Source organism: Topomyia yanbarensis, chromosome 2, assembly GCF_030247195.1.
Source record: "Topomyia yanbarensis strain Yona2022 chromosome 2, ASM3024719v1, whole genome shotgun sequence".
In the NCBI taxonomy this organism is placed as follows: Eukaryota; Metazoa; Arthropoda; class Insecta; order Diptera; family Culicidae; genus Topomyia; species Topomyia yanbarensis.
In genome coordinates, this window is record NC_080671.1 from 63,594,871 (window position 1) to 63,739,049 (window position 144,179).

General features: G+C 35.8%; 1 protein-coding gene across 2 annotated transcripts; it reads left to right on the top strand.

The window, feature by feature from the left end:
* The first annotated feature begins 48,461 nt into the window (after positions 1-48,461).
* Positions 48,462-114,662, top strand: LOC131686242 (UDP-glucosyltransferase 2-like). Of its 2 annotated transcripts, none has more exons than XM_058970503.1 (3): positions 48,462-49,685; positions 113,485-113,704; positions 113,770-114,662. In XM_058970503.1, exons 1-3 carry the CDS (start codon positions 48,632-48,634, stop codon positions 114,059-114,061), a joined length of 1,566 nt encoding a protein of 521 aa, XP_058826486.1. In that variant the 5' UTR covers positions 48,462-48,631; the 3' UTR covers positions 114,062-114,662. The 2 variants fall into 2 exon arrangements, with proteins under 2 accessions (XP_058826486.1, XP_058826485.1); XM_058970502.1 differs by lacking the exon at positions 48,462-49,685 and adding an exon at positions 80,752-81,917.
* Positions 114,663-144,179: the final 29,517 nt, after the last annotated feature.

Below are 144,179 nucleotides of genomic sequence, written 5' to 3' on the forward strand. Positions count from 1 at the left end.
TATAAAACTGAAAATTTTAAAACGCTGTCCCCAGCAGCAGTTTTAGCGGGTGTTCTATTCAGTTTGAAATTCATGTCCCGCCATGCCTTCAGCGTTACTGCATTCAAATTTATTTTTCCCCAGTCTATCGGGTCTAAGTGTCTGTGCTGAGTACTCTTCATGTATTTAAAACACAGTTCTACACGTGTTTTAAAATCAGCAACAAATAGAACGGCATCGTATAACAGTTTTAAATTTTAAAACAAAACTGTTCGAAATTATAAAACAAAACGCTCTGCTGGGGATGTGATTGTTTCAGTTCCAGTTCTACTTTGAAACTCCTATACAAAATAAAACGCTCCTGAACATGCCCTAAGATTTACTAAGTAATCGATTATTGATTTTAATCGATTATCTTGGTCGATTAATCGAATGAATTAATCAAGTTCTCAAAAATTATTCGATTAACAGATAATCGATTATTTGTGAAAATCAAACATCACTAGCCTAACCACTAAAAACAATCCTTACTTTTTACGCCCTTCTTCCCCACAGAAATATGATAAGGTATTACTTCGTGGGGGGATCGTTGTGCTTTCGTCGCACCTCGTTCTTCTGCTTTATCTCGGAGCCTCACTTGGTTCATGGAGTGGCTCGACCTATAAGCTTTGATTTAACTCTCGACTCTTCTCTCGCTACTTGTCTCCATCTATTACATCGCCGTTTAGTTCTCGTCCTCGTGAACCGTTTAAGTGCTGATTCCTTGTGCCATTTAGCTCATGTTTCCGTAAGTCATTCAGCTCCCGGCCTTATCCGATCTACTTGGATAGTCCCCAACGGTGAACTCACCCTACTCCGACTGATAGATCCCCGACGGAGAAATTTCTCCCGACACCGATATCCGCTTCCTTGGTCCATTTAGCTCCCAGCTTTATCGAGATCAACTCGGATAATATCCTAATCCGACTGAGAGTTCCCCGGCAACGGAATTTCTCTCGGTACCGGTGTTCGTGAGCCAATTAGCTCCCCTTTTCGTCAAGATTCTGTTGATAGTCCACGGCGGCAAATCTATCCTATCGTGAATTCCCAGGCGGTAGATTGCTCCCGATACCGATGTACGTTTCTGTGAGCCATTTAGTTCCCCGCTCCGTCTACTCCCCGGCGGTGGACTTAGCCCACTCATGAGCTACCCGGTAGGGTGTCGAAGTTGGTCCGGCGACGGTTCACTGGCCTCCCAACGACCTAAGCCCGGTGCTATGTCGCGTACAACTCAACTGGTTCCCGGCGATGGACCTAGTCTACACTGTCGGAGAGTTCCCTGGTGGCAGAATTTCTCCCGAAATCCGATTTGTTTTGATTATTTGATCCGTTTGTTTTATTTACTCAATTTGTTCAATTCATTTTTTTTATTTTATTGATTTAATTCTTTTCATTCATTCCAATCATTTTATTAATTGTATCCATTTCATTCATTTGATTCATTGTACTCACAGGATGCATTAAACTTATTTTTTTCGATTATAGAGGTTTTAACCTTAAGGTTTTAACCTTAACTTATTCAATCCATTTGATACATTTGATTCATTTGGATCATTTGATTCATTTGATTCATTTGATGCATTTGATGCATTTGATGCATTTGATGCATTTTATGCATTTCATTCATTTCGTTCATTTCGTTCATTTCGTTCATTTCGTTCATTTCGTTCATTTCGTTCATTTCGTTCATTTCGTTCATTTCGTTCACTTCGTTCATTTCGTTCATTTCGTTCATTTCGTTCATTTCGTTCATTTCGTTCATTTCGTTCATTTCGTTCATTTCGTTCATTTCGTTCATTTCGTTCATTTCGTTCATTTCGTTCATTTCGTTCATTTCGTTCATTTCGTTCATTTCGTTCATTTCGTTCATTTCGTTCATTTCGTTCATTTCGTTCATTTCGTTCATTTCGTTCATTTCGTTCATTTCGTTCATTTCGTTCATTTCGTTCATTTCGTTCATTTCGTTCATTTCGTTCATTTCGTTCATTTCGTTCATTTCGTTCATTTCGTTCATTTCGTTCATTTCGTTCATTTCGTTCATTTCGTTCATTTCGTTCATTTCGTTCATTTCGTTCATTTCGTTCATTTCGTTCATTTCGTTCATTTCGTTCATTTCGTTCATTTCGTTCATTTCGTTCATTTCGTTCATTTCGTTCATTTCGTTCATTTCGTTCATTTCGTTCATTTCGTTCATTTCGTTCATTTCGTTCATTTCGTTCATTTCGTTCATTTCGTTCATTTCGTTCATTTCGTTCATTTCGTTCATTTCGTTCATTTCGTTCATTTCGTTCATTTCGTTCATTTCGTTCATTTCGTTCATTTCGTTCATTTCGTTCATTTCGTTCATTTCGTTCATTTCGTTCATTTCGTTCATTTCGTTCATTTCGTTCATTTCGTTCATTTCGTTCATTTCGTTCATTTCGTTCATTTCGTTCATTTCGTTCATTTCGTTCATTTCGTTCATTTCGTTCATTTCGTTCATTTCGTTCATTTCGTTCATTTCGTTCATTTCGTTCATTTCGTTCATTTCGTTCATTTCGTTCATTTCGTTCATTTCGTTCATTTCGTTCATTTCGTTCATTTCGTTCATTTCGTTCATTTCGTTCATTTCGTTCATTTCGTTCATTTCGTTCATTTCGTTCATTTCGTTCATTTCGTTCATTTCGTTCATTTCGTTCATTTCGTTCATTTCGTTCATTTCGTTCATTTCGTTCATTTCGTTCATTTCGTTCATTTCGTTCATTTCGTTCATTTCGTTCATTTCGTTCATTTCGTTCATTTCGTTCATTTCGTTCATTTCGTTCATTTCGTTCATTTCGTTCATTTCGTTCATTTCGTTCATTTCGTTCATTTCGTTCATTTCGTTCATTTCGTTCATTTCGTTCATTTCGTTCATTTCGTTCATTTCGTTCATTTCGTTCATTTCGTTCATTTCGTTCATTTCGTTCATTTCGTTCATTTCGTTCATTTCGTTCATTTCGTTCATTTCGTTCATTTCGTTCATTTCGTTCATTTCGTTCATTTCGTTCATTTCGTTCATTTCGTTCATTTCGTTCATTTCGTTCATTTCGTTCATTTCGTTCATTTCGTTCATTTCGTTCATTTCGTTCATTTCGTTCATTTCGTTCATTTCGTTCATTTCGTTCATTTCGTTCATTTCGTTCATTTCGTTCATTTCGTTCATTTCGTTCATTTCGTTCATTTCGTTCATTTCGTTCATTTCATTCATTTCATTCATTTCATTCATTTCATTCATTTTTCTATTGTGTAAGGATCTTGAAAGTGATATCCGAAGCGTTTTATAAAACTAGGCATATTGCTAGCTCTACGAACAATTGTGTTGTAATGTTCCACAAATTTTATTTTTTTTCTAAGATAATGCAGATCTAAGATGTTGAATCCATTGAAGCTATAATAGCTGCATGCGAGAATGTTGTTGATGTTGTTTTTGTTGTGGTTTTGGTTGTTGTTTCTGTTGTAGTTATTGTTTCTGTCCTTGTTGCTTTTCCTGTTGTAGTTGATATTTCTGTGGTTGTTGTTGTTATTGCTGTTATTGTTGTTGCTTCTGTTTCCGTTGTGGCCGTTGTTGTTTCGGTTGTACCTATTTCCATTGAAGTTGTTAGTGGTGTGATTGGACTTGTAGTTGTTGTTTTTGTTGTTGTTATTATATTGGTTGTAGTTGCGATTATTGTTACTGTTATATTTTATGTGGTTCCTGTTGTTAGTGCTTGATTTTTTTTTAATTTTTATGGATAATGTCTTTAAAATTTTTGAAACGTCGAGATTTGATGTAATTCACAAAAAAATAATAACGAAAATTGACTTTTTAGATTTAGCTGATTTGGTACATTTTTGCCTTTCTCGTATAGAAAGGTTATGCTATCACTCCGAAGATCTTCAACCTAATCCCTACTTTTGGCTAGAATAGATTTTCTAGATGTTAACCCCCAATTATCACAAGAAAAAGAAAGGTTCAAGATAAATTTAAACAGAAAAAGTTGTCAAAGTTCGATAAAAAAATGGTTTAGCAGGCAATTTGCACATGTGGGTTGAAAGTGAAATTTTTGTAAAACTAGCACTGTCAATCAAGATATTTATGTCAAGAAATGTTTATAAAAACGTGTGTTGCCTTTTTTGAAAGAATACAAAAATCACAGAAAACGTAAGAAATAGTTGGAAATGAATAGCTATTCAAAGCAAATTGACGATCGGTGCTGTTTCCGGTAGCGATGTGGTTCCGTACCACAACGAACCATAGTGACTAACTAGTCGTGAAAAGTACGTTACCGTTTCCAGTTTCAGTTGAGCAGCAGAAATCTACCGCTTTTCTTTCAAAAGACCATCTCACCGTAGTACCTTTTCAATGCCACCACACGTCATAATGCCTCTAGCTCTACTTCATTGTTTTAAGTTGCAGTAAATCGTAGCGGTATAGTAGGAGCACGACAACCCTAAAGATGTGCTCAACCGTTTTATGAATTTACTAGCGAGTATCGCGTTCGAGAACAATCGTTTTAATTAGCAAACAACTACAAAAGCCGCACTTGATATCCTCTATGAGTTATTGAGCTTTTCTCTCGTACCACATTCAAAGTATTATTAGATTTCCGCTTACAGGTTTACAATTACTGTTGGACCGGATTCTCCATGAAATATGACATTAGCCTGGCAGGCCGTCATTTCAGAAACAACAGAGCCCAATGCCATGATTGATAGGTTAGCACGGTCGGCCTAACGTTACCAGTGGCAACAGAGGCTACAAGCTGACTCTGAAACGGACATGATTTGATCGATTCGCTACCTTCGACCGCTTCGTGGCTGGCTCCCAAAAGACCATTCCGGCACTAATCTGGAACTAATGACGGATCAGCATGCAGTTGTTTCTGTATAATGGCCACCGTGCTCTTCCGTTCCGACTGACTGGCTGACTGACTGGCTTGCTATATCACTCTCTTTCACTCACTGTGTTTGTTTGCTCGGCCGTTGTAGCATTCCAGCGCCAGCTGATGGAAGCCAACAGCCATCACTGAACCACGGCAGCAGCAGCAGCAGGTTCCGTCCGAAACAATCAAAATTGATGGGAAATTTCAAATCAAACTAAAAAAAAACCGAACGATTCAATTACGGGGGGCCAGCAATTTCCTAGGCCATATCCGAGATGCGCGGCTGCTGCTGCTGCTGGTACTTCCACTGTGGTTGCCATATTCCGGTGGTGGTTTCTCGTATCCCCGGGAAGAAGCAAAGCTGCCCAAATTAAATTCAATTACATCCGGCTGTGGTTAATTAGGGTTAATATATCTCACTCCTATTCGTCAGCCGGGCGGAGCACTAGAGCTAGAAAGCCAAGAGGCTGCCAGTTCGGGGTATTTTCAATTAAAATTTATGAAAGCACTTTACACTTGCTGGAGTGTGTGATCGTGAAGGTACGGGAAATCATTGCCAGGGAGTTTGTTGGCCAAGAACTATTCCACAATTAGGTAAGTTCAAGTTGCGAATTCTACAGCTACATTTGAGGTTCTCTAACACAGCTGGGCAGCTTAAATACATCTGAATTGCATAAGCGTTGCTCTGGCAATTGCATCCATGTGATCCGATTGTCTTTGATTCATACATTACCAATCGACTGAGGATTATTCTCGTTGGTCTTTGAGTAGAAACAATTGGATCAGGGCAAAGGGACGTTCCTCATGTTAAATCTGTGGTGCTAATAATTTTATATAACGGTCCGAGTAACATTTTTTTATTCCGTTTGCTGCGATGCAGCACTATTTCGAACGTACACGGTTAGAAAGGGTGATATATTTACAAATGATAACAGTATACTTACTTCCTACGTTGGGATGTTAAACAGACTCAGTAAAATGCAATTTTTCCCTTGTTTTACTCCTACCATGCTTTGATTGTTTCATTAATCTTACGCTTCCTCTCACTGTCAATGGTGCCTTTTATTGGCCGCCTATCGTTTCTCGTCTTTTTCTTGCTCCTTCATGTCGTGTATGGATGGTATGGCAGGTATCGGAGGTTTCTTCTCGCTTCGTGAGTCTTTGTGGCAACACTTCGCTCTCTGCCGGCATATCGCTTGGCACATACGAATGGAACGTGATTGATCATTATTTCCAGCATTCGTCGGGGTTGCTTTGCCTTGCTCTACTTACTCCGTATACACTTCTGCAAAAGTGCATTGTTCGCCAATCGTACCATTTTTGTCTCGGACTGTTGTTTCTTTATGCTGTGATTTCTTCGAATATGTTTTCATTTTCTCTCATGCATCACCGGCATCGTCACAGTCATCAGCATAGTCATCATTGTGAACGGAAAACGTGCCCCGCCGGTCCGACGATGGGTCGGGTTTTCGGTGATGCTTTTTGTCTCACTAGAGGTCACCTCCTGCCGTCTTGGCTGGAAAGGAATTTTTGCCAAATTGCTGCCACGACTTCCTGTATTGCTAGAGCGAAATAATCTCAGAGTTTTGAAGCTGATGCTGTGAATGCATCGAATGCGGAAGTTTGCGATTTTGCTGTCGGCTCTTTTGAAGCCGTGTGTGAAGTGCGAAATTTGACCCGGTTGAAGTAATTATAAAATCAGATTGCATGGTAATTTTCGAACAATGGTGAAATTGGTATGCTCACGTGTAGTATGTCGAAAGGCATATTGTCGTTTTTCACGAGTGTGCCACTACTTGTACTGATGTACGCTGATCAAACACCCAGCTTCGTACTATACGCAGATATTATATAAAGCAGCGTATTGTAAATATAACCATTTTCGTACTTATTTAAGACCTGTGCACTTTATTTTTGCCAGTACTGCATAGTGGTTCTATGATCAAGTGTGTCTTTACAGCAGTTCGTGTTGCCGAGAACGCACCAGTCATCGCCATTAAGACCATCATCTGAAGATGGTTTAACATTGATTTGATTGTCATGACTTCTCCCTTCTGTCACCACGCAAGGCACCCGTATGCCAGTATTGATACAATTATTATTGGGTAGATCCACTGAATGCACTTAGGTTTAAGACCCTAAGATTCGGTAAAGGGTCTCAAAGGTTTGTTGCATCAAATCAAGAAGTGTGTTAATACGAATACCGGTGATCATCATATGATAATCATCGACGAAATCATATGTCGGAAGCCCAAGCTCATTAAGTTTCCTCAATAAGCCATCGACCACAAGAGTTCATTCAAGTGGTGACAGCACACCACCTTGAGGACATCCGCAGACACTCATTTTACTTATCTCTGCTTATAATAACGAAGTACAGATGTCGGTTACTAAGCATTGCGTGTATCCAGTCCGTGATATATGAAGGTACTGACCCCGCGCTGCTTCCAAAATGGATTCGAAAGACACGTTGTTAAAAAACCTTCAATCACAGAGAGCAGACATATAAGCTAGAACAAACTTTCCCGAAAAACCTGTGTAAACATTTAAATGAAAATACGTTGAAAATCACCATCGCATACACGTTCGCATGCGTGAATCACCATTGTATCCAAGTTTGCACACAAGTTTGGGCGATCGAAGCACCGACCAGTGGCAAGTTGCTACTTGCTGTTGTCATTTCAAAGCGACAGTTTTATTTCTTACACAAGTTGAAAACTTTACTTGTATGTCAGTTCTCAATGCTTCAATGTAAAAAAAAACTTCTAAACGCTTATGCGAAAAAGCTTTTACAATGTTATGTACACAATTGTGTCACAGCGTGGTAGTAGGCTTCCTCCGATGATATGCATATTGCATTGAATGGGGAATTTGACCATAATTTGTATCTATCCGCCACCCACTTACCGTTATCAGGGCAGACTTGATACGGCTCTTCAATAAAAACGACATCACACATAGTTTCTGTCGTAGATTGCCACAACAGTTGCTGTGCGGTGTCACAGTGATTCAGATTTATTTGGGTTATCTCCATTACCGTTGGCCTACAGTCGCCTTCTTATAGGCCGGGCATTTAAAGCCACTCGTCTGGTGGTCGTGTCCGTCCGCTGAAGTGCAAAGTATGCACTTCACCCTCTGCGTGCAGTCTCTCGCAAGATAGCCTGTCTCCCCAAATTTCCAGATCATCGCGGGTCTATCCGGGACTTTGCAAGCCCTAGCTTAATGTCCAAAGCCCAAACAATTGAAGAATTTCTTCGCTCGCTTTTTCACCCATTCACCGCTTGTTTATTCAAGGGGCATCTCGACCATCCAACCGTAACCATCCTACCTTCAGTAATCGGGCCATCGCTGTCTGAGTTCCTCTGCATCCCTTCATTAATGGGGCCATCCATATACCACGTGGACAATTTAGGGGAGGGGAGGGGTCAAGAGTTAGTCCACGCTTGTCCATGGGATGGGGGTGTGGGACATGTCCACGTGGGTTTTTATAACAAAATAATAAAAAAATGTATAGTCCTTGGTGTAAGCGCTTACCATCAATTTTTTCAAGATTTTGAAATAGTCACAGTGCTTATAACATGCATCTGTAAAAATTCAAAACATCGAAAAAAAATCAGAGAAAATCGAACGAATCAAAATCTGAGAAAAAATTCTGCCTGAATCACTTAATTCGACCTTCTGTAAATTGGTCAAATCCCACTTATTCGGATTTGAAAGCTTATGTTAAATTGCGAGCCAATTCTAGAATCCATAGGTTACATGAATTTTTATTATGAGGAATCTTAAAAACGTAAATATAAAAGGTTATAATGTCGATCAGTAATGAGATATATTCATGGAACTGTCACAAAAGACTAAAGAAGTATATTACATCCTGTGGTTGAAGTTTGAACGATTCAGTCCTTCAGCATCATAGTAGTTTAACACATAGGAATTTTTTTCCAAAACATTTTTCATTTTTATGAACCACCCGAAAAATTAAAAAAAAAACATGTGGACATCGTACGAAGGGGTGTAGGGGTACAGGAATTGTACACGCTTGTCCACGGAGGGGGAGAAGGGGGTCAAAAATGCAGGTTTTTTGTCCACGTGTATATGAACGGCCCCTAACCGGATTGTCCCGTGCATCTTGGCCAGGTTACATTGCTGCTTCAGTGCATCTATCAGCTCGTCTTCTGTCATGATCTCGTCCAGATTCTTGCACACAATCACCACCTCCAGGCTTAAGGCTTTAATTTCTGCCTGTGTTTTCTAACATTTTATATCTACCTTACGAATGTTTCGAATTCTATAATCGTGAACCAAAACAAAGTTGTTATAAGCTTGGTTATAAGTTATTCGCATTTAACAAGGACAATATATGTTTCCAACTATGATGTACTACATTCTTTTCCTAAATGTTGTGCAGACTGGTTAAATGTTAGCAAATATAATATTAACCACAAATTTGATGAGCAAGATTTATGACTCCTGATTAAATTGGATAATACCTACTAACGAAGTGTTTAAAATGTACGGCATATTGAGGAATATTTAATAATCAGAAAATTACTTCGAACTTTGTCTAAAATTGAACAGGAATAGTAAAATTACACATGCCTTTCAATTTTTGGGAAGAAATTAGTACCCCGCTTTAATACTTTAATGATCTGGACAGATTAGTTCGCTGCAATTATTCCGAGCTTGGCGAATAAAGTTTTATTCGGAATATCCTCCAAATGAATCTTGACAGTTGACTTTAATGCCTTTATTCTAAGTTAGTCGAGTTGTTTTTTTTCGAGTTGTTTTGTTGCAGGCAACCAAAAATGTGTTTAAATTTTGTTAAATGGAAAAAAATCACACAATATTTTTTCTAATCCATCAATATTACTAACCTATCATTCAAAATTTGTCAACTGGTTAATAAAAACTTGACATAATTTAACAATTGCATTCATCGACATATAAATCAAACATGATTTACGAAATTCATCGTCATGTGAAATTAAAATTAAATCTAAAACATTTTTGATGCTCGTATATGTCAGGAGCACGTAAATTTTTACGATTTTTTCTAGTTCTGTGCAATACTAAAAATCCGCCCCTGAGTTGAACTTGAACAACAACTTATGAATATTTTAGAATATATTATGTATTCCACACGAAAAATTGTTTTTGGTTTAATAATTGAATAAACAGGAAGCATGAACTGAACATCTAATGTCATAAACCTTCACCAAACATTAATTTCCCTCAAAATTTAAGGATATCAAACATATTCGATTAAAACCATTCACTATTCAATGTTCCCCCAAATTTTAAATATGAATAGGGGAACATGGGGAGACTTGACCAGTTAAACCAACGTAAATATCTGAAAACGTGTTCAAGCTTCCAAAACTCGTTGAAATGTAATGAGCAAAAGTATTATGCGTATTAACGATTTCAGAATTGACTTTCTCAAAAGTTATAAAAGTTTTTCTGTGATCATTTTTTTCTGGTCAAGTCCCCCAATCGCGGGGAGACTTGACCAAGAGAATTTTGAAATATCAGCACAAAAAACAATGTCATAAAACATGCTGTTATCATTTTTTTCTCACATTGTTGAGGTCATTAGTACTAGTTAAAAATTTAAAACGATTGTATTTCATGAGCTTTGATTTTTTGAATGCATTTCTTTTTTGGGATTAACTGTACTGATTACATTGCAGGTTCACGTGTCACAAAATCAGCCATATAACTGACTACTTTGTTGACTATACTATAAAGAATAAGATTGGTATTTAAGGTGAAATTTTTTTGTGACGTTAATAACATTCACAGTAGATACCAAAGAATAGTAAATATCAAAAATTTGTATCTTATTCGGCTTATTGGCACTTGCCCAGGTCTCCCCATAACATCTTGGTCAAGTCTCCCCAACATTAGTTCTTGCGTTCAATACCGTGCTAATTTTATAAATAACAATATTCCATTATTCCAATATTCCGATGTAGAATCATTTCACTACTTCATAAGGATTAACATGGTATATCAGTTACATAAAAAAATAATTAATTAATAGATATGCCCATAAAAAGTTTGATAAAAATTTAAATTAATTCAGGGGTTGTATATGTTGAGATGTGGGAAAAAAGGGAAAATTTTGAATTTATGTAAAGGTATGGAGCCATATTTTTATGAAATACTTGTTATACGTATAGCGTAGTACAATGTCCAATTTCCTTGAGAACATAAAAAATATTAATAATTGTCGAAATTGTAGCAATTTCCGCAAAACCATTTTCACCTGAAAAAAATTATTGACAAATTCATAAAATTAATATAAAAATTTTGACGATGAAATGGAATCGTTCAAAGACACGGCAGTTAAATTACGAGAAGCAAAAAGAAAAAAAAGAGATGTGAAATCGGTTGAAATTTTTTTTCGGCAATCGCAATCACAGCAAAGATCGAGATAATCGCATTAATGTTTCTAGTATAAGCCTCCGTAAGGGAGCAAAATGAAAAACGCTATAACTTCGCATCCACTGCTCCAATCTCTATAAAAATTTAAGATAACATTCTTAAGAACCTAAACTTTACGATAGAAGAATAAAAATATAGATTTTTTAACCAACCTCAATATATGTAATAGGGTGGGGCATTGTTATATGGAAAAACGTAATCATAGCCACATCAACCGAACACAGCACTTTTTTGGTACCTTTTGGGGTCCCAAACAACTGTGCCAAATTTGGGGTCGATTGGTGTTGACCCGGCGTGGCGCATTGCGTTTGAAATTTGTATGGAGATTAGTATGGGAAAACCTTCATTTTTGCATTTTTAATTCTACAGACTACAATTCTTCTTGTAGTATGTCAACAAATAGATAGAAGTATAGTCCAGGATATGCTGAACAACTTTGCCGAAGGATGTATGGTGTTAGAATGTCTCTAAGCCTAGTTATAGCTGTTCAAAGTTCGACACATCGAATTAAATGCCAAAAATCATTTTTATTGCCAACACTGCGGGTGTACCAATGGTATTTCATATAGCATTCCAAAATAACATTATATATTTTAGATTTACCACATTGGTATGTTTGGATGAACTATTCAAAAGCCTTAGCTCAATTTCATCACCGTAGGTAGTTGAGCAATAGGGCGTAGTGAGGGGTGAGGGGGGGGGGGTCTTTAATATGTCGAAATTCGAACTGAAATGTTGTCGAGTTGGAATGTTCAGACGAATTATTTCAAAACATTTACATAATATCCTACGCATAATAGTAACGTTGAAATAAAACATACTGTATCCTTTTGCCTTGACTTTTATCAAGAGAAGTTACGTTACAGATTGAATCAACTGATGTCGAGTTGATATATCAGAGGATTGCATTGATTATATTTCAGTTTAATACGCACTATGATTTGATGGGATGCTCATTTCGATGCTGTTCGATCACCTGAAGCAAAAAATGATGTAGGGAACTGGTGGATTTCATGTTGAAATCCAGAAATTAGCTTCACGCCTCGTGATCGAACAGCATAGAATTGAGCATGCTATCAAATCATGCGTATTATACCGAAATATAATCCTCTGACATATCAACTCGACATCATTTGATTCAGTCTGTAACATAACTTCTATTGATAAAAGTCAAGGCAAATGGATACAGTATGTTTTATTTCAACGTTACTATTATGCGTAGGATATTGTGTAAATGTTTTGAAATAATTCGTCTGAACATTCCAACTCGACAACATTTCAGTTCGAATTTCGACATATTAAAGACCCCCCCCCCCTCACCCCTGACTACGCCCTGTTGCTCAACTACCTACGGTCATGAAATTGAGCTAAGGCTTTTGAATAATTCATCCAAACATATCAATGTGGTAAATCTAAAATATATAATGTTATTTTGGAATTCTATATGAAATTCCATTGGTACACCCGCAGTGTTGGCAATAAAAATGATTTTTGGCATTTAATTCGATGTATTGAACTTTGAACAGCTATAACTTGGCTTAGAGACATTCTAACACCATACATCATTCGGCAAAGTTGTTTAGTATATCCTGGACTACACTTCTATCTATTTGTTGGTATACTACAGGAAGAATTGTAGTCTGTAGAATTAAAAATGCAAAAATGTAGGTTTTCCCATACTAATCTCCATACAAATTTCAAACGCAATGCGCTACGCCGGGTCAACACCAATCGAACCCAAATTTTGCACAGTTGTTTGGGACCCCAAAAGGAACCAAAAAAGCGCTGTGCTGAAAAAACGATCATTTTGCCCCACCCTAATATGTAACCGCTTAACGCAAATTCATGAATTACGGAACATTTTCTATGAGGAAATGATTTTTCAAGAATCAAACGGAACACGTTATTAATAATTGTTGAATTTCGCGCTTGGTCAAGTCTCCCCATGTTTCCCTAACCCTGTTTGTATTTTCACAATTCGACAGATTCAATAGGTTGAATACAAAACTAAAAAATAGGGCATATGAAAAGCGTACAGAGCATGTACCTACACCCAAAACAATTTCCCAATGTAAAAAAGGCATTACATCCTTTCTTGCATATTCCGAATTAGAATCATGCCTTCTTCGCATTGTAGACCAAGCATAGCTACGGCATTATACCAACACAACTTGATTCATGATGAAATAAATTAATTGAGAATACACGCTACCATATTATCTGCCTGCATGTAAAAGTATTAGTTGGTTTTGCTTGCTGAGCCTGCCAAAAAGGTGGTGTATTCTATACATAAATACCTCTGTGGTGTTTGTAAGTTACGCGCAATTCCAACCACACTAAACGCGTGAATAGTTTACGAGAGAGTGTGATATACGCGTTGTTATTTTCCCTTAATCATCGCTCTCTCATTCTATGCTTCAAAGAAGAGTGGAAGAAAATGATTTGTGCTCAGATTGATTTGCGATGATCGTTGACCAGGGCTTTTGTGCGCTGGATTCGCATGTTCGGGAAATAATAAAAACTGAAATGAGTAACTGCCACTGCTGCTCAAAAGTGCAAAACCATGTCATCTATTCCCTTATATTTTATGGTACTTTAAACTTAGATACTTTTACTGCGAAATACTGATATGATATCACCTGAAAGTACTGTTGATATGAGGAATGCCAGAAATGATTGGCGGACGGCTTCTGTCAGACAAATGTTGAATTAACTTGTTAGCCCAATGTTCCCATATACGTAACTTTCTCCTGTGTATAGTGCGCTTAAATAATCATTAATCATTTTTAACATTTATGAACTTATCTAGTGGCTAGAACTCGCATATCGCTGGTAAATTTACGGATGAGAGAACACCGAAAGCTCAACATATTATAAACACATAATCATCACCCACACCCCACAAATTTGATGATGCTATAAACTGTTCTCTCCAATATGCAGCATGTGATCAGTAGAAAGGCGAAAAGGAAACAGGTCGTTGAGCATGTATTAGTATTTTCAGAGCGCACATATATCCGAGTGAAGATGTCCTTTACATGTGTATTAGTGCGGAGTCATTTTAATACTAATACTCCGATAGTTAAATTCACTAATACATTCCCAACTGTGGGTTTGTGTTTCTGTGGTGTAATCGCCTTAATGCATTTTTGTCCCGGACCAATATCGCTTTATATGCATTATACCAGTTACAATGCAAAATTCTCATTAGAATCATGCTTATTCGCATGTAATTCATACGGTTCGTGTTTTGGGTGTACCACGAATAAAAATCATAAAACAAGACAAACACATTCTAGTTATGAGCGCTGCTGTCCGAGGCAGCTGGGCGGCATCATTTTTCGCATCTACATTCGCACCCAGCAAGCAAAGAGAATCTGGGTGTCTATGTACAGTTTGTTATGGAGAACGAATGGTGCACAGCAGTTGATATCTCTTCGAATGGGAGAGAGAATGAGCAACGGGTATTATTACGCTATGCTCAAATACCTACACTATAGAACAGTAATGGTTCACCAGCCTCGGTGATGGTGAACCAAAGCCGTCATCTCCGCAGCTCATGATGAATGGCTCAATGGGTGGTATATTCGTGAAGCGAAGAACGAATGAAGAGTGTTCGTTTTTTTGCAGCTGATTCGTTTTCCAAGCTCTGCTCATATAATATGAAACAAACCCTAGAAAAAATTGAAATCGAGACGGTTTATTAAATTGACCCAGAGAAACTCAAAAATCTCCATTCCACAAAAAATTGAATAACTTTAACGATTTTCATCCGATTTAACCCAATAAGTGCTTATTTTTATTGATTATTAGCAGGCTTTAATTTCCCATAAAATTATAATTTTTAGGATCGCTTTGTTTTGCCCAAAATATTGACCAAACGCTCATTTTTATTCAAAAAATGACGAAAAATTAAGAAAAAGTTAAATAAATTCGTAAATAACGCCAGAACCAGTAATCGCACTGCAACAAAATGTTCTAACGATCGAAAGTGAATTCAATTACCTTTAACAACATTATAATATTTCATATCGATGCACAACAACCGAAGATATTTGAATTTTACTGAACGAACTTTTTATTTTAAATGTAATATTCATTTTTTCACTGTAACTCGAAAACTGTTCTACTGTAAATTTTTTGGACGTCATTTTCGGATTCAGCACACGACTTTACATTGAAAATGACCATAAGCTTATTTAGTTCAGAAATCGATGAAATATTACCATATCAGCACAGATTTATCGTCATCGTGTATGTATTATTTATGCCGTATATGAACAGAATTGTTTCACAAATGGAAATTTTGTTCTTATAACGTTTTAAAATATTATATATGGACTAGCTGGGGACTACTTTGTACACTTCTTGAATTCAATTTAAAATATAAACTAACCAATTTTATTTACTTTTATTGAAATATCATTAATTTATACTGATATCAGCGGTTTCTTGAACAATAAAACTTCAACCATTTATCACATTTTCTAAAATAAGGGATACATTTTAATTTAACATTTATAACGTGGCTTGTAAAAAAATTGCTCGAAAACATTTTTGAATTATCTAACTCTAACGATTAAGTATCCCACTTTTAATTTTCTTATTTACATCTACCTTAAAAGATTCCTTCAATCTGAAGTAGTACGCTTACGGAACAAATGCAAAGCTAGCACTGCAATTTTATTCAAGCCCTCAAGCACCAACTGGCTGACGCTTTTAAACGCTAATTGTTATCCCGCAATACCGTCAATCGTCATAAGATATCATTTTCAAGTGGAACTAAAAAGAAGCTACCAGTGAAGACAAGCAGAAGAACTCAGCCAAGAAAGGCAATAAAATAAAGCGAAAGCCACAAAAGGTAGAAGCGGAAACGAGCGAACTGCAAAAAAAAAGCGAACTGCAGTAGTAAACAGGTAGAGACATAGGAAAAAAACGAAAACCTCATTAACTGTGGACGTCACAAAAAACGAGAAAATAAAGAACAACATTCTCAACCCGCCACCAATCACTCGGTCATTGACGTTTCGGACAGCCGGCCGGTGGTACTTGTCTTACGAAAGGATTACCCCAGAACGATTCTCATCTTTTGCCGAAAAAATGGAGAGTGATGTAGGAATAAATCATTTTACCTTGGAGTTACAAATGAGGATTAAAGGTGCAAATATAAATTAGAGGAAAAGTAGGTATGCTAATAATCAGGTTCCACCCGGTCATATATAAACATACGAAATCGGCAAAAAACGTAGTAACCACACAAAGGAAGTATGAACACAAAAAAACTCAGCCAAAATATAAAAACAAAAGAAGTGAGAAAAACCGAGATATTTGAGGCAATGAAATAATAACAGCAATCAGTGCGGTTTGAAATAATTAGGATCAAGCAAAGTGAGCCGTATCGTGTTTCACACGCATCCGTTTTGCGGGGAGAATACGCCGGAAACGCCACAGTCAGATGGTAGCTCTTGCATAATGAACCAGGTTTTGGTCAATGAAAAAAATCGCCGGTAGCGAAAGAAAGGAAATGTCTCATCGATATCGGAGCTTGCTATGTAGTTTTCTGCGTGTGATTCTCGGCTTCGACGGTCACACACGATGCCGCTCTTCTTTACGGCATGTTATCACTTCCGGTGACAATTATTAGGACTATCTGAGCGTATGAAATAATCATTATAGATATTTGCCGCAAAACTGTTTTCTGGGCAGTTTGATAGAAATTGAACCATCTCATAATAACAGACGTAGATAAAATTGTCTATCATATGATTAGATTTGATGATTATAGTTCATCAACCCCACATTAACAGTTGACAAATGTATGGATTGAGATAATAATTTAACAATATGTAGCTGCATCCCGTTCAAATGACCGAGTATGTAGATCTTGACGCAATTGTTTTCTTTATTTCGGTTGCCCAATAAATACATTCGTAACAAACGAGCGAGACTTTGAACGCGGCAAAGTGCTATTTTCCTTTTATATAACCTAGTTATTTTTGTGTTTCTTGAAGCGGGAAAATTGTACGAAGTAGGAGCAAATTCAGCGTGTCAACTCACTTCAACGCATTTATCTCTCTTTCCTACATTTTTTCACGGCTGGAATGAATGAAATTTAAAGCAAATTGACATGATGAACGAGGAATTTTTTTACCTTCGTCGAAATAATTTGAGTCTTGGGCAGATACAAGGTGATATTTTCGCGACACAAACTGGCCTTATTCCACATTACGACGTATTGTTTTTCAAACGAATGTGAATTACTTTCTCAATATTTACAGCAAAACGGAAGTCGAATTTAATCGAACCACATTCGGTCGAAAAAGTGATCCGACTTAATGCGGAATAAGGATGAGAATCTCCTGAAAACCCTTGTTTCAAGTAGCACATTTTCAACCCGGGGACAATGTGACAGAAAGTGCTTGTTTCATATATGTAGGTCCCTAATTTGATAGTGGCGCTATTTTACCTTCTCCATATGAGTGCTGATCTGTGAACAATGAAACGAAACATTGTCAAATATAAAGCGTGTTTTGTGATGTAGTTTATGAATGCCGTATGCGCATCTAGCACAACATTTAGAAAAGGCGTATTCCGAAATGTGGATATGAACATGTTTAATTCGAGAATAAATTTTTCACTAATTGTAAAACGTCAGGAAAGTAACATGAATCGTATTTTCGAACTTAGCCGGACGTCGCAGTTTGTCTCTTTGTTCCAGGAAAGGTTTTTAATTTTTTTTGTTTTGTTTTGGTACTAATTTCTCGAACGTTTTTGTCGAATAGAGGAAGTAAATCAACAAGCTCAACAATTCGTCAAACCTATGACTACTTGTTTAAAATGAAGGAATGGTAATGATGCTAGTATTTTGGTCGAAAATATAAGCAAGAATTTCGTTATTCAATAAACAATTGTGTTCGTCTTGATGAATTGGATTTTCTACATATTTTTCTAGAATCCTTAGTCCTCGAACCCTGGCACAACGTCAGCAGAAGTAAACCCGAGCAAAGTCCAGCATAAAAATTACAGCAAATTGACAACATATTTTGATATCAAACATCAAATTGAAATCTTATTTTAATATCAGTTTAAACTTTTTCAGATATGACATCATATTTTGATCTCATTTTGATGTGCTTACATTTTTAGAAAAAAAAAAGTTTGTTTCTATTTCTTTGACAAAAATCAAATTGATTACTTATTTTGTTATCAATAAAATATTTCACCATCTCAATAAGTTTTCAATTTGCGTTCACTGATAGCATAAATAGTTTTATGTTTGATGTCATAGTGCAATTTTTCTGCTTTCGATTTTGATCTTTTAACCGTTAAAACGACCAAAATGATAACAACCTGAGCAATCATTCCCTACTACATCACAACATCAAGCTTAGTTCTTAATTTGTTATCAGACTCTGCTCGCTTAAGTGAAACTGGTTTCGGATATAATTCTGTCAAAAAATTTGCTCAAACGCAGCAACCGATCCTGGAAGAAAAAGTAGTTCCCGGTTTCAGCCAGAATTCTGCCACCAATATATGACAAGGGTGTTGGCTTAACTTCCGCAAGAACTTTTAACGACTCTTGCAATATTCTTCCCGGACGTACATGAGTCAAAAAGCTGACCAAAAATGAGAATTCAAAACTTCTGCAATCGTTTCTAATCCAACACCTGTAGCTAACTTTCTTCGGTTTCGGAGAAGACTTCATTTTGTGGGTCCCTCATTTATATATTTAGAACAGTATTAATTAAAAACTCACAATAACAACCTTGAGCAAATTTCAGTAGCAAAATAAAAACGCAATAAATTTTAAAAAACTACAAGGGGCAGCCCTATGGGGTTGCACGAACTGTAGACGTAGGACTGTACTACTTAATGTCAAATATTTATCGAATGTTACATATTAAACCAAACCTTCTTGTTTATCAGGTCACTTCATTTGTAGTAGGTGATCGAATCCGATTAAACTTATTTGAGATGATCTGCAGAAAGAAGACGGAAAACCATGACCGAACTAATATCTGGAACTAAATCTTTATAGCAGAAGGTCAGCTTTAAAAATTTGAAAAACTTAACGATTGTGTGTGGTAAAAAACCCGGACAGGAAAAAAAATTAGACAATATAATCACATTTTATGTATTGACCATTCTAGTTATATTTTGCCATTATTGTAACTTTCATAAAGTACGCATACAAATGTGGCGAATGCAGTGGTTTTAATTATATATCGAAACTATAAATATACAAGAATCAAAAACAATTTTATGCATGGACTTAGATGCGTTTTTGCAACGGTTTTTCGAGTGGCAGTGTATTCATTCATAAATAGGCTTTGTAGTATGTACCTATTAGCAGAACTAAAATAGGATAGGCTGAGTGGAAATGAATCACGTGAAGTGGAAATGAATCAATGAATAGATCGAATGTAAATAATAAACTTTTGATGTGCTTTCTATCGATCCGCGTACATTTGTAGCTATGAAAGTTTTCGTCTTGGTGCAACGAAAGCACAGATTCCTATCATGCAGGTTACGCATGCAATCGCTAACAAACAGGGATGCTACATTGTAATCTGTGTTTCGATCAAAAATATATTTTTACCATCTGTGATAACTGAAACAGGAAAAAATCTGTGATAAAGATCTGTGAAAAATCACAATATTTCCAAACATATGTGAAATTTTCAGCAAAATGCCAAAAATCTGCCATCTGTCAAAAAAAATCTTTGATCAAAAATTATGAAAAAATCTGTGGCATTACACAAAAATCAGTGAATATGGTAACCAAATTAGATATACCAACCTACACATTCGCCTCAAACATTGAACCCAAGCACACAAAGCAAAATGAGTCAACGCTGATGATGATGGGTAGAGCGAAAGAGACAACTAGTACCACGACACTATGTTAACCGTGTTTTCAAATGGAGCTCAAATGTACAAGCGATTTTGTGTTCGAATAATTGTGTTCGAGATTGTACATAAAAGTGTGCTGGAAACGAGCACAACACAAAAGAAAGCATAGTGTCTGAACGGACAAGCTCAGTCGAGTATTGGACGGCACTGGGTAGCGTACCTCCACAGCCAGTGTAACGGACTTCAAACTCAGCTCAGTGGAAACACTTTTCGTTACATACCATTTTTGTAGAATTTACAAAGTGCACCCACATATCGAAAACAAAGACGTAGTCCTACGTCAAAAGCACAAAGAACATTCAATGAAGGTAGAATTTAAAGACAGAAAAACAAAAAATAAATAAATAAGGAACAAACGAGAAAAAAATAATAAGTAGGTAAAAAGCTGAAATTGAAAAGTGACATTTAAAATAATGGAAGTAGATCAATAACAAGCAAATAGTCAAAAACCTACCAATATCAAAATTTTAAAAAATCCAAAGCGGAGAAACAACAGAAAATGAACTAAATTAAGACAATAAAAAAATTGAAATTTAAAAGCTTGTAAAAAATTGAATAAATAGCAACATAAAACAGATTGAATACATGAAAAAATCAAATTAGACGAAGGAAATGAAAAAAGGAATAATAAAAAAAAATTAAAAAATAAAATACAATAAGTATGTGAAACAGGGAAGACAACAAATGGAAGAAAATTAATATAAAAAATAAATAAAAACAAAGCAAGAAAAGAGTAAACAAATAGATGAACTTTGGGCTATTCGGATCTACATAAGTAAATCGCCCTTTTAGGAGGATAGATGTTTAAAAAACATTACCGGTCAATGGTCCTAATTGTTAGTCTGAGACCTCAGCTACATTTTGGTGCCATAAAAGGTTCATTTGCATCACTCAATGGCAGCACTAGGCGACGATTTGCAAACCTTCATGTTTTTCCATGCTTTTACAATGTAGGGTTAATTCGGACCTCCCTACGGGGCAATTCAGACCGTGATTTTTCTTTAATTTTTTTACCTTGGAATTATGTTTATCTATGAAATAATTATAAGTCACAGCTGTCGATTGGCGGTCCATGTTTTTTCTTTGCTGTGGTGTGTGCAATGGTGTGCGCAGCCGCAAGCCGCTGAACGGTGGTTGACGGAATAGGGGGTCCAAATAGCCCCGTACGCTCATTTCGCACAAAAGTGAGGACCGTCTCGAAAATATCTGTGTTTTCACCCAAACAAAAATCATTCCATAAAATAGGAGCCTCAAGCTGTCCAAAACACTTACCTTTTATTTTTTCACTTTAATTTGTTGATTTATACACGGCTTTTCCATCACAATGATTTTTGTTGTAAGAATGGCAAAAAAACGAAACACGTTGTATCTCCTTTCTACAAAGAACAAAGATTCAAATTCAGTACTCAAAATTTATGTTTCAGAATAGCGGATCCACAAATATGTACGATGGTTAGAAAGTCTTACTATTTTCTGAGAAATCGAAGGGGTCCGAATTACCCCCACAGTCTTAATAGCCCCTGGTCCCCTTATCGAATGAATCTAATGGATCCACTGAGTTAGGCGTAGAAATAACAATGATAGAAAATGTTTAAAACAAAAATTTGTAACAAAAAAATGGAGAGAATGAAATCGGGAAAAAATGTTGAAAATATGTCAAAATAGAAGAAATGATGAAGAACGACAATGGAATATTTTTTTCACTTTGAAAAAAGGACAATTTTTTTTCTTCAAATGAACTTATTTAGAACTGAATAAGTGCAATGGAACAATAGAAGTAGAAATAAATGGAAACAATTGGACGGAATAGATTGAAGCAAAAAGTCTTTCTACTTTTTGCTTTAATTTATTTCGTCCAATTGTTTCGATTTATTTCTACTTCTATTGTTCCATTGCCCAAAAACAGACAAAAGTGAAATCATAGAAAAACCTGTAGAATCAAAATGATTTAAATAGGTAAAAATGGTTATGCTCAACGAAATGGAAAAAAAGGAAAATTACAATGATGAAAAATAACAGGAAATGAACGAATAAATGGGTAAAATAATAAATCAATTCATATGAAGTCAAACAAAATTAGATGAAGTGGAAAACAGTGCACAAAACACAAAAAGGTCAAAATATAAAAACAGGAAAAATGTTCAAATAATAAAATAAACAAATTGGAAACCATAAAATTCAAAATTGTTCAAATAGGCAGAAAGTGTCCAAAGTAATAAAACACAACAATAAAGAAAAAATGAAGAATATTAAAAAAATAACACACAGGAAAAGCATACATTTCAAAACTGATAAATGGAGAACAGAAAACATCACAAAAAAGTAAAAAAAGTCGGTTCTTATGGTTAAGAGAGATAAGTCAGTCTTTACCACGAGACATGCTGGTGGACTTGAGTGATTCATAGTTATGCTGCCTAAGCTCAACCCCCATCAGCAAAAGACAAAAGTTAAACCCGTAAGGTATTAAGTCTGATCTAATGACCCTGCCACTTCTAGTTTTCCGATCTGTATACTTCACATCCTTGCTCCCACTTGAATATTGTGGCTCTAAATTTTCATAACTTTCCCTACCCAGTAATATCTAGCTAATTGAATGTCATTAAAATGTAAAAAAGCGAAAAAAAATTAAAATGAAAAAAAAGAAAAAAGATTTTTTTTAAATCGGAGACCTAATAATGGAAAATGTGGAAAAAGCGCGGCTGAAAAAAATACTAAAATAGGAAGGGAAAACTGGGAATACTAAAATAATTGCAAGGATTAATATTTTGTGAAATAAATTCAATAAATTTAATGAAATCAATTGAACAAACAGATGAAAAAAACATATAAAACGAAAAATTAAAAATATGAGAAGATGAAATGAATCGAAAACATCGGACAAATATAAAAAAATTGACAAATTTTAAATAAACAGCAAAAATGGTAAAAATAAGGTAAGGAAAATGTGAAACAAAATATATAGAACAAAACGTAAAACAAGAATATATGGAAATAATAGAAAGAATGAAAAATTGGATGAAATGGAAAAAGAAACAACAAGAAATGCAGAAAATTAAAATGTAAAACAATAGAACAAGAGAAAAAATTGGATTGAGTAGAAACTCTAAACTATCTGAAGAATAAAAAAACGGAAAAAAATATTTAAATTGAGAAAGTAAGTTCAAGATGAAAAAACTTTCGTGTTCTCATATTTAAATATTTTTTGAGTCAGCACGAGAAATTACTATGAATCGTTTTCTTCGTTCTTTCTTAATTAGTGGAGTAGAATGGAGTGAAATAGGTATGGGTGTGTAAAAGGTATAGATCATTTGCTATGCTATGTTATTGCAGAGGTCGCTCATGTTGCGTAAATTAGATACACGGTTGAGAACATTGCTAACGATTTCACAGTGGTCAAGAATGCGAATTTAGCAGGAATTTTAACTTTTTGCTAAAATTAAATGACTTAGCCCTACAACATGTTTGGCAAAGTTGTTGTACTTTGCAAGGCCCTTCTTTTTGTTTAAACCGATGCTAGGGTGGTTCTAAATTTAGCAATATTTAAAATAGAACTTTTTAACGGTTTGAGATAGAGCTTTACTTTCTTCGATGAAGTTGTAGAGTTTAGACAAATTTGCTGAAGACATGCAAGCTCTAGCTTTTATATTTTTCATTGCACGAGTAATTCAAATGTAAGATTTAGGGTGTTTCTTAAAAAGCGGTTTTATTTCTATAACTTTTGAAGTTTTTATTTTACGCTAAAGTACCCTACGGACAACTTGAAGATTATTTTAGGACGCATAATTTGCTTTAAAATACCAACTACTTAACTTTTTTCGTTTTAAAGTTATAAGAACTTTTATATAAAAAATATAACTTTTTCAAATAGAATTATCTTCGATTCGGGCACTGAACATTAAATACTGTTGCTTTCATATGAAATAACATGCTTTGTAGTATAGATCACCAAAAAATGGCAAATGCGATATTTTTTTATATCTTGCAATATTTACTCAAAAAATAGTTTATTTTTAGTAAAAAGTATATGTATATAACTTTCTAACGAGCGAAGCTAGAGTTTCAATATATTAAGACAACTTGTTCTCCTTCAAAATATCTGAAAGTATTTCTAAAGTGATCTTATTGAAAATCAAAAATGCAAAAGTTATACAAAGAAAACCATTTTATAAGAAACACCCCATTTTTTTTTTGGTAAATTTCTTGTAAAATGAAAAGTACACGACATATAGTTTCAGTGCCTTCGACAAAGATTTTTAAAATTTCATTCTCTTCAATTTAATGGAAGACAGCGAAACTCTATCTCGAACCATTAAAAAGTTAATTTACTGATTTTAAAAGTTTAGAGCCACCCTACCCAATATTTAAAATAATAGAAAAGTATTGTAAAGTGGAATATTTTATCATAAAAACGAAACTACATTTTTTATATTGTTCACCGTGAAAGTAATTTAAACATATTACAAAGAGTCAATTCATGAAAAACCAAATTTTTAATATAACATTTTCAGTTTTAATTTTTTTTCCAACCTATACTTCAGATGTTTTTCAGAGTTTTTGAAGACGCAGATTTTCTTCTAATGCATCAAAACTCTAGCTTTTACTGTTCAGAATATATAAGTACTTATTATTTTAAAAAGAGATTTTTTTAATTTAATTTTATGAAATTTTAGAAAAAATATCGTTTTCGCCATTTTTGCTCAATTATAACTCTAATCATGAACATATTTATAGTTCAAAAAGAATTATCTTTTATTTGCCTCAAATGAGTGATATTGTTATTCCAACCAACCCCACTTTTGGCGAAAAAGTGCTCATAACTTTTCAACGGAATTAGCTAGATATATGGTGCCATGAAACAAATTATTCGCCTTGAAACAATCTCAAAGTTGTCTGAAGACTACTTCAGTTTTAAATGAATACAGCAAAAGTTATTGGAATAAAACTGTATTTCGAAGAAACACCCTAAGCTCCAACTTTATATTTGTTGTAAAATAAAAAGTATGACAGATAGAGCTTACATGTCTTCAGCAAACCTTTCCAAAATTTGTAGTTCTACAACTTCGCTGAAGGTCGTTTGGGACGGCGTCGGTGGTTGGGTGGTAAGCGTGACCGCCACTCATTCCGGTTGGCCTGGGTTCAATTCCAGCCGCCGGGGTCGTTGAGATTTTTCTGAGGTGAAAAAATCTGTGGCCACGTCTTCCTTCGGAAGGGAAATAAAGCCGTTTGTCCCCGGTCCATGAAATTTGTGGATCGATATCTAGTCCAGGTAGTGGAATCACCTCTCTGGCGTCGGTAAAGAAGAAGTATATCCAACTTCTATACTCTACTAACAAAAATATCCTCCTCTCGTGATACTTGTGGAGTGCGCAGTAGTATATACGGCCTCTAGCAAAAGCAAGCATCGGACTAACAATTCCTTCCCTTTCCTTCCGCGATCTACGTTAGGGCCTGGCCGGCGTCGGTATTGATCAGAAACACTTTAGGATTACCAGGAGTTGCATATTGAAAGATGTTTCGCTAATCCCAAGCATAATTATCTACTGATTCCCTGTGCAACTTCAGCAGATTCCCTGTAGATCAATAACGGAGTAGCAGCCAGGGGTGGTCGCACAAGCTCAAGCTCAAGCTCAACTTCGCTGAAGGTCGTTGGGCTCTAGCTAGAATGTTTAAAAAGTTATTTTTTTTATCTTGGTAAAATTAGAACCACCCTAACTGTTGTTTTAACAAAAAGAGGGGGCTCATAAACTACGAAAACTTCTCCAAAGACTTAATAAGTCTAAGTTGTTTAGTTTTAGTAAAATCTTAAAATTCCTGCTAAATTTGCATTCTGGACCACTGTGGATTGTCATTTTGGCTGTTACCGTGGATTAACTGTATTAATTACGGCACCGTTTATGTCTTCGCTTGTTGTTTTGCGAAAATGCATTGTCTTTGTCCACATCACAGTAGTGTTATTGGCGTTGGTTTTTCGACATTTTTATTTTTGAAAAAAATACGGTCATCAATATGAAACATAAGCTTGGGGCACGATAGGTCAGCAGTTTGGAGGCACTATAGGATACTACTATAATGTAAATTTGGATTAATTCGACAAGGAAATTGTGCGTAATTTCGTGCGAAAAACGCCAAAACGAAAGAAGAGAACATAAAGAACGCAATTGTCTCTGTACAAGATGGCACCAGTATTCGATCAGCCTCTGAACAACATAATAATTTGAGGTGCTGCTGAAGTAGATAATCGAAAAAAACCATGATTGTAATCCAAAAAATGCCCCGAAGTGTAAACGTGATCGTCGCACAGCTGAGCAACCACGTTAGCCGGAATGCACAACTTCAATTCCACACTCTGGCGACGACGAGGACACCGAAGAAGTCATTTGCTAGAACAAAACCAGATGCAGCTGCTGAACAAATATGGTTTTTTTTTAACATTTCCTTCCCCGGTTTCAGGATTTTTCACTTCATTTGCCACTACCGTCTTCTTCTAGGGTTGTACATTGTTTTATTTAACCTCGAACATCTCGAATATAGTGACCGTACCCCCAGATTTTTAAAACATGGAAAAAGTACCTTCGCCTTATTGAATGTAGCTTGAAAAGTATTTAGCCATGCATAAAATAATTATTTCCAAAACGTTTCCAGATGTGTAACCTTTCCAACGAGTGCTTGTTTGTTAAAATCAGTGCAAAAATACCATCGCACGAGCTCCCCAAAAAAATTGACCTCTACTCTTATAGAATTTGCGTTTCGACTTCGTTTCATCAGAATCCGACACTAACTTAGTGATAGGGCTAAGCTAGCGATAGATTGACGCTCCAAAAAACGTTGACGGATAGCTTCAAAAACAAAAACACTATTTGTGTTTCTGAGCAAGAAATGCTGATCAGGCCGATGAGAATTAATGAAACAGAAACTTCATTTGGTACAGCAAGCCAATGCAATATGTACTATGATATATTCTCTGTCCCTGTCACTAAGTTAGTGTCGGATTCTGATGAAACGAAATCGAAACGCAAATTCCATAACTAATTTAGTTTAAAGTTTTGCGCTCATCATGTGTTTGAAACAATTTTCTTCTTAATGGAAAAAATAGGTTTTACCTAAATTGTTCTCCACTAAGAAGAAACATAGCATAATGTTATGAGGAGTTTTTCGGCTAATCAGTCATAAATTAGACAGCGAAAACAACAATATTACTTTTACTTTTTTTGGAAGTAAAAGCAATATTGTTGTTTTCGCTGTCTAATTTATGACTGATTAGCCGAAAAACTCCTCATAATAGAAGCTCGACAGTCAAGAAGACATTCATAATCATAGTATAATGTTCTTTCTTGATTTGTGAATTTATTCAGAATTCATTTCTCGAGTCGTATTTGACCAATTGAGCACTCTGAGAGAAGGTTCCTGAGTTTTCTTCATCTTTCTAATAGATACTTTCGTGACTCATTTACCGGGTACGACGGATTAAAATAAGTAGAAATAGAAATCACACATCGTCCTGAAAACATAAGAAATCGTTATTTGACTTATGATTCTGTTTTAACGGTATAATTTAAGCAAAAAAATAAACCACTGTTTTTTGAAAGCCATCTACAGATTGCAACGTTTCGAATTAATAGTAAAATACGAATCAAAATCAATTTTTCGAGAGCTTAAGAAATTTTTAAATAGTCGGTCAAAATCCGTGTGATAATTATACTGCTGTTATAAGCATATTTGTCTATGTTCTATGGGATTCCCTATATACATGGGACAATTATGCTTAGAGTGGCAGTATAGTAGAGTATGAAATAGAAAATAAATTTCAGTCAGTTATCATTCCCTTCTGTAACGTCAAATGCTTTCACTGTGCACCATTTAGAAAGCTTTACCAACCACTGAACCCACTGAACTACGCTGAGCTTAATCCAAGAGCCAAAATGTATGCAACCTACGACGCACACTCGTAGACGCTGGACATCGACTGAGGTACAAGTCGACATTCATCTCAACTTGGGTGTTATTTAGTTTTTTTGTCTTTTTTGTTCCGTTTTTAATCATATTTTTATTGCTATAATGGGCTCTTAATCTGCTACCTTTTTGCCACCTGACGACGCGAGACGTGTGTTAGAGTGGCAATTAATCAACTTGCAAACGAAGTGGTTTGAGGTTATCTGAAAAAAGGTTCAAAACGGATGAGGCTACGTGTGTCCGATGATTTTTAATTTTGCGCTGATTTTGCAAGGGAAAATATTTACCAACTTTGGAATTCGTCTCGTCACTGTATGCGGACATCAGAAATCTGATATTGGAATGTGGGAATGTTCTGATCTATTGCACCGTCGACATCAACAGTGAAATTTGTAGGTTATCACATCTCAGCAACCCATGGGCAGGGATGCCATTATGCCAGATTTATCTGGCATAGCCAGAGATTTTGGCAGCTTCCAGACAAAAAGACAAACCTCTCATTCTGCCAGATTTTTATGTTTTAGAAGTTGCTACATACACCTTTTGGAAATTTGGGTAATGATATAACAAATTTTACAAAAATCGATTATTACACATTCTATGAAAACTAAAATGTATGCCAAATTTCGATAACTTTAAGGTCGGTGTTTAGTGCCAGATTTTGCCAGACATTTTAGTTGAATTGCCAGATTTTCTTGGAAAAATAGTGGCAACCCTGCCCATGGGCCATGGCCGAAGAAAGACCTTTTGGTAGTACAGCAAACTCTACACCTGAAATATTTTGTTGTGCTTTCTATTTCACATTAAGGAAACTATTCAGACGAATCCACTAAATAATATGGATGCAAGAATACACCACTCGTTATTAGTTTTTACCACAAGGCAACATTATCCCACGTGCAATTGTACTAAATCTATATCAAGACCAACATTTATACCGGTATCTTCCCACCTAAGCTATTATGCTGCATACCATTCCATAGTGCTTGCATTGATCAACACAGGTCTTCCTCCCTCTGTTTTTTTTGCCACTGCCCACAACTGGCCACACAAAATGAAGTATGTTTACCCATCGTCGAAGATTTTGAAAAGGAGCAAACGAGTCACGTCGTATTCGTGTCAAGCGGGAGTCTACAACAAACCACTCACTACATAGATGGTATAATCCGGAAAATATCATATTACGGGGAAAACATTTCGTAATTTGCCCCCGCACGAGGACGTGCTACATGGGCTCGGTAGACGGATGGACTCATGGACGGAAGGACGGTCGGGCGGGTGGGCTGTGGCCGATATCGACGGTGGGTTTGATTGTGGCTTCTAACAAGTCAACAACGGATATTGGTTTCCGATTTGGCTCTCGGATAGGCGCACAAACAAAGTAATCCGACACCCTGCTGTCTGTTGTTCTTTCAACGCCGACAACAACAGCAGAATGATGAGCCAGCCTGTTGGTTGGTGACGGGTGCCAGCGTCAACACAAAAAAAACATGCGGCGAAAACATTGTATGCAATCAAAGCAAACTCAATTTCGGAGCAACCGAGCACATACCCCTGTCACGCTTGCGGGGGTCAGTTTTATTACCCAGCATGGTCACGACGAATAAAGTTTGCTCGATGATTTTAGTGCTACATTCCAACATTTCGTCAGATCTTTAAAAATACATCAAGCGCTATTTCGGGCTGAGCCCGGCGTATAGCATAATCTAAACATAGCGCGCTGCTGTTCCACAGCTACATATTAATCTGATGGTTTTCTTAACCGGTCGTGGCAGTAAATTGCGTATATTTTGGGAAGGGGGCCCGTTCGGATCACATAATCCATCACACTCATCTAATGAATGAAATTGATCGAGATGAAACAATTCGAGGGGAGTAATTATCTTGAGGCGTGAAAGGATTCCACGTTTCGGTACGGTTGCACAGCTGATCAGTTTGGAGACTGTTGCGACCTGTCATAATAGGTGTGTATACGTGTGTGTGATAAAGGTGAAGTGCGATGCCGACGTAGAAAATTTTAAGTGGTTCAGTTCATACACACAATGCTACTCGTGTTTGCTCTATTTATGTGAACCCAAGTCGCTTTTACGCGGTTTTTTTAAACGCAATTTTGCGTCTCATGGCTTTTAAAGTTAACGTTAAAAAGCATGAATGGTATTCTTTGTGGTTATGAATTTATGCGGAGCATATCTCCCGTAAAAAAAACGAGTTGAGTGTACTATCAGCTTTGAGGAGAGGCGAGCTCAGTAGGCAGATGTATGTTGTGGGTCGGAGATTATTAGGGTATTTTTTGTTGATAACTGAACAATCAATCAAACAATCTAACGTGAACTTTGAGGCAGTAGCGAAAATAACGGTTGGTTTCTATCTGAAACTACATCGAAGCTCATGATAGAAAATAGTAAAAAGTGATATTTATTTATTTATATTTTTCTTTTTGAATTCAGCTAACCTAATAAGGACATTCGTTTATCCGTACCCAAAAGAAATGAAAGTTGTTTGCAAAAGTCATGTTTTTTACTGAGATATTATTTATAGTAGTGATAGTATGACTGAAACCTTTTCGTATAGTTTGTAGTTAAAGTATATGTATTTCACTCGCTCACAGACAGGAGCGGCATCTACCCAAGTCTACAAACAAACGTGATTTTTGCCCCAGCTCAGACATTCGTTTCATCACAGGGAATTAGAGTTTAGTTGTATATGTCATTACATCGATTTTTCTGAGGTTATTTGAAAAGTTGCCTTAGAGAGTTATGTGACATGTCGGCAACGAACCGGTATTGAATATGGGTGAAAATGATAATTAGAAAAATAGTAAATGAGACAATATTGTATTTGTTTCGACTTTTCGTAAATAAATGTTGGGTGACATTGTAAATTGCTAGGAATTGAAATTTTTGAACATTTTAAACGCACATTGGGAAATAAATACGTCAAAATGTATTTTTTCCCAACTTTTCACAGATAAATGTTGCATTTACTTCCCAATGTGCTTTCAAAATGCCCAAAACTATTGATTTTCAACTCATAGTAACTCGCAGCTGTGGAAAGTTTAAAAATATCCATTTTGACGAATTTGCTGCTTAATGTTCCTTTAATATAAACAAAACTTGAAAACTTTTTTGGTGGTATCCATCGGGGAAAACAGTCCCATCCATTGTTCTTCTGGACCGCCGATGAATCAAGAGCCCTTGTCGTTGTGTTTATTATATTTATTACGCATGTCGTTTGCAATTTGGCATTTAACCCAATTATGGAGACGTGTCTGATAGGGAGAGTGGAGATGCCAACATGTCATTCACAATTTTCAGTGAATTTTCATATTCATTTGGAATATCTTTTATACTTTTTGTACGCTTGCTTTGTTCTGCAAACTTTGGAAATAATCAATGAAGTGTTAATAAGAAGCAATACTCCCAATGGCCGACTGTTCGGAGTTCAAATAGCTTGTTTCGAATTATCGGAAATTGGTCACTAGCGACTTTCCTACATATTGCTAAGATCATATCATTAACTCTATTGTATTCTTCGCGACTTTATCTTGTTATGTAGCGCCCCGCGGAATAATAATTCTTAAAATGCCTATTTCATATTTCTACTAAAGGTCGTACTTCTGAAAACTTTGATCTAAAATGAAAAGACAAAACGCGTGAGTACTTAGCTAAATCACAATGTCTACCAAGATATATTCTGATTCATTTCCCTATCTACCTACACGGGGTTGGCGCATTTATATTTTTGTATATAAATACAATATATGTATGTATAAATGCTTTTAACTGTAGAAAAAATGTTCAAAAACCAACAACTCAGGGAATGGGTTTGGGTAGCCACCCGACCCGCTAATACAACTACTCTTGCACGGAACCTGATTCCTCCCCGGCATTACTTCGGGAGAGGTTTTTGATGTTCACAGCACACACGCCAATCCAACTACTTAGTAGTTAGTTCTTTCAGTAGGGTTACAGCACCCATCCTCGACACACTACCAGTTTTCCACTATCCACACAATTTCTCTACGATAGTAGGAAAGCTATCTGTGGGTTGAGAATTAGTGCTCTTTCCCAGGGATGTTATGCACCTCAGAGCAAATAAAGAGAAGAATAACAAACGCTCTTTGCACTTTTCATGTGAACCACCGCTCTTCTCTTTCACAATAAGCCTCTTCACTCCGATGCGTGTCGCTCTTTGTGGCTCATTGTGTGAGCAAATAACAAGCCTGCTCTTTCCCTACGAGGACAATCTGGGCGGCAAACTTCAGACTGTCTAATTCAGCGGTTCTCAACCTTGTTTGCTCCGCGGACCCGTTCGAAATCACCTTGGCTCATCGCGGACCCCTTCGAAACTATCCTGGGCGGTTGCGGACCCCTTCAAAATTACCCTGGGCGCTTGCAGGCCCCTTCAAAATTAACATCGAATTATATGCTGTTTCATATATTATTTTTTAAAGTTTTTCCTCTTCACGGACCCCCAGCAACGACTTCACGGTCCCCTAGGGGTCCGCGGACCCCAGGTTGAGAATCACTAATTCACTGAGCCCTTTGGTTCCCTTGTGCCATTTAGTACCACTTCTTCGTTTAGCTTCAGACTTATTCGCGAACTGCTCGGTCTAGTCCCCGACGATGGATCTCTCCTTCTCCGACGAAGAGTTCCCCGGCGAGAGAAGTTAGAAAGCGAGCCAACCAGCCAAGTGCCGGAGTCAGTTCGGCGATGCCGGTCGAGTAGGACGTCCGGTTTGCGAAAGCCCCGGCGCGACTGGTGGTGTCTTGTAGCGGTCTACTCAGTCTAGTTCCCGACGGTGAATCTGACTGTACGCTGGCGGACAGTTCCCCGGCAAAAGAAGTTCTTCCAAAACCGATTGTTCTTTGGTTTCAGTACCACAACATATGGGCCCATTGACTCCGTGTCCGATGCCATTTAGCACCGCATATTTAAGCCCTTTAGTTTCCTTCTTGTGCCATTTTTCACTATTTCCTCGATGAGCCATTCAGCTCCCCGACTTGTTCGCGAACTACTCGGTATAGTTCCCGACGATGGACCTGACCGACTCCGATGGAGAGTTTCCCGGTGAGAGAAGTTCTCCCGAAACCGAGCCAATCAGCTAGGTGCCGAGGTCAGTTCGGCGATTCCGGTGAAGCAGGGCGTCCGGTTCACTGGTGCTCCGATGACCCGCGACTGTTAGTGTCTTGTCGCGGTCTATTCAGTCTAGTACCCAGCGGTGAATCTGGTTTACGGTGACGGAGAGTTCCATGGCGAAAGAGTTTCTCCTAATACCGATTCTTCGTTTGTTTTCACTATTTTTCTATTGGAATAATCGGTGGGGTGCCGTGGTCGGTCTGGCGATTCCGGATGGAGCGTGACGTCCGGTTTGCTGGTGTTTCGACGACCTATACTCGGTGCTCTGTTACAGTCTACTCGTCTACTACTCGGTGGTGGATCTAGCTTATTCCTGCGGAGAGCTCCCTGGCGGTGATTGCTCTCCCGAAACCGTTGCTCGATGTTCATCACACCGTTTCCGCTGTCTGATGGTCATGATCTACATCATAACTCTGGTGACTGCGTTCCACGTCTTAACGTCGCTTGTCATTCTGTAGGTTACATTATCCGGGTTGATGCCGGGCCTGCCGTTTTAAGTAGCTCCCTGCACGTCGCTTCAAACCTCGGGCATTCGAAGATTACATGCTCCAATGTCTTCTCGACGTTCTCACACTCCGGGCACAATGGTGACGTTGCGTACCCGAACCGATGAAGATAATTCTTGAAGCAGCCGTGGCCCGGCGGAATTTCTGTCGGTACCGATGTCCGTTTCGTGAACCAATAAGCTACCAGTTTTTTTCATACGTCTATTTGCACGGCATTAGCAAAAGCTTTTTACGCCAGTTTCTTTTTTTACACAGCACGTTACAAAAATCCTTAAGACTAATTTTAACTATACTAGTAATTTGTCTAAAACTAACACTGTAATCACTTTAATGTTTGCTTTTTCCTTATATTGTTGTATTTGATAATGATATTGTATTTTCGAGTGAATTTATTTACTTTTTTCTGTTATTGTCAAAACGTAAAACAAAACTTAATATTCTAGGACACATTAATTGGTAAATGATTAGCCTTGGATGAGAGTATGAGGAGATGAATTTAATTAAATTTTGACAGACGTTGTTTTTAGAAAATGATAGATAAGTTCCATGTATAGAGGATAGCGATACGCCAGGATGTCTCTAACAGCAACATGGATTGGTCTTCCTCGGACTTGTAAAGAATCTACTAATTGTGATCTGGCTTCACGATATTCAGTGCAGGACCAAACAACATGCTCAATGTCGTGGTAACCCTCTCCACAAGCCCAATACGACGGAGATGCGCATCTAAAGTATAATGATTGGACATGAGCCAAGACATCACACGGATGAAGTCCCGACTTACATCCACTCCTTTGAACCATGCCTTCGTTGATACTTTAGGGATAGTTGAGTGTAGCTATCGTCCTAGATCTCCATTGTCCCAAGATTTGTGCCAACTAGCAAGCGTTCTCTGACGAGAAGTGCTGTAAAATTCATTGTAAGCGATGGGTCTTTCATATATTTCACCATCTAGTGCACCAATCTTGGCTAAATTATCAGCTTTATCATTGCCCGCAATAGAGCAATGGGCGGGGACCAACACTAGGGTAAATCGATAACATTTTCTTGTTAGGTTACTCAGAAATTCTCGTATCTTTCCCAAAAAGAATGGATCGTGATTATCAATCCTCTTTGAGCGTAGAGCTGCAATTGCGCTGAGACTATCAGTGAGGATAAAGTAATGGTTCGGGGGTAAAGTATTAATTATTTGCAAACTATAGTGAACTGCTGCTAGTTCCGCTATATAAACAGAGGGGGGTTCTGCAAGTTTGAGAGAAAAATTATTGTTAAAAATACAGAAACCTCACTGATTCCTGACCCATCAGTGTAAAACATTTTAAGGCAGTCTATGTGTTGGTATTTACTTGTGAATATCCCTAAAGATCTCCAGCGAGCGCAGGTGATCCGGAATTCCATGAATCTCCATTTACATGGACGTGTCGAAGAATAAAGTGAATTCAGGAGTATCTAATATATTGATGTATGCGGGAACATACCTAGCAGGCGTTATTTCTTGTGACATGTGATTGAAATACACTGTCATGAATCTGGTTCGGGGTTGAAGCTCGACAAGTCTTTCAAAATGTTCAATTACCAGTGGGTTCATAACCTCACATCGAATAAGTAAACGAGAGGAGAGATCCCAGAATCGGCCTTTTAAAGGAAGAACTCCCGCTAGTACTTCAAGACTCATCGTATGGGTCGACTGCATGCAACCTAAGGCGATTCGTAAACAACGATACTGTATCCGTTACAGTTTGATAATATGGGTGTTCGCTGCTGAACGGAAACAGAAGTACCCATATTCCATTACTGAAAGTATTGTTGTTTGATACAATCTTATCATGTCACTTGGATGAGAACCCCACCATGATCCAGTTATTGTTCGCTGAAAATTTATCCTATGTTGGCATTTCGTTATTAGATACCTAATGTGGCCTCCCCATGTGCCTTTAGAATCGAACCAAATTCCAAGGTATTTGAAAGTCAGGACTTGTGCTATCGTTCTACCAACCAACTGACGCTGAAGCTGAGCTGGATCACGCTTCCTTAAGAAAACGATCAACTCTGTTTTCTCCGTAGAGAAATCGATGCCCAGCTTTAAAGCCCATATTGATAAATTATCCAAGCTATCTTGCGATGGTTGTTGTTGTTGGTCCTGTGGCAGAAACCACACCATCATCTGCAAATTATTTTAGAGTGCCTGGGCTGACAATACAATTATCAATGTCATTCACGTAAAAATTATAGAGAAGGGGGTTAGACAAGAGCCTTGTGGGAGGCCCATGTAACTTATTCTGAGTGTCGCCAAATCGCCATATGAAAAATGCATGTGCTTTTCTGACAATAAATTGTATAAATAATTATTTAATATCGGTGAAAGACCACATTGATGTAGTTTCTCCGAGAGAACACCAATGGAGACTGAGTCGAATGCTCCTTTTATGTCTAAGAACACAAACGCCATTTGTTCTTTTTTTGCGTAAGCGAGTTGGATTTCTGACGATTCCTCCCTTTCCTCTCCGAAAACCAAACTGGGTATCTCAGAGCAAGCCGTTCGCCTCAACCCAATTGTCGAGACGTCGAAGGATAACTTTTTTCCAACAATTTCCTGATGCAGGATAGCATTGCAATCGGTCGATACGAGTTATGGTCGGAGGCTGATTTTCCCGGTTTTGGAATGGCGATAACTTTCACTTGTCGCCAGTCACGCGGGACAATGTAAGCTACCAGTTTTGTCACGATACCAGAAGGTCCTCGCTTCGCCGCAATCTACTCGTAGTAGTCCTTGGCGGTAGACCTAGTCTCCACAACGAGCCGACCGGTGGATGTCGAGGTCTGTCGCCAATGATCACTACAAGGAAATATTCTCACAAGATAACTTTTGCAAGTGATACTTAGAGAATTCCATTTAAAATTTTAGCCATATTTTTGTTGAACATATTCAACTTTTTCAAATTTCTTCAAAATAATTCGGAGGGGGATGAAATGTGCAACGTGCGACCAACAAACATGGCATGACTAATCCACGTGAAATGTCTCGTGCATGAAAACTTGTGAATAGTGCCATTGACGCATATTATCTATCCGACCTAACAACTTGGGATATTTGTGCTGTTACAGCTAATATGACTGTTGATAAAATAAACAGGACAAACGTCCAGTGTTCGGCATATTTGCCGTATCATGAACCATCACCTACACACAGCAAAAAATGTTGGTAAAAATAAGAGTTTTTCACTTTTAGCAAAAAACAACCAACGCATACTCTTAGTTTGAAAATAAAACTTTCATTTTTATTACTATTCTTCATTAGCTTAAAAGGAAAACTTTTATTTTGGTTATTATTCTTGATTAAATTAAAAGTTTAACTTTCTACGTAATAGTAGGCGTAGGTTTTTTTTTTTTGCAAAGAGCGGAACATTCTTAATTTTATCAATATTTTTTTTCTGTTTGTACTGATGATTTTAATGATGATGGTAGGTGTTAGATATAACTCTCTGCTCTGACGGTATTTCGCGTGAGTTGGAAAACTGGCTTGTACCCAACGATCGTGAACTGCTGTTATCAGATCGTAAGTACATCGTCATTGAAACGTCTAGATGTAGCAACCTCTTGCGGTTCTACTATGTAATAATTCAATTTTGAATAAGTGGTATTAAAAAAACTGGATTATTTGTGAAGATTTTGCTAGAATGTACATTACCCCTCTTTTTGATTAAACCGTTGCTGCTTGAAGATCCTTTGCGGATTTTTAGTGAATCGAAAATTGGGTCACTTCCCACAAAATCAGGTGTGAATATTGATTGTTGCAAGAAGTGTGCTCCTTTAATTACTTGAAAATGGGGACAAAATGTTTATCAAAATATCGCAGAGCTGCTCTCTTCAACAATGCTTGGGTTCATTGTATAGAGCCTTTGAGTCTCAATACTTATCTAGTTCAAGTAAGGTTGAGGAAAGGTCACTATTCGATTACGCTGAAATATGATCTGTTAAAAGATCTTCACGGGTGTTTATTTTCAATCCTCAGTTTCAGTAAGTTTGGTTTAATGTATGGTATTGTTAGGTCTTCTCTGGATAACGAACAAAGCTGTACCTGGTTGAAACGGAAATTGGAGGAGATAAGTGGGAGGGCAGAATGAATCATTGAAGAGTTCTAATGTTTTGATGAGGCTAGATTTCCATCATCCTGGTCCATGGTCAGTTTGCTGGGAAGCTCTGAGAATCAGGTCGATTGCGGAGAAAATGCAGCAGTAGTAACAACGACCGTTCTCTGGAATTTCTGACGAAAAAAGGGTTATAAAATAAACTATGGTTTCCAAAAAGTCACGGCAAAAGTTTATAAATCTAAATCGGCTTAAGTCGAATTTGAATGACAATATCTCTTCAGGGGTGTTGCCGTTCTGTTATCGCGATATCCCCCCGGGGGTGTTCATATATCCGCTCTTCAAAAAGTATCTTTATTCCCTTGGGAGTGATGAATACTTCCGTATTGTTTGTGTTCTCTGTATCGTTATTTTTCTTATCCCTAACCTTACTACTTCCTCAATCTTACCCATCAGGAAATTGATGAAAAAACAAATCATGGCAAGGCACAAATCTCAAATTCTGGGGACTGATTCCTGATTCCTGGGATGCCATCATATCCCAAGGATAGCATAAGGGTTTTTGCATTGGGCCGTTGTCTCAATGGATGCAGGTTGGAATCCTGCGCTTGGGAAATTTTTTCACATAATTGCTTTCGCTTAACTCACCATTTTTGATCTGCTATCTCCATTGGATACCCCAAAAAAGTCTTAAATAGGGTATTGGCACTTACGTCAAAAGTCAAAAAAAGAATTATTTGTTCAAAATTATTGATTCTCAAGCCACAATCATAAACATTATAACAGCATATCGTCACAATTCTCAAGTAAGTCTGGTGTTCCACAAGGAAATACTTTGGAACCTTTACTTTTTTTTACTATTTGTCAACGATATCACACTGCTACTAGGAGCCGGCTACAAAACTAGTTCATCTGATATCTGCTTGAAGCTGTACACTATCGATCGAGATCAGCTATGGCAGATTATGCACGAGTACGGATTCCCGGACAAACTGACGCGATTAGTGAAGGCGACGATGGATCGGGTGATGTGCGTAGTACGTGGCTCAGGGACGCTCTCGAGTCCCTTCGAATCACGCAGAGGGTTACGGCAAGGTGATGGTCTCTCGTGTCTGTTATTCAACATCGCGCTGGAAGGTGTAATAAGAAGAGCAGGGATCGACACGAGCGGTACGATTTTCACAAAGTCCGTTCAGCTACTTGGCTTCGCCGATGACGTTGATATTATTGCACGAAACTTTGAGAAGATGGAGGAAGCCTACATCAGACTGAAAAGAGAAGCCAAGCGCGTCGGACTTGCCATTAACACGTCGAAGACAAAGTACATGATAGGAAGAGGTTCACGAGAAGAAAATGAGAACCGCCCGCTTCGAGTTTGCATCGGTGGCGACGAAATCGAGGTGGTTGAAGAGTTCGTGTACTTGGGCTCACTGGTACCAACGCGCACTTGGTGTCTTCGAACGGAAAGTGCTGCGTACCATCTACGGTGGAGTGCAGATGGAAGACGGCACATGGAGACGGCGAATGAACCATGAGTTGCATCAGCTGTTGGGGGAGCCGCCCATCTGTCATACCGCGAAAATCGGACGACTACGGTGGGCCGGGCACGTAGCCAGAATGTCGGACAATAGTCCGGTGAAAACGGTTCTCAATTGCAATCCGACCGGTACAAGAAGACGTGGCGCGCAGCGAGCACGATGGATCGACCAGGTGGAAGACGATTTGCGGACCCTTCGCAGACTGCGTGGCTGGCGACGCGCGGCCATGGACCGAGTGGAATGGAGGAATATTTTGTATACGGCACAGGCCACTTCGGCCTTAATCTGTTAATAAATAAATAATTGAAGCTGTACCTTGTGTATCGTACTGTAGACGATTGTTGGCGCCTACAGGATGTGTTACAACGCTTTGTGAATTGATGTGGCAGAAATAAGCTTGTTTTTAACGTGTAAAATGTCGAGTGATTTAGTTTCAACGTTTTTATGCCCGGTGCAGTTCGATTATAGGACTAACGATACAATTCTGACAAAAGTCCAACAAGTATGCTTGTTAAAGTTAATAGAAATCTCATGTTTTGAAAATATGCGATGGTCGTAAGGTACCGTTCAATGCAATTATTGCACTAATCCTGCAATCGTCCTATGTACCAAATATATACTACAACGAATTAACACTAAACTCTAAACACAAACACTAAACACAATCAAATTCAACCATTTGCTTAATATTTCCGTTCTCGAGTCTAAATCCATCGAGTTACACAAAGTCTGTTTGTACTTTTTTATCACCGGATGAGCATGTAAACTTTTTCGTCAGAAGAAACACAGCCACTGAATCAACATTACACGTACTAATGCAACTTCGAGGGCACCGAGAATGATTGACGGAAATGTTTGCTAAATTGAGCGGTGCAAATATTGCACACCTGTCATTTGAAACCTTGACAACGGCGGCAGCCGGTAAAAGTTGCTGCAGCGAAGGACAGCAAGCGCATCATTCCTCAACTGTTACCGATTCTCTCAAGCAACATTGTATTTTTCCCTTCGTCAACATAAAAAGTCATCATCATCGCTGGCTAAAAAAAAGTGCGCTTCCCTTCCGTTTGGTCCATCTGGCTAGTCTCAATATTTTGTTTTGTTTGCCTTCTGAGATGCACTTCGGCGGTGCTAGCCTGGGTCATAATGACGTTTTGTATAGTGGAACTGCGCTTATGATGATGGTGATGATGACGATGATGATGACAAGGCACGCGTCATCAAGCTTTTGCCTTCATTCAGAGGGTATTAATATTGAAGTCTGAATTATTCATGGGCTCAAACACATCCCAGCAGGCCGGCAGTATCTTCCATAGGTGTGTATAGTTCTTTCTACCGCATCGTACAGTGCATGCTGGTGGCCGAAGGTTCTAAAACGGATTCGTTTGGCAATGACACACACCTCACGGTGATTCCAACGGTGTTTGGCGTGTAAAACGGTAAACATAAAGGTGTAGGCGCGTGTACTGTGCTAGGTGCCGCAAAACACAAAATAGGGTACACACGCACATAATGCGGGAATAAAGTTTACATACTATTATAAGCTCGGATGGGATGAGTGAGTCCGAAAGTCTATACATAGTTGTTAACGAGGTGCAAGTGATTCTTGCATTAATTTTGGAGTTTTTAGGTTCACAGTACATGAGCTCGAAACAAACAAATCCTGAAAGTTTCAAGTTAAATGGATGGTTTGTTTCGGAGTTTATACCTATAAAATGAATCCTAAAATTTAGCGGCACTTGAAGAATTTTTTTTTTATTTTTTAGAATACTTCTAACATATCAATTACAATAACAATGTCTGTTATCGTTGGGTGACCATATCGGACGAGTAAAAAACCAGGACAGTCGAAAGGAAACCCCACCTTCCCGTTGATGCAAAGAAAAATTGGCGATACTTCCTGTTCGAACATACCAAATTTTTTCCAGATTCTCGGTAGTGAATAAAATTCAAATTCAATTCATCATCTAGAGATCATTCGAAGGAGAATCGTGAAGTTTTCAGCACTAAAAGTACATCATTAAAGTACAGCAAAAACATTAACAGTGTCAGTTGCCTTCCATGAGATATTTGGTGATGTTGAAGTAAATGTGGGAACCTCGAAATCTCTCGTGAAATAGGGTCGAAATAATTATTATTGATCAAAAATATTTGCATATCAGCGATTGTTATACAGTGGCTCGATTTGTCAAAAGTGGTAGATTGGATGTTTGAAACAGAAGGTAAATCGCTGTCAAACGCCCATATGTCAAATCATGTCAATCATCACCAATGTACTGCTGTCAGTAAGCCTTACAAGGTTAGGACCAGTTCGAAAAAAATCGAGACAGCTCTCAATGAAGTTATGCGATAGTTATGGACCTCTCGCGTAATTCCCTTTATACGGACTAGAAATAAGTTCGCGGATTTCTTGCAATCCATCTTAAGATGGAAACATGCCACTGGCAAGAGATGCTAACACGATGGGAATAAGCATAATCACGCAATCGTCGATATGAATTTTTAAAAATTGTGGAGGAAATCCGCCGGGTCCAGGATTGAAAGACGATTTAAATCAAGAAAAAACTCAGCTATTAACCGTTTCATCAACATCGATAGCGCCCAGATTTTGGTCCACGTCCAGAACCGGGTCGATTTGTTTGCGTTGCGATTAGAATGAATCAAGCAAAGAATTATTTTTGCCTTGTAAGAGAAAAACCAGGACAATTCAAGCATTTCACTGGAAGTCACAGGACACCAGGACAGTTTATCAAAAACCAGGACATGTCCTGGGAAACCAGAACGTCTGGCCACCCTACCTATTGTGAAGATTCCTTCACAATAACAGACATTGCCCCAATTTATTGAGCTGAGTCGTTGATACAAAAAAGTAGGCCCTGAGAAAAAATCTTCAAAGTTTGAGGGTTGCTATAACCTTCTTTTATAAGACACGAATAAAATCAACATCCCCCTCCCCCCTTAAAAATTTTCTGCCCACGGGCATACATAGAGGTGGAGGTAAAAACAGTAAAACTAGCAATTGCAAAAAATCTGGCATAACGGCAGCTTGCATAAGCTTTCGTTTGGGTTTCTTCCTATGCTATACTTCAGAAATAGAGTTTCATGTAATGTTTTTACCGGGCGGTGGTAACTATATTTCCCGAACAGAAATAACGGTTCTTTGAAATACTATCTTTTTTGCACTAATTGTTGGTGTGATATATTTTTATTGCATATTCTCATTGAGATTTTTTGCATTCATTTATTGTAACCGGTTCGGGGAGACGTAGACAGTGATCTGGTGAAATTTAAGTAATAATATCAGTATGCCTATTCAAAAAATTTGAAGACAGGCTTTATGATATTCACTATTCGATATTAGACGTGCTTAGTTGTAACGTAAAGTTTGTTTAAAATTGCTGTTATGAACAATTTAGGGCGACTGTTTATTGAAATATTGACAATAGCATAATTTTGTATTCATCCTAAGTGTGGGGCTCCCAAAATCGTAGGGCCCCTGGCCCTGGCCGAGTATGCCCATGCGTAAAGACGGTACTGACAACCGATGTTGATTGTACATCCAGGGCCATCTTAAGAGCACTCGGGGCTACTGGGCACAACTGAGCTGAGGGGGCGCCTATAATTGAACAGGTATAAACCGTTGTAGAGTAAGATGATCAAAAAGCGATCTCCAGCATCAGTGAGCCATCTATGCCAATTTGAGATTTATTTTTCAAATTTAGGCCAAACCATTCAACTATGTGAAAGTATTAAAGGAATCAAAATATACCGTATTTTTTTTTCTGATTTCCATCACTAAAGATGGCATTGTAAATGTCCAGATACCGTTGAAATACGGAAGATGATTTTGGTAGAGCTTAAAAAAATATTTGCATTTGAGGGATTCCATGAGAAACCGGCCGACCGCAAAATATGACCATCGTCGATTCGAACGAAACTTTGCATGTGTGTTCACTGTATGAATCTCCATGATATTCTCTGGCAATTGGAATATTTTGATACAAGAGTAATTTTTCAAAAGGGCGTAAACGTTTATACGTGTATGAATTTCAAAAAAATTTGTTCGATTACTGTATTTTATACAGCAAAACTCTCTGAGAACAAGTTACAGGGAATGAATACTTCTGTCTGTCAAAAATATACACTGAAAAAATGTTGTGTTATTTTTCAAAAAAAGAAAAATTTATGACAAAAATTTAAATGGCGAAAAAACCCATTTTTTTAAATTTTTTATATTTTGTTACCAAAAACCTAAAGAGAAAAGAAACATTTTGAACGTGATTGCATGATGGAGAAAAAATCGGTAAAAAAGTTTTTCTAACAATAACTTCGTACATGTTTTTAAATTTCATACTAATTGACATATAAAATTGTAATTTTATTACAGAATATAATTCTAAGCACCATTAAAAATCAAAATGATTTTAACAAAAATCTTCCAAAATGCGATAGTTTTCGAGATATTTGAAATTTTGCTCCTTCAAAACAATTAATTCGTGTAATTATGCTCTGTTTAAAAGTTATTCGCGTTACCCCATCATAAAATGTGAAAAATTTAATGGTTATCGTTTTAAAGACATAAAAGCAACATTTTTAGTGTATTTGGATCATGGAGAAGCTTTCAATAAAAAAGTTTTCCTAACAACAACTTTTGACATATTTTTATAATTCTTACTATTTGCAGTCGAAAATACAATTTTCTTTTTGAATATGATTCTAAACGCCATTCTAAATCGAAATGCTCTTAACAAATATTTTCTAAAATGTAGCAGTTCTCGAGATATTTTAACTTTTGTTTTAACAACACAATTATTTTCTTTTATTACGACCTTTTCATAAGTTAGTCGCATTTCTCCATCAAAAATAATAGGTTTTTCAAAAGGCCCGTAAACTTTCCTGCAACTTTCTTTTTGACATGAAGGCGATATTGTAAACCATTTGAAAGTTTTATGAAAGCAACCAAAATATATTTCAACCATAGGGTCTGATGATTAAACTATATAGTTGAATCATATTTTGGTTGTTTTCATGTAACTTTCAAATGTTTCACAATATCGCCTAGATGTCAAAGAAAAAGTTGCAGGAAAGTTTACGGACCTTTTGAAAAACCTATTATTGTTGATGGAGAAACGCGACTAATTTATGACATCTCGAGAACTACTACATTTTAGAAAATTTTTGTTCAGAGCATTTCGATTTAAAATGGCGTTTAGAATCATATTCAAAAAGAAAATTGTATTTTTGACTGCAAATAGTAAGAATTTTAAAAATATGTCAAAAGTTGTTGTTAGGAAAACTTTTTTATTGAAAGCTTCTCCATGATCAAAATACACTAAAAAGTTGCTTTTACGTCTTTAAAACGAGAAACATTAAATTTTTGACATTTTATGATGGGGTAACGCGAATAACTTTCAAAAAGAGCATAATTACACGAATTAATTGTTTTTGAAGGAGCAAAATTTCAAATATCTCGAAATCTATCGCATTTTGGAAGATTTTGATTTTATATGGTGCTTAGAATTATATTCTGTAATAAAATTACACTTTTATATGTCAATTAGTATGAAATTTAAAAACATGTACGAAGTTATTGTTAGAAAAAAAATTTTACCGATTTTTTCTCCATCATGCAATCACATTCAAAATGTTTCTTTTTCTCTTTAGGTTTTTGATAACAAAATATAAAAAATTTAAAAAATGGGTTTTTTCGCAATTTAAATTTTTATCATAAATTTTTGTTTTTTTTTTGAAAAATGATACATTTTTTTCAGTGTATATTTTTTTCAGACAGAAGTATTCATTCCCTGTAACTCGTTCTTAGATAGTTTTGCTGTATAAAATAAAGTAATCGAAGATTTTTTTTTTGAAATTCATACATGTAGAAACGTTTACGCCCTTTTGAAAAGTTGCTTTTGAGTCAAAATAATCGTATTACCTGTGGAAAATATTTAGTCTTCCATGACGGTGAAACGTGCAAAGTCTCATCGGAATCTAACATGGTCGGTCACGATTTTAATGATTTTCGGACGGATCTTCGTGGAATTCCTCATTTCTGACCAATCTGACTGAAAGTGAAAAAGGGCCTAACACACTATAAGCGGTGGTGGCAGCTCCAACTAAGGTGAGTTGCGAACAGTGCAATGGACTTACCAGCTATTCCCTTCCCCTATGATATGATCTGACCTTCATAGTTGTAAGACGTTGTTTGAGGCTGAAGAGTGTCTCCGTCAATAATGAGAAATGATGGAGTATAGTGGGTTAAGCGTCAACACTGCAATGTCGACAATTAATATAATAATTATAACTACGCTATGACAATCTAGGAAAAATATTTAGCAATATGCCTGTAATTCAATTTGTCAATAGATGACGACTACGTGATTTACAAAAGTTACATTGATTCGTTCAATGTTGGTCTCAATTTCTTACTGTTCCTGATATGATGCAGCTGGAAAAAGTCAATTATCAGCTTTAAAAAAGCCACATATTTCTATCATTATTTAACTAAATTTACAGATGACAATATTGAATATTGCAGCCATTGAAATCGATCGATATTATGCAGACTCTAAATGCGCGATTCGAGATTCATTCATTTTAGATAAACGCATTTTTTGATGCAGGAATAGAACGATTCTGTGAAATAGTGTCACAAATTGTTGGTGAGGTAGATTTTTGTAATGTATTCTGACAGAAGTTTCTTTTATAGTGAACGGTTCGGAGAGGCGAAGATAGCAAACAAGTCCATTATAAGCAATATTAACATTTTCATATTCAACGAATTAGTATCTCATGGAGAGCGCCAGTAGTTACGTGGCAAGTACAGGGTTTTGATGGTAGAGTCACCCTATGGTGTCGGTGATGATACCAACTTTTCACATTTCGAAAAAACAAATGTTCAATATCCTCATTGTTATGTAAACAAATAAACATAGAAATATATCGAAATTACTCGAATCTATGAATATGAGCAATGCAATTCATTTCAATAATTGACTATTACAAATATAAGCAGACATTCACAATAATCCACAAACAGAAATGCAATCTACCAACGAAGCTCATCAAAGATGAAAAGCAAATGCTTTATCACTTAGACTGAAATATTATACAAAATGTAAACCCAAACATAAATGAATAAAAATTTAAGTTTAAAAAAATCATTTCAATGCCATTCATTTAAAACAGTTGAAATAGGAAACACATCGAATGCACGCTGCCGTTAGGCACAAATCCTCGACTACCTACGGGATATGGAACCAGTATATTCTGATTCCTGATTCGGACGGCCTAAAATATTTTTTAAAAGACGGAGTGTCGTACAAATATAAGATAATTGGTTCTGTCCCAGACTACGACAGCGTATTGGAAATGTCTAATCCGACCTCGAAAGTATCGTGAGACCTTAGCAAGAACAGGAGTCATTTTTAGGGGTTTGGTGGAGATTATTCCATTCGAAATCCCCGACGTGATGAAGAAAGGAAAATTCGTCATACAGCGAGGAAAGATAGACAAGCAGAGTCTGGTTTATTACCCCCGACTCCTTTTTCAATTTCTTATATCTCCCTTTATATCTGTCTCTTCCTTAGTATTCTTTAAGTGCCCACTTTGCGTCGGGCTCTAAGTCGACGGCAAATTCTTTTGAAAAAGACCTGACTGATGATGCAATAAATGTCGAACAAAATTCGTTTGGAGAAACTCACACACGTTGAACTCGATCGGACGATATCTGATCTTCTTTCGCATTATAGATAATCCGCCAAGTATTCCAAAGATTTCTAAAAATTTGACGCAGAAATATTCAGCCTCGTCTACAGATTCGTCCATATAGTTGAGATCGACGGTGTGGTCACCGATTCGAGTTGATCATGCGTGGTGTGAAGGGGTTGTTTGTTTCAAGGACTCGAGATTTGAATGGAAATCGCGCAAAACGGGACAAAACTGTATGTTCAATGGGATCGCCGGGAAGTCGGAGACTTCTTCGACATGGTTCGTCTGCCTACTCGGCTGTACTGTTTTGTACTGTTTTGCACTAAACACAAGCAAACGGGGCATTGTAGCAATAAAACCCGTGTGTAGAGAATCATTGGATGATATCCTTTAAAAGACTTTCTAAGCACTTATTTACGCATAAATACTAAAGAAAGCTACGCCACTCCCAATCTTTATGTTCTCTTGGCTCAGAAAGAGTGCAACAGTTTCCATGTGGGGACATCTGTTACGGCTCATAAAAGCTGTAGGCAGATGAGATTCCTTATAAAGGTTAATTTTTTTGTTTGAGAATCCGCTAAAAATTACAGCTCGTGGATGCTGTGGCATAAAGTCGAAGTAGAATTTGCGCTTCAAGTGGTTCAATTTTTCGGCCTGAAGTTTAAGTTAGTGCTGGATTGGTTGGGCCTCGGCAACTTTGAACAGCATGGGGATGATTTTTGCCGCAGTTTTAAGGACGTGGCCTACTTGCTGTCCATTACCATTTTTTGGATCCATCTGTGTTGTTATGAAATTGTGACAACGAGGGATAAAGTTTGCAACAATTTTCGATGAAATTTATCAATTTACTCAAACAGCAACTTTACATTGGTTTTCAACGGGTGCGAAGAATCAATGCTGAAACTGGTTATCGATAACATATATGGCATGAAAATCTTTGGAGGTCCAGATTCATTCTGATCTGCTTCTCGCTGAATGATTTTGAGTGCCACTTAACCACCGCTCGTGTAATATGACGTCAAAATGTACGTCCTACTCATCGTAGTGAAACAACTCGGTGCGTTTACGAACTGCCACCATGTATCGATCAGTGCGGTGCCAGTAATCTCTACGTGTAAAGTTGAAGAATGTGGCGGATTTGCCACATCGAAAATATGCGCAAACAAGTCGAAGAATGTAAATAACTGATCAGCGTGGCGTCCTTATATCACAGTGATTATTGATTTTCTGGCAGCAGCAGTTTGACTAGTAATAAATTTCCCTTCACACCGATACTACGCGACTACGAAGGGTTCCTTAGTTGAAAAGTACAACTCTGCAAGGTTCGCGACTGGTTGCGTTGGTATAAAACCAAATATTTTGATAAGACAAGGATCAGTAGAGATTAAATCCGTTTTGGGTACGAGTGGCGAGTGAATTAAAAAAAAAAGTGTAGTTTGAAAATGAAGTACATTGGTATATCCATTGTCCTCTCGATAATTGTTTTATCAAAACCGACGGATAGCGCAAAAATCTTGGCAATTTTTCCAACACCCGCGAAAAGTCATCAGATAGTATTCGGTGCGTTAACTGAAGCACTACTAGCACGGGGCCACCAGCTAACGGTGATGAGCCCAGAGCCACTAAAAACAGATAATCCAAACCTAACGCAAATTGACTGGAGCTATGCTTACAAGGTGATTGAAACCCAAACCGATGTGGCAAAGGCTACCCAGGAAAAGTGGAGCCCCTTGAAGGTGGTGGAGCAGCTGCTGATGGTGACGAAGTTGTTTATCGACGCAGAATTAAGCCATCCGGCAGTGAAATCAATGATTCAAAACCCAAATGAACAATTTGATGCTGTGATCGTTGAGTACTTTCAAATGACACCATTTTTCGCCTTTGCCGAACTATACAACGCACCCATGATTGGAATTACATCCATCGATTCAATTGCCATGTGTCATGGGATCGTAGGTAATGCCGCGAATGCCGTTGCTAATCCGGAGTTACATCACAAATTCAGCAAAGATCTAAACTTTCTGCAACGGATGGAGGCCTTTATAACCATGCTGATCATGAACTATTACCTGTTTCCACGAGAATTTGCCAAATACGATGAAATAATTGAGCACAACTTCGGCAGCAATATGACCAAATCAGAGCAGCTAATGCATCGAATCGATTTCCTCATGACCAACGTTGAGCCGGCGCTAGGCTTTATCCGACCTACAATTCCCGGTGCAATACAGCTGGGATTTCTCCACGTAAAACCACCCAAAGCACTTCCCACTGAGCTACAGCAGTACCTGGACAACGCCCGCCACGGGGTGATCTACTTCAGTTTGGGGACACTCATCCGAACGACTGCGCTGAACGAACGGAATGTTCAGTTATTTCTCGACGTGTTCAGATCGTTGAAATATGACGTGCTGTGGAAGTGCGACAGTCAGATCGATTTGAATGGAGCCGAAAACGTGAGACTTATGACATGGCTGCCCCAGCAGGATGTGCTAGGTAGGTGGCGGTGGTTGGGATAAGATGCGTATGGAATTGTTTCTGTGAAATGTTTGACATATATCTCGATTGTTATCAATTCTTATTAATATTGAGCCTGTAAATTGGCCATATATTCGATACGCAAAAACATTATTCCGTAGTAATTATGATGCATGAATTGTAAAAAAAAACAAAGTCTTCATAACCATGTTAGCGTTCCTTCCGAAGTGCTATGAAAATTAGAAATCATCCGTGATAATTATTTCCGATGAGATATGTTCTCTCTTGTGATCATAACTAGCAACAAATCACAACAGATTGCTTTTTTCAGAAAAACTAATGCGTAGAAAAAAATTCTTCGTTCCAATTATATTCACCTTGATGGATAAATGTCCATCAAGGTGGATATAATTAGACTTTGTTATTATGAGAAACTCTCTTTCATGATGATTTAGCATAGATGTGTTTTGGGTGTGAGGGTGATTGAACTCGATGGATTGGAGGAATCATTGTTTGAGGTAATTGTTAAATAATAGATTTGCTTAATCTAAAGAAGTAGTATTTTTAACCTTTGCAAACTTGAATTAAAGAGCAACTAATAACAGTTGACAATGGAGTTTTCGACATTTTGGAACACATGGGGCTTCAAACGAACTGAAACGATTAGATTATTAAATATTTACTAATTAAAAAGGCATGCTAATGGCAATTAAATACATCCGTGATTCAATAATACTTATATTTATACATGATCTTGAACACTATCACGGATGCAGGATGTTATTAAAAAATAATTCATTAATTGTATTTAAAAAAAAATCAAGCACACATTGGATGACATGGACCTTCATTTTATTTGATAGATATGTCGGAAAATAAAACAAAGATTCAGTGTATCTTCCAATGTGTAGTTAAACTTTTTAATATAAATCCAGACGTGCAGGGACGATTTGCGTATAGAAGAGCCATTCTTCCGAATGTTCAATATTATCTGGCCAAAATTGTATCGCATTCTTTCAGCACGGAAAACTTTTCAAATTAAATTAATTTGAAACAATGGCTACCTTGGTGTGCAAAATATATCGTACCTCATTCTATGTTCTCTTAATAAGTTCCAAATAGACTCCGTTTTTTTCATGTCACCTTTTGGATGTTACCTCAGAGATGACTGGATCGATTAGCATTAACTTAGTCTGAAATTTTAGGTACATCCTTCCCATCGAGTACAATTGATATATTTTCTGATCGGATTTGCGGTTCTGGAGCTACGTGTTGAAGAGTGCGATCACACTTGATATATTCTACTATGTTTGTGTGTATACAAAACACCATTGTTTGGCGATATTCCTTTTTAATCAACTGATCATAGTAGGCTATAAACAGTCTAACTTTTAAGCTGAAAGAGATAGCGCATGACCCTTTTCGAGAAAGTTATAGAAGAGAGCATTTTCATTAATTTTTGATGAAGATATTTTTTCGCGTTATTTTATAGTTATCGATTTATACACGGAAAAAACCCGTTCATAAATTCATGAACAAAAGGTCACGATTTCGGGAACTACAGATTCACGAAAACCGTGACCAAGTTCCTAAAATTATGAATAATAAACCTCGTAATCATGGAACTATTTGTTTTTTTCTATTCTATTCTATTCTAACCCTTACACAGCCAGTATTGAAAAGCATCCTGGAAAACACTGCAGTTATTCTGTAGTGTTTGTCTTGTCAATATTAATATTTGAAGCATATTTTCATATGTCGCAAATATTAAAACGGCCAGGCCTACTGTGCAGAATTGGGATTGAAGATGTTTCAAAATTGGACGAAAATTAAATTATTCATTTAATGAATAAGTTAATTAACAAATTGTTTTGAATCGAGGACAACCGTACCAACCGTTCCATTTTAAAGGGGATATAATAAATCGTTGGGAGTGACTTGGCTAAGAAGGTTAATGTCACTCCTTTGGTCCTTTAGGATGGTACAAAGGTATTTACACCTTGCCCTGGCTCATTAAACCTAGGTTAAAGCGCCTTTACTCGCTCTTAATTTGCGGCCGAGAAATCCGGATGTTTTTCCGAACTATTCTGGCTGCTTCTGAAAACTGGAAAATTTGACCAGCGACAATCGTATTTTCTCTTATTCTAAGGAAGGGCATCACGTCGGAGGTAGTACGCATAATTCGTACAATGATGCACTATAATGCGCACGACCTTCGACATGAGGGATTAGCACTAAACAAGCGAAAAAACGACCGTCGCCGGTCGGACCCTCCAGCCCTCAAATGCACCAATAATACTGTCGAACGAACCAACTAATTTCAGAAATAATCTTTTAGAAAATGGCAAATAAATCTGACTCACGTGTAATAAGATCATCCAGAATGCTGTCACCTGTATCTCTCGTGATGGTGGCAGTTGTAGTTGATGTTTCGAGCCCTTATCGAGCCAACCATCGCTTCAAACATTTTTTGAATGTTGAACACTTCGGAGTGAACGTATTTGTCGGGTTCAATGACACCTGCAGCCAGGAGGTCACCGGAATGAATCAGTTCTGGGTTTTCCAGTGTGGAGGGAATTTCCTGAGGTTGGGCCGCTTGCGGGTGGATACCTGTGGTCGTATCTCCTCGAATTCAGCCCGCTTGGGGCACGAACTTCTAAATGCAAAATTGTTCTCTTCATGAGCTGAGTTGTTGAAGAGCAGCGAAAGGAAAACTTTATTTCCTCAAAAACGTGTCAGGAGCAAAAAAAACCTTCGTCGTCAGAGATTGCTGCGATCGATCCTCGTAATCATGGAACTATTTGTTTTTTTCAAAAAACTAGCTCGCCTCTAATATATATACATGGCGTTACATTCGAATGTTTAGTAAAGTTACTGTGATTGTTCTCTGGACATGTTTAATGGGAATTATGTTTATTCAGGATATTAGTCGCGATTTTCTTTTTTTTTTTTTTTTATTTAGATTATAGAGGTTTTAACCTTAAGGTCATTCGCCTCTTCGGGTTAGAAAAATCCCTTTTGAAAAATTTCTAACCCTATGTGCGGGATTGGGACTCGAACCCAGGTGCGCTGCGTACAAGGCAATCGATTTATGCGATTTTCTTATTTTCCATTCACGCTATCGTGATTTTTAGTCATGAGAAGAGTGAACGTAAATTCCAGGATTTTAGTCACGATTTTCGTAATTTCTATTTATGCTATCGTGTAATTTAACTCTAGAGCATTCATTATGTTTGTGTTCATGACTTCAGCAGTTTCATCATGGTATTCGTAAATTCTCTTCACCTTATCGTGATCTGTTATTTTTTGGTTATTGTCGGTTCTATTACTTGGAGTAACGTGACAATATGATCATAAAAGTGTGACTGATTCGCGGTATCTTGGTCTGTAAAATTGATCGCGAACACGATTTTGGTTGCTCAGCGCAGCTTCCGTTTTCTGTCCAGACACCACACTGAACCTTCTCAAATGAATAACAATGTTCGAGGTCCTAATAGTTTTATTATATCTACTACTCGTATTTATTACCAGTCCGTAGCAGCTGAACATTTCATGAACAAGTGAATGGAACAAAAATGATGCCACAAATAAAACTCCAAATTTTGTGAAATGGTTCACGTGAAAATTTCAATACCGTGGGACATGAAATTGAAAATGATTATGGATATCTTCTAAATGCCACCAGCACGCAAAATAGGTCGTAAATCGTGTACTAAGAATCATGAACCAGTTCACGAATAAATGAGTAATATTTTATGATTTCGTGAACTATTTTACGAACAAAAATTGTAAGTTGTGACTATTATACTAGGATTCATGAACAAGCTCACGAATATGTGATTATTTTATAATTTTTGTGATTTATTTCACGGGCACGTATGGCCAGTCATGGCTCGAACTAGGAATCATGAATCACTTCATCAATACATGAACACTATTTCATGATTATGTGAACTATTTTACCGAGCACGAATTGTCAGTCGTGACTATTGTACCATTGTACATGAACCAGTTCACCAATACATGAAAAATATTTGATGATTTTGTTAACTATTTCACTAGAGCGGATATTGGATCGTGACTAATATATTAGGAATCATGAACTAGCTCACGAATATTGAATGGATAAAGTACCAAGTTTTGTGAAATAGTTCACGAGATAATATCCAGAATAATTTGATTTTGTGAATTAACGTTCCTATATCTATGAATAACATTATGAGTCAACCTTTGGTTTTATGAATAATGTTCATTAAGTTGTGAACTACATCACGTACAGAAAATCGGAAACCGTGACTGAAGTAAACAAAACAAAAACAAATATTTCCATTAATAACAGCGCTATGCGTGTGTTACTCAAGGGAAATTGAACATAATTCGTTGCTGTTGTGCTATCTTATGACAAGCGCCATTTAGCACATTTCGAGAAAAACGATTTTTAAAGTTTGAGATTGAATATCTTGAAACTTATAAATGGTATAAACAATCCAAAGAATACAATTGATGCTTCTATCTATTCTATATTAATCTCTCAAATATTACGAAGATCGGTTAACTATGTTGCGAGTTTTTACTATGAATGTAAACAAAAGTCGCACTAACACGTGTCATAGGCGTGTATTGATGACAAAATTTGTATGACGTGTCATAATCGTGCATGGAAAATTTTCCATAGAAAAAAATCATCAATTTTTAACTTTTATTCATATCTTTGCGTTCATATAGTCTATAAACAATCGGTGAAACGCATTTTGAAGGAAATGAGCCAGGGAATGTAGAAAAATTGCTATTTTTGGTTACAGTGTTGCCAAATATCCTTTATTTCTAGTTTAAAACTAAAACTGTGGCTTTCTCACAACTCTTGTAATTTTCTTTTGAAAATGTTTATGCCATTGTGTTCCCCAGACATTTTCACACATAAAAACATCTAAAACTTCAATATAATTTGTACAAATCCCTAGATATAGTGATTTGAAGCATAAAATTCACAATTTCTCATCATGTTTCTTGCTATATCTTAGTAACCAAGTAGAACTTAAAAACTATGAAAACGCCACTTTGTAGAGATTTTTCAAACAAGTAATGTGACACATCTAACTCAGTTTACCCCAAAATGGCGTTTGTCATAAGATAGCACAACAGCGACGAATTATGAAACACAAGATTTTTGTTCATGGTCCTGTTTTCGTAATGTAATAACGCGATTATTCCAAAATTCATCGTGCGGTATTCACGATTTTAGAAACAATTTTTTGTCCCTATGGACGTTTTTATAGAAAATTTCTTAAATTCAATTTTTTGCGCCTAACATTTTTGTTTTTGATTAAATGAAATAAATGTTCTGAAACATTTATTACTATGACAAAATACACAACTTTACCGCAAAGATCAAATCGCTGTGACTGGTTTGAAAAGTGTTGTGACACGCAGTCTTCCCAAAGGAACATCGTATACAATGTTTGCTCTGGTTCTGTGCTCATATTACACCCACACTTTGTGTACGAACTTAAACACGCTATTTCGCATCAAAACAAGTGCACATGTTCGCCGGCACAACCGAACCCCATGTACGTACACGGTGTGCGTTTACCTATGGCACCAGTTGTATCTTTCTCACTCTCATCATCACAAGCGTTAACTCTTTTTGCTTTGTGCGAATCGTTCTCGTGTACGTACACGAATGTTTGAACTAGAGTTTGCACATCGTTCGCTTGGGTTTGATGTTCGAGGAGAACATGTACATCGAGACAAAACATGTTTGAGGTTGAACGCGTGCACGAAATTTTGTACACAGGTACAGACTTGTCGATGTTCATGGGAAGTCTGGTGACATACATTTTATTTATTTTCCCCTTTTTTAAATGTTTTATTTCTCAATGTAATTGCACGTCTACCGAAAAGTTGACACTGATGCTGAATAATTCTCTAGCATGTGATGTACAATTTTATCTCGGTACGATTAAAATGAAATGAAAAGAATAAAATATATAAAGGGAACAAAATGAAAAAATGAACAAAATGAACAAAATGAACAAAAGGAACAAAATGAACAAAATGAACAAAATGAACAAAATGAACAAAATGAACAAAATGAACAAAATGAACAAAATGAACAAAATGAACAAAATGAACAAAATGAACAAAATGAACAAAATGAACAAAATGAACAAAATGAACAAAATGAACAAAATGAACAAAATGAACACGATTAACAAAATTAACAAAATTAACAAAATTAACAATATTAACAAAATTAACAAAATTAACAAAATTAACAAAATTAACAAAATTAACAAAATTAACAAAATTAACAAAATTAACAAAATTAACAAAATTAACAAAATTAACAAAATTAACAAAATGAACGAAATGAACGAAATGAACAAAATGAACGGAATGAACGAAATTAACGAAATTAACGAGATGGACGAAATGAACGAAATGAACGAAATGAACGAAATGAACGAAATGAACGAAATGAACGAAATGAACGAAATGAACGAAATGAACAAAATGAACAAAATGAACGGAATGAACGAAATTAACGAAATGGACGATATGAACGAAATGAACGAAATGAACGAAATGAACGAAATGAACGAAATGAACGAAATGAACGAAATGAACGAAATGAACGAAATGAACGAAATGAACGAAATGAACGAAATGAACGAAATGAACGAAATGAACGAAATGAACGAAATGAACGAAATGAACGAAATGAACGAAATGAACGAAATGAACGAAATGAACGAAATGAACGAAATGAACGAAATGAACGAAATGAACGAAATGAACGAAATGAACGAAATGAACGAAATGAACGAAATGAACGAAATGAACGAAATGAACGAAATGAACGAAATGAACGAAATGAACGAAATGAACGAAATGAACGAAATGAACGAAATGAACGAAATGAACGAAATGAACGAAATGAACGAAATGAACGAAATGAACGAAATGAACGAAATGAACGAAATGAACGAAATGAACGAAATGAACGAAATGAACGAAATGAACGAAATGAACGAAATGAACGAAATGAACGAAATGAACGAAATGAACGAAATGAACGAAATGAACGAAATGAACGAAATGAACGAAATGAACGAAATGAACGAAATGAACGAAATGAACGAAATGAACGAAATGAACGAAATGAACGAAATGAACGAAATGAACGAAATGAACGAAATGAACGAAATGAACGAAATGAACGAAATGAACGAAATGAACGAAATGAACGAAATGAACGAAATGAACGAAATGAACGAAATGAACGAAATGAACGAAATGAACGAAATGAACGAAATGAACGAAATGAACGAAATGAACGAAATGAACGAAATGAACGAAATGAACGAAATGAACGAAATGAACGAAATGAACGAAATGAACGAAATGAACGAAATGAACGAAATGAACGAAATGAACGAAATGAACGAAATGAACGAAATGAACGAAATGAACGAAATGAACGAAATGAACGAAATGAACGAAATGAACGAAATGAACGAAATGAACGAAATGAACGAAATGAACGAAATGAACGAAATGAACGAAATGAACGAAATGAACGAAATGAACGAAATGAACGAAATGAACGAAATGAACGAAATGAACGAAATGAACGAAATGAACGAAATGAACGAAATGAACGAAATGAACGAAATGAACGAAATGAACGAAATGAACGAAATGAACGAAATGAACGAAATGAACGAAATGAACGAAATGAACGAAATGAACGAAATGAACGAAATGAACGAAATGAACGAAATGAACGAAATGAACGAAATGAACGAAATGAACGAAATGAACGAAATGAACGAAATGAACGAAATGAACGAAATGAACGAAATGAACGAAATGAACGAAATGAACGAAATGAACGAAATGAACGAAATGAACGAAATGAACGAAATGAACGAAATGAACGAAATGAACGAAATGAACGAAATGAACGAAATGAACGAAATGAACGAAATGAACGAAATGAACGAAATGAACGAAATGAACGAAATGAACGAAATGAACGAAATGAACGAAATGAACGAAATGAACGAAATGAACGAAATGAACGAAATGAACGAAATGAACGAAATGAACGAAATGAACGAAATGAACGAAATGAACGAAATGAACGAAATGAACGAAATGAACGAAATGAACGAAATGAACGAAATGAACGAAATGAACGAAATGAACGAAATGAACGAAATGAACGAAATGAACGAAATGAACGAAATGAACGAAATGAACGAAATGAACGAAATGAACGAAATGAACGAAATGAACGAAATGAACGAAATGAACGAAATGAACGAAATGAACGAAATGAACGAAATGAACGAAATGAACGAAATGAACGAAATGAACGAAATGAACGAAATGAACGAAATGAACGAAATGAACGAAATGAACGAAATGAACGAAATGAACGAAATGAACGAAATGAACGAAATGAACGAAATGAACGAAATGAACGAAATGAACGAAATGAACGAAATGAACGAAATGAACGAAATGAACGAAATGAACGAAATGAACGAAATGAACGAAATGAACGAAATGAACGAAATGAACGAAATGAACGAAATGAACGAAATGAACGAAATGAACGAAATGAACGAAATGAACGAAATGAACGAAATGAACGAAATGAACGAAATGAACGAAATGAACGAAATGAACGAAATGAACGAAATGAACGAAATGAACGAAATGAACGAAATGAACGAAATGAACGAAATGAACGAAATGAACGAAATGAACGAAATGAACGAAATGAACGAAATGAACGAAATGAACGAAATGAACGAAATGAACGAAATGAACGAAATGAACGAAATGAACGAAATGAACGAAATGAACGAAATGAACGAAATGAACGAAATGAACGAAATGAACGAAATGAACGAAATGAACGAAATGAACGAAATGAACGAAATGAACGAAATGAACGAAATGAACGAAATGAACGAAATGAACGAAATGAACGAAATGAACGAAATGAACGAAATGAACGAAATGAACGAAATGAACGAAATGAACGAAATGAACGAAATGAACGAAATGAACGAAATGAACGAAATGAACGAAATGAACGAAATGAACGAAATGAACGAAATGAACGAAATGAACGAAATGAACGAAATGAACGAAATGAACGAAATGAACGAAATGAACGAAATGAACGAAATGAACGAAATGAACGAAATGAACGAAATGAACGAAATGAACGAAATGAACGAAATGAACGAAATGAACGAAATGAACGAAATGAACGAAATGAACGAAATGAACGAAATGAACGAAATGAACGAAATGAACGAAATGAACGAAATGAACGAAATGAACGAAATGAACGAAATGAACGAAATGAACGAAATGAACGAAATGAACGAAATGAACGAAATGAACGAAATGAACGAAATGAACGAAATGAACGAAATGAACGAAATGAACGAAATGAACGAAATGAACGAAATGAACGAAATGAACGAAATGAACGAAATGAACGAAATGAACGAAATGAACGAAATGAACGAAATGAACGAAATGAACGAAATGAACGAAATGAACGAAATGAACGAAATGAACGAAATGAACGAAATGAACGAAATGAACGAAATGAACGAAATGAACGAAATGAACGAAATGAACGAAATGAACGAAATGAACGAAATGAACGAAATGAACGAAATGAACGAAATGAACGAAATGAACGAAATGAACGAAATGAACGAAATGAACGAAATGAACGAAATGAACGAAATGAACGAAATGAACGAAATGAACGAAATGAACGAAATGAACGAAATGAACGAAATGAACGAAATGAACGAAATGAACGAAATGAACGAAATGAACGAAATGAACGAAATGAACGAAATGAACGAAATGAACGAAATGAACGAAATGAACGAAATGAACGAAATGAACGAAATGAACGAAATGAACGAAATGAACGAAATGAACGAAATGAACGAAATGAACGAAATGAACGAAATGAACGAAATGAACGAAATGAACGAAATGAACGAAATGAACGAAATGAACGAAATGAACGAAATGAACGAAATGAACGAAATGAACGAAATGAACGAAATGAACGAAATGAACGAAATGAACGAAATGAACGAAATGAACGAAATGAACGAAATGAACGAAATGAACGAAATGAACGAAATGAACGAAATGAACGAAATGAACGAAATGAACGAAATGAACGAAATGAACGAAATGAACGAAATGAACGAAATGAACGAAATGAACGAAATGAACGAAATGAACGAAATGAACGAAATGAACGAAATGAACGAAATGAACGAAATGAACGAAATGAACGAAATGAACGAAATGAACGAAATGAACGAAATGAACGAAATGAACGAAATGAACGAAATGAACGAAATGAACGAAATGAACGAAATGAACGAAATGAACGAAATGAACGAAATGAACGAAATGAACGAAATGAACGAAATGAACGAAATGAACGAAATGAACGAAATGAACGAAATGAACGAAATGAATGAAATGAATGAAATGAATGAAATGAACGAAATGAACGAAATGAACGAAATGAACGAAATGAACGAAATGAACGAAATGAACGAAATGAACGAAATGAACGAAATGAACGAAATGAATGAAATGAACGAAATGAACGAAATGAACGAAATGAACGATATGAACGAAATGAACGAAATGAACGATATGAACGAAATGAACGAAATGAACGAAATGAACGAAATGAACGAAATGAACGAAATGAACGAAATGAACGAAATTAACGAAATTAACGAAATTAACGAAATTAACGAAATTAACGAAATTAACGAAATTAACGAAATTAGCAAAATTAACAAAATTAACTAAATTAACAAAATAAACAAAATAAACAAAATAACGAAATTAACGAAATTAACGAAATTAACGAAATTAACGAAATTAACGAAATTAACGAAATTAACGAAATTAACGAAATTAACGAAATTAACGAAATTAACGAAATTAACGAAATTAACGAAATTAACGAAATTAACGAAATTAACGAAATTAACGAAATTAACGAAATTAACGAAATTAACGAAATTAACGAAATTAACGAAATTAACGAAATTAACGAAATTAACGAAATTAACGAAATTAACGAAATTAACGAAATTAACGAAATTAACGAAATTAACGAAATTAACGAAATTAACGAAATTAACGAAATTAACGAAATTAACGAAATTAACGAAATTAACAAAATTAACAAAATTAACGAAATTAACGAAATTAACGAAATTAACGAAATTAACGAAATTAACGAAATTAACGAAATTAACGAAATTAACGAAATTAACGAAATTAACGAAATTAACGAAATTAACGAAATTAACGAAATTAACGAAATTAACGAAATTAACGAAATTAACGAAATTAACGAAATTAACGAAATTAACGAAATTAACTAAATTAACGAAATTAACGAAATTAACGAAATTAACGAAATTAACGAAATTAACGAAATTAACGAAATTAACGAAATTAACGAAATTAACGAAATTAACGAAATTAACGAAATTAACGAAATAAACGAAATTAGCGAAATTAACAAAATTAACAAAATTAACAAAATTAACAAAATTAACAAAATTAACAAAATTAACAAAATTAACAAAATTAACAAAATTAACAAAATTAACAAAATTAACAAAATAACAAAATTAACAAAATAAACATAATGAACAATATGAACAAAATGAATTAAATAAACAAAATTTACAAAAAAAATTTAAAAACTATTTCAGCATGCACTCAAACATTCCATTAGAACAGTGAAAACTTAAAAGTAGAGGTGTGCGCCGATGCATTTTTAATCGGCGGCGGCGTAAGCGACATTTTTGGCCGGCGGCGGCGGCGTTGGCGGCGTCACGCCGTTGGACCCTATCGGCGGCGGCGCGCCGGCGTGTGTCGGCGTGACGAATATTGACGCCTAGGTAACTAAAAAAAATTCTTAACAGTACAATTCTTTTCCCAAATTTTCGGTTGCTATTGTAACAGACTTCACAGCACATACAAACAAACGTTACAGTTTGAAGAAAATCTAAAAAATCATCGCCCACGATGTACTAGCGACATCTGTTGAACACATTGCACAAAATGTAATTCTCGCAACCATATCAATTTTTTTTTCAACTGATGCTCCAATAGTGACCACCCTGCTTGCCAAATGCAAGATAATAAATGAAAGGTGGAACTATTTTTACAGTTGTAAAATTTGAAGAACGAAATAGAAAAATTGGCGATGTCGCATACTACGACCTCGCATGAAATAATGATTGCAATGGACAAATTTGAAGAATGCAGAGTAACGACTGTATTTCAATAACCCATAATAATTATTTATTGTTCTATATTTGGGAAATTAAGCAACGGTAAAACCTTTTTTGTTTTGTTTGAGGAAATTAATTGTTGTTGTCGTTTCATTGTTTTTTGTTTCTATTTAGTCATCTTTACCGTAAGCCCGGGGACAATTGACAGCTCCCATATATTGAATTCATAAGCAAATTTTGGGGTGATTTGGTGATGTCATGGCGGCTCGAATGGAGCGAAATTTGAAAAAGGCGCATCCCATTTATTATTTTCCATATCTGTGGAAAATAATCAATTTAAGCATTTCTACCATTTCTTTTTGCTGCTAGAATTCTAATAAAACACAAATTCTATTCAAAACGAATGGTGGTGATGTACTTTCATTGGCCAAAATGTTTTTCATTTACATTTCTCGAGATAAACAGCACCAATGATTTAACGGTTTCAAACTTCACACAACAAGAAAACCAAAACATGTTTAGGAGGGAAGAGAGCCGGTTGTTAAAAACAACGACTTCCAGCTAAATATATAATAAGATTTATGTAACTTTGCTGACGGTTTTCAGTTAGGGATAAATTTATTCTCTAATAATAGTTTTCTTTATTAACATTTTGGAATAAGCTTTTTCTAAATGTTGTTCTAGCCGCATTGACGGCGTTCATAACATACGTAACGAAACACGCTTTTCTCTTGAAACTTTTTCGTTTCGTTGTTCGTGGTACTCATACAGAGAAGGCATACTAGCGGCACCACCAAATCGGTGGTGCATATATGAAACAAGAATTATCTGTCAAGTTGTCCCTGGGTTGTTTACCGTCGCTCTTTTAGAATCCCGCAGATATCAGGAACCCTAACACGAGGCGTTATTATTGGCATTACTGCGCAGAAATGTCACTTTTAATGATCGTGGACACCTTTCAAGGTAGACACATTACTTCATTTTCCAGGCAGGTGTTTACTTTTACTTCTTGTAAGTACAAAATCGCCAATGATAAGGAATACGATTCTCTGGCACTACATTTTCTTACAACGTACGGTCTGCTTCTATCTTGAGTGCAAAGTATGCTCGATTTGCTGGAATAATACAGATCTACACCCTGACGAAACCTAAATATACAGTTACTATCAATCATAATCATTCCACGACTTGACGTGTTAGCTCCTGTTAGGTCGAAACTGATCACTAAACAAGTCTGATAGAAAATGGTCTGAGCGTTCTCTAGTTTTTGTAGCACCTGCACCCCGCCAATTTCTCCAGCAGTTCCGGGGACCAACGAATTCTAATCCATTGCATACATTCGATACACCGAATCAATTAAATTACTAACGTCCTGTTATGTGCTTACTCACCGATCGGCATCGTGTTGTAACTTAAGAAATTGTTGTGAACAACTGCCACCTTGGACACTTCGACAAGAATGAATTTCACATTTCCTGCCCATATTGTTTGTTTTGGTTTGCATGAGATTAAAAAGACCGTAACGTTTTCGGGTGAGTGCGGAAACTAAGTAACGCAATTAGCTCTGTGTCAAAATCTCACTAACGCCACCGATTTGTAATTGAAATCGACCGTTTTTTCTACGAGTGATGAAAAGTTATACCGGGCCGGTGCAACTGACACTGAAAATCTTTCTTGAGTGGGGCTAGATCACACGATGAATAATTTATGAGACTAGACATCTTACCCTCTGCATCTCCACATCTGTGCACCAGCGTCGCGAAAAGTCAAGATCACTTTGCTCAACTATTCTTCGGGAAAAAAAAATTAAAATAGATGACGATTCAATCAATTATAAATAAACCTCGTATTGAAAATAAATGTTGTGTTTTCACAAAACTAGTTCACGTAAAAAAAGACATTATACTGAAATGTTTAGTAGGTGGTTGTGTCTGAATATGTTTAATATTTTTATGATTCTAATTCATAACTCGATGAAATATTGATTTGTATTAACTTTATTGACTAAAACAGTCAAGAATTGAACGACGTGCAACGATTTTCGTAAATTCTCGTCGTGTTATCGTGATATTTTAGTCTTGAGCTTACCGTTGGATTTTTTACATAGAGTCACGTGTCTTATAGTTTTCTAAATTGTTTCACGGACATGAATTGTGGCTAGGTAATGTATTTTGCTCAGTTTCATTTAATTCCGAACATTTCTCTGAATTTTAACAAAGGAATAATAGGGTTACAGGTCCTAGTAATGTCTTTGTATCTAATGCTCGTGCCTATGAGACTGGTTGCTAGCAGTTGTACACAATAGCTCACATAGAAATTTCAAAACCAAAAAGCAGAGCGAATAATCCATGAATGATAGTCTGAGTTCCTTGTAATTTTTTACGTAAGTATAATAAGATTATGTGGAAAATTAATTACTTCATGAATTACATCATGAACAGTTTCACGAGCTCGACAGGTGAATCGTGTGTAGCATATTAGGAATTAAAAATCAATGAATAATACACTGCGTTCCAGTGAAATTGATTACGTGCAAAGATTAGGATCAGGCACATAATCGTAAATTTCAGGCACATATATCTTGAAAGTGGAAGTTTTTTTTTAATTTGTGGACCATTTCACGCACACGAATGGTGATTTGAAACTTATATGCTCACAATCATAACCAGTTGACGAAGCAAGAATGGATCTTTGAATTATATAACGAGCGTCGTGTAATGGTTTTCGAGAAAATATCAAGATTATTTTAATTTTGTAATCCAATTGACGACCAGTAATACCAAATAATGATCAAGATGTGATAAATCATCAATCAGTTAACGTCGTATATTCGGCCCAAGGACAATGTTCTTAGATTTGTGGATAAAATTATGAGTCAACAATTTTAGAGTTCGCGAATTGTCGGCGCGGGAAAAATGCATCGGCGGCGCGCCGCCGATCCACCGTTCGGCGCCGGCGTACGTTAAAAATTACCGGCGGCGGCGGCGTGGCGCGGCGGCGCACAGGTCTACTTAAAAGCACAGGATAAATGTAGTATATTTGGCAATTCTATACACATATAAAATGCTGATATAACGCATACAAGACTCATTACACTTTAAATCATGAAAGCATTATATTTGCGTTTAGTGCTATCAGAAAGCAAATATAAAGCCAATACATTGCTGTTTTCCTCCTATTTCGTTGGAAGTCGCAGATGAACATTAGCTTGTTCGATATATTTGTAGGGGAGTCCGGGGCTAGTTGGCGGTGTTTTCAGTTTTCATTTTTTACCGCTTTGATTTTAGTAGATCTTGCAAAATAGAACACGTTGCATGAAAGGGTAGACTGTTGGCAACATCTCTGAATTTTATTAAATTATTTGATACGTTGTCTTTATTTCTAGAGACAAGAATATGTGACGCGGAAAAGCTGCTAACTTGGCCCAGCCTCGGGGTAAGTTGGCGGTATGTATGGGGTAAGTTGGCGGAGTGCCAGAAAATAAGCAATCCAATGGAAATACTATTACATAAGTGGTCCATATGAAATGTGCCGATTGTCTTTTCAATAAAACTGTATAGTATTCGACACTTTTCATTATATTTCAGTCTCAATACCCCGCCATTTTGACTTCGACGCGTACTCCATATTCCAAAGCAAATTTTCGAAATTCTTCAGGCGATTGGCTCAAATAATTGTCCTCTGCGTTGACGAGAGACACAAGAAAAATTTTCTCTTACTTTGAAGTGAATTCCAGAAATAAAAATATATGATGACTATTTTTGCACTATAAATAATACCGCCAACTTGCCCCGTGTGCGTTACCACCAACTTACCCCAACCGCATATTTTATAAAAAAGGATTTAAAAAATTACTTTTGGGTATGAATAGGTATAACATCTATACGGATACTGAAAGCTCTTTTCACGCACTATCCAAAAGTATAATCGTTCCGGGAATAGATTGAAAACCACCTTAAATAACACAAAATGTTTAACATTAAGAAAATTTACAGAGTTTGCTCAAAAACACAATATCGCCCACAGCTTCTACAAAACATAATGTTTCACAACAAAAACACATTGGATAATGCGTTTCACATTACTTGAGGTACACAACGAGAGACAGCGCTTTATGTCTAATAGAAACGGAGAAAAGAGGGTTCCGCCAACTTACCCCAACCGCCAACTAGCCCCGGGCTACCCTATTGTATTGTATTCAACACATCCAATACAGCCGGAGCAACAAAAGTAGCTTGTTTGCCGTGAAAGACGATGTAAAGTTCCTCAGTGTGCATTGTAGTTGCACAATATTTCGCACCTTGCAGCTAAATAAGCAATCTACGAAAAAAGTTTCGAGTGTTCAAAGTCACCCCGACGATCAAAGTCATCCCGGTTTACGGTACTTGGTAAACTACGCTATGCATCCATGTTTCATACGTGCAAGTACTGTTATCAGACGGCGAAAGATGCTAAATAGAATGCATAACGACCGAGAGCCTAATCCAAATGATAGTCTTCATTTTCAATACCTGAACCACAAACGGTTACTGATTTTATGGTAGCTTTTCAGGATATAATGATAACTGCAAAGGCAGCATTAGGCACCCCCAAATTAACTGCCACCACCATTGGCGAAGAAGTTAATACCAACGGTGGCGGATCTAACTAATGACCCGTAAGTGCGAAAGGCAAGGAAGAAGATTTGATCACGAGCATCAAAACAGCTTTAACAATGATGACATTAACATAAACGACAAGGAAAATGTAAATGACCCCCCAGATGGAGCAAGCGAACAGACAAATGCTTCCCCGCCGTGAGAGGAACATTCAAGAACATTTATTTTTATTTTTAACGTATTGTAAATATGCGTGGTTCCGTACAACCGCAATGGGCCACGCTTATTTAATGAGTTAAGTTAATAAAAATAACGACATCTTATTTCATCTATCCGAAAAAGAAATTTAGTTAAAATAAATCACTTTTTTGGGGATCAATCACTCTAAACATAGGACCAAATAAAAGAGTCATACTTTCGATTTTCGAACCGCTTGAACGTGAAGAATTAATCATAATAAAATCGCTAGTTTTCAAAAATTTCCATGTGACATCGAATATACACGAGATAAGTCAATCTGGTAGTATAGACAGATCTCAATGAACGATTTGGAAAATGAAATTTTGAAGCTTGGAAACGCATTTCTCGACATACGTGGAGTGTGGCGAAGTATTTCTCAAATCAAACAGAATTTTTTTAATATGTTCTTTAAGGAAGCCACTAAGGATGGAAAACTTTCTGGTTGAATAGGGGAGGCACGTACCCTCCCGTGCCTCCCCCTGGAGTCGTCAGTGGTTTTCAGTAATATTTCAAGACAACGAACTTCACTTTTCATTTTTAACTGAAAACTGGCAGTACTGCTTCAACGGAATCCAATTTATTCAATTGAAATAACATCCGTTCTACTGATACTACTATCAATTGTGAGTGTTCAAATGAAATATACCCGGTTATCAAGCTTACTAGTTTTTGTAACAAAATCTTGTGGACACCAATAGTTATTGCTGTTTAAAATATAGGTGTTCTACAGACAAAATAAATGGCTATGAGTTAATGAACTAACTATTAAGGGTCATCGGCAAACAACATAACGCTAAAACTATTAAAATAAACTCTTAGCGTCTTCAGCGAAATTATTGGCAAAGGTAAACATTTTAACATGACCGAAGATACGACATTTATAAATTCTTATGAAGACGTCATTGACCCTAGTTGGAATAATCAGTCGATCGCACAATTTTGGTAAAAATACCACATAACATCTTCCCCAAATGGTCTACTATGAATGATTTGTGCGAATGAATCAATCAGTATGAGGTATGTGTATCAGTATGTCGGCAGTTATTTTATGTGTATGTAAACAACCCCTGCTATACCTAACCTCACGAACCTGGGGCAAAAACCTACAATTTGAAATTAAATAACAGCCGTTTGCTTTCGAAACATGTGAACGCTCAGTAGAGTTTCATGCAAGGTCCCAATTTTTAGCGCACTAATGACAATATCAAGCATTATAATTTTGCATGTCTTTGAGTTACTAACACGACATAACCCTCGGTGATTATTCGGAAATTGTCAGCAAGCTAAGATCAGCCAAAACTATCATTTGGTTGTAACAATTTTGCTACATATGTATGCCAACAATATAATTTTAGAAATTGATTTTAGTCGAGTGTACTCGGAATTAGATGAAGCTTCTGGCAAAAATCGAACACTGTTGTTGGTTTAAAAGTTCGGTTAATTGTACTGTTTGAACTAGTTTTCATACAATTTTTTTTTTAAATATGATTAATTATATTGATTAATTCAAGACAAACTCACTTTGACAGAAAGTCTGTGCTACTGGCATCCAAACCCGACCAGAATGAAATAACAAGATTATAACAGAATGAAATTTTCATAACAAATTGTGTTATAAATTAGGTTTCGTTGGTAGAAAATTATAACAAGTAACAACGCGAGATATAGTTTTGAAATCTTTTTGACATATGTTTCTGATCGGGAAGGCGAACAAACAGCTTCGTTCCGTTTGTGTTACCATTACGGTACAGGTGCTTTATGAACTTTGTGTAAAAAATTCCAGCGAAAGAAGCGTAAACGAATCATCTGAATGCCTTTTCGTCAAGCCATGTACGCCTATAAGAAAATGTGTTTTTACCCAATTCGAATGAATGTTTAAATAGACTACCTATTTTTTACTTCAAAAAGACTCACTAGGTTTTCATCGATTATTATCTTTGGCTGAATACGATCACTACGCGCAGGTTATGAGAACCTCCTCCCGAATTAGTTGTTATGGCATTTAGGTTTCGATGGCGATGTCTTAGTCGTGACACTAAGTTAGTGTCGGATTCTGATGAGACGAAGTCGAAACGCAAGATCCATAACTAATTTAGTTATAAGTTTTTTTGTCCTTAACGCGCAAATGTGGCTTATAACAATTCTCCTTAGTGAAGAAAAAATAGTTTACCTGCACCTCTACAAATTAGTTTAACTCACGCCCTCTTTGAAACAATCGAATAAACTGGATTCCTAATAAAATTGTATTGTCAATGGAGATAACTACAGATTAAAAATATTTGAAATGTCTGCTAGTGACGTGATATTGAATTTGCTTCATGTGTATCCAACTATGATATACTGTACCGTTACTTTAATTCCTCCATGACAACTTTCAACTTTAAGTTATATTTACTGTTTGTATACAATGTACGCTAAACTCAAATTCCATACGGTGTGCTAGGTGCACTTAATATTGATTGGTCTGAAAGCTGAATTCCAGTTATGCGTACAACAACATTCAACAACTATGCCCCTCAGCGTTGCGGTTAGCCATCGTCAATGTGCGCTTTCCATTCGGTCGAGGTCAAGAAGATGTACACATAATTTCGCTCCGCCATCCCCATTCTGTCGAACCGGCCGGTCCTTCTCTGGCCGCGGTTATTGAACGAGAATGCAAGCGAGAAAACAATGCCAGTTATGTCATGCAGCATCAAACATTGTTCAATAGGTACGGCCAAGACATCAGCTTAGGTCGGTACATACATACATACATATGTGCACAACCAAAAAAGACACAGGAGAACAGACCACGCGTGAAATTCAGCAATGCCTGACATGGCCAGCGAGAGCGTGATCTCGTGTTTTGGCGAAGTAGTTAACCATTAGAGGGAACCCATTCAATCACCTCCGTGCCATAACGAATGGTTGATTGTGATCCTCTGCTGTCAGTTTTCGCGCGGGCACGATTATGTCGTCGAATAGGACACAAGATAGAGCAGCATTCGGTGCGGTGGCACGGTGGTGACCTTGACTGCATTTACGGGTTGTGTGATCTGTTCGGTAATTATCACCTGTTACGACCATTTGGCTGGGTGCGACCGTATATCCATAAAGTGAGACGTCACAGTGTCAGATGCGCGTAAAGAGCGAGACTTAAATTACGCAAAATGAGCTCATTAGCACAATTGAATTTTACAATGATCTAATAAAGTTTTGTCGAATTGATGCTAATAGTTACGAAATGAATTTCAATACGGGTCAAAAATCACATAGTCTTTCCAGCGGCCTTGGTACGAAATAAACCAACCAAATATGTAAATGAAAGTTACTATTTTTGGAAAGTGTGTCATTCCAGCTACTTGGACTATTTTGAATGACGTGCAACAACAAACGTTTTATATATTCCTTCACTCATTTTTTGTTTGCTTTTGCTTATGTTCTAAACCTAAATTTAAAATATTCTAAAGTTAAAAAATACTACTAATGGAACGATAAGGGGGTCACAAATCATGTCCTGAAAGCAAAAAATAAACACTCAGTTGTCATCATGCATTCGCGACTTTTATGACAATGAAATTCCAAAGATTTCAACATAAATTAAAAAAATAATAAAATAATAAAATACTGGGTTATTGTTTTTCGTTGGTAGTACCATAATTAAAATTTTACAGGAATCGTTTAAAATATGTTCATAGTCTTGTGAGATCTAAAACAAATACTCGGTCGCATTACTCTCCACTAAGCGGACCAAATTTGACAAAAAATCTGCTTACCATTCTGCAACGAAGCGCAATCGTTCACCATGGTCTGGCACACAGTCCGCATTGTGTACGGAATTTTTCGACAGAGTTGGTCAGCTTACCACATTTACACACATTTAGATTAAAATAAACGAAGCATATTATTTTGGTATTCACATGTAAATCTGAATATCAATTAGAGTAAACATGTTTTACCGTAGGAGCGACAGCGAGATTTAAGTAACATTTTAACGATATATCAATCGAAGCCGCTTTTTCATACAAAATTCACATAAAATCCTTTCAAAAATCACGATCATAGCTAACGTTTTTCCATCTATCTATCTATTTATATATTTAAAAGTCAATGTTTGTATGTATGTGATTTATGGACTCCCAAACAGCATAACTTATTGCCATAAAACTTTGTACGTAATAGACAATTATTATGGAGCGTGTTTGTGTAGGGGAATTTCTAGCCACCAGATGGCACTTTGGAACAAATTGTGTTTTACTCGTATTTCGTTGAAAGTCGCAGCAACGCGCGATGGGTATTAGCTAGTTTTATTTCCTTAACATCCTTTGCCACGAAATTAACTTACTTGATCTTGTACCAGCAGAAAAACCATCGTTAGACTTCAGAAAGAGAAGTAAACGCTTTTGGAGGTATTCTTTCGAATAGTCCTGTTCATTAATCGTTCCGGTTATCACAAACGGGATACTCTGCTTTCCACACGAGCAAATTGCCTGCTATATCATGTAGTTTTTTTGATAAACTTAGACATATCTTGCTTTCTAACTTCCTCAGAGACGTGGAACTCATGGCGGGCAGTGTAGAAATGAAATCCAGTAAGCTGCCAGTAATCGGCTTTTATATAAGTCTCTTCGTTCATAACGAAACAATGTTTTTGTATCTTGAACAAAAATTTTGCTTAAATACAGTTTGTTCGCCACGTCTCTCACTGATCTATTGGGATCCCTCTTGAAAGCTTCGACTACCCGCACTCCTTCACACGTAACTTTTATTTTTGGGATGTTTTCGGCTAAATCAGTCATAAAAATAATCGAAGACGACGTACTGTCTCTTTATCCGACAGTTTCAATGATTCCTGAACTACAATCCTTTCCATTAACTCCACCAAAAAAAAATGACCTGGCCAAAAACTTCGTACATCAAGTAAATAATTTTTCAACTAATCTAACATGCGATGAAAAGTCTCGCATCATAGATGAACCAACGAACCTATACAACTACCCAAAACGTCTTAGAAGAAGACTCATCAATCGGTTGTACGAACGCAGTATACCATTCAATCCAATGACGAAAATCTGCTAAAACTTGCCGTTCAATATCATACATTCCTTTTCAATACGACACATACGACATGCACATAGAAACATCAAAACAGTAGGACAATTTTTTACAAAAATTAAGGATTCCATATCAGCTGATCACCACAACAATATAACAAATGTTGGCAGCACCCTCTTAGATTTTAATGAAACTTTCTGTACATGAGAACTTTGTCACAAAAAGTCACTTTGCATCCTTTCTTTTTACAAAAATGATCTAGACGGTTTTATGAAAAGGTCAAATTTCAACCATTCCGAATATACCAGTCAATCTAGATTGTAGTCTGTGAACACTGAACTCTGCACTCTTCACGCTGGATTCTGGACACCGAGCTCTGGCCTCGATATTCTGTGCTCTGGACTCTAAACTATGGTCTCTGCGGTCTTTATTCTCGACTCTGGGCTCCAAACTCTAGACTCTAAAGTCTGAAGTCTGGACTCTGGAATCTGCACTCGGGACTCTGCATTCTGGACTCTTGGCTCTCCCTTCGGGACCCTGGATTCTGGGTTCTGGTCTCTGGACTATGGACACCGAACATTAGATTCTGGACTCTTCACTCTCATCGCTGGATGATGGACTCTTGGCACTGACCTCGAATTTCTGTACTCTGGACTCTGAACCATGGGCTCTGGTATCTGGGTCTTTATTTCCCCCTCTGGAATCTGACCTCTACCGCTGGACTCTGGGCTCTGAGTTTGGGACACTGGGCTCACTATTTTGGGTTGAGGATTTTGGTCTCTGGGCTCTTAAGTCTGGTCTGAGGATTCTCGGCTCTGCACTCTGAGCTCTAGATTCTGGACTTTGAACTCTGGTTGCTGCCCTCTTCACGCCGGTCTCTGGACTCTCGCCTCGAGATTCTGTGTTATGGACTCTGGATTCTGGTCTCTGGGCTCTGTGCTCTGGAGTCTAAACTCTTGCCTCAGTATTTTGGGTTAAGTACTTCGATCTCTGGACTCTTCTGGTCGCAGAGCTCTGGCTCTGGCCACAGTAATTTGGGTTGAGGACTCCGGGCTCTGGACTCTGGACCCAGGATTCTCGACTCTGTTCTCTGCATTCTGAACTTTGGACTCTGCCTTCTAAACTCTGGATTCTGAGCTCTCGCCTCGAGATTCTGTGCTACGGATTCTGGACTGTAGACTGTGGTCTCTGAACTATGAACTCTGGGTCTGGATTCTGGACTTTGGACTCTGAACTGTGGACTCTAAACTCGGGACTATACAATCTGCACTCGGGATTCTGGACTCCGGACTCTGGGCTCCTCTCCTCGGGACTCTGGGTTCTGATCGCTGGGGATATGGAATCTAAACTCTGGATTATCGAATCTGATCTCTGGAATCTGGACTCTAAACTCTGGTCTCACTATTTTGGGTTAGGGGCTCTGAGCTCTGGATTATGTTCTGAGGACTCTGGGATCAGTATTTTGGGATAAGAAATCTAGACTCTGGTTTCTGGTCTTTGGGCTCTGGACTCTAGGTTTTGGACTCTGGGCTCTGGCATCTGAACTCTTAACTCTGGGCTCGAACTCTGAGCTCTGAACTCTGCGCCCTGGACCTTGAACTCTGCTCTAGGGACTTTGGATTCTGGACTCTGAGCCTTGTCTTCGGAACTCTGGGCGCTTTTGACTTCTGAACTCTGGATACTGGAATACTCACCTCAGTATTTTGGGTTAAGGACTCTCTTCGGGACTCTGGACTGTGAGCTATGGAGTCTGGGTTCTCTAATCGGGATTCTGGGTTTTGGTCTATGAACCCTGAATAAAAATACACTGAAAAAAAATTCAGTTTGGACAGGGAAGTTTTTTTTATAAATTTTTTTCCCTGAAAGTGTCCAGCTTGAATTTTTGACGGTAGATAGGGAGCATAATTACCTATCTTGGAACAAAATTTCATCCAAATCAAAGATGGTTTTTTTTGTAAATCGACTTTAAATAATTAAAATCGATTTTTTCAGTGTAGGGTCGATGAAGATTTTTTTTTGAATGACAATCACTATAGCTCCACAACCCCAATAACTAGGATTACGACTAACAACATGGCAATCAATGTAACACCACACCGTTTTAGTATTTAGTCCAGTAGAACACTAACACACACATCCGTTATCACCGAGAATAAAAACGGTACCGTACACGGTAAAAAAATTCTTACGTTGATGTAAAGTGATTTACTGTTGAATTCGCACTACTTGTCAAACATTACAATGCTAATCCTTTAGAATAGATCATATCAAAGCACAACGAAATCAACAGTAAATCACTTCAATTTAGAATGCTTTGCATACTGCTGCTGATGGCTAATGCCTAAAAGCCTATACGTTTTTCGTACGATCTGTCTATGTATTTCGTTCGATTCCTTTGCCTGAAAATAAATAATTGCATGAAAGATTTGACTACAACAAATCCTGTATAATACTTACGCTCTAGAAAACTCTGGGAATGCTACAAGTTATCTACTTTTTACTTGTTTGTAAGACAGCGCTTTGACATTTAAAACAGAAGCGGAACCATTTAAATTCAATAGATTTATACAGTAGTGCGAATTTAACAGATATACATTTCATTTTAAAGGTGGTTTCCATTGAATAGTTCTTAAAGATCGGATCACTTTGGTACTAGTTATGAATCATTAGAAAATCAATACCAAATCACTTCAATTGCAAGTTATGGATGATGATCTGATTCAAGTGCAAAATCATTTGGATTTGACGTGTCCATTTTTTACCGTGTGGTTTCGCCCTGCTCTAGTAAACCCGAGAAGTCTTGCTATAAAACACTAAAACTAGAAAAGCTTTTACAGTGTGGTGCACTAAAATAGACACATGAGCAGTGAGTAGTAGATATTATTTATTTTTCATGTAGCAATTTTTCAAAATATTCTATTCAATATACGAGATTAGCCACCGGACGCCGTTATTAAAATACACCTTACAACCTATGTTGGACACAAACACACTTAACAAAAAACGAACCGTTTCTGTAAGTACAAAAATGTCACAGACAACAGTATCGGAAATTCACGAAACCTTTTAGATTCTTTCATAAAGGTGAAATAAAGTCACCAAAACTGTCGGATGATGAGACAACAAGTCGTTTTCAATTATTTTTTAAGACTAATTCAACCGATAGCATCGTATAATTAAAGTTCTACAGTCGTCAAATAGTTTAAAATCACACTTTATGATTGTTCATTTTGGTCAAAAGTTTAAAGTTTATAGTACGGATTCAAAACACGACTTACCATAGATTGGACTATTCCCAGCTTATTACTATTGACTGGCACGGGGAGAGAGAGATCTGGATTGTCTAGGTACGTGTGAAAAATTTGTTGATGCCGCCGATGTTTTTCTGACTGCATTTTCGCAAACATTTCGCACTCCATCGTAAACCATACACATTTAACTAATTTCACACAAAATTCAATGGAAAATACCCAATGTAAAAATATCGCAATTTGATTCCGTATACCCTTTTTTGGAGTTTCGGAAATATGGAGGAATATAAACGTTGTAAACATTAGTAACCGAGATCTGTTAACCTAAATAACTTGACAGTGATTTAACCCATTCATGCCCATGTTGTTTGTGGACAACAACGTTTTTAAACAGCTATAACTTTTGATTGAGGCAAGATTTGTTCACAAAAACAAACAAGGCTAATAAATCTGACTATTGTCTTTCATTTGAGTACTAACAGTTACAACGATCAGGTCTAGAACTGAAGTTATTGCAATTAGTTTGATATGGAGCAGTGCTGCCAGGGACAGTTTACGTTGATGACAGAAAATGAATTTTTCATACATCTTCGTTATGTTGCAATATTATTGAAAACTGATAAAACTTATCAATTTAGACTGTCTTTGGCTACGTTTTCCACGCAAGTGAACTATTTTAAATATTCTAGGAGAATTGTATTGACCAAAATTGGTAAAAATTGAGCAACTTTTAACACTGCGAGGGAAGCACCTATATTTATGAAAATAAGCTTTTCGTGTATCTAGACCGTTTTCAAGGAAAAATAGTTGTGAAACCTTACCTGCACTAGAAAAAAAGTTGAGCATGAAAGGGTTAAAAAAATCCAAAATCCAATGAAGATCAAATTATTTTCCTGATTTGGAGGGGCCACTAGCAATATTTCCATGAACTAGCCGTCGGGGGGGGGGGGGGGGCGTTGAAATATTTATCTGCTTCATAAAATAAGTGAAAATAAGTCATAAAATACGTCAGGTTATGTGTGCCATTTCCAGGTATTACATTATTGATCGATAGGCGAGCTGAAAAAGATAGTCGAAGAAGACGTACTTAAACATAAATCACCTGATATGAGTTTGAAAGTACACACAATTTTATTCCATGCAGTGTGATCGCCATTCAAATTCTTCACTCACTGAAACAAGTGGTCCTTCAAACTGCCTGCTAATAGACCCACGCACAACAAACTCGAATCAGTGAACACACCGTCGCTTTCAACTTAGTTAACGGGCATATAGACGCGGATTAATAATTTGTCGCCAGTAACGTGACTTATTTTTATTTTTGACAGAATACTTTTCTAAGTTTATCCGGGCGAACCTTCGAGATATCTGCGGTTGGACATTTCTGTACTCTGACGAAATTTTTAGAATGTTTAGCGGATTATACATTATTCAAATTAACATTTATTAAACATAAATCACCTGATATGAGTTTGAAAGTACACACAATTTTATTCCATGCAGTGTGATCGCCATTCAAATTCTTCACTCACTGAAACAAGTGGTCCTTCAAACTGCCTGCTAGTAGACCCACGCACAACAAACTCGAATCAGTGAACACACCGTCGCTTTCAACTTAGTTAACGGGCATATATACGCGGATTAATAATTTGTCGCCAGTAACGTGACTTATTTTTACTTTTGACAGAATACTTTTCTAAGTTTATCCGGGCGAACCTTCGAGATATCTGCGGTTGGACATTTCTGTACTCTGACGAAATTTTTAGAATGTTTAGCGGATTATACATTATTCAAATCAGATATGGTACGACCGAGTTCAATGTGTATGGGTTCAAACGGGAAGTCGGAGTCTTTGGTGACGCATCTAGTTCGACATCCATCTACCAGTTATTATAGTGGAATTAAACGGGAGACATCTGTCTTAAGAGGAAAAATTGTGACGTTCCACTAAGCCGCTCAAAAGTTTTGAATTTTCTAAAAAATTGTATCCATTTACCGTCAGCGCGTCCTTTTGAGGAGAGTTGATGTATGCACGGGACCAAAATACGGGAGCAAATTGAAAACATAAAGAATACTAAGGAAGAGTCAGATAAATTGAGTCAGAAGATGGTAAAACGAAAATGTGATCATCTATCTTCACTAGATGTAAAACTAGGTACTACTGATTTTCTTGTCAATTGGCACGAGTATTGTGTAAACAGATTTAGCAGCAATTGATCAAAAAAGTATTTTGGTTTCACTCACAGCTGCCAAAAGATGGGTAATGTCTGGGATATAACGGGAAGGTCGAGACGACACGTGGAAAATAAATTCAATTCCGTTGTCTTCAAACACCTAGCGTCAATTGATTTCACGAATATACAGTTCAAGAATCAAGATTTTTTTTTTTGGTATTTTTACGAATTTTACCATTTTTTTGTTAACCATTTTTGTTAACGACCTATTGAGTCAATTTGTCAACAGTTGTTACGGCATTTAATTAGCAAGGGACTGGAAGGTGAAGTATATTTTTCAATATTTAGAGCCATAGTACTCAAGGGAGAGCAAGGAGTTGAAGGGAGAAAGTTTAGAAAAGCGTGGAAGGATCATATATGCAAGCTTAGAGCTCACCGGCGACTTAACCTTTTGTCTGCTACCGTAGGAGTCAGGGTCTTTTGGCATTAGAAATGCGAATCACCTGAGTCTACGGCATGTCCGGACAAGCGTAAAGTAACTGTCGGTTCCGACAGCATGAAGTAACAAGTTACTTTACGCTTGTCCGGACATAAACGATAGTCAATTCGTTCTGGGTCTATGTCTTCAGTTGGACCGATCAGAAAAAATGACGCTCATACCCAATAGACAACGCGTTATAAGGTGATATGACCGGGAACTCTAGTGATATAGAGAAACTTACTCTCTTCTACTATGTGAACTGACACATTAATATCAGATTCACGGTCCGCGCGGGATCATCCAAGAACACACTCGAATATTCAAATGAACACACAGTTAGAAAATCGAATTTATACACGCGAAGTTACACATGCACTAGCACACGCGACATACAAACGCCCACGCGATTGGACACGTTAACGCACAAACGCTTCAGCCTTTCGCGATGATACACGCGATCGTGAAGTCCCCACACCCGCACATATCTGAACCGTATAATGAATATCACATCCAAAACCGCGGCCCGCTACAATTGGGCTTCAGCAGTGTTTTAGTGGGTGACATTCCCCGTCTTGTCTACAATTGTAGTGAGTGATTCTGACGTGGAACCCTGCCGAGAACCTAGGTCTGTAGCTCCAGGAGGATAACTTTCGAAAAAACTTTTGTTTTTTTGTTGTCATGTCCTTTAAATGACTTTCAGAGATTTAGAAAGCGAACATTTTCTTATAACACATCTAGCTTCAATTATTTAAAATATATAGGAACTTCCGATATCAAAAATTGATTTTATGAAATACTTTTGTGAAGTGTAAAAAATATTGTCATCGCAACTTATTCCTCAAGGGGTTACACAACTGTAGAACACAAAAAGTAGGTACATTTTTCTTGACGCAATAAGAAGGTGAATCGAAATTTTGTAAAATGGTATTTTATTACTACAAATATAGAGCTATAAACTAAAGTTTTTTCGATTCCTAAAAACGATAGGAAGTAACTTACTTTTTTGGTAAGAATCGCTGAAAATGTCATGAAAATCGTTACAAATTTTTTTTATTAACATGAAAATTCCAAACCTATCAAAAATAATTTGTTCGAATTAAGTTTCTGTTCAGCCCAAAAATGTGGTTTCTAGTTTCTGCATTATGCATTTTTAAGACTAATCGCGATCCAATATGTTCAATAGAGTGACAGGAAAAAAAATGACCCCTATTGGCCCACCCCTGATTCGATTCCTAGTCCCACCAGGAGTACTTGCACCAAATTTGAAGCAAATCGGACAAGTCTAGCTACCGGACCAACGTGCCTGAAGTTTGTATGGGATTTTTCGACAATTTACATGGAGAAAAACCACTAACTCGCATTTTTGCCGCTAGGTGGCACTGTATGTATCGCAGTATCACTGTAAATGAAAATAAGTAAGATAATTTAATTGTCTACAACTTTGCCGAAGACTGCTAGTGAATTCGGCTTTGTTAAAAGAAGTTATTAAGCTTTTAGTGAAGTGATGTCTGAGTCAGTTTTGCATGGGGCCTAACAGTGCATGGTTGTGTATCAGTACTTGATTTGCGCGAACTAAACATTTTTGTGAAATAACCGTAAGATTTAGCTCTACGATATATTCAGAAGAATTGTAGTAAATAATACGAGCCATGTTTTGGATACAACGTTTTAGTTCCACATTTCACCACGTAGAGGGCGCCAACACTAACTTTTCAACGGAAAGAGATAGAAATTAGGTGTCTTACACAAAGTTGTAGAACAGATATTTTCCAATAATTCTTTCGAACATCTTGATAGTCTATCTCTCTTCTATGAAAAGTTAGTGTTGGCGCCCTCTATGCGGTCATAGTTGGAACTTAAATTTTTCAACCAAAGCATAACTCGTATTATGTCTTATAATTCTTCTGAACATACTATTGGGCTAAACCTATCGATTATTTCACAAAAATGCATAGTTTGTGGGAATCGATTACAGATACACAACCATGCACTGCTAGGCCCCATGCAAAACTGACCCAGACATCACTTCGTTAAAAGTTTAATAACTTCTTTTAACAAAGCCGGATTCACTAGCAGTCTTTGGCAAAGTTGTAGGCAATTAAATTATCTTTCTTATTTTCACTTACAGTGATAATACGATACATGCACTGTCACCTAGCGGCAAAAATGCGAGTTAGTGGGTTTTCTCCATGTAAATTGTCGAAAAATCCCATACAAACTTCAGGCACGTTGGTCCGATAGCTAGACTTGTCCGATTTGCTTCAAATTTGGTGCAAGTTCTCCTGGTGGGACTAGGAATCGAATCAGGGGTGGGCCGATTGCGTTTTAAAAAATTCATTATTTTCCTGGGCAGTCTAATGTTCAACCAATAACGAAAAATAATATCTTCACTAAATAGAAACTACTGTGCAAAGTTCCATCCTGATCGGAAAGCCTTCGCGAAAAGTTTTTTTCATTGCTTTCTAGAGAGCTCCACCATAGCACACGCTCCCAACAAATGAAATATTTTTCCAGCTATTCGGAATAATATAAAAATATGAGAATGGAACAAAAACAAGGAATTAATTTCGAATGGAAACGATTCGTCTTTCAAGCGAAGTCGCTGAGAGAAAATATTCCGAAAATAGCTAACGAACCAGTCAACTCATAAATGACTATCGCTAATCTCCGGTAATCAGGATCACTTTATTTTCGTACATCAACTAACAACACGAACGGCACACTTTTTCGAACCGACCGACAGCCGCAATCCGCACACGAGAGCGCAAGATTTGGGCACGTTACCTGACTGACCTGCCGAATGTTGTAGCGTGGTTTCAAATGTTTTGTTTACCTCCAATCGAACCGCAAAACGCTTATCCGCACAGAGCAACCAACCGAGCCAACCGTGCAGTGCAAGGTAATACTTCTAATGGTCATATAAAACTCCATCTCGCGCTGCACGCATCTTTTAGTCTCGCGACGACGGTTGGTACGTTGTGTGTTATTCGGTCAACGCTTTGAAACGGTCCAGTAACGGTTACGAAATCTAACCCTCCGGCTCTGTTAGTTTTCTGGGAGTCGGTGGCACAATGCCTTTGACACTGTTTCGGTTACTTGGTTTAATCGCTGCTGCAGCGATACTGACGGTCAATGTTTGTGATGGTTCCAGGATTCTGGCGATATTCCCATCGCCCGCCAAAAGTCATCAGATTGTGTTTCGTTCACTCATCAAAGGGTTACTCGAGAGGGGTCATCACATCACGATGATGACCACGGAACCGTTCGAAACGAACAACCCGAACATTACGCAGATCAATTGGAGCTATGCGCATAAAATTGTGGAAGAAAATTTCGATGTAGCTCAAATGAGGCAACAGGATTGCACCTCGATGGATATTGCTTTGCAGTTACTAGTGGTGACAAGGAAATTTATTGAAGCTGAGCTGGCACATCCAGATGTGCAGGAACTAATAAAGAATGTAGGTGAAGAACATTTCGATGTGTTGATAGTGGAATATTTTCAAATGACTCCGTTCCACGCGTTTGCCGATTTGTTCAATGTGCCCATGATTGGGATCACTTCGATCGATTCAATTTCGATGGCTCACCAGATACTGGGAAACGTGATGAATGTGGTGGCTCATCCAGAAATGAACCACAAGTTTTCCTCCAATCCGAACTTCCTGCAACGGTTAGAGGCTGTGGTCACCAAAATTTTCATCGACAATTTTCTAATACCACGTGAGTTCGTCAAGTACGATAAGATAATCGAACAAAACTTTGGTAGCAACATGACCAAATCGAAGGAACTGATGCATCGCATCGATTTCCTGATGACCAACGTGGAACCTGCGATGGGTTTCGTCCGACCAAACGTTCCCCAGGCGATTCAGCTGGGTTTTCTGCACATTGAACCACCGAAACCACTGCCAGTGGATCTGCAACGTTTTATGGATAGATCCCAGCACGGAGTTATCTACTTCAGCCTGGGAACGCTGATTCGGAGCAATTCGATCAATGCTCGAAATTTGAAGATCTTTGTTGATACGTTTAAATCGCTAAAGTACGATGTACTCTGGAAGTGCGACAGTGAAGTGGATCTCAATGGCACCAGCAACATACGGGTAGCTCAGTGGTTGCCTCAGCAAGATTTGCTCGGTAGGTATCGATCTGGGATGATGACGCGCTAAATAAACCTAAACTGCGCGTGGATGTGAATTAGTTTGGTTTAGAAGGAAGTGCTGCGTTTTTTCCTTGTCGTAACTAGCAACTAACGAGTGCTTAGTGCAACAAGTGACGAACATTTGACGCGAATGCATAACATGGTAGAAGGTAATGGTTGCTAATTGAATGACACTAGCGTGCTGGATTGTCAATAGTGAAATCACAAATCGATAGACAAACGACAAAATGTGCGCAAAATGTAGCTAGTATGGTGTCTTCCTCTGAGAAGTGTTTTGCATTTGGTTCACTCGAATAAACAGAGTAAATGTACATACAGTTGAGATCATCCGTAACTAATATTCAATTGGCGCGTGTTGAAAATGTCTGAAGTTTGTCTTTACAATGTTTCCATTCTAATATTTCACCTATGCCAATTTCATTCTGATCTAGAATTGCTTGTGGCGCAAATTGATTGATATCTACAATTAGCAATGTATGCGAAGGAAAAAAACCCTTCTTTAAACAAGAACGAATTCCGATGTGAAGTGATCTGTTTGAAGTATGAAAAAACAATTGTTCTCAGGTAGCAATTGAGGATGGAGTACTACAATTGAAATCTAAAAATATCTAACGTGGAAATACTTATATTAACAACCGATGAAGATCTAAAGAAAACAAAAGCAAACATTCGAATCTGTAAGAAAAGCCTATAAATAGGTTTTATCGTTCAATTATTCCTCTCAATCCTTAGTTCCTCTTTAAGGGGTATTATGTTTCACCAATTGCTATAACATTGACTGCAAAAAATGAGTTAGTCTTCGTCAGATAATCGAAACTTTTTTTTAATGTATTTTTTTCACTGAATGATTTTGAAGTTTATAAAATGGATCATTTTTCAATCACCGATAACTCGTTAACTATTTGATCAATAGAATATTTTTTAACTTTCCAGATGTCGCTCTAGTAGACTATGTTCACTAGTTTTAGAGAATTTAAAAGTTGAAGTTTTTGCCTTCGGAAAATGATATTAAAACGTATGTCATAGAACGTAAAGTTTTTTTATGAATATTAGGAAAGTTTGAACATGCACGCAAAAATGGAGGAAGTTCAAATTTATGCCATTTGATCAATTCCGAACGGGTTGACATCGTTTTGGATGCATACGTTTAGTTAAAATCTCTAAAAATTGATATCGACTAATATATCAGATCTGTTCTTGGATGGGAATATTTCGTTACCGGAACCTTTAAAATAGGGTTATCAAGATTTTTTTGTTTTCAAAGCTGGTTCCACCGGGAAAGAAGACAATTTTCTACCCATTCTAAAACTTATTTTGCGACATGTCAAACTTCATGACTTTGCAAAACTAGTGCAGGTGATTACGATTTCAAAGATTTTTTTTCATCGTATTGGCAATATCCCGATGTATGCCAGGAATCTGTTTCCTCATGGAAGGAGAACAATTTTCGATCAATTCTAAAACTTGTCTTGTGTCAACTTCATAAATTTACAACACTGCACAGTGCGGCGAAACTGAAAAAAGTCATTCAAAAGGCTTTCCTTAGTTTCACAGATGTTTACTTGACTTGATGTCTTCAGAAAAGGATCTAGAACTACATCCTACATCTTTTAGGATGAGCACCTTAATTTTTCTTAAGGTGCAACTGTCATTAAAAATAATTTTTTTTTTTGATTCATCAACATTTTTTTGCGCGGAATCTTGTAGAGTAATTTTGAACAACTTTGATGAACATATCCGCCATATATATATTTTTACTTAAGAGATATGTACGTTACACCTTAAATTAAAATCCGCTTTTTAAATTTCTCTTCTACAACTTATTTTTTTCTACATTGGTATGTTCTAGAAAGTTTTAGAAATCATCAAAACACATAACTTTTCTGAAGACTCCAATGATGTATGACATGTGCATCGGGATATAAATGGATTTTTCTGTAAAAATTATCTCTTTCTTTAAAAAATTTCTCAAAATTGTTTAACTTTGTGAACCAAACCTCAGCATGATTAATTTCACCATGTTACGTAGTATATGTAAGCGAAGTATAACAATCCGGACTTTTCTGTTTTTTTTAGTTTTCATGCATTTTTCTACTGTATAATGTATGAATATTTCGCAGTATCTGTAGAACGCCCATTAGTAAACCAACACGTCATAATACAGAATACTAAACTCAATGCAAAATATATCTTCTATTATCAACAATCTACATGTAAAAACAATGAAAATTTATGAAGCACTAATTAGAAGCATTTTATATTGAATGACTAAAACTATTAATCTTGGAAAGACTATATAAAATAATCCCTGTCATTTTTCGTTCTTAACAATCTGCAATCCTGAAAACTCAAACTCTGAGAGTGATCATTTGCTTTGACGTGTATTTTCTTTTATTTTCAATAATTCACAATAAAATATTCATAGTACTAATGCTATCAATTGTTGGATTGCTATTTAGCATGTAATATACCCGCGTAAAATGCAATTTGAGTGTCCTTCTAATGTATAATTGGTACTTCATACGCTTTCATTGTTTTTACATGTTGATTGTTGATAGTAAAAGATATATTTTGCATTGAGCTTAGTATTCTATATTAAATATTATGGGCGTTCTATAGATTCTGCGAAATATCCACACATTATACAGTAGAAAAATGCATGAAAACTAAAAGACCCGAAAAGTCCAAATTGTTATACTTCGCTTACATAGACTACATAACTTGGCGAATCTAATCATGCTAAGTTTTGGTTCACAAAGTTTTACAATTTCGAGAAATTTTGTAATGAAGAAGAGCATTTTTTAAAGAAAAATAGATTTATATTCCTGTGCACATGTCATACATCATTGGAGTCTTCAGAAAAGCTATGTGTTTTGACGATATCTAAAACTTCCTAGAACAAACTAATGTAAAAAATTAAGTTGTAGAAGAGAAAGTTAAAAACTGATTTTAAAGTGCAACGTACATAGCTCTTAAGGAAAAATATATAGATAGCGGATATGTTCATCAAAGTTGTTCAAAATTAATTGCTCTACAAGATTCCGCGCAAAAACATATTTTGTTATTGAGCAAAAAAAAAATTTTAAATGCAGTTGCACCTTAAGAAAAATTAAGGTGCTTATCCTAAAAGTTGCAGGATGTAGTCCTAGGAAACTTTTCGGAAGACAGCAAAAGCATGAAAACATCTGTGAAACTCAGGAAAGACTTTTGACCGTCTTTTTTCAGTTTCGCCCCACTGTGCACTGGTGCGTTTGAAAACTTTTTGAAGGTTTTGATCATCATTTTAAGCAAAAACAGGCTCCTAAAAAATTCAGGGTCCCATTCAACCAAAAAAAACTTGCAAAATGTAATCCAGTGCACTTGTTTTGCAAAATGATGCAGCTTGCCATATCGTAAGTCGGGTTTTAAAATGGGTCGAAATTGTCGTCCTTCCCGGTGGAACCAGGCTCCTAGAATCCCCCGGGATGAGGCCAATTCGACCAAATAATCTTCAAAATGTAATTTAGTAAGGGAATATGTTCGGTTGTCGGCACACTTGTGTTTTTGGCTCACAACATTACTCCAATTGAACAATATATGGGAATAAGCATACTTACCAATCCCAAGTAGCATTTCTGGTTTAATAACACACTACAAGTGAATTCTAGGTTTTAAGAGGGGCTTCAAGAATGCCATAAAACCACAATTGTTACTAGGGATGAAAAGCTAGAGGCCTTAGCTAATAACTTATGAAAGAACTTAATTTATTCTGTCAACATGAAAAAAATATTAACAATTCAGTAAAATGATAATTTTTTACCATTTTGAAAAATATGGTCAGTTGTCGGCAGAAATGGAAAAATATGAATGAAAATCATCAAGATTCAATAGGAAAAGAAAATTTATTCATTTCAACTACCATCAAAGGCATTATGAACATCATTCTTCAACAGAACCACAATATGTGTAAGTGAAAAAATGGTGCGAATATTACGCACTGCTAATGCACTGGCGGATCGCATTCACTACAAGTCACAGAAGTCCACGCTGGCACGAAGGAGAAGGGGGCTACAGGGTAACCCCGCTACTCAACCAAATTTTCTGGTCGTGACAATCTGGTATATACAGTGCCACCTAGCGGTGAAAACACGGCCAGGTGGGCTTTCTTCATGTAAAACGCTTAACCGGAAGTCGCCTTCTTGGTTTTCAGAATGATGCCATAGATCGATCTCTGGTATCTATTCGTAAAGCCCGTTCCAAAATACCCAATTTGATTAGGTTATTGAGAACTCAGCATTTTCCACAAAAAATGGGGTGCTGACAACCGCCCATGTTTGGATGCCGACAACCGATTTTAGTAACCTTTTTGAAAACCGATAAAAAAAAATAATTGTGGCGAACATTTCGGTGCCATTCAATATTGAATCATAAAATAGAATAAATTCAAATCGTAAATATTCAATGCGCATACTTTTTCGATCGATTTACTTCTTTCTATAACACTAAGCAAATCATCAAAAAAACTTTTAAGTAGAAATTCATTTGTTCAAAAAATATATTGGCTGTAGAACAGAACATTCGAGTCTGTTTGCTTCAGCAATCGGCACAAAAAGATTGTGCTAATATAACACACAAATAATATTTATCAGAATGTCCATGTCTGCTTTCTACAAAAAGTTACGTACGGGTGCCGACAACTGACAAGTGCCAGCAAGCGACCTTTTTCCCCTACACTTGTTTTTCAATATAATGAAATGTGACATGTCGTAAGGCGGGTTTTTGAATTAATCGAAAATTTCGTCCTCCAGTGCACTTGTTAGAATAGGTCGCAAATTGTCCTTCATCCCGGTGGAACCGGATTCCTGGAATTCCTGGGAGAATGGCCAATGCATTCAAAACCCCTGACAATGTCACCCAATGAATTTGTTTTGCAACATTATGACGCTTACTTTCTTTATAACTTTGTAGAACATCACTTATTTATATCGAACAGCTGTCGATTTATTATCAAATTAATGGAATGTGTGCTAAGTGCGACTGCTCGGGTAAGATTATAAGTTGCGTTTTCATAGAAGCTGACCGGAATTTTTTTGAAATTTTGCTTATTTCATTTCTGCTATTGTTATAAACATCTCAAATGCTTTTAAACTGAACCTTTTTTGTTTTCTTTCATTAATATATTTCAAGAACCATTTCCAATCGGGCCAACCCAATTATCTAAAAATTTACAATTTCAATGGAAGATATATTTTACGGTAGTACAGTGGGATTCCGTTTTTGGCAACAATATATTTTTTTCAGTTGTCAAAACTGAAACCGTGCCAAAAATGGAACCTTACTTTGAAATCTTTTATTTTCAATGTGTTAGATCATAAATGTTACATGAACATTAATTATATAAGAATATGTGATATGGAATGAAATGATAGAAGAAAATCAGCAACTATAAGTTTATTTGTTATGCCCGCCCCCATAAATTATAGTAAATATGACTCCCAGGTTTGGAAATAAAGTCAAAAGTCATATCAATTATTACAACAAAATGTGTATGAGCATTTTTTAAAAGATTTGCTATGCACAACACCAATGTTGCCAAAAACGGATTTTTTGTTGCCAAAAATGGAGCATGCCAAAAACGGAACGTATCAAAGACGGAATCTTACTGTATTTGTCATTGCAAATTCAAATCCAGGTAAATTTGGCAAAAGCATTAAAAATGGGTGGGTAATACCAAAGACATAACCACCATGGACTAAAAAACACATAATATCATTTGTATAAACATGTATATCCGCAACGTGATTCTCGGAACACGAATTGACTTTTCAAATAAATTCTTCATTAAACTAATGTTGGCTCCTGTTCGCTTTGGTGAAGACTGCGTTGTCTTTGATTCTCGTTGGATGTTGCTGACGTCTGCTCTCTGCTTCCCGATTGGCTTTTTAGCCACGGGTGCGATGCTAACATGATTGGAGTTACTGTAGCGATTTAAATTGTTTGTGATTTCATTACATTCAAAAGAATCAATTAGGGATGTGTGATCGAAAATATGAAATAAATCTTCGGTTTTCTACATTGATGTTTCCTACGAACTGGAGATCAATGCATGTGCCTTCAAGTGTGGTTGTTTGTGATGTATCAGAGATCAAAAAAATCTTGCGACATTCATTCCCGAAATGAACAAATTCCATATTCCCATGCTTTGAAACGGCTAGGATAAAATATCCCGAAGCAACCATAGGAATATTTTTTCCAGGGATATGGAATGAAATTACGTGTAACTAAAAATTGCTTTTCTTTTATCATCATATCTAGCAAAGTACAACCAGCAGCGTTTTAATACATAATAACATACTTTATGTTGCACAGATGTCACGTTTGTTGTCCGCCAGAGCCAAATTTTCATTATATTCCTTACCAACTTATTCGATTTCATGAACAATAGCCATAAACTTTCGTGAAAATATCTCATTTTACGAGCTTTTAAAATTGGTGCACATAAAGAAAGTTTTTGCATTCATTATAATGACACAAAATAGAAGTAACCTATGTTGCATACAACTTGTAGTACAGCTGAATTAACTAAATATCATTGTGTATCTTTAGTGTGTATATAAAAAGGAAAATAAATTGTCTGCCAGGTGAGAAATCAACCTCGTAGTCAACCTACGATTTCAACAAGTTCGGTATTTAAAGTTTCTTTTTCGTGTTAAAAAAAACTATTAAAATAGGTCGGATAGGTTCGTGTTTGCTCCTAGTGGTTCCTCCCGGTGTTGTTGGCACGCGTGGATTATTTCGATTCCCCTACCCTTCCCTAAACTGTCCACGTGGTATATGGATGGCCTCTTTATTCATACCCTCGAGGATAAGACAAAAATAGTAAAAAGAGTAACAATATAAGATTAATTGATAAGTTCTTCAAAAAACAACTTGCATACTATTGCTTATCATAACTGTTATACAAGAAGAAGGCATAGCATATTACAGAATTGTTGAACCGAAAAACAACGAGCCTTAGGTTTCATTTACGACTATTTTTAACTTTTGTAAATTATACCTATCGTCCTGTGGGACTAACGTACAGTCTGATACAAACGCGCATTTGCTATAGTTATAAATTTTACGAAATCGAATATAAAACCCATATCCGATCCGATAGTGCATAAATATGGTGAATTCGCTCAGTATAACGGAACTTCCCGCGAAACATTGAAGCATTGGGATTCGATCATCATAATCTAGCGCATCTCGCAAATATTAACAAAATTAACACCTTGAACTATTCTCCTTTGCCTTCTGAACGCTGAACTACTCCAATATGACTGAATTTCCTTACCCATTAATATCTCGAATTAGCCTTCTGATAAGTCCATTGACCACTTTGCATAATGATTAGCCGCGTCCGCCGACGCTTTATTTCGCTTTTGGTATGCGTAGTAAAAGTAAAAGCTACGCCAAGATTAGCCGTTCTACGCGCACACTTTATAGTGCCTTCTTGAACGCATCCCAAGAAGCAATTTTTGTTGCCGCAACTACTTTAATACATTTTTTTTGCAAATTGAAGTGTAAATCTGAAGTAACAATTGAGTGCCAATAAATAGGTGCCATAGGTACATATCTACAAATCAACGGAAATATTTTATGACATGGGAGTTTCACACGCATTCATCTAGTCAACGTAACACACACACACACACGACCGTAAAATAAATATATCAAACGATACGATGCACAAAAAATTGGTAATGAAAATGTTGATCAACATACCAACCATTGTTAGAACCAGCGATGCCAGATTTACAGACATGTCTGTATTTTACAGACTTTTGATGGTCTCCTACAGATGTAATCAGAAATCTACAGACTTTTAAAAGAGTAATAGGATTTAACAAAATTGCACTTGAATAATTTTATCCGAATACGAGTGATTCCTTCACAATAGTTTACAAATTTCAAGCTACTTTTGAAGTAATAACGTAGTGTAAATAAAGTTTAAACAACCGTCTACAGACTTTTACAGACATTTTCATTATTCTTCTACAGACATTTTACAAAAACATGTGGCATCGCTGGTTAGAACACATAACTACATAATGTATACAAATTGTCACGCCTAACAAATACATCAATGATTCAGACTCGATTTTTACTAGACACAAATCCAGCGCGCCCGTGCTTTAGAAACATGTCAATAAAACATTGGTATTTTACCATTTTTTTGTTAACGACCTATTGAGTCAATTTGTCAACTGTTGATTCGGCATTTAATTAGTAAGGGACTGGAAGGTGAAGTATATTTTTCAATATTAAGTGCCGTAGTACTCAAGGGAGAGCAAGGAGTGGAAGGGAGAAAATTTAGTAAAGCGTGGAAGGGTCATATGAGCAAGCTTAGAGTTTACCGGCGACTTAACCCTTTGTCTGCTACCGTAGGAGTCAGGATCTTTTGGCATTAGAAATGCGAATCACCTGAGTTTACGGCATGTCCGGACAAGCGTACAGTAACTTGTTACTTCATGCTGTCGAGACCGACAAAAAGTTAAGTCACGGTAAACTTTTACACTAAGTATTTGCGACGTTGAAACTCATTGAATGAGCTAGTTTTTTACCTGCCTTGGTGTTTTATTTTATCGACTATTGTGACTGTATCAGCATCTGTGGCATATCGTCACATGTGTTGCTGATTCGCACGGTGTCGGCAGCTTTCACCCAAAGCTGCGACGATGGATCCCCATCGCGGTAAATTCTATTTTTACCATTTTTTTAGCCAATTCGTCAACTGTTGTTACAGCATTTAGCCGGTTGGTAGCTACATTAAGGTGGCAGTTATTTTTGCGATTACCTATTTATATTAGGTGACTCATCACTAGTGCCGACTCTTTTAAAATGAGCCAGTTTGGTTACGTTTCTTTTTATCCGTTCTTATTTGATTGTGAATAAGGTATTGATTCTCTTATTTTCAAAATTGCACATATTTTATCGTATGTATTGCACAGTCCACAATGTGCATTTAGAAGGAATTTGAACTTTCTGCAAAAATTAAATGACTTAGCCTTACTTTATGTTTGGAAAAGTTGTTATACTTTGCAATACCTTCTTTCTGTTTAAAAAAGCTAGGATGGTTCTAATTTTATTTAATTATATTTAAAATTAAATTTTATTATATTTCAAATTAAACTTTCCAACGGTTCGAGATAGAATCACAGTTGTAAAAGTTTTTTAAAGAAAACCCTTTTTTAAGAATTTGATAAATTTCTTGTAAAACGAAAAGTACTCGACATAGAGTTCCAGTGTCTTCGACAAAGTTTTTTAAAATTTTGTTTTTTTTCTGGTAGACAGTGAAACTCTATCTCGAACCATTAAAAAATTAATTTCCTGACTGTAAAAAATTTAGAACCATCTCACCCACTATTTAAAATAATAGAAAAGTATTGTAAAGCGCAATTTTTTTTTCAAGAAAACGATACTGTATTTTTATATTAGCTTTCGTGAAAGTAATTTAAACATATTATAAAGGGTTAATTCATGAAAAACCAACTCCCTTATCTTTGATTTTAAATATATTGTAAAATGAAAAGAATGACAGATAGAGCTTACATGTCTTCAACTTACAATTTACAACTTTACTTAAGGGTCGTCTGGTTCTAGCTAATATGATCTAAAAATTAATTTTTTGGTCTTGGTAAAATTAGAACCACCCTAACTGGTGTTTTAAAATAAGAAGGGGCTTACAAACTACGAAAACTTCTCCAAAGACTTAATAAGTTTTAGCAAAATTTAAAAAAAATCCTACTAAATTTGTATTCTGGACAACTGTGAATTGTAAGGGAACACGTATCCGCTGGGTGATACCAATCGTGCTGACATTTCATTGGATTGAGCCAACTAATTTCTATGTTTGTTAGTGTTTGTTTGACCAACTTGAAAACTAATCCACAGAGCATACAATGTGCATAGGGAAAACGCATGGTCTTGTCTGAGTAGAATGATGACTTTGATCATGTATAAGGTTTGAGAATTGACAATTCGCGAGGATTGAAAACCAGTTACTAATTTTCTTCAGTCACATTAGTTCAAAGAATAAATTTTGTATATTCCTTGTTTGGACGCGAGTCTTTGTTTTTTCCTTTCTTAAGGATTTTTTTATGAACGTGTTCACTGGAAAATAGACAGAGAAATAATGAACGGAACGGTGAGAATGAAGAAACGGTGAAAACTCACCTTTATTGGAAACACTCACCGCTCCGCTCAAAAATTTTTTGCTGTCACATTCATTGGTTTGCTTTCAGTTCATTGAATCATGTTCATTACACATTTTGATGTCATTATATTGTATTGAGTATTTTCATATAGTTTTGAGTAGCAGATGTACTATATGATTGATTGCCATGTAAACCGTATTTCATGAGCATAATAATATTATAGCCTGATTTTTGTGTCAAAAAGCGACAGAATCGAGAATCTTTATTCCTAGCACCTTCTGCATTTTCTGGTTTTGGTACATTGTTGTTTCAATTTAGTAAATAACTCTTTTCTGCATTCATGTCGTAAGAAGTGACAAAAACAGCACTCTCTATACTTCATCTCCTGCATCTTTTAGACTTTCTAGTTTATTGTACTAAACTAGTAAAATGTCCAATGAACATTTTACGGTCTCACTTGGTTCTGGTGGGTAACGGAGTGGCAGGCATGGGCGATCTCGCTTGCACTTTTGTAGTAAATTAGTAGATTAATTGTGATCATTCTTCTTTTCTATTCGTGAAATACCTACTTGCTTCTCTTTTTAGTAGTTAGGATAATAATGAAGTAAACACTTTAGTTTAGTTATTTCTGCACCGCTCATATAGTTGTCGCGAAAATAATCGATATTTCTCAGTGCTAACCCCAGTTTGGTTTCCACTTTTTTTTTCTATTAGAAATTTGTTGTTGCGTTTAGTTTAGCTAGTTTGTCTTTTGTTAAAATGACAAGGTGCCCAGAGACTCCTAAATTCTTGAATCGTGCACGAACTGCAGCATAATTTCCAATCATTATCTTTACTAACAATCTCGTGACACTTGTGTACTACACAATGTGTAGTGCGCAATCTATCTATATAAAAGTCAGTGTTTGTATGTATATGATTTATAGACTCCCAAACGGCTTAACCGACTGCCGTAAAAAATTCTACATAGTAGGCATTCGTTATGGAGCGTGTTTGTGTGCTATTGGTTGGGGATTAGCTGCCCGCTAGATGGTGCATCGGAACAAATTATGTTTTCCTCCTACTTCGTTGGAAGTCGCAGCAACGCGCGATGCGTATTAGCAAGTAATATATACGGAATCTAGTAAAAGCAAGTGTCGAACTAACATTCCTTCCCTTTCCTAGCGCGAGCTATGTTTGGGCATGGCCGGAGCCGGTAGTGACCAATAAACAACTTGGGATTAGCAGGAGCAGTACATCGATGAATGGTTTGTAACTCCCAGGTATTTTCATCTACTGATTCTCTGTGTAATATCAGCTAGTCCCGATCAATAGGGGAGTAGCAGCCAGAGGTGGTCGCGTAAGCTCACAACAGTATTTCTTACACACATTACTGTTGGAACATTCATTATTTCATATTTTATATTTGATGAAATTATAGAAAAACAATACAATAAATAAAATAAAAAAAAATCAAAACAAAAATTGATAAAAATTGATCAAATTCATGAAACGAACATAATGATTAACACAAATCAAATTAATAAAACAAATTATTCCAGCTCATTAAATGAAAAATTCGACAATATAAAACAGTTATAAATTAACTAAAAAATTGGATGAAATAAATGCAAGGAATAACTAAAAAAAATACAAAAATGAAAATAATAATAAAATGAACAAATTAGGTTAAATGAAAAAAATGGATGACCTGATGAATTAAATAAATAATATGGATGACATAATAACAATACATTTTAACGACATTCAATTAGCTAGAGATTACTGGGTAGGGAAAGTTATGAAACTTAGAGCCATAGTACTCAAGTGAGAGCAAGGATGTGAAGTAAACAGATCGGAAAACTAGAAGTAGCAGGGTCATTAGAACAGGCTTAATATCGTACAGGCTTAATCTTTGTCTTCTGTTAATGAGGGTCGAGCTTAGGCAGAATAACTACGAATCACCGAGTTCACTAACATGTGTCCTGATAAAGGTAGACGTGTCTATCTTTACCATGACAACCGACAAAAATTAAGCCACGCAAGATCACCACTGAAAACCTGTCGACGATTAGCATCAATCTTAATGATGATTGCTGTTTGCCTTTCGAATGCCGGGGTAGATTTTTTTAAGACTATTGTCAGTGTGCTTACAGTCGTAGCGGGTTTGCTACATTGTGTACGGTAATGGCTGTATTTACAGCGGCTACCCACCGCTGCTGATGGATTCCCATCAGTTCTTTTTTCTTTTTTCCTTTTTTATTTCCACTAGCATAGTCGAAATAAAAAAAATAATAATAAAAATAAATAGCATCAATAGGACGCAGGAAATAAACGGAATAAAATAATTCAAATGAAAAATTACGCGCTATTAAAAAACTTAAATATAATTAAAAAATAAATCAATTTGTGTCAATTTAATAACATGGATGAAATGAACAAAATAAATAACTAAAAAAAATATTCAGATTATTAAAACGAAGAAACTGTACAATATGTATGAACTGCAAAAAATAAATAAAATGCATAAAATGAAAACGGTGAATAAAATAAGTTAAATGAATGATATGAATAAATGCATGAAATGAATAAACTGACCAGAATGATTCCAAAGAATGAAATGTGTTAAATAGATAAAATGAGCAAAATGAATGCAAACAATGCAAAAGGAAATAAATGATTGAAATGAAACGATTATATATTTAAAATAAGTCAAATATTCTAAATGAATAAAATAAATTAAATGAATCAAATTCATATAATGAATAAACTGCAGAAATGGGTACATAGAAGGAAATTAATAAAAATGTTGCAAATAAGTAAATGAATTCAATGAATTGTACGAATTTGAAAACCATTGTTTCAAAAAGTTCTGAAATATTTTTGGAAATCCCATTATTTGAAAAAAAAAAAGAAGGAAGGCTAATTCCCAAGTAGCACACTATGTTGGGATGTAATATTTTCATCTGGGTATTGAACAAATAATTTTGTTGTGAATTACTAAATCACGACCTACTGCACGACCCAAAAAGCGCACGTTGAGGTTTGATATAGAACAAGTTTCTTTTATACTCGATTGAACACTTTTCCAGGATATTTGACAAGCAGTATTATTTACAATCCAAAAGTAGCTGAATAGAACATGGCACACGGCAGTGGCAGAAAGACTATTACAAAAACAAATGGAACACAATTTTATAGAAACAGGCTCTAGCTAGGGACATAATTTACGTAACGCGAAAATTACCCAAAATTGACTCCCCCATGTAACAAATTGTCCCAAATTTATTTATCTCCCCCTCTCCTACTACGTAACGAATTCCTCGAAAAAAAAATTTTGTGCAGTAGAAACATGTTACGTGACGATCTAGCCTACTCTCCCTCCCCTGTATGTCACAACATGTAACAACTTCTCGTACCCTCTCCCCCTCTAAACGCTTTACGTAATTTATGGATGGTCTCCCAGGTTTATTTCCAAATGATTGTCGAAATAAAATATTCATCCCACAACGAATCTATGTAGAATATGTTCTATTGAAACTATTGAAAATTTTATCAAAAATTACCCAATAACTTCTAAGCAGAGTTAAAAATAATCCAAGCTCTTTTTTGACGGCTGAAAATGAACCTGTTGCGACTCGAGGTAAATAGAAAAAATTCTTCTTATTCATTCAGTTGAATATCGTACAATATATTCATTTCACTAATTATCTAGGAAAATGTTTTCAAAAACCGGTAAAGCATATGAAATAACAATCATCATCGCTTACATTGTGCCAGGGCCTACTTTGATGCGTTTGATTTGTTGCTACACAGTCGCTTCGTGTAATAATCGGAGACGAATGAAAATTTGCATGGATGAATGGGCGGTTTGTTAGTTTGACGTTTTCAGCTGCGTCACTGAATATTGAAAATGAATGCGGCTGAATATGATCAATTTTCATTCAATAAATTTGAATATTTTTAACTCTGCTTCTAAGTCACTAGATGTGGGATCCGTATGTTGAAAAGACGAAAAACTTTCTGGAATATGCTGAAGCTTACCCTACGATATTTAAGAAGTAATGGTAGAAAAAAAATTAAGGGGTACTACAAATAGAGATTTTTGGTCTTCAGTAAAGATGTTCGCAAAAATAAGTTGACATTTCTGAAGACTTCATCTTATTGATCGTACTAAAAGGGTGATTACTCACTATAACTATATATGAAGGTCCTGGATCATCGTGATATATCCCAGAAGACATCATAGCTATACACTTTAAGTTTTTCGCCTGAGTATTTTTTTGCATTTGTTCGAACCATTTTAGAATAGTATGGACCTGCACATCTAAGTTTTCAGTATTTTATTGAGACACTTAGGTGATCCCTATTGACGGTACTGGCTGGAATAGGCTTATAAATTTTGGATTTTCCTCGTAGCTTTCGAAAGATTTTCAGAAAAATATCAATTTTTGCCTTACTCATACTGCCCATAAAAGCATAAGAGTCCCATATTGAAAAACAGCAAGCTGAGAAAAACGCTGTTCAGTTTTACATTCCCATTGAGCCTTATGGATGGGACAACCATGTTTTGGTATTTTTTTGATATTTTCTAAACAGACCAGGTAATCTTATTTGTGCATTGTGATTCAGTGGTGATACAGAATACAATCCAACAGATAACTCATTTTCGACAAAAAAACATATGGGACTCTTATGCTTTTATGGGCAGTATAATAGTCGCACATTTTGCGAAATTGAATACAAAACACATGCGCATATTACCGATCAGATAGTGCAATTGTATAGTGATATCGATAAGTATAATTGGAAGTTATTCGCATTTAAATATTTGGAAAAATATTTCAGCAGGGATTTTTCAAACGGGTCCTTTGTATTGAAATTTTGGAAATATTCTACTTTAAAAAAGAATGAATTACGAAAACTTTAAGCGCGATTTTTTTTGTCGAAAAAATCTGGATATAGAGTTTTATACTAAATTGGGTAACTTCGAATAATGAACAAATTTAGAGTAATATAAAAAGTTGAGTGCTCTGAAACGGAAATTTTTTATCGCTGGAACTATGAAAACCTATTTTCTGGAATATTAAATAAACCAGCAGTGCATTTGATTCACTCCATTGCCATTATAAACCACGTAATAATCGTATGCGTGAGTTCAGCAAGTCCTTGTAAATGCGACAGTTGGCAAGCAGCCGACCATAAACTCAAACGGTGTGCGAAAAACTATTTTACGACAACGCTTAAACCTATAGTCTAGCTAGTCCTTCCGATATGTAGCGTGTTTATCACACCGAAAGATGACTTTTCAAATCCCGAGTAACGTTCGCTCTGGATGCTTTGCTGCACTATCATTATAGGTAGGTTTTTGCATGTTTTGACCGCCGTGTGTCGGTGGACAGTGAAACAACACCATTATGGCATGTTGACGACCATTGTTAGGAGAGTTCCCAACCTGTAGACGCCGTGACTCTGTTGCTTTAACCGACAGTGGTTTACTATATAATTCGAAATTGATGAAGGGTTATCCGATGTTGTTACTCCAGTGGTTTGAGCTTCAATTCTTTGAATACAACTAGTCACTTTACGAATTCAATATCAATTCTTCAAAAGGGCTAATAAGATTTTTGTAAACAAACTTCTTTCGCTCATTATTCCGCTGTCGAGTTGAATTTCATGAAAGATACACATGAATCAACATCTTTACCCTTAGTAGAATCAAATTCAAATGTCTTCTGTGTTGAAAATATAACAAATTAAGAGAAATCAGCAAAACAAAAGTTTGTTTACAAATTTTATTAGCCCTATTCAAATGTTGATATGGAATTGTACCCTTGACTTTGTTAACTCTTTTTCTTACTGGGCTCCAGCCCATGGTTCATAAAAGGTCAAATGCAATAGTGAACAGCATTTCAATAAAAAAATGTTGCCAGTTTTTCTAAAGGATACTTTTGTCATTCGTAGCTATTTAATCTTACTCTTTCACTCTTAACGGCAGTTAGTTTTAAGGAAAAGCTAGAAACCTAGGCTTCCAATACTGATAAAACTGTTTTTTTAGATAACTCCAAGATTTCTTAAGTTATTCAACTGGGGCACATCAGTCAATTTCATAATCGACAAATTAAAATTATTAATGTGGAGATAACAGTGCCCAAGGTTTACTTATATAGAGCCATCTATCAAAGGATGACTTGCTGTCTTTCGCTCTTTGCATTCCCGCAGTAAAAGAAATACCTTAGTGGGCATTTCTATACCCTAACATAACCACCGCATGAATTCATTTCCAAATGTCTTCAAGTTTCAGATGACCGGATGATCAGCTGAAATACAATAACCTGTAAAAGATAAACGCTATAGTGCATCGCTTCTAGCTTCGGTCAGCTTTGACAAATGAATCAAATCTATGTGGGAAATTGGGCTACAGGGTGTTATCAAGTTATCCGATTGTTTCATGATTGAATAACACGATGGTTGGTGTGGGTCCAGTGGGATTTAGCAATTCAAATAGGTCCAACAATACGATTGAAGAACAATGACAAACTCAGATAAATCAATCACACCCTGTTCAGATATTCCACGCGTAGGGTCAACCAAAGGGCTAGCATGAGGCTACATTGAGACTGGTTTCTACACGTGTCAAAGGGAGAAGAAATTGCGGTGATGCAACGAAGACGATTCCAGAGTCAACAAAACGATGTTAAATGTTTACCACGTGCACCGACTCATATTTTAAAGGAAGAGAAATTGGTAGATTTTTTCGTCAGTGGCGGTGGCTGTAACAGAAGCCGCGCTAACGTAACTAATACTACCGATGTTTCATTGTAAACTTAGAACCTACATGCATAGTTATTCTAGATATTCTAAATATATAATAGGAGCGCAGAAATACAAGTTTGATATAGGGAGAAGCGACTGTAGATTTTTTAATTGTGATATAAATGGAAGAAGTAAAAATACCAAACAATGCTCAACTGATTTATGATTAGGGTTTCAAAGTCAACTGTCGAAAATTCCAGAAGAACCGTTATTATCTAAACACTTAGGTTTTCTAACCACAAAAACAATTTATCTATTTTTTTCTCCTTTATAAAAATATTTCATCATTGTAACATCCTAGTTTTAAAATATTCAAAATGTGAAAACAAAAGAATTTGGCACCGACAAACTAACGCATTTGTGCCTATCAAATAAACGAAGTAAATAAAAAAAATTATTATTTAAATTACAACTTATTCATGAATTAATTGATTTAGATTTTGAATAGATTTTCATCCCAGTTTTTAGCCACAATCGACCAGCTTTCCACTACAATTGTCCTGCACACCTTCAGTAAATATGAAAAACGTGCATCTCAAGCAACAGACACGGTTTGTCCATAGAATCAACCGGTCGCACTTACATCAGATACTTATTTGAGTTAAGCAAGGTCGTCTAACACATACTTTAAAGGCCGAAATTTACCACATTTTTGTTCAAACATTGCACCAGCATAAATGTTAATTGCGTATTAGCACACAGCTGACGATCACCGAACGACGCGCATCGGCTGGCATCTTAGCGTTCGAGCTTGGTCAGTGCGGTACAGGCCGGATTTGAAAATCCATTCAGCTGAGTGCTGTTTTTGGTTTCGGGTGATAATGAGAACTCGTTCCGATAGTTTGAATTCATTAACGCTGCATCGGTGACGCTGCGTTCCGATTTAGTGGGACATAAAAGACACTGAAATCATACTCAAATTTAAGCTGCCTTAAAGTTCAATTAAAATCTCGGTATTTTTAAATGTATGAAGCACTTTTTTTCGCTACCACTTTCTATATCATACTCAACATCGACCAGCGAATTAGGGATTGTTAAAGTACATTCTGATTAAAATGTAGCTATGGGGAGAAATAAAGCTAAAGAGCTAAAATAGTGTTCAAAGATGGTCACTTCCGAGACTTCCGTTAACCTAGCTGACAATGATTCGATTCCCAGTAGTACGTTCGATCTCAAAAGGTCTCATAAAGTCACGCAAGTGATTGCAACCAAACGATAACAGTTTAACATGCTGAGATGTGGTACGAATCGATTGCGGGGCTCCTGTGTTTAGTGGCTAAGCCGCGTGTGACAATCTCTTGCCGGCTGGTTGACGAAGCCATGCCGCTTTGCGATTGGTTTTGTTGTTTGTTTTTATCTTCTGGGAAAAACTCTTACCTTATGCGCTTGGGGATTAGATAACTGCACATCAAGTTTATTGTTGTAGCGGGGCCCTGCTGGTCGTATGCATCATTTTGTTAGGTCATCTAGACGCGGTACGCGAAGACTGCTATTAAAATGCCTGGATTTTATTGTTGGAAGGAGATTCTTTGTTCCGTGGAGTACGCATAAGAAATTTTGCTTATGGATCCAACTCTTTTTAGCCCTTCAACCAGCGACAAATTGAAAGTCGTTTGCTAGTAACATTTGGTTTAGCAGTTTAAAGAAACTGCAGCCACCGGTGTAGCCCTTGCACTGATGAATTTTAACTCTAGGGTAGAGTAGAGTGGAGTCATGTAGTTCAGTTTTTTGGTGAGCTTGTGCGATGGTATTTTCGCACTGATTTTGACAAATAAGCACTCGTTGGAAAGGTTTTACATCTGGCAACGTTTTGGCAATAATGATTTTATGCATGGCTAAATATTTTTCATGCTAAATCCAATAAGGCGAAGGTACTATATTCGACGCTAAATGAAAAAATGTACACACCTAGAAAATCAGGGCTTCAACTTTTATTTAAAAAGTAGTAATACTGCAGATTATTTAAAAATATTAACGCAAATAATAAATGCATTCATCATTCAGATAAGAAAATGAGTAAGAGCAAATTATGTGAAAAATCATGAGACCTCGGAAGGAAATGTTGAAAAAACATGTTTTTTCAGCCGTTGCGTCTGGTTTTGTACTTGCAAATGATTTCTTCTGTGTCCTCGTCATCGCCAGAGTGTGGAATTGAAGTTGTGCATTCCGTTTGCGCTTTGGAGCATTTTTTTGGTTTCCTTTTCCTTATCTTTTTCGACCGTGTTTTTTTTTCGTTTATCTATTTCAACAACACCTTAAATTAGTATATTGTTAACTCACGCAAAAAATCTGACGTGACGAGCACAATGATCCTGTCCAAATAATTCAAATTTAGATTTTAGTACCTATCGTGCCCTCAAGCGTATATTTCATGTAGACGTACGTAGTTTTTTTCAAAAATGAACATTTCGAAAAACCAAATCAATAGTCGTGCTTAGAATAAATTTTTACGTTAGAAAAAACTCACTTGACAATTTTGACATTCTTTAAATGCACTGTACTGAGGACGAAAGACAAGGCGTTTTCGCAGAACAACACGCGAAAACATAAACGATGCTTTAACTAATAGAGTAGATCCACGGCAACAGCTGAAATGACAGTAGTCAACGAGTAGTTCTCTACCGTGTATCAAATTCACGCAACACGGGCGACCTCTGCAATAAAATAGCAAGGATAATGCCCTATAGCTATTGTATCCCCATATCTTTTAAACCATACACCAAATATTACGTATCAATTCATCAATCACTAGTAATTGCTCCAGTAAACTATTCATGTATGAAATTGTCAGTAATTTTTAAGATTATTTGGTTTATTTGAAAATCTACATATAATAGAGGAAAAACAAATTAATCTATCTAACTGTGTGATAAGACCTATTACTACACTTATGTGTTATTTGTATAATTGGATATGAAATTCACACGATTCACTTGAGTGCTATGAGGTGTGGTCCTTACACATTTTCACATTTTCATATTCTTTTCATCGTGGCTTGTTCAGGAAACGGGGACAGCACTTGAATCTACGAGATAGCTATTATTTGGGTATTTTTTCATTGTTTCGCTCGAACAATCTCCCAGATTCTTGCGAAAGCCAAATCGCTGCCTTAGTTTGTTCACGTCAAAAACCGAGATGGTGCACTTTCGCGGGAATCGTAGCCTTGGAACATTTGAGATGACCCCGTCATGTTTCGGTTACTGTGCGTTAAAAATTGATCCATTGATGGCATTTCGAATCATGATATGTACCCTAATAATTTAGTGTCTTCGACCAAGAGTCTCGGGTTTTTTGCTATATTTTGACAACTTTGGTCTTAATTTAAGGAACAATGACCCGATCCAGACCAGCTCTTTTTATGTAGAAGCATCCTAGCAAAAACAATTCTGCAAAAATGTTCAATTTGACATTCACGACATATGCTCTGATGATTCTCGCTCTCATACTCTTAAATGTAGTGTAAAGAGCCTATTTTCGCCCTGTTTCTATTATCAACCTACCTATCTGAAGTAATTCATTAGAGTTGCACCTGCCATATTTGTTCAACGCATTGGCTCATTGGGCGATATTTGGGTCACTCGATTCGAGTTTTCGTAGCGCTCAAACTCGAATATTTCACTGTTTTCAGTCACTTTGTGTTATATTTGTTCTCAAGAATGAGATAATGATGCTGATGCCAATTTATACGCATTCCATCTAGTGAAGGCTGAGTAATTAATGAAATAGTGAGGCACCCTCCCTAATGAAGCCAGGCTCTATATTCTATGTATATGGCGCTTTTTCGGAAACATACACCATGAAACAATTTTGATCATTTTACATTCATGAGTAACTTAGACACATTAATGAATCGCTATTTTCGACGAATAAAGTCTCCAGCGCTTTGTTTTTGAATTCTGGAAGTTCGGTTTGTTTAAAAAAAATATAGCTTTGATTTTGACTCATATATTTATTTATTTATTTATTTATTTATTTATTTATTTATTTATTTATTTATTTATTTATTTATTTATTTATTTATTTATTTATTTATTTATTTATTTATTTATTTATTTATTTATTTATTTATTTATTTATTTATTTATTTATTTATTCATTTATTTATTTATTTATTTATTTATTTATTTATTTATTTATTTGTTTATTGAGTTATTCATTTCATTTATTCCTGTTTTTTCATCTGACCTGTTTTGGTCTATGTGAAATGTTGTTTGGTGGGAAAAACCTATTTCACAATTTAATTCAAAAGCAATCCTCAAATGCGCGTAAAAACATATCTTTTCGTGTTTTTCTCACCTAATTACACTGGTTTCATACAACAAATAACAAAATAAACGCACAGTACAGAGCACAAAAAAACAAAAATTACTAATATTACAAAACTTGAATCCTAAAATCTAAGTCAACTTTCTAAGTTTAATTTTGAAAACATCACAAGACTAAGAAAAGTGAAAATGGCCATACACACTATTATCCCTTGTGACTTCAAGAAGAATCGCTCATAAGACCCAATGAAATTACAAGCCTCTTTTTGTCGTTTTATCGGTGCGAGAGTCGAAAGCCCGTAAACGGTCAATCATTACTATTTCAAATTACAAGTCTATTGAAAATAGAGAACTGTAACTAACCGAGCGTCTGAGACCCCTTGTCTTTTTTCTGTCTGAACTCCGTGCGCTGAAATTCGAGTCTCGAAAAGTTATGTGATCAAAGATTTCTTGAGGGTACATTGTTATTTGTTCGTGAGAGGATATCTGAAGCATCGCTTTGGCCGGATAATATCTTCCCAACAAATATTCTTCTGAATCTGTTCCGCCTTTTGGGTTTCCATATCGAGTAGAGGAATGCGATCGATGTACTGTGGTAGCTCTACTCTGTTACGCTACGGCAAAGTTCCAAGAGCGAAACGCAGCGATCTTGCCTGCACCGCTTCTATTCTGTTGATCCATATGCTCGTATAAGTACACCAAATGGGCGCTAAATCTTTCAGGACAGATCGAATAAGTGAAAAATATGTGATCTCTTGGGCGATTCTATCAATGAAGCCGAGGTTTCTAATTGCCAGCGCTATAACAAGAGAGTAATGTTTTCTGACTGTCAGTTGTGAGTACTCCGAGGTCTCTGATAACTCTCATTGTCTCTAGCGATTCCCCAGAGGTGGTGTAGATCCAGAGCATTTTTTCTGCGTGTAAAATATATCATAGAGTAGTTGGACACGTTGAGAGTCAATAAGTTGCGATTACTCGAATTACAAAAAGCATCTGTAGTCCCATGCAATTTTCTCGAGAGATAAAATAACAAACGCCATTAAAGAACAACGTAAAAAGCTATGGTGCGAGATTGCTCCCTTGAGGTACTCCCGACATGTTGATGAAGCTGTTTGACTCGTTATTTACTAATTTTACAGATAGAGAACATAATTAGCTGTTTGACGACTGGTTACGGAACATTCACAGATATTTACGGCTTTCTCAGTCTCTTATACTTAAGCAAACGATATATTTATAGATTTCCCGACGTTTCGGCCGTTTTTGATGACCCTTTTCAATCTGTAAATAAATCGTTCACTTAAGTATAAGAGACTGAGATAGCCGTAAATATCTGTGAATATACAGATAGAGAAGGATTTAAGAGATATGATTTAAACCACCCTGTTCACTTTGATGAACCGCTCAGTTGCTTAATCTTTGCTAGCGGAAGGGAGTGATCTACACGATCGAATGCGGCTTTTAAATCCGTGTATACAGTATCGATCTGATATCAAACAAACGATATTTTTAATACAGAGTGAATTGAATTGGGCTAGTAAAAAAGTTTTACTCAATTTATTTATGTATTATAATAGAACACTATTGAAAAATCGCTAATCTGAAAAAAATATGGATCACATGAACAATTTTCACAAAAAATCGCAATGATCATTAGGCCGAACGGTCATTAGGCCGAATGGTCATTAGGCCGAATGGTCATTAGGCCGAATGGTCATTAGGCCGAATGGTCATTAGGCCGAATGGTCATTAGGCCGAATAGTCATTAGGCCGAATGGTCATTAGGCCGAATGGTCATTAGCCCGAATGGTCATTAGGCCGAATGGTCATTAGGCCGAATGGTCATTAGGCCGAATGGTCATTAGGCCAAAAGGTCATTAGGCCAAAAGGTCATTAGGCCAAAAGGTCATTAGGCCAAAAGGTCATTAGGCCAAAAGGTCATTAGGCCAAAAGGTCATTAGGCCAAAAGGTCATTAGGCCAAAAGGTCATTAGGCCAAAAGGTCATTAGGCCAAAAGGTCATTAGGCCAAAAGGTCATTAGGCCAAAAGGTCATTAGGCCAAAAGGTCATTAGGCCAAAAGGTCATTAGGCCAAAAGGTCATTAGGCCAAAAGGTCATTAGGCCAAAAGGTCATTAGGCCAAAAGGTCATTAGGCCAAAAGGTCATTAGGCCAAAAGGTCATTAGGCCAAAAGGTCATTAGGCCAAAAGGTCATTAGGCCAAAAGGTCATTAGGCCAAAAGGTCATTAGGCCAAAAGGTCATTAGGCCAAAAGGTCATTAGGCCAAAAGGTCATTAGGCCAAAAGGTCATTAGGCCAAAAGGTCATTAGGCCAAAAGGTCATTAGGCCGAATGGTCATTAGGCCATAAGATGACTCAGCGCATGACTCCTCAGGTCTCCATCATCTTCACAGATCTCTCCTCCTTGTAGCTGTCGGATTAGTTTGTAGAACAATTAGACCGAGTTGTTTGCTAGCGGAAGGGAGTGATCTACACGATCGAATGCGGCTTTTAAATCCGTGTATACAGTATCGATCTGATATCAAACAAACGATATTTTTAATACAGAGTGAATTGAATTGGACTAGTAAAAAAGTTTTACTCAATTTATTTATGTATTATAATTGAACACTATTGAAAAATCGCTAATCTGAAAAAAATATGGATCACATGAACAATTTTCACAAAAAATCGCAATGATCATTAGGCCGAACGGTCATTAGGCCGAATGGTCATTAGGCCGAATGGTCATTGGGCCGAATGGTCATTAGGCCGAATGGTCATTAGGCCGAATAGTCATTAGGCCGAATGGTCATTAGGCCGAATGGTCATTAGGCCGAATGGTGATTAGGCCGAATGGTCATTAGGCCGAATGGTCATTAGGCCGAATGGTCATTAGGCCGAATGGTCATTAGGCCGAATGGTCATTAGGCCGAATGGTCCTTAGGCTGAATGGTCATTAGGCCGAATGGTCATTAGGCCGAATGGTCATTAGGCCGAATGGTCATTAGGCCGAATGGTCATTAGGCCGAATGGTCATTAGGCCGAATGGTCATTAGGCCGAATGGTCATTAGGCCGAATGGTCATTAGGCCGAATGGTCATTAGGCCGAATGGTCATTAGGCCGAATGGTCATTAGGCCGAATGGTCATTAGGCCGAATGGTCATTAGGCCGAATGGTCATTAGGCCGAATGGTCATTAGGCCGAATGGTCATTAGGCCGAATGGTCATTAGGTCGAAAGGTCATTAGGCCGAAAGGTCATTAGGCCAAAAGGTCATTAGGCCGAAAGGTCATTAGGCCGAATGGTCATTAGGCCATAAGATGACTCAGCGCATGACTCCTCAGGTCTCCATCATCTTCACAGATCTCTCCTCCTTGTAGCTGTCGGATTAGTTTGTAGAACAATTAGACCGAGTTGTTCACCATTCTGACGACATGCCCAGCCACCGCAGCCGACCAAATTTTGCTGAGCGAACAATGGGTGGTTCTTCAAGCTACTGTTGCAATTCGTTTTCCATACGTCGTCTCCACATTCCGTTTTTCATATGCATCTCATCGTAGATCGTTCTCAACACGTTCCATTCGAAAACACAAGGATCGCGTTAGTCTCCCGCCAGCATGCTCCAGGTTTCTTGCCCGTAGAGGATAACCGGTCTAATAAGCAATTTGTAGAAGGTTAACTTCATGTGGTATCGATAGAAGGGGTTATCAAAGCCTAAAGTAATAACGTTCATCTGCTAGAATACGTTTCCAAATTTCTCTTTTGAAGCCATTAGTGAGCACAAACACACGAACTCATCAACCAGCTCGACATCATCGCCATCAATCGATCAAGGTGTAACATCTCTCTCTCTCTCTCTCTCTCTCTCTCTCTCTCTCTCTCTCTCTCTCTCTCTCTCTCATGTACCATGTCTGACGCATTTGTGACCAGTTCAATTCGCTTTGCTTTAACCGTTAGTCGGATATACGTCTGGCGAAGCTAAAAAGCTGAACGGACTTCCGGAAAACCGTACCACTCGTATCAATCCTCACATCTTATTATCACGCCTTGCCGTAGCCCTTTCCGAATTTCAAAAGGACTCGAAAGTATCTCTAATACTCATCACACATCACTCGATATATTGTCGTTTGTCCGGAAATTCGTATTTGGGCATCATATGAAAATTTTGTGAGAACACCTTCAGCAATGTGATTGCAATCCCGCTTAACACCCTTTTTATAAATGAGACGTACTACTTCCTCCATTTTACCCTCCGGTAAAATCTGTTCCTCCCAGTTCTTCAAAACCACCGAGTGGAGTGCTCTAATCAACGGCTCTCTTCCGTGTTTCAGCAGCTCACATGGCAGTTGATTATTGCCACCGGCTTTATCAGTCCTCAACCGTCCGGTCTTCTCAAGAATCTTAGGTAGACCTGGCGCAGGGAATCTGTCGTTGGCTGTGCATATCCCCGGGCTGCTTCTTGCGCTACTCTCGTCGTCTACTGCTATTTCGATATTCGTCATAATACATTTATCGATCAGCTCACACTCGGGCGTGAGAAGGTCTTCTTTAGTATCTCTTCATATGTCATCTCAAGGGTGTCGCTGATGAGGAGCTTCACATTCTGCCGCGGACTCCAAATGGGCATAAAATGCATCTTTCTCGTTCTTGGGTCTCGCTGCGTAAGGGCAGTGTACGTTGAGGATGCTGTAGGTGCAGAAATGGCCTTTGATCCACACCCATCCTTTCGCTGATCGTCTGCTACCTTATTACGCGTTGGCGCATCATACCCAGCACTACAAAGCATATTCCCAACTCGTTTGTTGTGCCGTCGCTCTAGTAGAATGTAACCGCTCGATGCCCGCTTTTCCACATATTGCTTTCGATTTCTTCGTAATGTGGACTTTTCCATAAAACCCTTCCTAAAAACTGGAAATTCTAAAATCATATTTAATGAAACGTGAACAATTGGTACGTTTCGAAAATGTATTATGTGAACCAATTCAAGTCAACTCTGGTGTCCCTCAGGGTTACCACCTGGGCCCTTTTCATTTCATCTTGTACATACACGACATTACTTTCATGCTTAAACGCTTAAAAGTGCTCGTATATGCAGACGATATCAAACTCGTTATGGAAATAAGAAAAGCAAGTGACGCTGATCATTTTTCTTCTCATCTCTCTCTGAATCATTCTGCTAGAGGTACAAGTAAAACAGACAATCCAACCTGCAGATCTGTCGCTGCCCATTCTACAAGCAGCACATATAACAATACCCTCTACCTACTGTGCGGAATAGTGATAAATATCGATGCCCAGCAAAAGGTAGTCCCGTTGCGAGTCAATTGTTTATTTCTCGATATGTCCCGTAAGACCAGCTGTTCGGCGAGTGGACCATTATCTAAAAATATAGAACAAGCACAATCTGACAGAAGTTGAAATTCTACAAATGCATCATAACAAACATTGTGTACTGATTATGTTAATAAAAATAAGCAGAGTCATTCGTTTCGCAGAACACACACAGTACACCACCACATGCGGCAATGCTAAATACGGCATCCCCGTGTACATAGAAAACGACTCTATACAAGTTCGCCTACATGATTTGGCTCTGTGTAATCCTGACGGCGTGATCAAAAGATGAATGCAAAGATTCGGGAAGTTAAAAATACTTAGATGAGCATCTTCCTGGGTGTCCCTAAAAGCATTCGTGTGGTACGAATGTGTCTGAGCAAGCCAATTGCTTCATACATTATTTACTCATTGAAATCAATCAAAGATGTCCCATACAATCAGACAGCACTGGTCGCGCACCCAGGGCAGATACTTACGTGCCAGTTCCACACAAAGACACTACACAACGAAAACCTTGCGCAAATACTATTAAAGAAAATTCGACTAATCCAACCAAAACCAGTACAGTCATCTTACGCTAAACCACAAACAGCTGAAAAACCAACATCTGCGGATCAGGTAGTAAAAATACCCACTCAGTAACGGTCGTGTCCAGTTTAGTCTAGTCTAGTCTACACATATACAGCCAACACATGTAGGGATCCTGGAAAACTGAAGACGCCTACAATTTTTCAAAAAAAAATTCATTATGCTTTCATTTAATTTCATTTTATTCTACTTTTTGCGATGGTTCACAACTCCCCACCAAACTAAAAAATGCCGATTCCACGCATTTCATGCATTCTGTTATATCTCAAGGAATGTAACGATAATTTTAAATTTCTTCAGCCTGTGGATGTGTTAAGGTATCCTTTACAAATACCAGGTAAAATTTCGAAAATCGACCAATGTTTATGGTAGTTATGCCCCGAAAACAAAACTATGTTCACAACTCCCCACCATCCCCTACATAAATGAGATGTGACAAAATGATTAAAGCGGCCAAACCAACTGTGCAGCGTACAAAGTGAAGACGATTGTACATTATACAACAATTAAATTATTCAAGGAAGGAAGGAAGAAACGTGGACAACCGTACCGACCTTTTCAATTTGATGGGGATTTGATGAATCGTTGGGAATGACTTGGCTAAGAGGGTTAATATCACTCCTTTTGTCCTAGGTTCCTGGGACGGGACAGGAGTATTTAGCCCTGTTCTGGGTAATTAGCCTAGGTGATAGCGCCTTAACTCGCTCCCTGAAGTAAAGATAGAGAAAATTTGCGAAATTTGTTAATTATTACTAAACACGTAGCAACGATCGCGTCCAGTGACTCTAAGCCAACAACCAGCAGCAACAACAACAATGAAGCAAACTAGAGGACATGGACTAGTACGATAATGCGAGAGAAGGTTGACCAGATGACCCGCAAGATGCGGCAGACGCCAAGGAATAGAATCTCATCTCGCAACCGCATACCACATCAACAAAATGCTACGAAGGGAAAATAGATATTGTTATAATCTTTATCATTCCATATTGAAAAAAAATTGTAAGAGACCGCTAGCTCAACCGTGCTAACACATTAAGCCGTATCAAATAAACAGGAGAAAACAAACAAATGACGCTGAAGTATTTCAGAATGAAATCAATCTATTCCACACGTAGTGTATAAAAACTCTACTGCCACTCACCATAAAGAGTGTTAAAAAGCGTTTAGTACAATTGGCGTATAGTATTGAAACCAACTTGAAGAAAAATGTAAATTTATACGAACTTAGGCAGAATCTAAGATTCCAAGTTGTCATTTGTGAAACACTCCAATACAATATTAGTAAAATTAATAGTATGCTGGGTTTTATTAAACGCTTCAGCTACAATTTTTGGGAGCATTGCACCATAGAATCAGAATTTAATACCGTTTGTTCTGGAATATTTCAGAGTAGTATGTAGTCCATAAACTATTCTCCTTGAAGAATGCATTGAATTAGTCCAAAACCATACCTCTTATTAGGGTTCATCGCGGTTGCGGTAATTACCGCAACCGCGCGGTATTTACCGCACCCGCACCGCAAAATCTGCGGTGCGGTGAGATACTTTTTCCCGCAGATGCGGTGCGGGAAAGAGCTTTTACCGCAACCGCACCGCAAAAAAAATGATAAAGTGATAATTTTGATTATTATAATTGATAATGAAAGAAAATCTAGCTGTGTCCGAAATATTTTGGACTAGTTATTTTATACTTCTTAGTAAAACTTCACAAACTAACCATTTCAAATACTTAAAATGCAAGATCCAAATAGAAACAAAATTATTAGATCATTTAAAAACAATACATGTTTACTCTTAAATCCAATTTAAAAGTGAATCACTTCTCTCGATTTCTGTTGGAAATCGTGGAATTATGAATCGTTTTCGATATCAATTTGGTAAACACGTGATCAAACGTGATCACCCTAGTGAGAAATGTTGGTGTTTACCAAATTTTCCTCCTTAGGGTGAAATATAGCATAGTGCTTTCGCATAGGCCTGCTAAGCCAAGACAAGTCTCGGCTTCACTGTGTCTCATCGGCATAAACAGAACTTCTGCTCGGACGGGACATCACGTTTGATCAGTCGTTCGATTGAAACACAAAGTGTGATTTAGTTTTAATGGATTTGCGCCAAGCCAGCGCTAATCTATTCCGACAAAAAGTTAGTGTCGGTTTCTGATGAGGCGAAGCCAAAACGCAACTGTGTAAGAAATAAGGATTTGTACCCTCAAGTGCAAAGACTGGTTTTACCAACAAATTTTCACCCTAGTGAGAAATTTTGGTGTTTACCAAATGTTCCTCCTTAGGGTGAAATATAGCATAATGCTACATAACTTTTTTTCGCGTACTTCCATTCAAATTTACTATAATTTTCCACCAAATTAGGTCCTAATATTTTTCAGTCGACTATTTTGTAGCTTTTTTAAAGCTTTTGTTGCCAAATACCACATAGTTTGACTCCCGTTCACTTCAATTGAAGTTTTTGCCATTGGCTCTTTGGCAAAATATTAGAGGAAAATATATTAAATGCTAGAACTTTCGAACCAGTATTTAGAAAATTACACTTAATTCATTTTAAAGGGAGCAATCTTAGTTTTAAAATGATAATACATCTGTTTCTTGAAGAATGCGGAAGTTAGAGTTTTGGGATATTTTGTCCGTAAAACCCCCTATTTTTAAAAATCATTTCTGCTGTATGCTACAAATCATACATTTTTTGCAGTTTTTCTAATGTTCAATAATTCTGTGCCGGTTGAGACCGGACTCCTGATTAGATGTAATGTATAGGCAATTTTTTTTCGTCAAATATGGCGTCGTTCTTATTAATGAAATACAAGATGTTTTTATTTCACTGTATTGGAATATATGCGCTACTATATAGAAGTACTGGTATTTCGACTTTAAATTTTTTTTTGGTGAAATTCCGTTAAGAATGAAAGGTGGTTTACTACGTAAATGCGAAAATCATCCATTTAATTTTCATATGTCAAAAACATTGAAAATATGAAAATTTAAAGAAAAAAATGTGCAACTTCATTTCTTATTATATCTTTATTCCACATTTTTCAATTAACTGAAGAGTTGCTAAAATAATAGTTTTCCTATTACTGCAGTAGAACGTTTTTGAATGTATAATGTTTGCCTTAAAATGCATGGAATTTTATTAATAGAAAATGCAAAAGTTGATTTTTTCATAAACATTACATTCTGAGGAGTCTCTTAAAGTTAAATTTCGTGTGAATAAGAATAACATTTTGTTATATATGGTTACACAAATGTACAATTTTTCAACACCAATTTTAAAAATATAAAAATTTTACCGCATTTACCGCATTACCGCGCGGTGCGGTGCGGTAAATAAAGTGCGGTTGCGGTAAGCGGTGCGGTTTTATTATTTTTTTGCGGTTGCGGTGCGGACAATCCATTTACCGCCCACATCCGCACCGCGACGAACCCTACCTCTTATATGCACTTTGCAAGCTCAAATGCTTCAGTTCCATCATATGAGACACGCTGACATACAAACACTCAAAAAACGCCGCGAATTTGCAATGATTTATCTTATTAATGATATCTTATCTCAAGGCAGACAATCAGCATCATTACTTTATTTTTCTTATTTACGCCAAAGGCTCTAACATGTTATCTACCTATTATGATTATTGGCACAAGTATTACGTATGGCCTTCATAAGGACATGGACGTAAACAAGTCTAACAGCCCGATTCGAAAGTTCCTAAATATTGAAAATAAACTTCGACCATCAACGAAGCACTAACATCTAACCACCCTTCAATTCACATACCTAGTTTTAAATCAGTCAATCTTGATATTATTTACGGCCTCCATCCCCGTTCGCCACTTACTCACACGTATTCATTGATTTACAGTTGCACGCCGGGCCAAATCACAACAGCCGTGCCCCTTGTGCTGTTCATACACCGAAAAATAAATTCAAACACGTGCTTTGTCATGCCGCCGACCGCGAATGGAACTGTATGTAGACAAGTGCAACTCCTTCGTAAGCGAGAGCAGCGGCAACATAACGCTAATGCTTTCGGGCCTTGCAGTTCGAGTTGATGATCTCAACTGTTTGAATTTGAAGTCAAATACTGGTGGCCTTGTCCCAGTAAAAATTTGACACCTATTTGTGAGATTGATTTTACTTGCTGTGTGTACCAACATCGACCGGGTCAATAGCTTGAGAGCAGTTTCGAAGTTGCTTTTTTTTTCTTGTGCCACTCCGATGATGTCGGTATCGGGTTGTTCACCGGACGGTACCGGTTTCGAGCTTCGCTGGCAATTTCGGAATGTTAGCTCACATTTCTTAGTTGCTTAATTGTTTTTTTTTTTCTAAAGAAATTTTTCAATTGGCCTTTTCTGATTCTATTTCAGCCCATCCGAATGTGAAACTATTCGTTACCCAGGGCGGTCAGCAATCGATGGAGGAAGCAGTCGATCGGCACGTGCCGATGGTGGTCATCCCATTCAATTTCGACCAGTTTGGCAATGGAGACAAGGTGGTCGAGAAGGGTATCGGCAAAACGATATGGATGGAACGGCTGACAACCGTCGGACTAAGGGAGACGATCCTCGAAGTCATCGGTAATAAGAAGTAAGTTTTCCGACCATCATCAACAGAAACGATTATTACCAACGACGACCGATTCGCTTTTCCAGATACAAAAGAAACATCGAACGACTCGGCAAGCTGGTGCGGGATCAGCCGATGCGCCCTGTCGAGAAGGCAATCTGGTGGACGGAGTACGTGATTCGGCATCAAGGTGCGTCCCATTACCGGTACAAGGCAGCTCAGATGCCGGTCTGGCAGTACCACTACTACGATGTGATGGCCACGCTGTTGGCGGCGACCCTGTCGGTGCTGGCTGTTGCCATCTATGCCATCCGGCAGCTTTTCAGCTATTGCTTCGGTCAGTGGTACACGGCGCAGTCGAAGGAGAAAACTCTCTAGAAATTGAAGTGTGCTTGGCTACGATGCTTGCAATCTCGTGATGCTGCTGGAAGGTGGAAGAGAAGAATGCCAAGTTATGAATGAACAATTATATTCGCCTATTGCATTGTGTGAGAGGCCATTCAGTCGTCAGCTGTGAATAGCTTCCAACGACTGTCAATTAGTATTTAAACACTTTTTCGTCGAATGCTGTACCGTTGGCAAACAAACGAAAAAAAAATGCCAAACGACCTTGAAGAAAAGCCGAAGTGATGGTGCAATCGGTCACAAGCAGGCCAGCTGGAGTGGTAGGACTGTTGCCATTTAAATCTCCTTTGGGGGTTTCAGGCGGCGAAGTTTTGTAGTTATGACCTTTTTTTTTCGAAGTGAGTGAGATGCGGTTTCAGATGAAAAAAGAGTCAAATAATTTTACGCTAGAAGCAAGTTAAAATGTCGACTGAGGGCAGTACAATGAATGTTCAATCGGCGAGTGATTCGATCGTTATCGAATGAATGCTAATTGTCGCTACAGTTTTGTTGTAGCATTTAGATGTAAGGTTATATTTAAACGTCACTTGTACCAAAACGTGATCAGTGAATAAATGTAAATGTAGACAACTTATCTCGTTTCGTTTGCGCGGGGTGTAGGTTGAGAAATTCTACTGCTTAGGTAAAACCACACACAATTCACTTGATTGGCGTAGGGTAACGAGGATATTTTGGATCACTTGACGATGGTTTGCACATTTTTCCATTAAAAACTCATAAAAAAAAAAATATTGCTAATGTAACACTGAAATTATCATGCTTTCACATTTCATCTGAACTGGTCCAATCAGGAGGAGGTGGCATTATTGCAACCAACATCGAAGAGTTATCATTTCTAAAGCGTATGTCAATCATTTTAATCACGAAAATTTCGTTATTATGCTTATGTAATACATAAGAAATCGATTTTCGGTTGAAAAAAGCTATCAGATGTTTTTAAATTGTTATTTTGGGTATGGGCAAATATGTTAACTATTTCCAAATGATAACATATTATCGCCATGCTCTCAATTAACTCTGACACCTTTTTGTCTATCTACTCTGCATTAAAAAAAGTTCACTTTTTGTTCCAAGAAAAGCTTAGTCAATCATGTACAAATTTATCAGACAAAGTAAGATATATGAACATTTAGATGGTCCAACATCTGTTTGGAGATCGATCCAAAATATGTTTGCAGCAATGCAACAAGGGATTATCGATGGTCCAAAATATGCTTTTTTTACAGTTTAAAATAAAGTTGAGTGTATTTACGTTTATTTGACTATTTAGAACACCAAATATACAAAAAATGATAAGGCCGTACATGTTAGCCTATTAATTGATCCAGATTACGTAGCCTAACCGAATTTTTCAGATTTTTTTCTCGCGACTTCCTAAAGCAGTCCAAAATATCCCTGTTACCCTATTTATCGTAAAGAGTATTTTAAACTTTTCAGGATGCTCGAAGACTTCCTTCGAGCATCCTGAAAAGTTTAAAATACTCTTTACGATAAATAGGGTAACAGGGATATAACCCTTTCATATCCAACTTTTTTCTAATGCATGTAGGGTTTCAAAACTATTTTTCTTTGAAAACGGCGAGATCAAGAAACTCAAGAAGCGTTTTTTCATAAAGATAGGTGCTTCCCTCGCAGTGCTAGAAGCAGCTCAATTTTTACCTTCGAATGCTCAATACAAATCTTCTTAAATATTTACAATAGTCCAATTGCGTGACAAAGATACCAAAAACAGTCTAAATTGATAAGTTTTATTAGTTTTCAATAATATTGCAACATAACGAAGATATATGAAAAAATCATTTTCCCTCGTCAACGTCAACTGGCAGCACTGCCCCATCGGAATCCAATCAGACTAACTGTAATAACTTCAGTTCTAGAGCTGATCCATGTAACTGTTAACACTCAAATGAAAGGCAATAGTCACAATTATTAGCCTTACTTGTTATTGTGAGCAAATTTTTCCTCAATCAAAAGTTATAGCTGTTTAAAAACGCTGTTGTCCACAAACAACACGGGCATGAAGAGGTTAAAAGTATCACAGTCACCGGCAGAAGCGATGCACGTTACGTTTTCTAGTGACTAAAAGTAAGTCTGGAGTTGTATTGGCATCTTCGGAATCGACATTCACATTCTCTGGAAAATTCCATGTGCTTCAAAAATATTTTTAAAGCTCACAATGATTGAATTTAAACTCGCTCTCCAGCAAGTATAACACCTCCTCATCTTTCTCACCAACAGATTGCAAACATCCAAACGATACATTCCAGCAGATTATGTACAAGTCACGACCTTTACACTGAAATTCAGCATGTCTAGACAAAAGAATTTGGAAATATTGTTATCATTGGCAGGTAGTTTGACCTGAAACATATATTGCGGGATTGGTAACACATTTTTTTCTCCTAATGTTCAATACCTGAATTGTTACGTGAAGTTTGTTCAAAAATGCGAAACATAGAAAGCAATCGAACCTATCAATAGCGACCATTCATAAATTACGTGACGCTTTTAGGGGGGAAGGGGGTCCGACAAATTGTGATATATTGCTACATATGGGGGAGGGAAAGTAAGCTAGAACGTTACGTAACATGTTTATACTAAAGAAATTTTTTTTAAAGAATTTGTTACGTAATAGGGGAGGGGGGATAGAGAAATTTGTGACAATTTGTTACATGGGGGGAGGGGGAGTTAATTTTGGGCATTTTTTGCGTTACGTAATTTATGAATGGCCCATATGATCTGTACAGTCCATTTCAGTGCCAGTCACGTGAAACAGAAAACACGTCGTGTGCATGTGGCCATACTTTGATTGGGAACATCCCACAATTCAAGAATGTTCATAAAAGTATTTTTCGTGGCAAAAATAATGAAGGCAATATAAAATAAAAATGTGCGCATGATATAGGCCACCAAATGTCCGGAGGTCTTCAAATATCCTGGAAGGCCTTTACGCTTCTTATCATATTTGTCATACTTAGGATAAAGGTAGAGTGGATTTGTGTAGACATACTTTCACTAGAGCATTTTGAAACTATTTTGAGATTTTACGAACGTTTGTCTTCATAAAGAACTAATTTATTTTTTTGAAAGGGCGTATAGTAGTGCTTCTGTACCAGTCTAAGACGGCGAAGTAGGCACCCAACAAGTGGTGGGATGAACACAGTTTCGAATTCAGCACGAATAATACTTCGAATAAAATTAATAAATTATAGAAAATCAATAAAACAAATAAAATAAAAAAAATATTTGAGTAAAAATTGGATGAAAAGTTCTCAAATTCATAAAATGAGAAGAATGATTAATCAAATTTACTCAGCTCATTGAGTGCAATTTAAAAAAGTTTTAAAATTAATGGAATAAATTAAATTGGATGAAATGAATAAAAGGAAGGACTGAAAAGAATCAATAAAATTAATAAAACGAAGAAACAATAAAATGAATTTAAAAAAATTATAAAATAATGACATCAATTAAATTAATAAAATGTATAAGTAAATAAAATTAATAAAATGAACAAAATGAACAAAACGAACAAAACGAACAAAATTAACAAAATATATGAAACGAAGCTTAGCTTAGCTTAGCTTAGTTGAACCCCCATGAGTTTCCCGCGATTGATCAAAGCCTGTTGAAATTGCATATTGAACCAATTATTTGATACTTGGGAGTAGTACATCATACTCAACGTGCAACCTAAAGAGACTAAGATTATAGTATGATCAATAACGTAGATGACCAGGCCCATGCAGGTCAATTTTGGGATGGGAAAGAATATTAGTTCAACACTATTATGACCGAGGAATTCTCTGCATCATCCACAAGTGCCGCAGGATAGGATTAATGTTAGTAGGTAACGAAATGAATCAGGATATATTTTGGAAGATATTATGATTTAGCTAAGTACTGACGCGCTGTGAGGTATCTATTCATCTATAGACAGTTTGATCATAGCAATATGTACAAAAGTCGCTCGCGAGTAATTGCCGATAATTCTAAACGAGCAATTTGAACTCCGAACAGCCGACCATTGGGAGTATTGCTTCTTATTAACAATTCAATTATCATTTCCAAAGTTTGCAGTACAAAGCAAGCGTACAAAAAGTAATAGAAGATATTCCAAAGGAACGCGAAGAAATTCACTGCAAAATGTTAATGGAAAGTAGGCATCTCCACTCTCCCTATCAGACACGTTTCCATAATTGGGTTAAATGACAAATTGCGAACGACATATGAGCGATTCAAAATCGGACGAGTGACGCAGAGATCTGCACTGGATGATTTTGAAGAAAGGACCAGTGCGATTTTACAAAGTTTTAGCTTTCGACGGTCCTTCATTTTCTGACAGATTAATGTTCTAGAGTATTGAAATGTTTACCACTGTTTAGGAAAGCAAACGTAGTACAAAGCTAGCGTCAGACCTTCATGAGATCTCAAGAGGACACTTTTGGAGGTAATCGTCACTGTAGATTTGTCGATAGACGGTTCCAGATTTAACAAACTGGCTCATTTTGACACATCTACAGATCGCTTGCCAGATAAAAAACTTTTTTTGTAATTCCACAGCTTCATCTTAGACCAATTCAAAAAAATTCCCATTTGAAAGTTTGCTTTTTTAAATGCGGTTTTTAAATCAAAGCTTCGAAAGTTATACCTTGGCGATATTAATTGATATTAATATATGCTCTTACTTAGTGCAAAAATAGGCTTCATCCTTTACGGCTATTGTACAAACACCAGAAAAAACCTAAAACGTTTGAACACAATCGGGAAAAAGCGAATCAGAAAAGTTGACTAAATGTAATTCACTCAATATAGATGAACAAAATATATAAAACAAATAAAACTAATAAAATTCATGAAATGGAAAAAAATAATATTGATAAAAAGAATAAAATATATAAAAGAAATAAAATAAATAATATAAATGAAATAAATGAAATACGTAGAATAAATAATATAAATAAAAAAATAAAAAAATATAAAATGAATAAAACAAATAAAATGAATAGGGGAACCCGGGATTATTAAGACAGTGGGGGTAATTCGGACCCTCTCGACTTCTCATAAAATAACAAGACTTTCTAACTATCGTACATATTCGTGGAACTGCTATTCTGAAACATTAATTTTAAGAGCTGAATTTGATTCTTTGTTTTTTTTGTAGAAAGGAGAAACAATGTGTTTCGTTTTTTTGCCATTCTCAAAACAAAAATCATTATAATGGTAAAACCATGATTAAAGCAAAAAATAAAAGTAAAAAAATCAGAGGTAAGTATTTTGAAAAGCTTGAGGCTCCTATTTTATGGAATGATTTTTGTCTGGGTGAAAACACAAATATTTTCGAGACGCTCATAACTTTTGTGCGAAATGAGCGTACCAAAATGTAGCAGACGTTTCAAACTAACAATTAGGACCTTTGACCGGTAACTTTTTTCTCGTCTATCCACCTAAAAGGGCGATTTGCTTAAGTAGGTCCTAATAGCCCCGGGTTCCCCTAAAATAAATAAAATAAATAGAATAAAAGAAATAAATTAAATAAATCAAGCACATAAAATAAATCAAATAAATAAAATAAATAAAATAAATAAAGTAAATAAAATAAATGAAATAAATAAAATGAATAAAATATATAAAATAAATAAAATAAATCAACTAAACAGGGTAACAGGGTCGGGTGAGATACCGCACTCTCCAGTTCTCGTATATAGAGTAGAGTGACAGAAAAAATGACCCCCATCGGCCCACCCCTGAGTCGATTCCTAGTCCCACCAGGAGTGTCTGCTCCAAATTTGAGCCAAATCGAACAAGTGTAGCTACCGGACCAACGTGCTTGAAGTTTGTATGGGATTTTTCGACAATTTACATGGAGAAAACCCACTTGCTCACATTTTCGCCGCTAGGTGGCACTGTATACATCAGATTATCACCAAAAGTGAAACTTAAGAAGATAATTTTATTATCTACAACTTTGTTGAAGACTGCAAAGCGATCCGACTTCAATAGAAAAAGTTCTTAAACTTTTAACGAAGTGATGTCTGAGTCAGTTTTGCATGGGGCCTAGCAGTGCATGGTAGTGTATCAGTACTAGGTTCTAACAAACTAAACATTATTATGGAATAATGGTTAGATTTAGCTGAATAGTATGTTCGGAAGAATTGTAGTACATAGTACGAGTTATGTTTTGGTTAGAAAATTGTAGTTCCACATCTGACCGCATAGATGGCGCCAACACTAACTTTTCAACGAAGAGAGATAGAAATTAGGTGTCTTCTACAAAGTTGTAGAACAGGAATATTGCAGTAATTCTTCAAACATCTCAATATTCTATCTCTTTCCGTTGAAAAGTTAGTGTTGGCGCCATCTATGCGGTCACAGATTGAACTAAAATTTTCTAACCAAAACATAACTCGTATTATGTACTGCAATTCTTCCGAACATACTATTCGGCTAAATCTAACCATTAATCCACAAAAATGTTTAGTTTGTTAGAACCTAGTACTGATACACTATCATGCACTGCTAGGCCCCATGCAAAACTGACTCAGACATTACTTCGTTAAAAGTTTAATAACTTTTCCTATTGGAGTCGGATCGCTTTGCAGCCTTCAACAAAGTTGTAGAAAATAAAATTATCTTCTTAAGTTTCACTTTTGGTGATAATCTGATGTATACAGTGCCACCTAGCGGCGAAATTATGAGCAAGAGGGTTTTCTCCATGTAAATTGTCGAAAAATCCCATACAAACTTCAAGCACGTTGGTCCGGTAGCTAGACTTGTCCGATTTGCTTCAAATTTGGAGCAAGTACTCCTGGTGGGATTAGGAATCGACTCAGGGGTGGGCCGATTGAGTTTTCAAAAATTCATTATTTTTCTGGGCAGTCTAATATAGAGTCACTTTTGTACGGTAAGATGATATAGCGAGTTTGTCTTCCGAAGAATTATAATACTGGAGATGTAAAACAAATCGTTATTATTAACTCACAAAAAAATTATTAATGAATATGTGCGTCCAGCTGCATCGCGAAGCACTGAAAAGTTTGATTTTTTTGGTATATCAGTTGCAGTTGGGACCGTTTAGAAGGCATTCTGATCATGAACACTATCATCTATTATTTCGGAGGAAAATGCCGTTGTGCGGCATCTCTCCCCTATAATTGGAAACTGCTAAACTGCATTTTTTCACATCAGTATATCATTAAATGAACATTTACGTCTGATATAGGTTTTTAATGAGGTATGTACACAAACTAACCAAGTTAACAATATGACATATAGGACCATTATTCTCATTGACAACACTTACTTTTGTTCATCAATTTTTAGTTTGGGACCACGGTGCGGCGTCTCACCCGCATATGCGGCATCTCTCCCGCTATGACCTTTTTTGAAATTTTCGTGGAAATTTGGTTATTATTATTTAATGACGAAAACCATTTCAGTGTATTTTAGATACTTGTCTTAATTGATGAAAATGATGTTATCAATTATTTTACAGTAATTTGATGCAGTATTGATCTTTAGAAATGTGCGGCATCTCTCCCCAAATTATTCTAAAATAAATAAAAAATATAATAAATAAAATACATAAAATAATTGACATAAATAGAATAGATAAAGTTATTAAAAAATAGAATGAACAGAACAAGTGAAATGAATAAGATAAATAAATAAACAAAAGCAATAAAATAAATGAAATGAGTAAAAGAAATAAAATAAATAAAATGAATAAAATAAAAACAATATATAAAATATATAAAATAAAATAAATAAAGAAATAAATGATAAGATAAAATAAGTATTTAAAATAAATAAAATAAATACAACGAATAAAATACTTGAAATAACTAAAATAAATAAATCAAACAAACTAAATAAAATACATAAAACGTAAAAAATATTATGGATTAAAATATTTAAATGGGTAAAATAAATGAAATAATAAAATAAAATAGAATTAGAAAAATGAAAAAAGAAGAAAAAAATAAACGAAATAAATTGCATTCAATGATTAAAATGAAAAACAAAGCGATATTAAACCATTTCATGTTCATGTGAGGAAATGTAACCTGTAACCTCAAAGTTATAGCTGTTCGAAATGTTATTGTTTATAAAAACCATAGGCATGCAGGGGTTAATAAAAGCAGCTCGATCATGAAAATCGCAACGGTCATTGAGCAACTGTACGTTAAAGAATGCCTCCCATAGCATCTGCGGTCACTGCTGAGGCCTCACGATGGCCTTTCTGGTCGAATTTAACCTCGTACCATTACTCAAAAGATGTACTGGAGTGGTACAAAACTATGAAGGTCAATTTCGTGCCAAAAGATATTAATCCCCTGAACGCAACGTAATTGCAGCCAATTGAGAACCAGTTAGTTTAAACGTTGTAAAAAACGGTATGAATAGTTTTAAAAGGACAGTACGTGCATTTAGATATGGTATATTATATATGGAATTAATTAAATTGAATTAAACGAGCATAGCAAAAGTTTAATACTGCTTAGACTTGATTTTTCGGGGATTTAAAAAAATAACGTTAAAAATAGGACAGGGATGTACCGGTATAATGATAAAAGCAGTATTTATATGAAGTTGACAACCTCATCACACGAGCCACAACAATTACATGAGTAGAAAACTTTTTTGTTTTGTTTTATAAGCATGGCTGCCGTTGATACATTTGTTACTACTTACTTCTTACTTCTTACTTCTTACTTCTTACTTCTTACTTCTTACTTCTTACTTCTTACTTCTTACTTCTTACTTCTTACTTCTTACTTCTTACTTCTTACTTCTTACTTCTTACTTCTTACTTCTTACTTCTTACTTCTTACTTCTTACTTCTTACTTCTTACTTCTTACTTCTTACTTCTTACTTCTTACTTCTTACTTCTTACTTCTTACTTCTTACTTCTTACTTCTTACTTCTTACTTCTTACTTCTTACTTCTTACTTCTTACTTCTTACTTCTTACTTCTTACTTCTTACTTCTTACTTCTTACTTCTTACTTCTTACTTCTTACTTCTTACTTCTTACTTCTTACTTCTTACTTCTTACTTCTTACTTCTTACTTCTTACTTCTTACTTCTTACTTCTTACTTCTTACTTCTTACTTCTTACTTCTTACTTCTTACTTCTTACTTCTTACTTCTTACTTCTTACTTCTTACTTCTTACTTCTTACTTCTTACTTCTTACTTCTTACTTCTTACTTCTTACTTCTTACTTCTTACTTCTTACTTCTTACTTCTTACTTCTTACTTCTTACTTCTTACTTCTTACTTCTTACTTCTTACTTCTTACTTCTTACTTCTTACTTCTTACTTCTTACTTCTTACTTCTTACTTCTTACTTCTTACTTCTTACTTCTTACTTCTTACTTCTTACTTCTTACTTCTTACTTCTTACTTCTTACTTCTTACTTCTTACTTCTTACTTCTTACTTCTTACTTCTTACTTCTTACTTCTTACTTCTTACTTCTTACTTCTTACTTCTTACTTCTTACTTCTTACTTCTTACTTCTTACTTCTTACTTCTTACTTCTTACTTCTTACTTCTTACTTCTTACTTCTTACTTCTTACTTCTTACTTCTTACTTCTTACTTCTTACTTCTTACTTCTTACTTCTTACTTCTTACTTCTTACTTCTTACTTCTTACTTCTTACTTCTTACTTCTTACTTCTTACTTCTTACTTCTTACTTCTTACTTCTTACTTCTTACTTCTTACTTCTTACTTCTTACTTCTTACTTCTTACTTCTTACTTCTTACTTCTTACTTCTTACTTCTTACTTCTTACTTCTTACTTCTTACTTCTTACTTCTTACTTCTTACTTCTTACTTCTTACTTCTTACTTCTTACTTCTTACTTCTTACTTCTTACTTCTTACTTCTTACTTCTTACTTCTTACTTCTTACTTCTTACTTCTTACTTCTTACTTCTTACTTCTTACTTCTTACTTCTTACTTCTTACTTCTTACTTCTTACTTCTTACTTCTTACTTCTTACTTCTTACTTCTTACTTCTTACTTCTTACTTCTTACTTCTTACTTCTTACTTCTTACTTCTTACTTCTTACTTCTTACTTCTTACTTCTTACTTCTTACTTCTTACTTCTTACTTCTTACTTCTTACTTCTTACTTCTTACTTCTTACTTCTTACTTCTTACTTCTTACTTCTTACTTCTTACTTCTTACTTCTTACTTCTTACTTCTTACTTCTTACTTCTTACTTCTTACTTCTTACTTCTTACTTCTTACTTCTTACTTCTTACTTCTTACTTCTTACTTCTTACTTCTTACTTCTTACTTCTTACTTCTTACTTCTTACTTCTTACTTCTTACTTCTTACTTCTTACTTCTTACTTCTTACTTCTTACTTCTTACTTCTTACTTCTTACTTCTTACTTCTTACTTCTTACTTCTTACTTCTTACTTCTTACTTCTTACTTCTTACTTCTTACTTCTTACTTCTTACTTCTTACTTCTTACTTCTTACTTCTTACTTCTTACTTCTTACTTCTTACTTCTTACTTCTTACTTCTTACTTCTTACTTCTTACTTCTTACTTCTTACTTCTTACTTCTTACTTCTTACTTCTTACTTCTTACTTCTTACTTCTTACTTCTTACTTCTTACTTCTTACTTCTTACTTCTTACTTCTTACTTCTTACTTCTTACTTCTTACTTCTTACTTCTTACTTCTTACTTCTTACTTCTTACTTCTTACTTCTTACTTCTTACTTCTTACTTCTTACTTCTTACTTCTTACTTCTTACTTCTTACTTCTTACTTCTTACTTCTTACTTCTTACTTCTTACTTCTTACTTCTTACTTCTTACTTCTTACTTCTTACTTCTTACTTCTTACTTCTTACTTCTTACTTCTTACTTCTTACTTCTTACTTCTTACTTCTTACTTCTTACTTCTTACTTCTTACTTCTTACTTCTTACTTCTTACTTCTTACTTCTTACTTCTTACTTCTTACTTCTTACTTCTTACTTCTTACTTCTTACTTCTTACTTCTTACTTCTTACTTCTTACTTCTTACTTCTTACTTCTTACTTCTTACTTCTTACTTCTTACTTCTTACTTCTTACTTCTTACTTCTTACTTCTTACTTCTTACTTCTTACTTCTTACTTCTTACTTCTTACTTCTTACTTCTTACTTCTTACTTCTTACTTCTTACTTCTTACTTCTTACTTCTTACTTCTTACTTCTTACTTCTTACTTCTTACTTCTTACTTCTTACTTCTTACTTCTTACTTCTTACTTCTTACTTCTTACTTCTTACTTCTTACTTCTTACTTCTTACTTCTTACTTCTTACTTCTTACTTCTTACTTCTTACTTCTTACTTCTTACTTCTTACTTCTTACTTCTTACTTCTTACTTCTTACTTCTTACTTCTTACTTCTTACTTCTTACTTCTTACTTCTTACTTCTTACTTCTTACTTCTTACTTCTTACTTCTTACTTCTTACTTCTTACTTCTTACTTCTTACTTCTTACTTCTTACTTCTTACTTCTTACTTCTTACTTCTTACTTCTTACTTCTTACTTCTTACTTCTTACTTCTTACTTCTTACTTCTTACTTCTTACTTCTTACTTCTTACTTCTTACTTCTTACTTCTTACTTCTTACTTCTTACTTCTTACTTCTTACTTCTTACTTCTTACTTCTTACTTCTTACTTCTTACTTCTTACTTCTTACTTCTTACTTCTTACTTCTTACTTCTTACTTCTTACTTCTTACTTCTTACTTCTTACTTCTTACTTCTTACTTCTTACTTCTTACTTCTTACTTCTTACTTCTTACTTCTTACTTCTTACTTCTTACTTCTTACTTCTTACTTCTTACTTCTTACTTCTTACTTCTTACTTCTTACTTCTTACTTCTTACTTCTTACTTCTTACTTCTTACTTCTTACTTCTTACTTCTTACTTCTTACTTCTTACTTCTTACTTCTTACTTCTTACTTCTTACTTCTTACTTCTTACTTCTTACTTCTTACTTCTTACTTCTTACTTCTTACTTCTTACTTCTTACTTCTTACTTCTTACTTCTTACTTCTTACTTCTTACTTCTTACTTCTTACTTCTTACTTCTTACTTCTTACTTCTTACTTCTTACTTCTTACTTCTTACTTCTTACTTCTTACTTCTTACTTCTTACTTCTTACTTCTTACTTCTTACTTCTTACTTCTTACTTCTTACTTCTTACTTCTTACTTCTTACTTCTTACTTCTTACTTCTTACTTCTTACTTCTTACTTCTTACTTCTTACTTCTTACTTCTTACTTCTTACTTCTTACTTCTTACTTCTTACTTCTTACTTCTTACTTCTTACTTCTTACTTCTTACTTCTTACTTCTTACTTCTTACTTCTTACTTCTTACTTCTTACTTCTTACTTCTTACTTCTTACTTCTTCTTACTTCTTACTTCTTACTTCTTACTTCTTACTTCTTACTTCTTACTTCTTACTTCTTACTTCTTACTTCTTACTTCTTACTTCTTACTTCTTACTTCTTACTTCTTACTTCTTACTTCTTACTTCTTACTTCTTACTTCTTACTTCTTACTTCTTACTTCTTACTTCTTACTTCTTACTTCTTACTTCTTACTTCTTACTTCTTACTTCTTACTTCTTACTTCTTACTTCTTACTTCTTACTTCTTACTTCTTACTTCTTACTTCTTACTTCTTACTTCTTACTTCTTACTTCTTACTTCTTACTTCTTACTTCTTACTTCTTACTTCTTACTTCTTACTTCTTACTTCTTACTTCTTACTTCTTACTTCTTACTTCTTACTTCTTACTTCTTACTTCTTACTTCTTACTTCTTACTTCTTACTTCTTACTTCTTACTTCTTACTTCTTACTTCTTACTTCTTACTTCTTACTTCTTACTTCTTACTTCTTACTTCTTACTTCTTACTTCTTACTTCTTACTTCTTACTTCTTACTTCTTACTTCTTACTTCTTACTTCTTACTTCTTACTTCTTACTTCTTACTTCTTACTTCTTACTTCTTACTTCTTACTTCTTACTTCTTACTTCTTACTTCTTACTTCTTACTTCTTACTTCTTACTTCTTACTTCTTACTTCTTACTTCTTACTTCTTACTTCTTACTTCTTACTTCTTACTTCTTACTTCTTACTTCTTACTTCTTACTTCTTACTTCTTACTTCTTACTTCTTACTTCTTACTTCTTACTTCTTACTTCTTACTTCTTACTTCTTACTTCTTACTTCTTACTTCTTACTTCTTACTTCTTACTTCTTACTTCTTACTTCTTACTTCTTACTTCTTACTTCTTACTTCTTACTTCTTACTTCTTACTTCTTACTTCTTACTTCTTACTTCTTACTTCTTACTTCTTACTTCTTACTTCTTACTTCTTACTTCTTACTTCTTACTTCTTACTTCTTACTTCTTACTTCTTACTTCTTACTTCTTACTTCTTACTTTTCTTACTTCTTACTTCTTACTTCTTACTTCTTACTTCTTACTTCTTACTTCTTACTTCTTACTTCTTACTTCTTACTTCTTACTTCTTACTTCTTACTTCTTACTTCTTACTTCTTACTTCTTACTTCTTACTTCTTACTTCTTACTTCTTACTTCTTACTTCTTACTTCTTACTTCTTACTTCTTACTTCTTACTTCTTACTTCTTACTTCTTACTTCTTACTTCTTACTTCTTACTTCTTACTTCTTACTTCTTACTTCTTACTTCTTACTTCTTACTTCTTACTTCTTACTTCTTACTTCTTACTTCTTACTTCTTACTTCTTACTTCTTACTTCTTACTTCTTACTTCTTACTTCTTACTTCTTACTTCTTACTTCTTACTTCTTACTTCTTACTTCTTACTTCTTACTTCTTACTTCTTACTTCTTACTTCTTACTTCTTACTTCTTACTTCTTACTTCTTACTTCTTACTTCTTACTTCTTACTTCTTACTTCTTACTTCTTACTTCTTACTTCTTACTTCTTACTTCTTACTTCTTACTTCTTACTTCTTACTTCTTACTTCTTACTTCTTACTTCTTACTTCTTACTTCTTACTTCTTACTTCTTACTTCTTACTTCTTACTTCTTACTTCTTACTTCTTACTTCTTACTTCTTACTTCTTACTTCTTACTTCTTACTTCTTACTTCTTACTTCTTACTTCTTACTTCTTACTTCTTACTTCTTACTTCTTACTTCTTACTTCTTACTTCTTACTTCTTACTTCTTACTTCTTACTTCTTACTTCTTACTTCTTACTTCTTACTTCTTACTTCTTACTTCTTACTTCTTACTTCTTACTTCTTACTTCTTACTTCTTACTTCTTACTTCTTACTTCTTACTTCTTACTTCTTACTTCTTACTTCTTACTTCTTACTTCTTACTTCTTACTTCTTACTTCTTACTTCTTACTTCTTACTTCTTACTTCTTACTTCTTACTTCTTACTTCTTACTTCTTACTTCTTACTTCTTACTTCTTACTTCTTACTTCTTACTTCTTACTTCTTACTTCTTACTTCTTACTTCTTACTTCTTACTTCTTACTTCTTACTTCTTACTTCTTACTTCTTACTTCTTACTTCTTACTTCTTACTTCTTACTTCTTACTTCTTACTTCTTACTTCTTACTTCTTACTTCTTACTTCTTACTTCTTACTTCTTACTTCTTACTTCTTACTTCTTACTTCTTACTTCTTACTTCTTACTTCTTACTTCTTACTTCTTACTTCTTACTTCTTACTTCTTACTTCTTACTTCTTACTTCTTACTTCTTACTTCTTACTTCTTACTTCTTACTTCTTACTTCTTACTTCTTACTTCTTACTTCTTACTTCTTACTTCTTACTTCTTACTTCTTACTTCTTACTTCTTACTTCTTACTTCTTACTTCTTACTTCTTACTTCTTACTTCTTACTTCTTACTTCTTACTTCTTACTTCTTACTTCTTACTTCTTACTTCTTACTTCTTACTTCTTACTTCTTACTTCTTACTTCTTACTTCTTACTTCTTACTTCTTACTTCTTACTTCTTACTTCTTACTTCTTACTTCTTACTTCTTACTTCTTACTTCTTACTTCTTACTTCTTACTTCTTACTTCTTACTTCTTACTTCTTACTTCTTACTTCTTACTTCTTACTTCTTACTTCTTACTTCTTACTTCTTACTTCTTACTTCTTACTTCTTACTTCTTACTTCTTACTTCTTACTTCTTACTTCTTACTTCTTACTTCTTACTTCTTACTTCTTACTTCTTACTTCTTACTTCTTACTTCTTACTTCTTACTTCTTACTTCTTACTTCTTACTTCTTACTTCTTACTTCTTACTTCTTACTTCTTACTTCTTACTTCTTACTTCTTACTTCTTACTTCTTACTTCTTACTTCTTACTTCTTACTTCTTACTTCTTACTTCTTACTTCTTACTTCTTACTTCTTACTTCTTACTTCTTACTTCTTACTTCTTACTTCTTACTTCTTACTTCTTACTTCTTACTTCTTACTTCTTACTTCTTACTTCTTACTTCTTACTTCTTACTTCTTACTTCTTACTTCTTACTTCTTACTTCTTACTTCTTACTTCTTACTTCTTACTTCTTACTTCTTACTTCTTACTTCTTACTTCTTACTTCTTACTTCTTACTTCTTACTTCTTACTTCTTACTTCTTACTTCTTACTTCTTACTTCTTACTTCTTACTTCTTACTTCTTACTTCTTACTTCTTACTTCTTACTTCTTACTTCTTACTTCTTACTTCTTACTTCTTACTTCTTACTTCTTACTTCTTACTTCTTACTTCTTACTTCTTACTTCTTACTTCTTACTTCTTACTTCTTACTTCTTACTTCTTACTTCTTACTTCTTACTTCTTACTTCTTACTTCTTACTTCTTACTTCTTACTTCTTACTTCTTACTTCTTACTTCTTACTTCTTACTTCTTACTTCTTACTTCTTACTTCTTACTTCTTACTTCTTACTTCTTACTTCTTACTTCTTACTTCTTACTTCTTACTTCTTACTTCTTACTTCTTACTTCTTACTTCTTACTTCTTACTTCTTACTTCTTACTTCTTACTTCTTACTTCTTACTTCTTACTTCTTACTTCTTACTTCTTACTTCTTACTTCTTACTTCTTACTTCTTACTTCTTACTTCTTACTTCTTACTTCTTACTTCTTACTTCTTACTTCTTACTTCTTACTTCTTACTTCTTACTTCTTACTTCTTACTTCTTACTTCTTACTTCTTACTTCTTACTTCTTACTTCTTACTTCTTACTTCTTACTTCTTACTTCTTACTTCTTACTTCTTACTTCTTACTTCTTACTTCTTACTTCTTACTTCTTACTTCTTACTTCTTACTTCTTACTTCTTACTTCTTACTTCTTACTTCTTACTTCTTACTTCTTACTTCTTACTTCTTACTTCTTACTTCTTACTTCTTACTTCTTACTTCTTACTTCTTACTTCTTACTTCTTACTTCTTACTTCTTACTTCTTACTTCTTACTTCTTACTTCTTACTTCTTACTTCTTACTTCTTACTTCTTACTTCTTACTTCTTACTTCTTACTTCTTACTTCTTACTTCTTACTTCTTACTTCTTACTTCTTACTTCTTACTTCTTACTTCTTACTTCTTACTTCTTACTTCTTACTTCTTACTTCTTACTTCTTACTTCTTACTTCTTACTTCTTACTTCTTACTTCTTACTTCTTACTTCTTACTTCTTACTTCTTACTTCTTACTTCTTACTTCTTACTTCTTACTTCTTACTTCTTACTTCTTACTTCTTACTTCTTACTTCTTACTTCTTACTTCTTACTTCTTACTTCTTACTTCTTACTTCTTACTTCTTACTTCTTACTTCTTACTTCTTACTTCTTACTTCTTACTTCTTACTTCTTACTTCTTACTTCTTACTTCTTACTTCTTACTTCTTACTTCTTACTTCTTACTTCTTACTTCTTACTTCTTACTTCTTACTTCTTACTTCTTACTTCTTACTTCTTACTTCTTACTTCTTACTTCTTACTTCTTACTTCTTACTTCTTACTTCTTACTTCTTACTTCTTACTTCTTACTTCTTACTTCTTACTTCTTACTTCTTACTTCTTACTTCTTACTTCTTACTTCTTACTTCTTACTTCTTACTTCTTACTTCTTACTTCTTACTTCTTACTTCTTACTTCTTACTTCTTACTTCTTACTTCTTACTTCTTACTTCTTACTTCTTACTTCTTACTTCTTACTTCTTACTTCTTACTTCTTACTTCTTACTTCTTACTTCTTACTTCTTACTTCTTACTTCTTACTTCTTACTTCTTACTTCTTACTTCTTACTTCTTACTTCTTACTTCTTACTTCTTACTTCTTACTTCTTACTTCTTACTTCTTACTTCTTACTTCTTACTTCTTACTTCTTACTTCTTACTTCTTACTTCTTACTTCTTACTTCTTACTTCTTACTTCTTACTTCTTACTTCTTACTTCTTACTTCTTACTTCTTACTTCTTACTTCTTACTTCTTACTTCTTACTTCTTACTTCTTACTTCTTACTTCTTACTTCTTACTTCTTACTTCTTACTTCTTACTTCTTACTTCTTACTTCTTACTTCTTACTTCTTACTTCTTACTTCTTACTTCTTACTTCTTACTTCTTACTTCTTACTTCTTACTTCTTACTTCTTACTTCTTACTTCTTACTTCTTACTTCTTACTTCTTACTTCTTACTTCTTACTTCTTACTTCTTACTTCTTACTTCTTACTTCTTACTTCTTACTTCTTACTTCTTACTTCTTACTTCTTACTTCTTACTTCTTACTTCTTACTTCTTACTTCTTACTTCTTACTTCTTACTTCTTACTTCTTACTTCTTACTTCTTACTTCTTACTTCTTACTTCTTACTTCTTACTTCTTACTTCTTACTTCTTACTTCTTACTTCTTACTTCTTACTTCTTACTTCTTACTTCTTACTTCTTACTTCTTACTTCTTACTTCTTACTTCTTACTTCTTACTTCTTACTTCTTACTTCTTACTTCTTACTTCTTACTTCTTACTTCTTACTTCTTACTTCTTACTTCTTACTTCTTACTTCTTACTTCTTACTTCTTACTTCTTACTTCTTACTTCTTACTTCTTACTTCTTACTTCTTACTTCTTACTTCTTACTTCTTACTTCTTACTTCTTACTTCTTACTTCTTACTTCTTACTTCTTACTTCTTACTTCTTACTTCTTACTTCTTACTTCTTACTTCTTACTTCTTACTTCTTACTTCTTACTTCTTACTTCTTACTTCTTACTTCTTACTTCTTACTTCTTACTTCTTACTTCTTACTTCTTACTTCTTACTTCTTACTTCTTACTTCTTACTTCTTACTTCTTACTTCTTACTTCTTACTTCTTACTTCTTACTTCTTACTTCTTACTTCTTACTTCTTACTTCTTACTTCTTACTTCTTACTTCTTACTTCTTACTTCTTACTTCTTACTTCTTACTTCTTACTTCTTACTTCTTACTTCTTACTTCTTACTTCTTACTTCTTACTTCTTACTTCTTACTTCTTACTTCTTACTTCTTACTTCTTACTTCTTACTTCTTACTTCTTACTTCTTACTTCTTACTTCTTACTTCTTACTTCTTACTTCTTACTTCTTACTTCTTACTTCTTACTTCTTACTTCTTACTTCTTACTTCTTACTTCTTACTTCTTACTTCTTACTTCTTACTTCTTACTTCTTACTTCTTACTTCTTACTTCTTACTTCTTACTTCTTACTTCTTACTTCTTACTTCTTACTTCTTACTTCTTACTTCTTACTTCTTACTTCTTACTTCTTACTTCTTACTTCTTACTTCTTACTTCTTACTTCTTACTTCTTACTTCTTACTTCTTACTTCTTACTTCTTACTTCTTACTTCTTACTTCTTACTTCTTACTTCTTACTTCTTACTTCTTACTTCTTACTTCTTACTTCTTACTTCTTACTTCTTACTTCTTACTTCTTACTTCTTACTTCTTACTTCTTACTTCTTACTTCTTACTTCTTACTTCTTACTTCTTACTTCTTACTTCTTACTTCTTACTTCTTACTTCTTACTTCTTACTTCTTACTTCTTACTTCTTACTTCTTACTTCTTACTTCTTACTTCTTACTTCTTACTTCTTACTTCTTACTTCTTACTTCTTACTTCTTACTTCTTACTTCTTACTTCTTACTTCTTACTTCTTACTTCTTACTTCTTACTTCTTACTTCTTACTTCTTACTTCTTACTTCTTACTTCTTACTTCTTACTTCTTACTTCTTACTTCTTACTTCTTACTTCTTACTTCTTACTTCTTACTTCTTACTTCTTACTTCTTACTTCTTACTTCTTACTTCTTACTTCTTACTTCTTACTTCTTACTTCTTACTTCTTACTTCTTACTTCTTACTTCTTACTTCTTACTTCTTACTTCTTACTTCTTACTTCTTACTTCTTACTTCTTACTTCTTACTTCTTACTTCTTACTTCTTACTTCTTACTTCTTACTTCTTACTTCTTACTTCTTACTTCTTACTTCTTACTTCTTACTTCTTACTTCTTACTTCTTACTTCTTACTTCTTACTTCTTACTTCTTACTTCTTACTTCTTACTTCTTACTTCTTACTTCTTACTTCTTACTTCTTACTTCTTACTTCTTACTTCTTACTTCTTACTTCTTACTTCTTACTTCTTACTTCTTACTTCTTACTTCTTACTTCTTACTTCTTACTTCTTACTTCTTACTTCTTACTTCTTACTTCTTACTTCTTACTTCTTACTTCTTACTTCTTACTTCTTACTTCTTACTTCTTGCTTCTTGCTTCTTGCTTCTTGCTTCTTGCTTCTTGCTTCTTACTTCTTACTTCTTACTTCTTACTTCTTACTTTTTCTCTCTTTTGTTTCTGTACATAAAAATAAAACAAACCACGATAGGTAACGGGTTGGCACCCGAAACGAAGCTATCTATCCGTTGTTTCCATTATGTTTATTAACCTTGCCCTCTTCCTGCCAATCGATGCGGCGGTAAACCTCGACAATCAATGCGCAATGCAGATGGTTATAAAAATGGTAATATCGTCTCTGGAAACCATCAACCCGAGCATAAACCAGTCACTGCGATCAGTTGGTCCGTTGTGATTCAGAATGCAAATGGATTTCTGTTGAACTTCGACTACGGAAGGGGGCGCATCAATTTCCATCCATGCTTCAATAAAACTTTTTACAGGCGACTATTAAAGCAATTGACGGGGATTTTCAAAGTCCGCAAAAATTTGCCTATCCTTTTTGGTGCCAAAGCTAAAAGGATCTCACCGGGAAATTTTCAGCGTCACAGAGCGACGACGAGATATTCGATACCAATTAGTCAGACCAATACCTCCCTGTGCATTGGCGCATCTCATAAGTGCATCAGTTCTGTGCGGAGTAATGCATCTCATCTCGTTATCAATTCTCTTCAGAAGTCTTCCGTTCCATCCTGCAGCGACTCGTCACAATCCAGGAACGACCGGCAGCAGCAGCAACGTTGCAAATATCACGGGATGGAATTATCATTAAAATTGTTCCCTCTTTCCGCGCTTGGGGCGCATCTGAGATGCTTATATGCATTATCGGATTCCGGGCGTAGCTGGATGACATCCGTAACTACCCGGACGATCGAGGGTTGGCTGTAGTAGACGTCTTGAAGTGGAATGAAGAGCCGCACAAGGATACATCCTGTTTTGAAAATATTATCATTGTTATAGAAATAAACAAGAATCAATTGTGCTTCTACAATTGATGCTCGATGGTAGATTGAAGATATGCAAGCAGCGATGGCATCTATCCGTGTGCCAGAAATGTATTTACGTTTCACTTACACACAGCCACACATTTAGGCGAGGGACGAATCGACCGCCTTTTGCAACAATACTACATGTACGACGAGTGGTGGCTGCAGGTGGGCCACTGACGTCAGATTCAACATCCAGGTGAAGCCACCGACAGGATGCTGGAAGGTACTGAAAAGCATTTGTAAATTTAGAGATGTACTTGATGCGCTCATCCCAGATGAATAACCGATGAGCTTGCTATTCTATTTATGTAACATCTGTCAGCAGCGAGGAGACGGAGTGGCCATTCAATCAACCTGAAGTGGTGTACGTCAAAATCAATGAGGAATTGAGGTTGAGGAACCGTATTCAAGTCGAGACCAGATAAACAAATCGGTGGTTATCTGCCACCGATTCCATGATTATCGTCATAAATATTGCTTTAATTCTATTATATTATGACTTTGAAAACCGCACATTTAGTTTACGCAAAACAATGTGATCTCGTTACATCATGTAATAAATTTTTATCAAATGGGTTTCAACGTAACGCTGCTACTAGTTTGTTTAAGCAAGTAAGGTAACAATTCATTCTACAACAAAATTCCGACTCTAACCTTGAGTCACTTCCTATCTAATTTGGGGCTAGGTTACCCCATTTTTGCACCCAGCGGATGGTGGTTTTTGGATTTAAATTGAATTTGTTTGCAATTAGCGATATTCGGGTTCTACCGTGCAACAGTGCTCTGAATTGGCTCAACGGTCGGCATCATGCATAATAACATTGGAAATAACGAGCTCGGGTTAGAGGGATTGTCCACCGCGATGAAACCGCATGCGAACTGGTGCTACCGACCGGCAAATGTGCTTGGAAACCAATTATGCTCCAGGTTGTAAAGCGTGGCTTGTGGAAAATATATTTTCATTTTTCCCACGGACAAATGCATTCGCGTAATTATGGTTCATGTAATTATCTGGAACATCATTTTTGATTACAAATTGAAGCTGATTTCAGTTTATTGCTACGGTGAACTGCAAAACTTTTGGTTCGAAAATTTATGAAGGGGCCATAATTTGTATTTGAGGATTTGTTGGTTTTTCTGCATTGATAGTTTCGTCTGGTATTTTATTCAATTTAATCCTTTTGCTAATATTAAAATTGCTTTGGGTTTCGACTATTATTTGAATATAATTAAAGTTTGTTCACTAATGTCTTAAATATTAGACTAATCCTTATAAGTATACCCATTGCTTTTGGTACAGTTGGGATAGGGAGTAACAGTGAAACATTTTTGTGATTTATTTTTGATCAGGGTAAATATTATTTGTGTTGCCGAAAATTGTGCATAGTTTCACTAAGCTGTTATCTATTACATATATCTTTTAGCTGCTAAAATTCACAAGAAATAACCCTTTTGAATAAAAAAGAGTCGGTGCGAAAATTTACCATATAGACAGGAAGTAGGAACACAACGTCGTCTTTAGTGAAATATTCTACTAGCAATTTTTAATATTTAAACAATACGAAAAAAGATCCTAGCAAGTCTAAATAAATCCTTTCTTATAGAAGAAATTACTGTGTCATCGCGTAACATCGGACCATTATATTTTTTTTTTTTTCGAGAGTTGTCCTACTGGAGCCATTCGGCTAGATTCTCGGAAGGGCTCCCCGTCAGAATCACATACTACAATTGCAGACGAGACAGGCAATGTCGCCCACTAAAACACTGCTTAAGGCCAATTGTAGCGTGCCGTGATTCTCAATTCTGGTTCAGATATGTGCGGACGTAAGGACTTCGTGATCGCGTGTATCATCGCGAAGGACTCGAGCATTTGTGCACTAATCTGCTCGATCGCGTTTATATGTCGTGCGTTTGTATGTCGCATGTCCTAACGTGTATGTAACTTCGCGTGTATAAAGTTCGCGAGTTCCCGGTCATGTCACCATGGAACTTGTTGTCCAGTGAATATAAGAGCTTTATTTTTTTAAGGGGTTATATATGTTGAGGTCGGCCAAAAAAATCAAATTTTTTTTTATTCTTCTATCGTAAAGCTCAGGTTCTTAAGAATGTTACCTTAAATTTTTATAGAGATCGGAATAGTGAACGCAAAGTTATAGTGTTTTTTATCTTGCTCCCTTATGGATGTGTTGCTTATACTTGAAACTTTAAACGCGATTATCTCGAAATCATGTTTCTCAAAAGCGTCTTTGCAGTGAATACGATTGCCGGAAAAGTTTTCAACCGATCTAAAAACTTTTTTTTGACTTGTTCGTAATTTAACTGCCGTGTCTTTGAACGATTCCATTTTTTCGTCAAAATATTCATATAATTGCTACGAATTTTTTAACATTTTTTCAGGTGAAAATAGTGATTTTTTTGGAAAAATTGTCCCCGTTCCCAAAAAGAAGAATTTTTTTTTTAATCGATCGTTCAAGGACACCACAGGTACATATACTAATGATTTTTTTAGTTTGATGGTTTCTGTTGAACTGTTGGACTGGAATCGTAGTCACGGCAAAGCTTTTTGAAAAAAAAAACGCGTTTTTTGGAAATTGCTATAGCTTCGACAATTATTAATATTTTTTTATTTTCTCAAGTGGATTTTAAAAATTGAACATTGTACGCTAAACGTATAACAAGTATTACATAAATATATGGCTACACGCCTTTATAAAAATTCAAATTTTTCCCTTTTTTCCGCATCTCAACATATTCAATCCCTTAATTGATTCAATTAAAGACATGGTCGTAGACTGGTGGTACCGAGGATAGAGATTTCTGGAAGTGACCGATTCGCGGGATTTTGTAGGTTCAGACCGCGTTTGAAAATGAAAAGTGCTGAGACGTTCATCTCCACACCAAGATGTTATAATGTTAGCGAGATCGCGGATGTAAGTTGCGTAGATGATCGCGAACGGCGCAAGCATTTGTATATTAACGTGTTTATCGCGTGTAAGTGACTTCGCGTGTGCAAATTCGATTTTATAACCGTGTGTTTTTAGATGAGCGTGCACGGGTCGTGAATCTTATGCTTAATTTTCAGTGTACGGCTCAGATGCTAGAATAGAGTGAGTTCTCCCATATCACTAGAGTTTCCGTTCATGTCGCCATGGAACGTGTTGTCTAGTGTATATGAGCGTCATTTTTATTGGTCCTACTGAAGGCATGAGGCTAAGCTGCTAGGATCGAGGGTAGAGACTTCCGGACGTGACCGATTCGTGACCGCGCGAGCGGGGGGTTAAGGCTTGAGACCGCGTTTGTAAATTTATAAATGCGTTGTTTTATTTTTGGCAAGATCGCGAGCGTAAGTATGTGTGGATGATTGCAATTGCATATTCGTATTTGAGACCAGGTTTGTGTTGTCGTGAATGACACGAGCATTTGTAAACGTAAATGAGTGAGATTGCGAGATTGTAGAATATGAAAGAATATGCAATTTATTGTGTTAGTGAGAGTTAGTATGAATCTGATTTAAGATATAGTAATTAAAAGGAAAAATAAGTCAAGTAAAGACAGATTGAGTTAGAACACAAATATAGATGATTTTTAGCATGCATGGATAATGTTAAGGCAGAGTAAATTGATCTCTAAAGCGAAAAAAAGAGATTTTCTATATTATTTAGTGAATAAAACATATTAGCTACAGAGAGAAATAGATATTACATGCATCTAAACTACTTTTAGGTGTTATGTTGGGCTAGTTGAGCATTAACTAGTGACTAAACAGTGTGTTTAAGGGGGGGGGGGGGAGTCAGGCCCGTAGCCAGGAGTTTATTTCGGGAGGGGCTTAAAAATTATTGCATAAAGCTTTTTTTATCTCGATTATAGAGGTTTTAAATTTCTTTAGAAAAATTTCTAACCCTATATGTGCGGGATTGATGAACGAACCGTGATGAGCTGCGTACAAGGCAATCGATTTACCAACTACGCTTTACCCGTGCCTGCATAAAGCTTTTAGTTCTAATTACTTCATATTGTCACTAGAAACTAAACGAAATTTTGAAAAGTTCTTAATGAAAACAAAGCCAAATCTAAGACAATCCATGTTCTTTGTCACAAGAAAGGCTATAGTACATCAACGAATTATTGATGTTTAATTTGATTTTTATTATTTATTTTTATTTACAAGTTACAATTTACTCTCGTTGCAACAATGGATATTCTAGAGTTCTCAGTATTTATGCGCTAACCGAATATGACAATCTTTGACGGTGCTGGAAAACGCAAGGTGTTCTAAGCTACACGTTTAAAAGGTGTAGAAGACGCTAAATCGAAATGAGTAGAAAAATATCCATAAAATGTTCGATCGAAGAGAATGTCGAAATTTGCACAAAATCTTCTGATTTAGCAAACGAATTGTAGATGGTTCAACTTCTATTTTCTTGATCTGGCGTCCTGTAACTATTACCAGTTCTAATGCATCATGCTAACATAATTTTTTGGCATACTCCAGTTAGGAAGAAGGATCTTTGGTGATCAATAGGATCAAAATATATGGGTCATTCCACGTCTGATTGACAATCAAAATATGAATTCCTTCCATTTTTTTTTCTTCTTGCATTCATTAGCTAAAAATAATTGACACGTATTTTTTATTTTGACTGAATATGATTTTTACATTTCTTATAAAAGAAATGTATAGAATTCGCTCAAACTTTCAAGATTTTTTCCGAGGCCCGGAGGGCCGAGTCTTCTATACCAATCGACTCAGCTCGACGATTTGGGACAATGTCTGTGTGTGTGTGTGTGTCTGTGTGTGTGTGTATGTAACGGACAAATTCTCATTCGTGTTTCTCAGCAATGGCTGAACCGATCTTATCCAAACCAATTTTAAATGAAAGAACTAAAAAACAGTATGAACGCTATTAATTTGTTTTTGATTCTGATGTTTAGTTTCCAAGATATGAATGTTTGAATGCGCAAAAATGGCGTTTTTTGCAGTTTTTTTAAATTATCTGCCGAAATTGACAATGTAGATTAACAATTTATATGTTTTTAGACAGCTTTAACGAATACCTTTCGAACAAGCTATAGATTGTTGAAATCGTACTATTATCAAAAGAGATATTTAACATTAAATGCGGACGAAAGATTTTTATCATTTCCCATAGCCAGAAATATGACCAAAAACATGTAATCTATTATTAACGCCAAAACGGCTTATTTTAGGTCAATAGTATCTTCGGAGAATTTAATGGAGGCAATATGCCCTTTCTTTTGGTATTGTGCTTTTGCTGATTAATCCCCCTACGAGTGAGATATTTTCACAAATTTTTTTGGAAGTGATTATATCGAAATGATGCCTTCAGCAAATTTGTAGCTCTTACTTTTGCGAATAACGTTACTGAAGACTTCAAATATCTATTTTGAATACTTTAAAAGCTATGGCTTGTTGTTTGTTGATTACTCTTTGTCGCTTATTTATTGTTCAATATAGTAATAATCCATTGAAATAAGCCAAACATTATTTCGATAAAACGAATTTTGTATTTCATTTTACTATCTACAACCGCTAGAAATAATCACCGAACACTTCCAAGTTGTCTGGAAGGAACTTGATAACTTATCAGTACAAAAATGTTCATTTGTGCGAACTTTCTGACTGCAATTTTGCTAACTTATAACCATCGGATCGATCTGAAACATATCGGAAAATGAGAAGCGAAATAAATAACTCCAAGCAACGGCGTAGCCAAGAGAAGGTTTTGGGGTTTAACACCATACAACCCCCCCCCCCCCCCACAACACCCAAAAAAAATTGGATTGAAGTTGAAAATTTATTGTAGATTGATAACCTGTTGTTGTAAACATCATGAGGACTTTTGATAAATTGTCGGAATGGGGTCCTGATATGTAACTGATCTCTTGGTCTTGATTTCACAGTTGTCTAATAGCATCAATATCAAATTCCTGTCTGAAAACATTCTAATAGAAAATTCCAGAGTTCTGTAATCAGTCATAATCCTCAGATTTATTTTCAAATTGATCTCGTTTTTGTAGAGATGTACTGTAATAAGGGTCTGTATTTAATAGGAAGCGAAGTTAAAATTGATTTAATTCTATGAAACATAGAACTGCTCAACAAAAAATGCATAAATTTCAACAATTGCTTAAAATGTTTTTGCCTTTCTCATTCACTCTAAAATTCGTCGATCTAATCCCGACCGGGAAGACCGAGTGTCATATGCTAATCGAATCAGTTCGTCGAGATCGGAAAATGTCTGTGTGTATGTATGTCTGTATGTATGTGTGTGTATGTGTGTATGTGTGTATGTGGAAAAAATGTGACCTCTGTTAATCAGAGATGGCTGGATCGATTTGCACAAAGTTAGTCTCAAATGAAAGGTACAATCTTCCCATCGGCTGCTATTGAATTTTTTATTGATTGGACTTCCGGTTCCGGAGTTACGAGTTGAAGAGTGCAATCACACAACAAATTCCCATATAAACTGAAATGAAAAATTTTCAAAATCAAATTTGTATTTTTGATGCCAAATGACATTATAATGCATGAAACATTGAGATTTGATGTAAACTCGAAAAAATAACGTTTGACAAAAATTGATTTTTTTGGACTTTGGTACTTATTTGCTCTGTTACTATTTTCTGAAAAATTAATTCTGCATAATTTTAAAACTTCAAAAATTACGGTTTCGGAATTATGCCGTTTAGACATTAAGATCGATTTTCACCAAACCCCCACCAATTGTAAAATTGGTATTGTAAAAAACGTAAGGGCGATACTTCAATGCTGATAGGTGGGACCGAAAAAGTAAACAATCGCCAAAGGGACTATATACTATATATACAATCATTTTGTTAATTTCAATAGCAAACACAAATTTTAATTTAATAATTTCAAATACTTCATGAAGTTTTGGGTTTCAATCACTGAATCATGCAATCTAGGATGTAAAAAACACAATAGTTCTAAATTGGAAATAAAACCAAGTCTGGAAATATGCACTGTTGATTTTCTTTGAATGCACTATGAGTCACAAGGGCGATTTTTCGGTACAAAAATCAATAACTCCTAAACCGTTCATTTTAGAGAAATTATGCTGAGAGAATATTTTTGGGGATTAAATTCGCTTTCTTTTAAAGTAAAATGTAGCTAGGGTGGTCCTCTCAAACATTCTTTTCGAAAAATTATTTTTCGAACAAAATGGTATAGCAAGGTACTTACTTCAGCAAAGTTGTAGAAAAATGTTTTTCAATTAACATTTTCAAATGAATTAAAGTTATAGCACTATCGGTTTTTATGTTATAATTATTTTTATTCTTTAACTTAGGGTGTTTCTGAAAAAGTCAGTTTTTTAACTATAACTTTTTAAATAGTTAGTCTATCTTCATACTCTCTATGAAGCAATTTTAGTACTTTTCATTGCGCATATTTCTGCTGAAGAATGTGAATCGATATCATTTTTCGTTATCGAGTTACGATCATTTTTTTTTAAATAAAAATGATAGTTTTCAATGTCCTCTAACTCAGAAGGTTGCAAAAACTAGCAGCTAAATTTGTACTCTTTTGAAAGTGCATCAAAAATACTATAAAATATTTCAAAATCAAAGTCAGCATTTTTGCCCTTCGATGTCAAATATAAACAACAACACCACGAGTCGTGACAGTTTAATTGGTATCAATCTCATTCATGAATCGAATCGCAGTAGCCGACGACTGCTTTGATCAACGCGTGTAGTGCTTTGTATTATTAGTGCTGTTAAAATGGATAAAATAAAGTTGTTCGATCTCTGGAAAGTGGCCAAAGGTGAAAATAAAAATAAAATAAAAGTTGTGTTTGAGGAAATAATGAGATAATTTGATGTGGGACAAAATGAAAAAAATAAGTTCACTCAGAATGCAAAAGCTGTAACAATTAAAATATGTAAAAGGTTTGATCAATTTTGGAAAGACAGTAATCGAATCGAGACGAAAGTGCTCGATAAAAATTCGAAATATTTTGAGAAGCCGTTAACAGTTCCTACAAAAGATTCAAACTGCACTTCCTCCCAAACCAGCATTCACAGAAATTCGTCGCTTACTTAGAACAGAATGAAGGGTAATCCTTAATTCATTTGCTTTTTAAGGCAAAATGCGCTACATTTTATATTATGTCAACACTTCCATTACCAACAAGTTTCATGAGCGAACAAGGAGCTGAGGCTCGGAACGATCGACTGAGTCACGGTAGAAATTGTTCAAGAGTCGCGAACATGGAAGATGTTTTCTTTAGAGCAATGGACTCGTCTAATCCGGTTCTTGCAGTTAGAAGATCCCGATACAGTAAACGCACTGAAATAAGTTCAATATTAAATGAGTTAGCACTTTGAGAAAAGAGACACGATTCAGATAACTATAACGACGACGATGCTGATGATGTTGATGATTGTGATTATAATAATTATGAGGATGACGATGATAATAAAGTAGTTACGTAGAATAGTAAAATAAATATCTGTCTGAGCCTAACGTTTTCAATATTTGTGTACATATATTTGACAAGCTCAAAAAATCATTTAACAACTCGACTTTTTGATCTAGTAAAGCAGGTTCTAAATGGCAATGACCAGACCCTTAAAAACAGCCGTATGCTGATGTCATTTAATCATAATGTTGATGTCAACATTTTTCGCTGAATGACAAAAAAGCAAAAGTTGATTTTGAGATATTTTACAGTATTTTTGATGCACTTTCGAAAGAGTACAAATTTAGCTGCTAGTTTTTGCAACCTTCTGAGTTAGAGGTCATTGAAAACTATCATTTTTATTTAAAAAAATGATCGTAATTCGATAACGAAAAATGATATCGATTCACATTCTTCAGCAGAAATATGCGCAATGAAAAGTACTAAAATTGCTTCATAGAGAGTATGAAGATAGACTAACTATTTAAAAAGTTATAGTTAAAAAACTGACTTTTTCAGAAACACTAAAATGACACCCTAAGATAAAGAAGAAAAATAATTATAACATGAAAACCGATAATGCTATAATGCTATAACTTTGATGCATTTGAAAATGTTACTTGAAAAACATTTTTCTACAACTTTGCTGAAGTAAGTACCTTGCTACACCATTTAGTTCTAAACATAATTTTTCGAAAATAATGTTTGAGAGGACCACCCTAGCTACATTTTGCTTTAAAAGTAAGAAAATTTAATTTCCAAAAATATTCTCTCAGACATAATTTCTCTAAAATGAACGGTTTGGAAGTTAT

Excerpts from the sequence above, each read along its gene's own strand:
- LOC131686242 (XM_058970502.1), top strand. The coding sequence starts at position 80,849 with ATGCCTTTGACACTGTTTCGGTTACTTGGTTTAATCGCTGCTGCAGCG. Across the intron at positions 81,918-113,484 it reads GCCTCAGCAAGATTTGCTCG|CCCATCCGAATGTGAAACTA; the intron begins GTAGGTATCGAT and ends ATTCTATTTCAG. Across the intron at positions 113,705-113,769 it reads GAAGTCATCGGTAATAAGAA|ATACAAAAGAAACATCGAAC; the intron begins GTAAGTTTTCCG and ends TCGCTTTTCCAG.